At 28.2% G+C, this 144,179-nt stretch overlaps 5 protein-coding genes and 1 long non-coding RNA gene across 11 annotated transcripts in view; 4 read left to right on the top strand and 2 right to left on the bottom strand.

Annotated features, from left to right (window-relative positions):
• Window positions 1-26,061, top strand: part of LOC107449958 (proton-coupled folate transporter) — a 103,032-nt gene extending 76,971 nt beyond the window's left edge. For 2 of the 5 annotated variants that reach the window (XM_071178720.1, XM_071178721.1), the window contains 4 exons: window positions 17,661-18,897; window positions 19,566-19,808; window positions 23,056-23,276; window positions 25,252-26,061. In XM_071178720.1, the coding sequence (XP_071034821.1) occupies window positions 17,922-18,897; window positions 19,566-19,808; window positions 23,056-23,144 (1,308 nt within the window). In that variant the 5' untranslated portion in view covers window positions 17,661-17,921 and the 3' untranslated portion in view covers window positions 23,145-23,276; window positions 25,252-26,061. Of the gene's footprint in view, window positions 1-7,061; window positions 7,200-11,976; window positions 12,104-17,660; window positions 18,898-19,565; window positions 19,809-23,055; window positions 23,277-25,251 lie in introns of those variants that run through there. The other 3 variants (XM_071178719.1, XM_043039447.2, XM_043039448.2) reach the window with 3 other exon arrangements.
• A 12,462-nt stretch (window positions 26,062-38,523) lies between these two features.
• Window positions 38,524-52,608, bottom strand: LOC107443424 (noggin-like). Its single transcript, XM_016057279.3, has 4 exons — window positions 52,472-52,608; window positions 47,699-48,096; window positions 43,350-43,632; window positions 38,524-39,854 (listed from the first exon to the last, which is right to left on the bottom strand). The coding sequence occupies exons 2-3, from the start codon at window positions 48,091-48,093 to the stop codon at window positions 43,362-43,364; spliced, it is 666 nt and encodes a 221-aa protein (XP_015912765.1). The 5' UTR covers window positions 48,094-48,096; window positions 52,472-52,608; the 3' UTR covers window positions 38,524-39,854; window positions 43,350-43,361.
• Window positions 41,400-52,873, top strand: LOC122268848 (uncharacterized). Its single transcript, XR_006224715.2, has 3 exons — window positions 41,400-41,538; window positions 47,752-48,005; window positions 52,515-52,873. It is a non-coding gene; the product is annotated as an uncharacterized lncRNA (long non-coding RNA).
• Window positions 52,874-64,923: 12,050 nt separating this feature from the next.
• LOC107443427 (deubiquitinating protein VCPIP1) lies at window positions 64,924-89,029 on the top strand. The gene is made up of 14 exons (XM_071179208.1): window positions 64,924-66,036; window positions 68,707-68,902; window positions 69,579-69,710; window positions 70,640-70,879; window positions 72,257-72,466; window positions 73,742-73,829; window positions 76,502-76,759; window positions 78,292-78,428; window positions 79,329-79,447; window positions 80,917-81,057; window positions 83,540-83,629; window positions 85,004-85,235; window positions 87,346-87,542; window positions 88,594-89,029. The coding sequence occupies exons 1-14, from the start codon at window positions 65,398-65,400 to the stop codon at window positions 88,882-88,884; spliced, it is 2,970 nt and encodes a 989-aa protein (XP_071035309.1). The 5' UTR covers window positions 64,924-65,397; the 3' UTR covers window positions 88,885-89,029.
• A 4,770-nt stretch (window positions 89,030-93,799) lies between these two features.
• On the top strand, window positions 93,800-101,746 carry LOC107443426 (Dynein axonemal assembly factor 3). Of its 2 annotated transcripts, none has more exons than XM_071178716.1 (2): window positions 93,800-94,730; window positions 100,179-101,746. In XM_071178716.1, the coding sequence occupies exon 2, from the start codon at window positions 100,193-100,195 to the stop codon at window positions 101,600-101,602; it is 1,410 nt and encodes a 469-aa protein (XP_071034817.1). In that variant the 5' UTR covers window positions 93,800-94,730; window positions 100,179-100,192; the 3' UTR covers window positions 101,603-101,746. The 2 variants fall into 2 exon arrangements, with proteins under 2 accessions (XP_071034817.1, XP_042895384.1); XM_043039450.2 differs by lacking the exon at window positions 93,800-94,730 and adding an exon at window positions 94,843-95,086.
• Window positions 101,747-103,177: 1,431 nt separating this feature from the next.
• LOC107443428 (uncharacterized) lies at window positions 103,178-142,356 on the bottom strand. Its single transcript, XM_016057282.4, has 2 exons — window positions 140,393-142,356; window positions 103,178-103,887 (listed from the first exon to the last, which is right to left on the bottom strand). The coding sequence occupies exon 1, from the start codon at window positions 142,126-142,128 to the stop codon at window positions 140,404-140,406; it is 1,725 nt and encodes a 574-aa protein (XP_015912768.1). The 5' UTR covers window positions 142,129-142,356; the 3' UTR covers window positions 103,178-103,887; window positions 140,393-140,403.
• Between the last annotated feature and the right edge of the window lie 1,823 nt (window positions 142,357-144,179).

Genomic DNA, 144,179 nt, shown 5'->3' with positions numbered 1-144,179 from the left:
GCCAATGATAATTAATTCTGGTAAGCTACTAATTAAAGTAAAATAATAAGCTATGTACTAAGGAACAAAATTAATGAAGAAATGGTACTAACTCGTTTAAGAGGGCGTAAAAAATTGTCCAAGTATTACTGACGTCAATGATCCCTTTGTCAACCACAGCAAGGTAGCTGGTGCAAAGTGAGGATAAAGCAAACCTGTTGTGCTTATTCCAGTGATTTAAGAAACGAGGCCAAAGAAGGTTGAGACGGAGGAAAAACGGAGAATCAGGGAAAAGTGAATATAGACAACTTTTTCGGCGTATTTATTTTGTTTTGTTTTATTACCGTCGTTGAACAGCCGACCCGATTGTGGGCTTACAACTACCAATATTTAACTCCGTAGCCTTGTAAATTTAAACCCAATACAGAAGACAAGGGAACTTCTGGATCAAGTACTTAGAAAAATTAGACTTTGTGGAAGACTTTTTGATGGAAATAACCCGTATTTGTGTTACATGGAGAGAAAAACTACGAAAACCTCCCACGGATAGCCTGACGACAAGGGAATTCTACCCATGACTCTAACCATACGTTCATTCAACACATGACTATCCCCAATATGCTATACTGCAAAAAATAGAAAATAAAAAAAGAAAAAAAAAGAAAAGTCCCGTAAAATTTGCGGATTAAAACTGGAAACTGGTTTTGCAAAATTTACAAAGTAAATCCGCTGCCGAAATGGTGTTTTACCTCATAAAAACAAGTTTTCTCCATAAAAATTACGACGAAAATCCCAGGTCAGAATGGTTTTTAACTTACCAAAAAATTTTTTTCCGTGAGGTGACGAAGAAAATCTGTAGTCGCAAACTGTTTTTTATCATACAAAATAAACATTTATCGGTAAAAGTAAAACTGCAGTCACAACGAAGTTTTACCGTATGGAAACAAGTTTTTTTCCTGTGAAAGTTACAAAATAAATCTATACTTGCATCAAAATACGGATATTTAAGCCATGACTATGATTGGTTCTAGCCGGGAACAGAAAACATGACCAGTCATCGCCATGATTGAAACCTAAATCTATCCCATGATGCCACAACGGCTCTAGTGTTTTATTATGAAGAAAAATCTGAAAATGTCTATATCCTAGAAGTCTTACATATTGGAATTTTTCTTAGGTATAAAAAATTTTAAAACTATAGTGGCTGGCCCACCTTTATAAAATTTTTTGGCAACTTAACTTATCAAAAGGCTATATCTAAAGAAAGATAATATTCGGATAGAGAAACAATTTGACAATAAAGTCGAATCACAGTTTTAATAGAGAGTTTTTGCAAAGCATTTGTCCTGCTTGATCTTACGAACTTCATTTTCTACTACTTGGCGACACCTTTAAGAAACATTCGCGCATGCGTTGTGAGGTTCAAATGTTGTTAGCGTTCGAGTTTTTCCATGTATATTACGTATGTTATGTTAAATTTTTTTTATGTATGTTATGTTTAAAGCTGTAAAATGTTTGCAGAAAATTTAGAAAAAGTATAAAAAAATATGCGCAAAATGATTTGAGGAAAGGTAAAGTTATCGTACAGTAAGGAAAACTAAAATTTGAAATAACGGTTTTAAACCGTTTATATGATAAAAGGGAAAAACCATTTTGTCAACAGAACAGCTTCAGTGTGGGCATCAAATTCATTTGAGATAAAAACTCTAAAAAAAAAATCTATCATAAAATTGCACTTAATGTTTTTAATATTTTTTTTACCATGAATTACTTTTCAAAACATTTTTGAAGCAAAGAACTTATTGTTAAAACAGAAAAGTGTTCTTTGAAAAAAATATAAAATGACTACCTTTTTCCCCCTCTGAAAACAATGTCTTAAGTTATCATTATTATTCTGTTCACTTTGTTTATTTTTTTCATCAGTCATAAAAAATTGAATACGCAGTCATGAATGTTTGAAGACTATAAATGCTTAATATCAGCAAAGACAAATGTTGATATTGCATAGATAAGAGCTCTGCTTTTAACTTTTTACTATGTATAGAGCAACACTTTACACCAGTGTTTCCCAAAGTGTGGTACGCGTACTCCCAGGGGTACGGGAACAGTTTAGTGGGGGTACGCGTTCTCATGCGAAATATCTAGCAGCAAACGGAAATTTCAAAAAATTTTATTTAAAAATAAAGCTAGCCATGAAAATTAATGATTACATATTTTACTATTGGCTATTTATTGCAGAGTTAACAGTTAAAAATGAGTGGTAAAAACAGTCAGTTGTAATTTTTATCTTTTGAGCAATTTTCTTATTGTAAAAAATGCATTCATTTTTTAATTGGTGGTACACAGCGTTACAAAAAATTAAGAAAGGGTACACAAAAGTCATAAGTTTGGGAAACACTGCTTTACACGAATTAATATATTTTTTTAAAAAGTTTACTAGATGGCATTAGACTCTAAATGAAGTACCAGTAGATGAATAATCATATGGTAAGTAATAGTTATCTTCAAAGTAAACCAAATAATAGTGTATTGCATTTAATTTACTAGTGTTTAGAATAAAAAGATGACATACATAATACTGTCCAAATTATTATGATAATTTGAATTTTCACCTCTTATTGCAAGGTAACTAAAGGCATTTGCTAAGAAATAACACTTTCATTGTGTTATGAATAATACCTGAAAACAATTTCATCTTGCCTTATTCATGAATTGAGATTTCAAATCTGAAATTAATTTCGCTCCTAAAACTATAAATTGTTTTAAATGACATTTTTAGTCTACTTTTGTTGAAATGTACAAGTTTAAAAGCGTTATATATAACAAGAGGTCGAGTAAATATAGCGGAAAACTTCTTAGGAAGTTAGGGGACATCACCAGGATTAAAATTGCATATGGACCCGTGTCCTGAAATGCCGTCATACGTGGCTAGGGGCGCTTCCGCTATTTTGACCTGTTCAAATGCACATGAAGAAACAGTTCATAAAAAGGAAGCGGCCCTAGCGATGCATGATGACTTTTCCGAGTATGGGTTCCTATACAATTTTAATCCTGGTGATGTGTCCTAAATCCCCTAGAAGCTTGCCGCGACATTTACGCGACCTCTTGTTATATATAACAAATTTAGTTTTGTGCACTTTGGCAAAAAATAAACAAAATTTGCATATAAAAAAGAAATTTCATTTAAAAAAAGAAAACTGCAGCGTGGAGAGAGAAAACTATTGCAGATTTCAGATAAGCGATAGGAAAGTATCTAAAATCTGTTAAAAAATTTCATGCAAAAGAAAAATAAATTGCTTCCCCAGCGTAATTTTGAGCTTGAAACAAATAATATTTGATATTGCACAAAAAAATAATTTTTTTCAAAATTTGATTTCTTTAAAAATAAAATATTACATATTTATTTTATTATTCAGAGTTTTAAAATCTATCTAACTTATTATAATATCTTAAATTGAATTTTCATTGATTTTATCCTTATTTTCCTAAATAAATATGTACACCTTTAAATATGAACTTTTATGTTACTTTCAGTTAACTGAAAATTCTGATTAAAGACAAAACTGCCTAAAAAATAAAAAATAAATACTACTGGGTAAAATATAAACTCAAAAACTATTTATTTGCTAAAATGTTTTGCTAGGTTAAATTTTTAAATTCACATTTTAAAGGTCAATGGATTTTTTCAGCAATTTTATTTACCAAATTAAAATGATATATATAATGGGGGGGTGCGTAAACATAGCGACAAACTTCTGGGGGAGTTAGGATACATGATCAGGATAAATTTTTTTATAAGAACCTAGCATTCCATATATCGGAACCCATAGCCGGAATAACGGCACACGCGCTTCCTTATTATGACCTATTTAGAAGTACACGAGGAAATAATTCATAACAGAGAAGCGTCCCTAGCGGCTTATGATGACATTTACAAGCATTGGATTCTATGCCATTTTAATCCTGATGATGAGAACTCCACATGAAGTTTTCTGAAATATTTGCGCAACCCTCTAACATACATAACGTTTTTAAACTTCTACATTTCGACCAAAAAAAGAAGACTAAAAATATAATTAAAAAAACTGTATCTCGGAGTAAGAAACAGAATGCAGATTTTAAATGAGCGATACGAAAGTATTTAAGATCTATTAAACAATCTCATAAAAAATGTTACCAAGTATTATTTTCAAAATTCTCCTATACATGTTTAGTGATTATCTGTGACTTCAAAGCAAAAGTTTAAATTGTTTGTTCCCGATTTTTTAATTTTCAACAGTAATGCAACTGTAATTTCCTTTTCATTCAGTTATGCACAAGAAGTTCTGATTCGGAACACAAAGAGAGTTAAACTATTTTGATTGTTGCTACGGAAACATGCTTAAAACTTATCGATTCATAAGTTTAATCATTAATTTTGGTTTAAAAAAGTGATGATCGTTGTTGCCAAAAATGCGGATTCAATAAAATAATGAATGAAAATATGTTCTACAAGCTTCAAAATTTTTTTCCTTATTGTAAAACAAAAATAAATGTTAAGAAAGAACTATAAAACTATCTGCATTGTAAGATACAAAATATGATTCAGTTAGAATTGTGCTTGATAGATTTTATACTTTTCCTGTTGTATTAGTATTTTCATTTTTAGTTTTAAGGATTTTAACTTGTTACTATTTTTTTAATTATTTGTTTCACCTACTTAAGAAAGAAATTTAGGTTTTTATATTTTTGTTCCGGTAAATTTCATTTTTCAGATTCTCCTTGCTTTACAATATTCAACTATAATTCATTTATTTTCATAAAACAGTATTTGAATCAATCATTATATAAATGTAGTATCAATCATTATATAAAATATTCTGTAAAGACCACTTTTAATATATATTTTTGAAATCCTCTGCAAAGAAGAAAAAAATTTATGTAGAATGAGGTTTTTAAATTAAGGCTTCAGCGCAATAAATATCGATACCGCTATCGAAATCTTGCGATTTACTTCTCAGAATTATGGTCTATAGCCGTTTAAATTCGTTTGGTTGCCAGAGAAATTTTGTCCAATGGTGAACATTAGAAACATCTTCAACTCCCATCTCGTAATCAAACTGGTTTTTGGTGTTTTTCATTCTATCATCCTCACTAGTGATTTAGCAGCCTTCGATAGCGTTCTTCTATTTCTCTCGCTTAAATATTAAATAATTTCGCTTAAATGTTGTAACAAGGATTCTAAAAGCATACATTAAAAGGGATGATTGTGCTGCATTCCGTAAAAACTAATATAATGACAAACAGCTTTTAGTTCTTTCTCTTACAACACTTTTTCAGTTTTAAAAAATTGTATATTTTGTTTAGTGGATTACAGCTTAATTAACAAATATTTTGTATATACAAGTAAAAAGTCCCAAATAATCCCAAAAATCTTGTGCGGTAAGACAAAAATGAACAGATCGAAATTAACAGTCGTAGATATATTTTAAGTGCTCTAAAATAGGGTGAATGAGAAGTTTCTACTTATTTTCAACTTATGTTTCTTCTCATTCGCGTCAGACAAGTCTTGAAAATGGGTGCCTATTTTTGAGTGCTTGACACATGTCGACTGTTATTTCCAATCTGTATATTTTTGAAGCGAATGAAGTTTTTTTTGATTAAGTAATAGTAATAAATCAATTTAAATAGATTATATTTCAGCATTTCAGTTTAAAATAAAGTTCTATATTATGATGTGATTTATTATTATGGTTTTATCACTTTTATATAATAATATATGTATGTTTCATTTTCTTAAAAGACAAACCGCACATAAGCACAAGCTTTTTATATAATCAGAACCTAAGTATATTAGAAACCACTACATTGAAAGAAGTAAAAATAAATGAAGTGAAAATAAACAGTATTGCACATTAATATTTGTAGCATTTCGAAGCAAATGTCCTTCTTAACAACTCAAAGTGGTTCAGATTATTGATTAACCAGTGCGAGGCATAAAAATATAAGTAAATTGAAGCTATCTGTCTTTTTTAATGTATTATTCCATTGATAAATGATTAAAATATAATTTATGACATAACTTTATAATAATTGAAACTAAAGGGAAAGTGAAGTAAAGTGCAAGAAAGTTAAATTAATTTGAAATGGAACATGCTATGTATTAGTAGTGCTATGCGTTTTAAAAATATTTTATATTTAGGGTATATTTTGTTTGGTAAAATTTACATTAAAAAATGATTTTATAATCTGTGATAAAATTTGGTAAATATGGTCATGATATCAAAGATCATGGCATAAAAACCATTTATTCGATTAAATTTATATATGAGTTATGTATTTTTTTACTAAATGTGTGTTAATAAAAACTGTTTTCAAAACCAGAATGGTTTGAATCAAAGAATACCGTATATTTTGGTTTTTATTACTAGAAATATGTTGTTGTTTTTTTGCCAGAAATGTCACTACCGTACAGTACGTTAATTTTACCAGAATTTTTTCTCCCTCCTCTAGTATTTAACTGTTTTAAGTACATTTTCGTATTTTTTTTAATAAATTTAGTGAAAGTCTTTTTAGGAAAATTCTTTAAGAATGACAAAGAAATTTTGTGTCACAATTCCCTTAAACGTTTGATGTCATACCGATAATAATCAACGAAAAAAAAAAAGACTAGTCATNCCATGTTGTTGTTGTTTTTTTACCAGAAATGTCACTACCGTACTGTACGTTAATTTTACCAGAATTTTTTTACCCCTCCTCTAGTATTTAACTGTTTTAAGTACATTTTCGTATTTTTTTAATAAGTTTAGTGAAAGTCTTTTTAGGAAAATTCTTTAAGAATGACAAAGAAATTTTGTGTCACAATTCCCTTAAACGTTTGATGTCATACCGATAATAATCAACGAAAAAAAAAAGATTAGTCATTAATATTAAATTCACGACTATAGGTTAATGAACGACAAATCGTTGTTACTAAATATACGCAGATCCAAAAAATAAAGCAAAGAAAAAACTATTTATACTTTATAAGAACTTTACATGTACCTTTCGTATCCCGGAAAATAAATTTCCTCACAAGAGCAAGTCGAAACAACGATTGTTACCTTTAATGTTCAAGTGACCTTGCTAAGATTCAACAGGAATTGTACAGCAATATGAAAACAAACAGTCATAACATGATTTCATTGCATGCTAAAATTTCAAAATGTGTTTTATTTATTTACTTAGAACACTTTAAAGAGGTAAATATTTTACTTTATCTTAAATAGTATTGATTGTACTAGATTAATTCTTCATGTTAAAATAAAGAATGTTTTTTAAGTAGTAATATTTATTTAAAGGAAAAAAGTGAAACATATTTGTAAGTTAAGCTGTTAAGTATATTATTTTTCGTTATTTTTTTGCTTTGAAGGTGAACAAAGCATCTGTTAAATGATCGTTGCGCCTTCGAAATAACATTTCATTTTAAATTACATGCTACTTTTGCGCTTGTGTGTGAAATGTTATAATTAATAATACTCGCAAATTAAAAGAGTTACATGAAAATAACTTTTATAAGTATTACAAGTTGCTTGTTGTAATGTTAAAATTTTCTTGTATTATTTTTTATTTTTAGATGATATGGTATCTATTAAAAGAATGAAATCAATCACATTCAAAATTTATAAAGCGCTCTTGTAAATAACAACTGACATTTATAAAAATACTGGAAGGTTCCACTGCCGGTTTGCTGCGTTAACCATGTTTCCTCTATATCCATCAGTGTTTTTTTTTTCTTCTTAAAATTGATATTTTCCCGAAAAACAAATTATGTACTTTTTTTTTTTACTGCAATGTGTTTTTTTCCTTTTTATTTAGTAGAGATTAAATTAATCCTTTACGGTATAAACACTAAGAATTAAATTAAAGCAATTAAGGTTCATATTTTGTTTCATTTATCGAAATCAAGCTCATAATTTACTAATTAATGACTGTTTTGACAATTTATGTTCACATTGCATTAGTCTTTCACCTGTGTCGAAGCTTTGGAACGTGAAATGAGGCCATCTATCGGCAAACTTAAAAACTAATTTTTTCTTTCTTCTTTTTTAATTTAAGAAAATATTTCAAATAAAGCATTCCTAAAGAGATTTTCTTTTTTTACCGAAATATTATATTTCCAAGATAACTCTAAAGAATATCTTTAAAATTTATGAAGACTATGTTGTGTATTTAAAAAGACCTTTTGGACCTTTTTGTACCGAGAACGTAACCAGTTAATCAAATGAGAAGATTAAGAGTTTATTTAGCTGTAATAAATAAAACTGAATTTTTTTGCATTTTTGAAATACTTAACAATAATAATTAAAATTGCTTTTAGATTTTTTAAAAATGTTACTTATTATCTATCTCTTCTGAAGAAATATATTTATATTCAGGTTTAAAATTATTCAAAATGATCAAATCCATTTTATCCATAGCTGGGTGATTCTCGCGAAATATGTCTACTGACAATTTACTGTCTCTTGCTTCAAGATCTAATACCATACTTCTAAAAGAACTTTTTTTTTAAATTTTAATAAATGGCATTGCTGTTAGTATTTTAAAATGATCTTGTGCTAGCATTGGCTGTTTTGTATATTTAAAAATTTTAATTGAATTTCAAAATGTCATTTTCCTGGTATGTCACAAAAAATATTTCCTATAATAACTAGCTTCAAAACATCCCATACATTTTTCAATATGTAATTTTTTTTATCTCAACCGTTGTTAGCATTTTTAGAATGTATGCGGAGGGTATTATTTACATAAACTTTGCTAAAAATAATCTTTTCTGTCAATAATTTGTTCGTCACAAGAAAATCTGTCATTTTCTTGGCTACTTTTATTTAGTGATTTATAACCAAAATAGATAGCTCCAGGAATCAATATCTTATGTTAATCAATTATCTTATGTTGGATTGATTAGAATACCACCCTATCTGAACATGTCTTATTGCATGAATACAGGGCCGTCTTAATAGCATGCAGGGCCCCGGGCACAGAAATGCTTTGGGACCTTATAACATCATACTACTTAAAATCGAACTGAAAAACTTCCCATACATTAAATAAAGCATTTTTAACACATGCACTAATTTGAACAAATTTAAATAAATTTTGATTACCCCAAAAAACTGAATCCACATAAAAACTTCATTAGAAAGTAGAAAATTAGATTTCGCTTGCCTTTTTAATTTATCTTGGGGATGAACTATTCAAATTATTGTTATTTGCATGATAATCAATCATTATTTGTAGGAAGAAAAACAAAATGCACACTTTATACAATAGAATATATTTATTTTAAAAAATATATAAGGCAATTTTGTTTTTTCTTAGTTTTTTCTAAATACAATTTATAAAAAGTAAGATTCTCAAGGGCCCCCCCCCCCCTGAGTGCTTAAGGCCCTCGGGCACTACCCGGGTATGCCCATGCGTAAAGACGGTACTGCATGAATAAAGTACCAACTTTCTGGTTCAAAACCTATTTCAAAAATTTTTTCAAGGTGAGTAGGTTTTTATGTTGTCATTTTCCTGGCTTTTTGAAATCATTAATAACATAAACTACATAGATTTACCTGAGTTATTTTAAAAAATCCGGTTGTTTTCTGCGGAATGTAAACATCTTAGGCCGAAATGTTAAATTAAAGTAAAGTTAAATGCTATATAATGGCAAATTATCATTATCTTGGCTGTCATTTTCCTGGCTTATGAATGCCAGGACATTGAAACAGTTACCAGAAATTTTTTTAAACAGTTTAATGTAAAGAGAGAAAGCAAATATTAACCTAATACCAAGTTTATGTAAGATTGTAATATGCTTAAATGTAATCAAAGTTATTTTTTTTTTAAAATTTAATGATTGATTATTATACACAATTTTATTCTGTACATATCAGCAACAAAAACATTTTTGATTCTTTCTACAGTGGATAAAAGAATTAATTTAAGCATTTCATGGTCTATCTAACGCGAAGGCTTAAGTTGAATTCTTACTATTAGCTTAAAATGACTGTTTCTTAAACTTCTGAGCTAATGTCATTTTCCTGGCATTCAAAATTTGGTGAATTTTTTTTTCTTGGGCAAATGTCAATAAACTACACTGCTGTCTGTAAGATATTAATAAATGTAACTAAATAAATATACGAAAAAAAATGTTAGATTATTTTGAAGACTTTAAATTTGAAGAAATTTTTTTTTCCGAATTGCCATGCTTCCAAAGAATAACCCAGCTACGTTTTCGATACCTGCAATGTTGCAATAATAAATTCTTTAATTGACTTATTTATCTTTCTATTTTTTAAATTAATCTTCCTTTTCCTTCTGCTGGAAAATAACTTTCTATTTTAGCTATCCAATCTTTCTTTGCAAGAGTTAAATTAAATTTTTTTATCAATATTTTTTTTGATAGTGCTTTCAAGTTTTATCTGAATTGCTGCTATTTCGTTGAATAAATTATGATATTTATGTATAGATCTTAAAATGTGATATAATTAAAAAAAAATTTTGATATATATTTCATTGGTTGCACATGAACGTGATGCGCTATTTAACTTATAACTCTTACTTCGGGAGCAAGCATAAGTTTATTTTATTGGAGTAGTAGGTTGCGGGGAATTTTATTTTAACAAAACTAATTAAAACGCTTTTTTAAGTGAATTATGCCTGTCATTAACTTCAAGACACCTTTGTGTTTGTGTATACGAAACATGGAAAACGCAGAGCATGCAAAATAACTTTCAGGTCATATTCGTGTGTCTGTTTCTTGTAAAATTACTTCAACTCATTTCTGTATCAAATATTACTCATAGATAGGATATAAATATTTTTAGCGCTTTAACCCAAAAGGAAATTTTTAAAGTAATGTTGCCAGTATAACATCCTATTATGCAAATTAGACATGCTGTTACACTGCATTATGGAAAAAAGTACTAGATTTTATTCTTATCTGATCATTGTATCGTAAGATCTATTTTTGATATAAAATTTTATTTCGTAATTTTTATAGTAATATTTATTTAAATACAGTGAATCAGCGATTTTACAGTAAATCAGTAAATATTATGGAATTTCAGACTTTTGTTCCATATTTTTTTTAAATGGATTTTACGGTAAAAAGTAACGGCATCGTAACAGTAACATTTACCGTAATTTGATTCGGAATTTTTTACAGTCTAGGGGAATCATTAGAAGTGTATCAGAAATATAAAAATTACAAACCAAAATAATTTGTACTCGTCGATTCTCGGCAATTGGAATAACATTAGATCCTAAGTAATGGATAAATTAACCAATAGAATGCCTCGAGTGAATGGGGTAGTGATTGCTTTTAAGGGAGATTACTGTGATTAAAAGTATATTTGAGACCAAATTCTGCTGATCATGCTAAATTGTAAAATGAAATATGTATATCTGTTTGATAAAAATATTGTTCTAATGCGAGAGTTAATTATTTTCCGTATCTTTTGGACTAACTAAAAAAAATTTAGTGTATTGAAAGTTAATGAGTTGTTAGATATATTTAAGTCTAAAAACTTCCTTATCTTATGCTTGGGTTGAAAAAAAATGATAAAATGACTTTTTTTGAAGCTCAGAAAACAAAATTGTATCATGTTACTAATTTTTTGTTTATAGTGAACACAAAACGATTCTTCTTGTAAATTGATTTGAATGATTTTAGCAATCACTTGAATATGATATACTTTTTTTTATTTAGAAGAATGCTGATAGAAGTAATAGATAAATAGTTTTCTGTCGGACTTTTTGTAGAAAAAAGAATGGTTTTAATTCTTATATAAACTCACGAAATCGACACGTGCTATCATTATGATATTAGAGGAATTTATAATTTTTTTTATCAATTTAAATACTTCTATTTAATCATCCTTGTTTCAACATCATCAGAAAGCAAATGAGATGCACATAACAAAACTATATTATAAAACCTATATTATCTGCCAATATTATCTGAGTCCTTGATAATATTAATCTAAAATGAGATAACCTACGACAGTAGAAGGCTTAAAAGGTAAACAAGAGATCCAAAGCTAGACTTTCTTAAAACTACATGATGTCAAACTTCTAGTCTCTAATAGTAAGTTTATTTGGAAGATATTTAAAGCAGGTAAATTTTTTTACTGTATTTACCATATTTGTAATCTGTATTATATTTCAAATAAACAGTTAAGACTCTAGTTAAATAACTGGTAGTAAGAACATGTTTATCGCTTCAAATTAATCTTAATTAATTCTTAAATACTGTTTTATTTATTAATTATTTTTTATTAAACTTTAATTAGATTTTAAATGTTTTGCTGCCATTTCTAAAATTTATTTCAGCTTTTTTGCACTAGCTGGTAACCATTACTATTAATAAGTAGCAAAATTGTCATATTTAAAAAGTCGAGTTTTTTATATTTTAAAATATGCAATTCAGTAATATTTACATTCGAAAGTAATTTTATAAAACTGCACTGTAAAATTCTTACATGTTTGAAATATACAGCTCACATTTCTATAAAGAACTATTGTGTGAAATAAACCATCGCTTACGTTAAATCACATTTTCTCAAAACAATGCTTTTAAACGATTGAAAAGTTTGGATCTTATTGACCAGTAATAACGTTCAAATGTGTTCTTTTTTAAACTTGATTGCAGTGTAAACTTGATTCATTTTGAACAAAAACATAGCACAATTTAACAGTTTGTGACATCATTGGAACTAAGAAGGTAAATTAGAAAATTCTGTGGGTTAAGAGAGAAAATGTAGCACCGTTTCTGGTTGCTTAGCAACACAAAAAGTAGCTGTAGTTTGTTTAACAAATGAACTCCAAAAGCTGTTCAAAGAACCATCAGTGGCTATACTGTAAAAACTGTCGTATAAAAAACCTATCCGATTTTGGTGTTGAAAAGCTCTAAAAATTGTGTGAATGATTTAGTTGCTTCAAGTTAATACATATTCGAGCCTTCTTAAACATTTCAAAGGGTGTGGTTAAATCTTAACACCAATAATTGATAAAGCTTACATTAATGTGCCTAGCGTTGGTGAAGAAAGTTGTGTATTTTGGAGCTCCAAAACTTAGACGAATAATTAGTGTATTTTTGAACTATTTAAATGAATTTTTTGTGTAATCATTAGCGGACATTTAAATATATAATAAATGGTTTTGGACTATTAGAGGGCATTTAAATGTATAATAAGTGGAAGAAGGCAAATAATAATGCAATTTAATGATATTCACAATATGGTAGCTTAAATGGCAGTTTGTTTACTAGAAGTGTACTATGTGACTCATAGCAATTGTGAGTCAAAGCATGTGGAAATCATAGTACTATGATTCATAGCGAACTGATTATAACATATTTAATACTAAGTAAATAATCAAGTTCCAAGTAGTAATCTAAGTAATTTAAGCTTACTAATTTATCAAAAGTATTGATTGTGGTTGATTATTTACCAAATAATTTCAGCCTTTTTGTCTGATTGATTTGACAATCTGCTCATATAAACTGTTATGAAATTCAGGTATGTTACTAGATATATAATAAAGACCTTTATGTCCTCATAAGATATACATAAATCTGGCAGTTGTATAAACAATTTAATAGTAATAAGCTTCGATTCACTTAGGTTTTGTTCAATTTCATATTAATATTCTGTCTGCGATGTGTGTACGTTTGATTAACAAATTAATTTTATTTTAAGAAAAATTTTATGTATGCATTCTAAATTTCTGATTCTCAGTTTATATTCCTCGTAAAAGTAACTTCACAGATTCTAATCTGCATCATATCTTTCTGTAACTATAAGTTTTAGTGTTACTGAATAGTAAACATGGTGGGGGCTACTTTACACCAAGTACACTGTTAAGAATTTTGGTGTATAGTTGCCCACATTTTTGGTGTTGGGGTAAACTAACATTTTTTACACAGCATGTTTTCACATTTTTTATTTATTTGTACACCATTGTAATTTTATTTATTTATTTATTCACTTTTTTAAAACACTTATTTTCTTGTACATGAAAAACAGTTTATGGCTAAATTGCAGAAATTTTTGCTTTAAGAAATAAGCATATTTTTAGTAATATATTCGCTTTGATTCTTACTAACAATTGCTATATATTCAATGTCATTGTTTACACGATAACTACAGCTCTTTACTTGATAATGCATTCAGTTTACTTCATCCCTAAAAATAGTGCTAATTGCACACCGAAACTTCTAATAATGTTTTGTAAAAGAACAAACTAGGTGTTTCCCTACACCAGTAACTATATATGGTTTTGGTGGAATGGAACTTAATCAAACCAACCTTCACTTTTAAAGTGTTAAAGAAAGTATAAAAATGCTTGCAAAAATAAACCTTGTATCAGTGATGGTCAAAAAATCTAAAATAAATCTTGAGAAGGTGAATTCATCCTTGGTTTGAGATCGCTTTCTACTCTTGATGCGCGAACGATAATTCTTCCTATATTTCAGAAGGGTGTTCTAGCCTTGTTTTCTAAAGGCAGATTCAATCGATGTAAAAGTGTTGTTTATGCAAGATAAATACAAATTTCACAGCGCGTAAACTATATTAGTTAAATTTAATATTATTTAAGCTTGCGAGGCTTATTTGCTAATCATTTATAAACCTTGTTGGGCTTCGTGATAAAGGCTGTTGCTGACATTAAAATCAACCCTACATTCCCGCCTGGGTATAATATAATTAATAATTTAATAATATACAAAAATATTTTAAATTATATTGTTTTGGAGAAAGGACAATAACGTAATTTAATAATATTACTAAACTTCACACCAAGTTGTTGAAATGTTTGGACATGATTCTGCATTTTCAGTTCATTAAAAAGAAACTGTAAAAAATGTTCCTCGCGCATAAGAAAACTGTCTCAGAATCGCTGTAATTGAATGCTCAATATTTTTTACAAAATGTTTATTTAGTCTTACTTTTTGTTGTACTTAATGTTCTCTATTTACATCGCGAATCTAATTCCCAAAATTATCAAAAGAGCAACGTTTATCGTCCAATATCATAATTTAAAACACTTTTGCGCTAATTATTTCTCATATTTAAGGAGTCCTCTTTAAATTAAGATCCTATTTAAGTTCAAGAAAATCCAAAGAGTGATTAAAAGTGATTTTTTTTTCTCCTTTTGCGTGTGTAAATAAAGATTTCTATTCACAATTATTAAGTACAGGCAATTTTAAATATCTAAAAAATTACTGATTTTTATTATTCTATTTAAGTGATTTTCTAACACGCTTGGTAAAATATTTACATTTTTGTTTGCTTGTATGATTTAGGAGAGAAGGATTACGATTTGAAATGAACTATGTTAAAGATAGATAAAGTATTCCGATAGATCCGGTTCTTATTTCGACTAAAATATATCGTAATCTGTATATCTCTGATGATAGAATAATTGTCACGGGATTTGCTTTTATGTTGTAGTTCATTTTTTTCGTTTTTATAAAAATAGATAATGTAAACAATGACATTTTTATCACGATTTCTCCAGAAAACCTTCAACAACGTAGTGATCAGCAGCTACATAAAAATTCGAATGTGTGACTTTAAGTTGAAATGAATTACAAACAACTCTAGTTTTGTTCTTTTAAATAATTCTTTATTTCAATGACAAATCTCAGTGAAATGTAATATATGATAGCAGGGAAAAAGCCAATATATATCATTGAAATTTGTCTCTCAATGTTTAATATTGGGGAAATTATTATGATTTGTTCTGATTTTAAGTTTCCTATGAAGTAATACTTTTAGATCCAATGTTTTTTAAAGGGTTCTACCTCATGCTCAGAGAGCTTTTTTTTTAACATTTATTACGGAAATATGATGTATTCATATTATTTGTACAATGCGAAGATTTAAACAAAAATGCTTGTTGTGTCTTAATGTACGGAATAACGTTTATTGAAAAAAATTCTGTAGTGGTAAGTTAAATTATATAATGATATGCATCCCTTGCATTAGTTTTCTCTATAAATGTAAAATAAAGACTGTATAAATAAAAAAAAAACGTTGAGGCAATGTTACTTGGAACTAAAAAAATCTTATACTCCGTTGCAAGTAAAGAAAATACCATTGCGGTATAGGATTTAGGTAAACATTCGCGATTGCATATAGTTCCGTTTTATTTCATTATCAAATTTTACGATACAAAAACAAACTTTCAGAAGTTAAACCCGTCAAACAAAAATTTAATTCGCGGTATTGTTTATGATATATATCACAAAATTATTGAAAAAAAGGTTATAGTTTCGAAGTCTTACTGTGATCTTAGACTTGGGCGATATAGTTCGATAAATAAGGAGAATATTCGTTCTTGAAACAATTATATAGCGTTGCAAGATTTGATGGGGCCACTAAAAATGACGCATCTAATGCTGACTTGCCCGTAACAAATCAAATGCGAGATAAGAAACTTTTACTTTTGTCTCACTGTAGAGAAGAAAATCGACAACAAGAAACAACCTTTATTATTCTCTCATCAGTTTCTTTAAATGCGAATGTAAAGACGTATGTATATTTCTGGCAATTTTTCGATATCATTTGTATTAATTATTGCTACTTGCTAATTGAGTATTCAATAAGCTTTGTTTTCCTCTTTTTACACGTCTTAAGAAAGCAAGAAAGAGAACGTTGCGCAACGTCGTTTCAAGAGTTGGCGATGTTGATATACGTTCGCGCTGGGAGCTTGGCATTCATTTGACGTACACTTAGATGCAAACAGGCACTCTCCATAGAGATAATGACTTTTTCTTAACTTGTAACAGAGTATAATGGAGTTAACTGATTATCTTATTCGTATTTGAGGACCGTAAGAAATTTCGACACTGTTAATGATACCAATGATGCTTAATTAATTTTTATAATAAGTGCAAGTTGAAGTAAATAATTAATTTCGTATTTAAAAGCTAAATTATGAAGAAAAGGATACTTATTCATTTAGGAAAACCATAAGAAAATCATCTTGTTATTATTGATGGTAATATGTTAATATTGATGGCTTTTCTTCATTATTTAATTTTGGTAATAGGTACTACTGTTATTATGTTAGTTGGTGTTTTATAGGTACTAAATATATTAATATATTAGTGCCAAGTTACTTCCTATATATTTGAAATAGGTTTTTACTGCCCAACGAAAGGGATAAGTACTAGAGAAAATTGATTATGGTAATTTTTGACTGTATACCTCGAACAATAGCATTATGCAAAATGATACCGTGTATTTTTAATCTCTACTTTGATGGGATGAACTTCGTAAAACATATATTGCTTTATACGATAACATAAAGTCATTAGGAAGGACAAGAAATAAAAAATAAATGAGAATTATTTTAGCTTAAGTAATTGTGTCGGTCTTTTAGCTTTATAATCTCGATTAAGACAGATTTATTTATTATATACTTTTTTCACCCTGTAATAAGAACAGGTATTCAGCAAGTTTTAAAATAAAATACAACCCAGTATAGACAATTTTAAGTCACTGTACGATTGGAAGATAAAGAAAAATTCGAAAGTTAATTTTAACATATTTTTAAATAGAAAATATGATTTTTTTTAACCTTTCGTATATTTTTGCCTTATAACAAATACCTAAAAGCAAAAAATGTATATCAATTTTTTTTCTGAGTTTATTTGTTTCATATTTCAGGGGAAGAAAAAGGCTAATTCATCTGACTGAAAAATGGAATAGTTTAATTTAAATTGACTGTGAATTCTAAACATATGTCTTAAACATTTATGAAGTTCTCTTAATCTAAATTGAAAGAAAGAAAATGTGTAACTGAAGTCACTTTCAGACATTTTCAGCATTTAAAGACTAGTCATCAGTTTAAAAAAAACTATTCAAGAATCTCAAACATGCTAGTTTAACAGTATTCATACATTGTGCAGAATTTAATAGTTATAAACAATGGATAAATCACCTCCAATCACTAACCCTATTATTCCTTCTTCGGAAGCAAAACCATCATGGACAAAATCAAAAACAGGCGAAAGTCAAATTCAATATGGCTCAATACAAGATGACGTACCTCTTATAGGTTATGAATCGACAAACCGGTGCTCAAGATGTTTACGATTTTTGACAACTTTAACAATTGAACCAGCGATGTTCCTGTTCATGTTCGGATTTATGATCAACATGTCATGCCTTTCAAATTTAATCATGGATAAAGCCTGCTTGTATTACTACAATTACACAGAAGAACTATGCAACAACATTAGTTTCTATCCTATTGAGAAAACAAATTTAGAAAAATTGTCCAACAACTATATGCTTTATTCCCAAGTATTAAGTCTAATTGCTGCTCTTGTTATGATATTTATAGCACCTTGGAGTGATAGATATGGACGAAAAATACCTTTGATTGCTGCTTGCATTGGAACCATTTTATCAGATGTTGGAACTCTTCTTTGGGTGATTTACTTTGAATCAGATATTGCTTATTGCATTCTTCTTAGGCTTCCATCAGAGATAACAGGTGGTTTTATTTGCTTTTTGACCATAGTATACAGTCATGTAGCGGATGTGACGTCCGAGAAGAACCGAACGATGAAGTATACTACTGTTGAAATCGCTATGATGCTGGCCTTGTCTGTGGGCGGACTTGCCGGTGGAGAATTACTCGAATATTACGGTTACTTCTATGTATATTTAACAGGTACTATATTTCACGTCTTAGCTGCATTGTGGGTGGTGTTTGTGCTGGAGGAAACAGTTGGAGTTGGAGAAGTTGTCCCATGGAAAGATAAGAGAAGGAATTTCTTCAGAAGCGATAGCATTTCAAGAAGTTGGCTAGCAAGTGTTAAGCCACGAGAAAACAAGGGCAGAGCCAAAATATGGATGTATTTTCTTTCAATGTGCATTGTTATACTAACATATGAAGGTAAAGATAATACATTTCTCAAAATTTCTCTTTTTCTTTGTTGCTAAATATCTCCTCCTTGCATGAAAGGTATTTCTAACCATCTAACATTAGATATTTTATAGATATTTTAGATACTTTGATTTAGTTATGGAGATATTAGGCACTAAAGTTAGCGAGTTTAAATGAAGTACATCACCAATTCTTTTCTGCAAAAATAATATTTGTAGGCTTCAAACTAAATTAAATGTATTACAGCAGACCTTCTCTGAAGTGTTGCAGACTCATGCTGAACATAGCTAAACGGGTAATAACACTGAGAAAAAAATGTTTTGATAAATTTATACAAATATTTTAGAAATTGCTTGAATTCAATAAATAATTAATGAAACATTAGACGTGGGTAGTCAATGATCTAATTATTACTACTGTTATTCAGCATTATGTAATTACAAAATTTTTTGAAGAAAAGAAAAATTTAATTCACTGATGTATCACATTAGTGGCTAGTTTGTTGCAAATATTGCATTGGATATTTTATACAGCAATATATAGCAATTTGCATCAGCTGAAACGATAACTAAAAACAAACTATTTTTATTATTTTTTTTTTAGTATTATATATCATATTATTTATATATTGCATTATTTATATATTATATATTTTATAAATTATATTATTTTTTTAGTATTTGGAACCTTGGGATTCACTTACGCACATCATATCTATAATTGGAATCCTTCTAAATACAATATAGTAAATACATCATTCAGTTTGACTCAATTTCTTCTGATGTTTTTCATAGTTCCTTTATTCTTAAAAGTTTTCAAGTTCTCAGATCCAGTACTTGGAATTTATGGCACCATAAGTATGATGACTAAGAATTTTCTGCTTGCCTTCGCAAAATACAAAGTTCTAGTGTATTATTTAGGTAAATATATCCTTTTTTTTTTAAAAAAAAAAACCTTAGTTTGATATCAATAATATGCCAATAATATTTCATTGTCAAAATTCTACATAAATATTTCCTTTCTGTGACACCGTAAACTCGGGTATTTCTCTATCTAATGTCAACATTATAATCAGTACTCATTTTGTGAGTAAAAATTTAAGTTGCGTTAAAAAATTACTTATACGTTAAGTATTTATTTAGATTCATTTTGTTAGATAGTCTTAATGTAAGTAGTGTTAAATATTTTGATGTGCGATAAGTATTTATTTGGAATAATTTTGTATTTTTATAGAAATAAAAAACTTAGTTACGAAGAAATTATGTCTACTTATTTTTGATCTTCTCTAAAATGGCTGTAGAAATTTTAAGCATTAACAGTGCAATGGTGTCGCATACTGTCATATCAATTATTGGTGGCAGAGCTTGTCTTTTTCAAGGAATCGCATATATATTGTATGATACTCAAGTTATAGTTCGAGAGGTGCGTGAGGAAGTAGTACAGCACGTGATCTAGAATTGAAATAAGCTTTTTTGTAACCGTATCTCACGATAGTGATGAAAATCATTTTAATACTTCTACAGCCTACTATGCTGAAATGTTCCAAACTCATACTTACGGAGCTTGTGTGATTTAATAGCTGCTGGACAGATTTTAAATTATTACTAAAACTCAATACATAAAGTCTCTTGAAAATAGTCGTCTCTTGAAAATAGTTAAATAGAAATCAATGTACGTCCGCGCGGGAAGCAGCTTGAAGGTGCGACAATTTGGTTAGTACATTGTTTTAAACAAATTAAAGTGTTAGAATTGGGTAAGAGGTGGAAAAATTATAATATTTAAATGCAGTTGTGTTATGAATTCGACTTGCTTACAATTAAAGTTCATACACGGTTCAGTCACATTAATGTGACCACCTGTCAAAAGCCCGACCTTTGGCAGAGCGGACCGCTGCGAAACGTGCAGGAAGAGAATCAATCAGGTTTCTGAAGGTGTTCACTGGGATGTTGAACCAGGCAGACTCCAGTGCCGTGGTCAGATGCACTAGATTACGCGGTTGAGGATCCATGGCGCGAACAACCCGATCGAAGTGGTCCCACATATTCTCGATTGGATTTAAATCACGTGAGTTTGCTGGCCAGGGGAGCACGGTAAACTCCTCTTGGTGCTCTTCGAACCATGCTCATACACTGCGAACTGTATGACACTCCGCATTGTCCTGCTGGTAGATGCCATCATTCTGAGGAAAAACCATTAGCATTTAGGGGAGGACATGGTCCGCAAGGACAGATGCGTACTTGTGCTAATCCATCGTGCCTACCACAATGATGAGTGCACCCAATGAATGCCAGGAAAACATTCCCCTGATCATAATGCTCCCTCCTACAGCCTGGATCCTTCCGGCAATTGTTGCAGGGTGTTTGCTTTCAGACGTTTCAGGCCGTATACGCCAACGTCCATCTGTGCGATGGAGCCTAAAACGTGATTCATTGGAAAAAGCCACCTGTTGCTACTCTATGGGCGTCCAGTTGAACTGGCGTGCTAATTCCAGCCTTCGTCGCCGATGAACAGCAGTCAGCATAGGTGCATTAACCAGGCGTCTGCTACGGAGGCCCATGCGCAACAACGTTCGCTGAACAGTGGTTGAGGATACACTCTTGGTAGCCCTATGGCTCATCTGGGCTGTCAGTTGCTCAACAGTTGCATGTCTAGTCACCCGAACGCATCTCCGTAGCCTTTGTTCGCCCCTGTCATCTATAGAACGTGGTGCACAACATGTGCCACGCTGCTGATTTTGGATAGTGCCATTTTGCCATACTCTGTATACTTTTACCACACGCGAACAGTACGCGAACAGTTCACAGAATTAGCCGTTTCCAAAATGCTTTCACCCTTGGCTCGAAAGCCAATAATCATGGACATTTATCCCGGACATCGGATAAATCGCTACGTTTCTGCATTACGCCAACGATTGAAATGCTTTCCGATGCCCTAGGACATCCTTTATATACACTCCACTGTAATGTGCTGCCACCTGCCTCCTGCCTGAGAATTAGATTTTGTGCAACAATGCTTGCTAATGCATAATCTATGTGTGTTGCAAAATATTTTTTGTGATTTCATAGTTTTTAATTTCAAAATCCATGTATCTTTCAACTTTTTAGCTTTTTCCGTAATAAACCTAATCTATTTCAAATTAATTACTTTTCAATACTATTTATACAAAAATTTAACTTGCATGTAAAATCTTACCGAAACATTAATAAGGAAGATTTAAAAGTCCAGAATCCATGTAATTTATTTTCTATTTCATTGCAATTGCTTGCTTTTTCTAAATTAATAATTTCTTAATTTTGATTACCGAAAACAAGCCTTCTCAGCGATTCTCAACCAAAGGATTAAAAAAAAGTTTTCTGTACTAACACAGATTTGGTTCCACAAATTAAGTTCCTGATTCTATTGAGATAAAATTTAAACCTTATCATTTTGCCGACTACCATTGCAATATTTTCCACCAACTTTTTGTTCTTTTCGCTTGTATTTAGTTATTGGTTACTATAAAAACTTGTTGAATATTTTTTTCCAATGAAAGTATTTAGCGACAGTGTGTCAGTTATTTCCTAACATTAATTTACAATTTAAAATGTTTGCATTTTTATTATTTTAATTGAAGATGACGTTTTTCATAAAATTTATTATGAAAGTAAATCCGAGCACAAATTGTAAAATGGTGATTAAATAAGTAAAATATTATTAAACGATGGAATAAATAAATAAAGTAAAGTAAAAACCCTCACAACTTTTAATAATGTTAAGTTGATAACTATATCATGTGATTATTATGTCAGGTAAGAATACACTACAAAAAATGGGTAGACGGAAATTATATTTTTATGAGGTATGGAATGTGTACACGTTGTCATATAAAAAATAAGTGGTAAAAATGAGAGAGGATAAGGTTAGAAATTTTTTTAAAAAAATAACAAATAAATAAAATAAATAAGTAAATAAATATAACAAAGACTGAAACTGCATGAAAGATACAGAAAATGCGAGCTTGTAACAAAAAATAACTTAGAACGAAAAAATTGTCTGGCTTCATTACAGCTTATGAGTTACAACACTTTTTATTATTTTAAAGTTTTTGTATTATTGTATATTATATATCTTACATCTGTTATAGATATATATAAATATTCATTCTTTAAACCTTTAATTATTTTTTAGGAACTGCTGCTGGTATTTTGAGTGGATTTACGAATTTAGCAATTAGAACTGGTTTGTCAAAAATTGTTGATAAAGAGGAAATAGGTTAGAATTGCATTTAGTTTGTTATAATTAATGGAAGGTTGGCTCTTCAAGTAATCATTTTGAGATGATAAATTATCAGGAATTATGAAAGTTGAAAATGAGGAAGTTTAATATTGTGTCACATTTTAGTTTACTGCGTTTTTCACACTCTGATTTGCAATAAATTTTAATTCCAATTTTTTCTTAAATTTAAAATTTGGATTTAAATATAGAATTAATAAAGATAAAATTAATAAATTTGGTTTTTATTAATTTTTTTATCATTTTTAATTCGATATTTAGGAACTGTTGTAATTAGGGAACTGTTGCAAGTTAGGAAAAATTATTTATAATATGAATAAAAAAATAATTGATATTTCAGGAAGAAATGTTTTTTTTGTATTGCTAAATTTTTATTGAAATTATTTGAAGTTTATACTTTTAATTATCTTGTCACTATTTTCTTTAATCATTTGTTTACACATTTTAAATATTTGGCCTAATTATTGAGGCATTGTTATTGAATCATTTGGCCACTTTTGAAAAAGTATGAAATGATAGTGTTATATATAGCTCATTGTACCACCATATTGTAGTTTTAGATTGTTTATAAATTTTAGAATAAGAAATAGGTAACGACTAAAATATTTACGGAGGTACCATAGTAGCAGTAACTTTTCAGGCATGAACTTTCAAAGCATAAACTGTAATAAAAATATTTAATTTCATTCTGTATATTAGTTATTTTTTCTCTGCACTTTTAAGCTTTTTCGGTGTTTCAAAGTTTAAAATATTACTTGTGGGCTGCACCCCCTGCTCGCTAACGCTCGCCATCCCCCGAAAATTGCTACGCAATCTTATATGGTTTGGTTCGCAAACCAAGCTCGCTTCGCTCACTACTAACTTAGATACATTGCAAATGCACAAAATTCTAAGAATTCAAAACAATCATTCAAATCCATATAACAACTTTTTTTTTAAAAAAAAATTACATCTTTTTAGTAAATACTAAGTCATTAAAATAAATTTGAATTCAAATAAATGACATGTAATTCATTAAACCTATTAGAAATGTGCTATAGTATAATTCGTGATATAAATCAAAAATCGTCAAATCAATTCGTAACATATAAATTCGTGAAAAAAAGCGCTTTCGACAAAATACTAAAATAGAGATCTATCGACAAAGACTACTCACTTCTGCCTAGNTTACGTTGACCCCTGGTATTGAAGTCCCTTTCCAAAAGGTTGCAGAATATATTGAAAGTAAACTACACATCCTATTCGGTATTTTTATTTATTTGAAATAAAAGTTTCATATGGGTTCTAAGCTGGAAGGATAAAGTGAGAGGCATTATTTGTCGTGTTATTTGTATGATTTACTAGTCTTTTTACTGCTGAATATTTTCAATTTCAAATAATTGAAAAGTTTTATTAATCTATGAAACAAAATTGCAGCAGTTGTGACAATGTTAGTTCTTTAATTGTTGGTAAATGAAAAAATCTCATTCCCTCTCCTAATAGTTGAAATAACGGACAATAAAATATTACGAAGTTTCAAATTGTAATTAGATTTCTACTTGAAAATAAAGACACTAAGTGAAAAAAAAACTAGAAAAAAGCACAAGAACGAGATTTGAGAAAATAAATAAATGAAATAAAATAAAATTTTGTTCAGTAAAATTTAAAATGTATGGATTATTAATAAGACAGAACTCTTTGTAATTTTTAAATTTATTAAAATAATACTTACATTCTTCTTTTAAAGAAAAAAAAACTTCAAGTACGATTCTATTTTTAGAAACATTTAATAAATATATATAAAGAGGTAATTTTTGGATGATACAATAATGTTAGTTCTTTAACTATTCGTAAATAAAAACTTTCCTTCTCTCTTCAAATTGTTAAAATAATGGACGAAAAAGTGTTTCAAATTGTAACCAGATATCTACTTAAAAAAGAAACTAAGAGAAAAAAAATTAGCAAAAAGCACAAGAATAAGATTTTACACAATAAATAATATATATATATAATCTGAGCTAAAATTTCAAATGGGAAATATCCTGTCATATCAGTCCCTTTTTTTAACACATAAAATAAATTTAATGAAAGTGTATTTTATTATTTTCATAGGTGGATATATGGGAAATCAAAATACAACTTGAACGAAGTGAGTATACCGGCTTAAAGATGCATAACATATACAATGGAAGATTTTTGAATAGTTTTCATTGCTGATCCATCAGAATCATGCTATTGTAAAAATTCTTGCACCGAATTCATGAACATTATATTCGATAGACTTCAGTGGCATTGATTATTTCATTAACTAGCTGTACAATTCTTTTTGTGATATTTCATTAATCGATATAGACGATATAGAAATACTGTAAGTTGAAAATATTGACACCTCAACGGTTGAAGGAGATCATCGCTCTGAAATTTGTGAGTGCATATGTATATATATATATACCAACGTTTTTACATTCGCAGACAAGACAACTTTTACAGTTTTCATCCGATTTACTTAAATATTTAACGTCATGTATCAATAGTCGTAATTTCCGATTGACGAGAGCTTTTATGATTAAGTTAAAGATTTTGATTAAATAGCGTTAAATTTTTATGAAAATGCTTAAAATTCAGTGCTTAATATTTAAAGCAACAAGTGAAACCTACACTGTACTGTTTACAAATTATTAATTTATTTTAAACTTCATCGCAGGGATTTAGTTTCATTTATACATAAAACTTATCTGATTACATTAAATTTTAATTTTTTTATTTACTAAATAGTAATGTTATACTTTTAACGGAATTCTTAAAATTATGTACCTTTCAACAAATTTAAATGTCACTTATTAAATTTATCATTAATGTAAATTTTAATTTATTGTGCTCAGTGTTTTATGTGCTTGTAATAAAATTTATTTTTGATACGTATTCTCAAATATTTATTATCAATCATTACACTTCAGTCTCTTTTAAGACCTAAAGTTATTTCATATCTTCGAAATACCTCATTAAAATTCCGGACGAAACAATAATTATTGGTAGTTTTAAGCAAAATAGTAACAACTTTGTTCGTGGCTATATATTTAGCACTGGAAATATAAATGGGAGTAAGTTGCTAAAATCAGGGACATAAAAACATGAATATACGTCATTGGTTTCCTGAAAGTAACTACATGAAATGTAAAAAAAATGGTCAAATTCTTTATTTTCTTTAAATCTAGATATTTGAAATTAAAACAAGAAGTAAAAACTTTAAACATGCTTTTCTTCAGGGTTAACTACATAAAATTAAAAAAGAGTAATAAATAATGGATTTACTGTAAATTTATTAAAATAATTGAGATTCACTTAGTTGTTAAATAATTCCACTTTTACTAATTCTCTTATAAAACTTAATCACTGTGATGCAGTAATTGATTGTGTAATTGAATGAATAAATAATATTTGATAAATGAATGAATAAGTAATAAATTAGTAAAGTGAATAAATTAGTGACAAAATGTAGAAGTGAATAATTAGTTATTATTGGTTTATTGCATGAATAAATAACTGATTAGAGAGGCATATAAAGACGTTGATTTGTTACAAACCGTCAAGAAATAAAAGCTGATGAGAAAAATTGCGAGAAAAACTTACAAGAACTTTTCGATATCACAACTTCGAATGTCTCAATTAAGCTTTCCACATTTTTTAGTGTTTATATTGGTTGTTCTTTTATTTATTTTATCTTAAGTGTTATTAAACATTCATTGGAACTTATTTAAAGTTTGGCGCAGAGGAATTCTATTTTTGGGGAATTTAAGACAAAAAGGTGTTTTAAAGTTAAAATTTTGTAAAAGTAATAAGAGAACTTGATTAAATACAAATTTGAATGGATGCAAATTTGTTTAATATCAATTACTTAATCTTAAGCCTAACCTTAATGTTTAATAATACTTTAGGTTAATCATAAGCTTAACCCATAAGTATTATTGACATTCATTATTGACAAGAAATTCTGTTTTTGTTCCCTCAGCCAAAATGGAGTTTTAAAACTAAACATTTTGTAAAACTGCAAAGAAAAACTTGATTAAATATAAATTTGATTAATATGTATTACTTAATCTTAAGTCTAACCCTTACACAAATGAAAAATTGCTTTCATTTTCACTTAACACAATTACACTAAACTACTAAAACTAACAAAGAGAGGAGGAAAAAAGCACTCTCATATCAAATGTTAGCAACAACAAATACTCTTCTTAAAATCCAGGAAGTCTTATTTTCTTTTCTTATTATACAATAAGCAAATATTGTCAGACTGAGGACTGAAATTCTGGAAGAATGTACCAGAAAAAAAAGTTTCAGAGAAAACATCACACTGTTTTAAGAGACATTTCTCTATCAGATAGAGGACATTAAAAATGTTAAAAGACTGTGTTGCTGGCGCCAGTGTTGTTTATTCAGGCATTGAAGTCGAAATCGCTTCGTTCGATATCTCAATAGCCGACAAAAAGTGAAAAAGACGAATAAAGTATGAATGCATTATATTATGCTCTTCTGCAATATTTCTGCATGGTTGAAACTTCAAACGATATGGTTACGTTGACCCCTGGTATTGAAGTCCCTTTCCAAAAGGTTGCAGAATATATTGAAAGTAAACTACACATCCTATTCGGTATTTTTATTTATTTGAAATAAAAGTTTCATATGGGTTCTAAGCTGGAAGGATAAAGTGAGAGGCATTATTTGTCGTGTTATTTGTATGATTTACTAGTCTTTTTACTGCTGAATATTTTCAATTTCAAATAATTGAAAAGTTTTATTAATCTATGAAACAAAATTGCAGCAGTTGTGACAATGTTAGTTCTTTAATTGTTGGTAAATGAGAAAATCTCATTCCCTCTCCTAATAGTTGAAATAACGGACAATAAAATATTACGAAGTTTCAAATTGTAATTAGATTTCTACTTGAAAATAAAGACACTAAGTGAAAAAAAAACTAGAAAAAAGCACAAGAACGAGATTTGAGAAAATAAATAAATGAAATAAAATAAAATTTTGTTCAGTAAAATTTAAAATGTATGGATTATTAATAAGACAGAACTCTTTGTAATTTTTAAATTTATTAAAATAATACTTACATTCTTCTTTTAAAGAAAAAAAAACTTCAAGTACGATTCTATTTTTAGAAACATTTAATAAATATATATAAAGAGGTAATTTTTGGATGATACAATAATGTTAGTTCTTTAACTATTCGTAAATAAAAACTTTCCTTCTCTCTTCAAATTGTTAAAATAACGGACGAAAAAGTGTTTCAAATTGTAACCAGATTTCTACTTAAAAAAGAAACTAAGAGAAAAAAAAAATTAGCAAAAAGCACAAGAATAAGATTTTACACAATAAATAATTAAATAAAATAAAATAAAATTTGTTTCAATAAAATTTAAAATACATGAATCATTACTGGAATGGAATTCCTTATAATTTTTAACTTTATTTGAATAATATTCACATTCGACCTTCATTGAAAAGGAACTTCAAGTATTTGACTTTTAGAAACATTTGAAACATTAAATAAATATATGGAAAGAGATACTTTTTTGCGAATGCAATAATGTTATTGCTTAAAATATTGGAAAATAAAAACGCTTATCCTCTCTTCAAATAGTTAAAGTAACGGACAAAAAAGTATTTCCAAGTTTCAAATTGTAATCAGATTTCTACATAAAAGAGAAACTAAGAAAAGCAACAAGCAAAATGCACAAGAATCAGATTTTACGAAAAAAAAAACTACATTTTAGTTCAACAACATTTAAAATGTACTGATTATTAGTGGAACAGAATTCTTTATAATTTTTAAGTTTATAAAAATAATATTTTTGTACTTAAAAACAATAAGAACTAGTATTTAATTTCAGAAACTTTTGAAACATTTAATGAATATGTATAAAGAAGTAATTTTTGGCAGGTATTTACTGACTTGGTGATACATAAAATGGGTATAAATTTGAGTTTTTAGTTTCTTAAAAGTCTTAAATAATGCTGCTAATTTTTAAATGATTACACATTTGGATTTTATAAGGACATTTTACCTTCTAATTTAATGTATTAAATCGAACTATAATGTAAAATTTGACCTAATTAGTTTAAAGCTGTAAATTACCTTATTCAAAATAATTAACCCATTCAATTTAAATTTGTAAATCAAAGTACTTAATAAAAATTAACACATTCAGTTTAAAGCTTAGAAATTAACCTATTCAATTTAAAATTATAAATCAAATTAGTTTACTAGTTTTCAAATTAAAGTTTTATAAATCAAGCTATTCAAGAGAACTTAACATATAAATTTAGAAATCAAACTATGATGTGGAAAGTTTGGTGTTTATAAGTATAAGGTAATGATTACATTTTAAATAAGTTGTATTTATTTTTATTGTTTAATTGGAAAAAAAATAATCGTTACGAGTAATTTTAGTTCAGTAATGACAGCGTTTCCCCAAATAAAATCAATCTCATTAAAGCCAATCACCTTGCTTCAAAATACTGAAATCAAAAGGGAAAAATAAAATAAAGAGATGTTTTACTCCCCCCCCACCCGAAAAAAAAGAAAGGATTTAAAAACTTTTGATTAATTGGAACTACTTTACTTACATTTGTTTATTAATAAGCTTGTCATTGTTAGTTTTGATAAAAGAAACAAAAACCTTTTGAAGCGAAATTGCAATAAACATTAGCTTTATACAAATCATACCAATAGAAATATATTCATTTATATATTTGATGGCTAGTTATTGAATCATAAATAAGCATTATTTAAATATAAACTGCATTTTTCCAAAAGTTTTCAATGATTTAAGTTAAATTTGAAACTTTTTAAGAAGGTCAAACTTTATACAGAAATAAAAATTCACATTGAAATGCTTGAAAATTTTTGCATACAAAACTATGCAAAACTCATAAAAGTTTATTTCGCTGTCTGATAAATCTAAAAACAGATTTATAAAGTTGGGGTGAAATGGAGCAGAACAGAAAATGACTAAAGACAGATTTGATTTCTAGTTTTTCTTTAAATCTCATAATGTCCAAAACTTTTCGGCGCCTTTAAAATTCCTTTCTTTTGTGTGTCTCATTTCATTGTCAAGACATTCGTCATTTCGGATTGTTTATCAATATAATGCATTCATTATATCGATTATTTTTATTTGTTTTTATCACTACTGATAAATGATGGTAATTAAAATCTCATTTAAATTTCACTAATTTCATTTTTAATTACAGTATCTCACTGTTGAGAAGAAAAAAAACTAATACAGAAAACAGAAAAATATAAAGTATACAAGTTGTTCCACAACTAACCTTCTTAATATACATTTTTAAAATTTTTAACAAAAAGGAAGATTGAAAAAATATCCCCATTAGGGATCTTTAATTCGTATTCGAGCGAGTAAAATTTGTATGATTACCGAGGAACACTAAAATTAATTAGATTGTCCGATGAAACTAGGAGGGGCTTCTAAACTGTGAATAATTTTCGTTCTAGTTCTAGTTCACCTACGTCGCACTCGAGCTGCACAATGGGCTATTGGCGACCGTCTGGGAAACATCCTTGAGAATGATCCGAAGACATGCTATCACAACTTTTATCCTCTGCAGAGAGGATGGCATCCCGCTAGATTGGTGGCCGACGACCTACTCACGAAGTCGAAAAGCACTTTACGGTAGAACAGTTTAACGAGGACCAATACAGCCCACCCACCCTCGGACCCTACGCGGATTGATCCAAGTGGTCATCCACCCGCACGCTGACAGCAGCCAGTGATGCTTGACATCGGTGATCTTCTGGGAAACGCGTCTTAATGATCAGTCCACTTCGGGATGAATAATTTTCGTGTATTTGAATACCAAAAATGGTGGCAACTCTAAGTGTTCTATTGCACCAAAACCAAGAATAGTTCCTGGTGTAGAATGTTCTCTTATGCCACTTATTGTAAAGTAGCCGCCACTCTGTTTGTAATTCAGTAACACTATAATTTAATATCACAGCAAGATATGATGCACACATACGAGTCAGTAAATTTATTTTTACGATACAATATAAGAGAAAATCATAAATTTAAGATACATGCAAACAATATTTCTTAAAATAAGATTAGTTTGTCCTTCGAGCATACACATGGCACAGACAGAATTTCAATATGAATTTGAACAAATTCGACGTGAATAGAAGTAAAATATTACAAATTTATTTTATGCAATTGAAAGATTTTTTAAATCTTATGAATATATAAATATCATTATTATACAAATAAAAAAGATGCATGCACTTTATTAAAGTTTATATTACAGTTTTGTTCAATCAATGCGACAAGAAAATTGAAATTATTTGGTAAATCACTATTTTTTTTTAACTCAGCAGTAAGAAGAAACTTTACTGTTTAATAAGAAAGGAAACTTATTTGATATTAGATTAGCTATGACAAGTTTGTCAATTCAACTCGTCATTGGGAACTCACATTTCACGCAAACAAACCGCCATCGTGGCCGCCATATTGTCACTATCTTGAAATTGCGCAATTATTTGCTTTTAAGATCCTAATACTTGCCGTGTCTTTGCCCAAAAGTATTTGTTGTGCGGTTAAAACATGCCGTACCATAATTACACACTAGAGTTCAGATAAACTGTTTAAATATTTCATTATTAAATAATTACAACAAATTTACGGAGTTTTGGAAACACAACTTCTTCACTAACGTACTGTAGATTGGTGTAAGCTGTATCAATTGTTGGTGTTAAGATTTAACCCTTTGAAGTGTGTAAAAGAACACTCCATTCGGTATTAACTTGAAATAAAGTTATCATTCACCCAAATTTTAGAATATATCAAAACCAAATTTGGTTAGGTGTAAAAAAACTTCGTGTATCTGAACATCAAAAATGGGTGTAACTACCTTACACCAAAATAGTGTTCTACTAAGTATCCCAAGTATGTTCCTGGTGCTGTGAAACACCTAGGATATTTTTATACAGTATTTAGGGTAAAGTAGCCACCAACCACCCTGTTTGTAACTTAGTAACACTAACACTTATAATTACAGATACACATAAAATAATTTATAAAGTTATTTTTACGAGACAATTCTGTAAAAATTATTAATTTAGGTTGTATACGTACACTAATTCTTAAAATAAAATGAGGTTGTAATTCAAACATCGCGTAGCTGAGAGAATATTAAGGCTAAAATTGAACTAGTCTTAGCAGAGCAGGAGCAGATAGGTAGGTAGGTATTTCATATACGTCGCACTAGAGCTGCACAATGGGCTATTGGCGACGGTCTGGGAATAATCCCTGAAGATGATCAGAAGACATGCCATCACAATTTTGATCCTCTGCAGAGGGGGTGGCTCCCCTACTTTGGTAGCTCGACGACCTGCACGCGAAGTCGTGCAAAATCCTCTGTCCTCGAGGATTACTTTACTTTACAGTAGAACAGTTTAGCGAAGACCGATACCTCTCACCCTCCGTTCCAACGCAGGCTGATAAAAGTGGTCACCCACCCGTTTACTGACAGCAGCCAATCATGCTAGACTTTGGTGTTTTACTGGGGACCGTGTCTTTACGATCAGTCCACTGAGGGGCAGGAGCAGATAGAAATTATACATTAAAAAATTATTTAATATATTTTCCAGAGATTTGAAAATTAAAATATAAATATCCTTATTACGCAACTAAAAGTATACATACATATTTTTAACGATGAACTAAATTTTCTGCAGATGAAAAGCAAGATTGAAGACAACCGCGAACAATCACCAACTCATTATCAATTGTAAACAATATTACAGACGAAATTAAAGCGTGGTAAAATTGCAGTTTTCGGAAGCTAAACTATTTAACGTGTGGTGTAAAGTGAAGTGTTTGCATTTTCGTGATTTCATGGAATCTTTAAGTTGTATATGACAGCTCGCTTTGGTTTCAACTTGAAAAGGAAAGTGTTTCTTCCAAAGTTTTTAACTTTGCTCGACATCGAATTCGGAGATATCACACTTTTTACAGTGTATTTTCATATCTGTGAGATTGAAAACACCGAACAAATTTCGGTGTTTTCAGCCCCGCCTACTTCACTAGAGCTTTGTAATGTTTCGATAGCATTTTTTCCTTGTTAAAATATTAACTTACGGCTCGCAATGTGTATACATTTTTTTCAGAGATATTAAAAATCTAAATTAAGAGCGGTCCTTATGGAAAACAAGTATATGCGGGTGTTCAAAGTTTTGTCTGACTAATTCAAAGAGGTGGTAAAAAGTATCAAGAAGATAAAAACATGCTATAGAACATGGAATCGTAAACTACATTGAGAGTGTAAAAATCCCTAAAAACGCAGTCAGGTTCTAAATCTAGAGGACACTAAAGTTGAAAGTTTGATAATGCTTGTCGAAGCGTACGTTGTCATCGCAACAACAGACAGCATAACGAACATTTTTGAGCTCATTCGGGAATCCTTTTTACGTCTTTGTGGACCTTGTTATTAAGTCAGCAAGAACCGCTTTGAACAACTACTTAATAATAAATGAAATATGATTTTTGTAGTTGGCAAATTCGTAATATCATTTGTTGTTGTTTGAAAAAGCGAGATCAAATGGGTTTTTCCCAATTTTCATCATCATAGCTTAGTTGGGGATTCCATCTCTAATTTTGCTGCCTATTTCTTAAGAGTATTGATTGGATACTTTTAACAAAAATATCTCATCTAATTTTACTTCTAGTGTAAGCCCCTAGATAATAATTCGAATCAGTTTAACGTACTTAAGAAAATATTAATTTGATGATACATTTTATTTTATTAAAAAGAGCGTTTAAAATCACAAATTCATTCATTAAAATTTACACGCGTTTCGATGTCACAATGCCGATGTCACAATCTTCATTTTAACCAATTAATGAAAGTGTGTCAATGTGATGCCGAAACACAAATAAGTTTTAATAAAAAATGTTACTATTTGAGATTTTTAACCTTGTTTTTAATGAAATTTAATTTAAAACAAAATTGAAAATACGTAGGCATATATATGTATATATATTAAAAAATTTTCTGTGAAACACTAGCCAGCTAGTTGCATTTACGGTCGCTTTTATGTATTTGGTACATTTATCTTTCATAATACCTTAAAGCATGGTATTAAAGCAATTTATTCGGTTAAATTTACTTTCTAGTTTTGTATTTATGCATTTTTTGTATGTTTTTATGTTTTTAAGCTCAACTTCCTCGTTTAAGTTTCGTCAGCTTTTTATAAGCACTGGCTTTGTTTTTCCTATTTAAGACTGTTTTATAATCTCTGATGTCTGTAATTTATTTTTTGGCAAGGATTTTAAAACTACATATCATAATAAAGGTGAGGATTGCCAATAAGGGTGACTTAAGATTTAATTATTTGAAGTAGATGAACCCATCTATTAATGTATATACGTTGATTTAAATTACCGCTTTCCAATTATCAGGAAATTCGGAAAAATTCTGAATTTCAATTCATTTATCGTAAGATATTTTTTTAAATTGTTCACAATTCACTTGCATTTCTTAGAGATGTATTAATGGCTTCTGCATATCACTTTTTCATACTATTTCCTTTAATTATGAATATAAAAATGGCAGCAATAATTTTAAAAAACAAAACTCATTTGCATATTTCTTGAAGCTTACTTTATTTACAGGAAACATTTTACATATCATGATAGCGATAATTAATATCACAAGAGAAATATGTTGTTTTGAAATTTTCTGAAATTTTTATTAATTCTTTCTGCACATCATCATTTAAAAATTGCTTTAATTTCAGAATATTTCCTTTAATTATAAATATAAAAATGACAACAATAATTTTAAAAAATGAAACTCATTTGCTTAGTTCTTGAAGCTTACTTTACTTAAAGGAAAAATGTTAAGTATCACGATAGCGACGATTAATAACACAAGAGAAATATGTTATTTAGAAATTTACATTCATTGTACTTTTTTTACGAAAATACAATCATCAATGGAATTATATAAATGGAGAAGTATTAGTAGCTTACGAGCTTACATTCAAAAGGATACTTTGTTCAGAATGATGTTCAGATAATCTTACATTTACCAAATTTTTTGGCCTGAAGCCATTAAAAATATCCAAAATAGAGAAAAACTCTTACTTTAAAGTGACGTAAAGTATTTATTAAACAGATGTAATTTCACATAAGAAATTTTGCTTAGAAGTTGGAGAATTTATTAATAGGAGAAGCTAGAGACTGTATTTCCTTTTCTCTACAATTCATTAATAAATTGTTGCATAAGTAGTTAGCTCTTCCAATTCTTAAATTTTCATTGTTATTTTCTATACTTTCCATTTTTTCTTTGATCTATTGATAAATAGGCTTAATAGTCACGTATGTATTACTTGTATGATTTACATATTTACAATGAAGAGTTTTTTTTTTTACAGTAAAATGTTATGAATGAATAAAAAATGCTAACGTTTTTTCCAGTTATAACTGACGTGTCTAAAAAATTATGAGTTGAATTCAGTCATGTATCCTTTTAAAATAAAAAAGATTGTTTAAGTATTCAAAAAAAATTACCTGCATCGCTTTAATTTAGTTCGTGGTATAGTATTTTATAAATTTTTAAGACGATAAGGAACATTCACAAATTTTTCTCAGAAATTATCGAAGGATTTTTTATTAGCTCCTAAATTATTAAAAATTTCCAAACAAATCCTGAATGAAAAACAAATTTAGAGTGCTAGCTGTGTTTATTATAATACTATTAAACAAATGAGTTATGAATGACTAACAAAGCAATACTTGAAATGCTAGCTCTACATACGGTGTGGCAACTAAATAATAGGACTGATTTTTGTTTGACTTTTTTTCACATTATTGAAGGTGTAGGTAACCATACTTTCCTTATATTACTACTTTTTGGATCACAAGATGAGAATAGTTTGCCGGCAACGTCTGTCCGAATAGAAGCTAGACAAATGCAATCCAAATGGAAATATTCCAACCGAGTAGGTACTTAAGTAGTCACTCTGTTTCGTTATATCTTTCAATGAGTCCATTTAAATTTTGAGATGAGTTTAGTAGGACATCTTTCAAAACATAGGAAACGTTATAAAAAGACTTCACGGATCTTTACCGAGATTGTTAAATAGAACTAAGATAGAATCATGAGAACATGGTGTATATTGATTCAATAACGATGCGGACCGGATGGATGGAGAATCAGTTTTAAGAATAAACAGTTTTCAAGTTAAAAAATCAGTCGGGAAAAATGCGCCAAACACATTCAATTCAGGAGTTTCATAGAAACAATTAATAAATGTTTTATAAAAAAAAATCGAATTTTGCATCAACGTTTGATAAGATAGGATCATATATTTAAAAAGAAATTTTGTTATCTCTACGGAACGAGTTTCGCATTACACTTGGTAAAACTACTGAAAAAAGATGAGAAATATTGCAATTATGTTTCATAAATTTTTCATCACGACAAATAGTGGAACAAAAATATCATGAAAAGCGAGGTACCGATTAACAAAGTCCATATAGAATAATCATGGCCAAAAAATCAATTCATATCACTAATATAAGAAAGTCAGAGAATAAAATTATGCAGTGCTGATAAACTTCCCTCAGTTACATGAAATAACACTGAGGAACTCTTTTTTTTTTTTAGTTTTCTCTTGCATAATTTTTTTTACAGATCTCGAATGCTTTCGCATAACTGATTTCACATCTGCAATCGATTTCTCTTACCAAGCTACAGTTTTTTTAAAATGAGATTTTCAGTCTATTTTTTTTGTCGAAATTCCTAACTTTAAAAGCGTCATATATAACAAACTTGTGAGGGAGTTGGGGCACATCATCATGACTAAAGTTTGATATGAATCTGTCCCTGGAAATGTCATCATACGCCACTAGGGGAGCTTCTCCTTTTATGGACTGTTTCTTCGTGTGCTTCTGAACATGTCATAAAAGGAAGCACCCCGAGTCGCTTTCGACCACATTTTGGGGCATGAGTTCTTATGCAGTTTTAATCATGATGATGTGACCTAACCTCCGACCCTCTGTTATATATAAAGTTTTTAAACCTGCACACATAAAAAATCTGGGATAAAAATGTTAATTTAAAAAAATTGGAGCTTTAGGAGCAAAATTTAGATTTGAAATCCCCAGTCTCGAATTGGGTAAGTTCAAGTATTTGTGTAAATCCAACCGAAAAATTGTTCCCCAGTGCAATTAATAGAGTTTGTCATCAGCATTTGTAAGAAATAAAAAATGTGAAATTTCGTTATTTCTATGAAACGAGTTTCGGCTTAAAGTTTGGTAAAACTACTGCAAAATTTTAGAAATTTTCAGCATGAAAATTATCAAAATTAATCGTGGTATTTATTAATAAAATAAAAGAAGGATTAACTATAGGCAGTGAGTCAGCTCAGATATTGCAAATGAAAAATTCAGGGACAAAAATTAAACAATGATGATGAACTATTCCCAAAACAAGTATTTTCATTAAGGCCATTTCTTGAACTTTCTCAATCTTGACAGTTGACGTCATGAAAGAAAGCGACACAACTGAAGAAAAATGTATAACTTAATAGTTTCTTGCATTGTTTTCAGTATTTCAAGTCCCAATCTAGTGTAGTTGGGATATGAGAAGATAACATCAAGAAGGTAATTTACTTCATCGGGTAATTGCTATTAAAATTTTGAATAATTGTTACTTAAATCAGTCCTGTTTTCCTTTACCGCCACGCCATCGAAACTAATAAAATACTACAGAATAATGTTCAAAATATAAAAAAATGACTTCTTTCACTTGCATATTCAGTCCTCTCAGATTTTTATTTTTTATTTTATAACCGTCGTTGAACAGCCGACCCAGTTTTATGGATTAACAACTACTAATGTTCAACTCCGTAGCCTTGTAATTTTGAACTCCATCGAGAAGACAAGGGAGCTCCTGGACCGAGTATTGGGAGAAATTTGCTTTTGTGGAGGACTTTTTGATGGAGCTAACCCGCATTTGTGTTATATGGAGAGGAAGATCCACGAGAACTTCCCATGGTTAGCCTGACGACAAGGGAACTCTAACCCATGACCCGTCTACCGCTGAGGATATTTCACGTCAGCACTGTGATGGGTGCAAGCCGGATGCGGAATTCGTATCGACTGGTATTCGAACCCGGATCACCTCTTTGGAAAAAGGGGTGCTCCATTCCCTGAGCCCTCGCGGCTCAATTCTCTCAGATTGAAAAAAAAAAACATTACACAGTGCTTTCCATACATACTACTGAGAGCAACTGGCATCAAAAACTTTTGAACATTATTCAATTTGTCAGCATAGGAAATTATACAATTCACAATCTTTTGATAGCACAAAATTTTATTTCAAACACAGTTTACTCATTTCTCAAAATTTATTTCTCTGTTAAAAAATCCATTCATACTTTTTCATTTGTGAACCAAAATTATTACATTATCTGTAATAGTTGAGATTTCATGATCACTCTGTTATCATATCTGAAATAGTATCTACTTTCTGTCTATTAAAGCTATATTAAATGATTTTCCGTATAAAAGCGTTTGCACTAATACATAAAATAATTCAGTTGCTATTCTAATATTTTTTTTCTTACAAAATAAATTTATATCAGATGTCCGAAAGATAACCGACAATATGAAAAATTGATTAAAGAAAAATAAAAAGAAGTTGAATTGCACGGTTTTCTACATTATGTTTAGGAAATTAGATTATTTATTCTCAACAAACTTTAAATTTAGTTACAATATTTACCAACAGATTGCGCTGTTAGTTCGAAAAAATATAAGACAATGTTTTCTGCTACACTGTCTATTACTCCTTCTGATATTTTTGTCTTCAGACTAAAACATATAGTTGTTGGAAATGGTGATTATTTTCACGATATTTTATGGCCAAGAGTCCCATCTGTTGATGAACTTCTGTGAGTAATTTTGAAATATGGTAAGAATAAATTATCTGGTTTCTTACGAGGAACGCAGCAATCATGAATTTTCATATCCTTTTATTTTTCTTTAATTATTTTTCTTTTCAATGTATCGATCATTTTTTGGAAATCGACATTTTTTCTAGTTTTTCAATATAATAGACACATACATTATTCAGATTGTGCGCTTACACGTGATTAATCACTGTACAAAAACGGCAATATATTTGCAATCATGAATTTACAATCATTATGAGGCTAAACATTTATTGGAATAAACCGTATAAATTCATAATAAATAGTAAAACCTAAAAAATATTTTTTTTTCATTTGATGTAGCAAACTTTAATGAATGCCAAAAGTTATCAGTAGTGCCAAAAAGCATTTTCCACTTAAAACAGCATGTTTAAATATAATAGAGTTGGAAGTATTTATTTTGTATGCAATTTCATAAAAACTATTAATGAAATTTTTTTTACGTTAAGCAAATAAAAACTTAACATTTTTTTTCCGCGCTTGTAAAAAGTTATCTAAGTTAACATTGATGCTATGAGGCTATTGGCAGAGAACACTGAAGCAATCATTATCGTCAAATTTCCATCGTCATTTCCAGTTACGTTCTCTCCTCAGCGGCTGGCTGGCTTCTCACAAATAGCTAAAGCATGCTTTGATGCAGGCTATTTGCATATGAAGCGTACATTCATTGACAAGTAGAATTTTATTTGACAATCTGAAAAAGAAAAGTCAACATTCACTAAAATTTAATATAAAATAATTTTTTTTTCTGTTGATAAAGTAATTCACAAATCACAATTAGACACCTAAATCAGTACTCATAATGTGAACTGGGCACCTGCCGCTGGAAAAGAAGTGAAGTGATTATGCTTAAACCATTTTAAATTAGATTTAATTAAATTCCTGTAAGCGGCATCACGCGTGTGTGTCAAACCTGATTGGTTTCTGAATCGGCAAATGCCACGATGAAATCGCTTGCAGATATCCAATTGGATACGTTCAAGTGACACAGTTTGGGTATCTCGATCCTGATTGGTTGTTGAAACGTGGCATTTGTTTACGTTATAAACTGTTCTTTTCATTCTATTTTGAGAAAGCCAAGCTCATCAAGTACCAATTCGCTTAGGTGACACATTCTGAATTCTTTCTCTAAGATTATTTCTCAAAGATTTAAATTCTTTCCCTACATATTTCTACATATTTATACAGAGACTTTACAGAAAGACAGGCATGAAGCCATGTGGAACATAAACTATCTAATTACGCATTGAAGTTGCCAGGTACACTAAACAAAAATATATCACGGTTATAATAAAATACATAAACAAATAATGAATCTAAGTTAAATAAAAGAAGTAGACGAGAAAGAATTATATTTCAACTAATTCGATGTTCGTTAACTAACATTCTAACCTAAATAGAGAGACCTAGCTCTACTTTAATACGCCATTTTGCTGTTACAGACTAGCTTATGCAGACGTCATGGGTCATATGGGTGGGGGTATGGGAGGTCTTCTTCTTGAAGTGGAAGTACTCAATTGCGACAAAATAATATTTTGTTGAAACAATGCAACAACAGTACCATTTCTGATATTATTAAGAATTTACTTAAATGTAGGTAAAATACAATTTCGAACTTTGATTTAGTGAAAGAAGTAGACTTTAACGGGTATACTTCGCTTCAATAAATTATAAATAGCTAATATATTTGTTAGATATAACTATAATACATTCCTATTATTATAATTCTTAACCTATTCACAGTACAGTGTTGTTTCAGGACGAATTTAAGTTTTGTTATAACTGTTCGAATGTAAAATAATAACTAATATGTAACAGGGTATAATTCTTCCCTTTTTTTTTTGTTTTGTTTACATGTGCAAATCTGCATGTAAATAGTAAAACCATTGAAAATAGTTGAGAAGAGACCAAATATTATATTTTAAATTACACTAATTATTATTTTTTGTTGATAAAATAAGAAAACTCTTTAAATATTTTATATATAATATCTATTTAAAAATGTTTATATTTTCAGATTTCACTCTTAACGGCTGAAATTAAAATTTTAAAATACTTTAAAATATTAAGATAAAGTATTTTGAATAATACTGTCAAATTTGCTTTATACAGCCTAGATTTAAATAAATGTAGAACGAAACTAAACTATCTTTTAAAATGCCGCATTCAACCCAAGCCCCTAAAAACTGTCTGCCAGTCGTTATCTACATCACGTGACTCATAAATAAAATGCGTGGGTGTGAGCTTTATAACATGCATTTGCTTGGATTTTCTTCATAATCATCTAAGATCGTAAACAGAAACGAATCTCATCCTTAGATGGTGATTCTTCTTTGAATAATCCCTCCAGTTAAGACTCTTTCCTTCAAAAAAATAAGGTAAGCAATGACCTTTAAATTTAAACTATCCTTTGACATTTAAAAATTTTTTACTGCTATATTTCATAATTCTGCCACAAAAGTTTACAGAAATTTGATATTTAAATTTTTTTATATTGTGTTTCGGTAAAGTATATGCTATACTAACATTAGAAATGAGTAAAAACAGGCGTAGACAAGATTTAAATTTCATTTTTTAATTAAAGCACAATTTTCATCATCAAATTTTCATTATATTATAAAATTAATAAATTATGTAAAAAAAAATTAGTTATGAACACATTGCAAAAAATTGCGGCAGCAAAATATTTTAGTTGAAAGGATTCAATAAGGAGATGATGTAGACTAACGGTTTGACTACTAATGATTACTAGTAAATTATCGAAATACTTAAATATACGTACAATGTCTCAAAATCTTTCATCAACTCGTTTTGCTATATGATGTTCATACGAGTATTTATGATGAGTATTTTATCTGTGTCATCTTATTATGATGAGTATTTTATTAAAAATTTTATCTGCGAGTATTCAATTCTTTTTAATTCGTAATTTTAAATTTAAGCAAAATTTGAGTTTGAATTCCAAAAAGTACGGAAATCTTTCAAATTATGCTTTATATAAGTAATTTCTTTTTCTTTAATCATTGTTAATCGCCTTCATATCTTAAAAAGGGTGTTAGAATTCCAGTAGAATTTTTGAAATATTCCAAAAGGCAGATCTAACATGTTTTTTTTAATCTTATTTTTACGTGATAACAGACAAAAAACGATATTTGAAATTACTTGAATATACAAAGTAACGTTTTTACTCCAGAGAATGCCTGAAATGTCCCTCAATGACATATAATTTTTTTTATTTTAATATTAAATAGAAACAGTCTAATTTTCTGAGATAAATATTTTGAAATTGAAATAAAATATCTAAAATCTTATGAATTGCTTTTGTTTTTTACTCTTTATTTTCAAACTATTTTAGTTTGAAATTATTAGGAAGTATTCAACCTTTTCTTAAACCTTTTTTGCCATTTATTTTTTAAATATTGCATAAAACGAGATAAATGAAACAAACTTAAACTGTATTTTGCACACACTATTTTCATGATAGGATTAGTTAAATCGTGTAACATTCTCTTAAAATTTTAAAATTATTTAATTATTGTAATTACTTAAATTTGCTTATTTGTTCGTACTAATTACTGAAATTCTTAAAGTTTTTACACATTTTAAAAGTGTTATGTTGTTCTTCGAAAGTTGTGTCTTAAAGATAACATAATGCTTTGAAGCGCGTAATAAACAGTTTTTATCATAGTTGTTGTGAATTAACAACATATTAAGTTTTGTGCATCTCTAATGAACTTCCTCCATGGTTTTTATAAAAATAACCAAGGGTATAAGACATAATAAGTAATATAATAATAAACTGCAGTTTTCAGAAGAAAAAAAATTCTAACTTAGTTTTTTGGAATTTTTAAAATAATTACCATATAATATTGTGCTTAGGTTCTTAAAATTTGCAAAAATTGAGAATTATTAATTTATTTCAATGAATTTTGAGTAAGGAAAAAAATATTGCCACATTGGCATTTTTTTAAATGTACAAAATATTTGTCTGTATCTAAGGCTAATCACTTCTTCTCTGTAAAATAATAAATACAGTTTTGTTCCAAATTTAAGATACTCCAGCTAAGCCATTTTTTGATTCATTTCTTTTTCTATTTTGCTTCCTTTCTGTCACTTTTTTTTAGAAAGAGCTTCAAAAATAGCCTTAAAGGGTAGTGAGGAAAAAGAGTTGATTATATTAATTACGTACCATTACATGTTTTTAACAGCCACACCGGCACTCAGTAACTAAAGGATATTGAACTTTCAGCCAATTGCAATTTTTCTTCATTTCCCAATTCTGACAATGCCACCGTAGGAGAACTTTATTGACAGACTTGTAAGGCTTACATATCATTCCTTTGGGAAAAGAACATGTAGGACGAGACGCACAAGAATTCTCTAAGAACCATCTTGGCCAAAATCGAGGACCCAAATCTCGCCACTTTTGCAATAAGGGGCAATGGCTTTGTAACCAAATCAAGTCTCGAAATCTAGAAGGAGAAAAAAAATGCAAAAGAATACTAGCAGTTTCTATTTTTTATTTTCATTTTGTGTGAAAAAGTTTCTAAAAAACAGATAGAAGTCCTTTTACGGATTTTATTGCATCGAATCACACTTACAATTTTTATTTAATATTCCAGTAGGACCGTAAGCATAAGAGATACGCTAGAGAAGAAATTCGTTTTGTATTTTTAACCCAGATGGAGCTGGAAAAACCGTCTCTTGCCTACTTCTCCACCCATCTTCCATCAATCGTCGTTTGAAGTTTGCGGAGTTAACTAGACTTAATATGCACTACTATATTTACTTTAATTTTAATTATACGATAAAAAAATTATGAACTTTTTTAATCTAAATTTCAATTATATATTGTTTTACCGCTATATTACTGCTATATTGCATTTCCAATTTAATCATGCAAATGTCAGTCATTCTGTTCATTTTGCATTGAAAATTTTTAAGCAAATATTTGTGACTGTAACGATTCTTGTTAGAATTTGATTCAAGAATGTTACCTTTTCTTTCTAAAGTAAATGATTCTTATATTTATTGCAATTATTAACCATAAACTAATTATCATTTAGCATTTGCACTCTTAAAAATTCCTTTGATAAAAGGGTACATAGAAAATCTATTGGAGTATCTAGGAAAGGGTATCGAGGGAATAAGGGTTTTTATAATTTTTTAAGTTGATATCAAGTAGCATGTTTGCATAAAGACTCAAATCTACCAATTAAAAATTAAATAAAAATAATTAATTTTGTTTATGAAAAAATAATGTAATTAAAATACAAATTTTAAAAGGAAATGTTTTTTTACAGAACAAAACCCATTCCCCTCTTGCTCCTTCGCTCCATTATTTTTAATATCTCTGAAAAAAATCTACTCTACAAACTCTTGTATCCTCCTTATGATTTACAAAATACATTCGAAAATATTCAACAAAAATAATTCGTACGTTATCGATAATTTCATGTAAATAATCATGAAATTATAAATAAAGTTATTGGAAGTATTTCACAATATTTTTTAATCAATTTTATTTAAAAAACATTTTGTTGTTTCAATTTTTTAATAATCGTGTTAATAATTTAAATTCAAATGTGAGCCTTTCATTAACATTATACTCATCTACAACATCTCTAAACAAAATGCAGTTAGTCTTTTAAATCTTAATTTGATTTTAAAAAATTAATTCGAATATTTATTATCAATTAATAGTTATCAAATATAAAGTGTTTATAGTAATTTTTTCAGCAAATACCACATAAATACGATACCCTGCTTTACATATAAATTCTCAAAATTCATATTAACTTTCACATTTTACTACTGAATTACGGAAAGTTTTTTTTGATTTTTTTTTACGCATTAGATGTTTTGTTTTGTAAGTAACTATCACGTTTTGTTAGAATTATGTACAATTTTTTATTATTTTTTTCATCTGTGCTCTTACTTTGTTTAATATTATTTTAATTCTGTTTCACATTTCTTGAAAATTCCATTTTTTCTATTTAATGTAAAAATAAAATTTCTTAAAAAAAATTATTTTGAAGCCATTGAAGAAAGTTTAAAAGTTGAATTTTAAAATTTTGGCAGTTTACTTGCGTGTTAATCACTTATTAGACCTTCTGAATCTCCCATTGCTTTGTTCGATTAGTATTTTGGGAAAAATAGAGCAATGAAAAAGGGTAATTAAATTAATAAACCATTAATCTCACAGAAAAGCATCCAATGTATTTCTTGTGTGAAAAGTGTGTGTATTTAATGTTGTTTTTATTAAAGCCCATATTTTGAGATTTTAGGGAAAACTATTATATTCCCTCGCTACCTTTCCATCGCTTTTTATATCATTTTATTCCAAATATAAACATTAAAGAGTTTTTATTAAACGCTTTCTATCATTCATTTTGAACATTAAACTTTTCTTTCCGGAACTCATTAATTTTGTGGTATTTATGAAGAAAAAAAACGAAATGACAGTGGTAAAAAAAGCTTTTTTCCTCAATCGACGGAAGCTTTTAATATGTTATTAGGAAAAAAATCTACATGTGTCAAAACCATGCGATTTTTTTACCTAATCGATTTTCTGAAGTTTATTTGTCTGTACAAATAATATATATATAATAAGAATTGATAGACAGATAGGGCAGAATCGAAAGGCAATAGCTCTGTTAATGTTTTGTAAATAAATAAAGTAACATTCGAGCACTGTGGGAGAATCTTGAACCATAATATAGTTCAAATTTTCTACAACTTTAATATAGTGCTTAGTGGAACCAATCTTATTTATGAAATCATGGTATAAATTGGAACGAAAAAATGACTTAATTTAGCATCATTCTAAAGTTGAAGTCAATTTTCACCTTATTAGGGTTTAAAATACCGANACTCTTTGCCTTCGAGCACTGTGGGAGAATCTTGAACCATAATATAGTGCTTAGTGGAACCAATCTTATTTATGAAATCATGGTATAAATTAGAACGAAAAAATGACTTAATTTAGCATCATTCTAAAGTTGAAGTCAATTTTCACCTTATTAGGGTTTAAAATAACGATATTGTAATACAAAACTAAATAATTTTTCGTCGTTTTATTTTTAATTCGCCCTTTTATTTTTAGTTCACAGTTAGCTTTTGATTTTTTTCTGGTGCTAGATTATAAACTGGAATTTTTGTTTCGTAAAAATCAGCTTTCTAAATATAACCTTGAGATTGAATTTATTACTGCATTACATTTGATATTAATGTTAATAATTAAAAATTTAAAGAGAAACACCACAATAAATTTTTTTAAGTATCTTTGTTGGGTTAAATATTTCGTGTTGTCATCCTATGGGATCATGGAGGTTGTGTCTCTTAGTAACCAACAGCATGGTGATGGCACTAATATCAGCAATGCAAATCGAAATTAAACCTTTTCGTCTCAGACAAGTTGGTACCCGTCGATCTAAAGCTCGGAGGGCTCCATGCCACCAAAAAGTTTTGGTAAATTTGAATAACGTTTTCTTACGATAACTTTCTTATGTTTGCAGACTCGATTGATCCGACAATATTCATTCAATTGAATTAAAAACTTAACTGCACAAAATCTCAATAATGTATTTTTATTTGCAAATGGGATTATTTTTATTGAGTTGACAAGTTTTTGATTAATTAAATGAAAGTCAATTGTTTATAAAAGTTAGAATAAATGCCTTTTTTAAATTTTAAACACGTGTAGTTAACGTCCGAAAAGGAGAACTTTTCTCATATTTTTCTAGAGATAATTTACAACAGGAAAAAAAGTAATTATCTTGCTAGATTAATGATTAAAACAACAAATTTTCTGAACATAAATTGCAAGCACTGAGTTTGATGAAGATTATATTCCAATTAATAGGACAGATTATAAAAGTGATGATAGTTGTTATCTTAAGACATCAATATCAATTGAGCTATGCTCGCACTCTGTTTAAGGCACTAAGCTGTCATCCTAAAGGACTGGGATTCGATACTTCGGCTTAAAGCCTAAGTAGGCCTAAAGCCTACATAATTCCAGATTGATGGGTACCACCTTATCTAGGAAGAAAAGTTGCTTACTGGGCAATGCTGACCAAATTACTACAATCATGCCATTTTTCACGAAATAGTGAAGTCTTAACTTCGGTGACCCTTACACCCTATATACACGAGAACTAAAAAAATGCGTCTTAAAGCACTCTTCTGATGCTACAAGTCTGAAAAAGGCTTAAAAAGGTTTATCAACCTTGATGTAAAAAACCCCACCTTGCAAGGATTAGCGAAAAACAACCGCATCACGCAAAGAGCCAATCATCGCGTGCTTGAATTCCGGCCTGACTTCAGCCGGCAATATTTGCCTGAATGCAGGCTAAGAAAATCGAGGTAAAAAATCAGGTTTTCGTTCGTCTTTTGACGTCATGAGTTTGATGTCGGGACTTGTGTAAATGTGGTATAATGGTCCTTAATGGGCTGTTGCTGAAATACTTTACTTCATTAAAAATAGTTGCCTTTATTGCTATATTTTGAGTAGTGTGATAATAACTCAATACTGACCTTCTTCTCATCTTGTTTCCCATTTTTAAACTAACTCTTTTGCCTTCTCCTAGTTTCATGGTGTGAAGATGCAACCGTTTGATATGACGGGGTGGAATGCCAACTGGTACCAAATGACCCGATCGGGTTTTCTTTATGCTCAATTTCACAGTTCCATTCGGATGTAGACGAGCAGCTGTTGGTTGTTGAGTACTCATGACTTCAGAATCGAATGAACTGCCAAGTATCCTCCGTAGATTGTAGACATCTAGATCACTAGGTTTTGGATCATAAAGATTTCCCTCCGGCTCAACAAGCCCTAATACAGGTAAGAGATCTGAAGCAGTAATTCTTCCTCCGAAACTGTTCGAAAATGGGAGGAAAGTAAATAGGAGACTGATGGTAATTGATTTCATGATCTGTAAAGGAGAAAAAAGAATTTATTGCCAAATATAAGCGTAGATTTTAAAACATTAAATACTCAAGCTAAACTTACTCTAACCCCAGTAAAGTGCTTAATTTTAGCTACTTTTCTGCTCAAATTGAACCACATTATTGTGTTATCAAATTTGAAAAGATTAACTTGAAAGGTTTTATAGTTCAATGATAACTTATAAGTTTACAGCACATTTTAGCGATATTACAGCATAGCTTGCACGCTGTGTTGAAATTTTCAACGCCACATTGTTCTTCTTAAAATTAGCTAATGTTTGAGAGCAGCTATTCAATTTTTAGCAAAATGTTCATTTTTTTGAAAAGCCTAAACCTAAGAAGCGTATGATCAAAACTACCAAAATGTAGTAAAATTTACTGCGTTTCTGGCTCTGTGGAAAGAACAAAAAACTCGGTAATTTTTACAGATATTGATTGATGATTTTGGTAAAATTAGCAATAAAATAAGGTTGCATGATGTGAGATAAAATTTGTTAAGTGTGGTAAAATTCGGTAAATTTTTAAGGATAACCTTAGAGCTCGGCATAAAACCAAATGAATGGTTTAAATACTGTACATTTTAGTTTTGATAGCTAAAATTATGCTGTTCTTTTTCTTTCTTTTTTTTAAATTTTTTTAATAGAAGCATTATTACAATATAGTATGGTAATTTGACCAAACTTTTTTACTCCCTGTATAATATAACTATTTTTGAGGAGCAAAAAATAATTTTTTTTATGTACAGAGAGCACTTATTATTTTTTGTTTTAATTTTAAAACGTAACTTTCGTTCAAAAAAAATTCAATATTGCTCGTCCAACAAGGAAAGCGTCCAATACTTGAACTATAAAATCGGTAGCAAGAACCATAATTTCAGAAAAGCTTGCAACAATCTTATTAAAGTGTTGAATTAAACCATGTTTCAGTTTAAGTTGAGCAATATTATCGTGTAATCAAACTTAAGAAAAATTCATTGTCACTATAATGTGGTTCAACACTGTGATAAAATATCAGCTGGCCGGGATAGCCTGGTTGATAGGATGTGGGATTGTTGGTTAGAATAAGAGTTCGATTCTCTCACCAGCCGAAGAAAGCCCGTATACTAAATGGCGACTAGTGACTGCGGGGGTCACAAATTCCTCCTAGTTCCCATAAAAAATTATACTTCTGGGGGTACTGAATTGGAGATAGATCGTTCTCTGGTTCAGGTCAAAATTACGATGAATGAGACCGCTCTATAAAACGGGCCTTGAGATGTGCGTATGGCTGAAATCGTATTTTTGGCCATAGATGGAGCCACTGAAAAACAAGAAACGCACTCTTTGCCTTAAATTCTCTTGGTTTCCCAAGAAGACTTGCTGGCATGGTAAGTAAGCAATCGAAACAACAACAGCATCAATGCCAGCAAATTTGAACAATATTATGATTTAAGACGTTCCAAAATTTCTTTATCTTCTCTCTTTTATGCTTTGTCTTTATCTCATCTCCATGCCTTCTGTCACAAGGAAATTTATCTTAACTTAATTCCAATAAATATATATATAGATATCAAAAAAAAAATTAGAAAACAGGGAAACTTCATTCCTTGCTCACTCCATTCACCAATCTCCGTGTTTGGTTCGCATTCATCGTTGATTTTCCCTTAAAAACCGATGGGTTTTTTTTTTAGATAATCTAAAATTATTTTGTTAATTTGATTTTTTTTATTACTGTATACAGGAACATTTTATTAATCGCAATGAAATGAATGATTACCTGGATTGGAAAAAATCAACTGTATTTGGGAAGAAAAAAAAAGAACAAATCCTTTAAATTTAGGATTACGGGACAATAAGAGAAAATAATTCAATAAGAACAATAAGAATAAGTAAAATAATTGTGTAGCAACAATAAGAAAAAATAATTCAGAAGTTATTTTACTGGTTGACGATACATAACGATTACGATATATCATTTTAGTCGCTCGAAAGGGAAACAGTTTTTACATCACCTAAATTAAGTTTTTTAAATTTTTAAAAATTTTAACATTAATGTTAAGATTTATATCTAACAACATCTAAACTCGCTCTTTAGTTACTGTTCAATAATTTAATAACTTAAGTAAAGTTTTCTGATGCTTATAAACATTTTAACATTAATGTTCTGATTTATATCTAACAACAACTAAACTCGCTCTTTAGCTATTTTTCAGCAATTTAATCACTTAAATTAAGTTTTTTTCATATGTTTAAATATTTTAACATTAACGTTAATAATTATATCTGACAACATATAAACTCGTTCTTTAGTTATCATTCAACAACTTTATCACTTAAATTAAGTTTTTCATATTTTGAAAAACTTAACATTAACTTAGTCAGATATAAACTTAGTCAGATAACTTAGTCATAAAAACTTAGTCTGATATAAATCTCAACATTAATGTTGAGATTTATATCTGACAACATCTAAACTCGCTCTTCAGTTATTATTCAACAATTTAACGATATAAACTTATCGTAAAAGTTTGTGAAATAAATATCATAAGTGAGATAAATAAACTTTCATTCAGTGATGGATAGTAAATGATAGTTATAAAAACAAAATTGCAGAAAATTGCAAAAATGAATTAAAAATTGCAATAACTCTCGACTAATTGGAATTTCAGAAGAAACTTGCATAAAATTCATAAATGAAAATGGTCCTTTCAGCTAGTCAAATTTCAACAATGAAGTTGTATTTTTTTGGTCTGCATGGTATTTTTTACTACAAGTTTAAAAGCTAACTTTTGGGGTCTAGTTTTATTGTATTTTTTAATTCTTGAACTAAATAACGAATATTAGAAGTTGTTTTTTTTATTTTTACATCTTTTTATAATATTTCCAATCGTAACTGTACATTTCTAAGTCTTTTAGTTTCTGCGCATCAAAGCAAAATGCAATAACAAATTGAACACCTAAAACAAAGTCGGCCTTGGATTTTTGTAATATAGAGTTGTTTAAATATTTTCTATTGTCTATGACAAACAACTAATTCAACACTCTTACAACCATAACGAACTATAACCACGTTATAGCATAATATTGGTTGCATTAGCAATTATAGCAACCATAATAAAATATAAAGTTGATCCATATTATCGTACATATTAAACTTAGATGCACGGTATTATGGTTCAAAATGAACGGAAATTAAATACCTCATCAAAATTGCAGAAAATTTGCTGCATATTATGGTTTACGGTTCCGATTTTGAGGTTCCACGTGACTACAACTTTTTAAGAGTGTAGTGTTACTAAATATTACAATTATTGATTTGAATTATGACTCACATAAAGTTGATACAATTGAACTAATATTATTGAACTAATATTAATTTGTATAATTAAATTTTTAATTATACAAATTTTGTGGTCAATTTACTGGTCAATTTAGTGTGGTCAATTTATTTTAAAATTATCTAGCTAACAGATTTGCTCTTGCCTATATTTCATTGATTTTGTTTACCTTAGAAATGTAAGTTTTAATTAAAAAAAATTATTTTTAATTCATTACGTCTTTTATTTTTATTTCGAAGCTTAGTTTTGCTTGATTATAATTTTTTTTTATTTAGGAAGTAAACAAAAGGTAATCGAAAGGAACACTCAAACTATTGCAAAAGTTTCATTACTAAAAAAAAAGAAGAAAAAAAAACATCTCAGTGGTATTGAAAATATAGTTCTTGAATTGTCTTTGATGTAGAAAAGTAAACAAATGAAATAAAAGAAGATGAATAATAACTTGAGATCTATTGAACTAAATCTTATTTTCAAATAAATCTCGCTTTAAAAAATATTGTTCAATTGTTTACAGCTGTTTCGAGAAAATAAAAAAAATTTAAGTAGTTTATTTGCAACTAAGTATCATAGAGCAAAGTATTTCTCCTTTTCTAAATGAATTAAAAAATTGTTTTACACGTAAGACGTTTTTTCTTCTAAAAGATCCTCTGTAAAATATTGTTTAGTTTTAATTTTTTTTTATAGTCTTTTATATTTAAATAAGTTTCTTAACATTTCCTAAGAGTGCAAACATTTTGGAAATTAATTATAAATAAAAGCCAAACAATAGATTTTGCACTTTTTTTTACTGTTTTTAGTTCCTTTAAATTTTCTTTTGCTTTTAAAATTAAAAATTTTAAAACTTTTAATTTTCGGAAACTAAGGTTTCAACTTGCAAACTTTAAAGACCTGTACATTTTTTTGCAACTAATATTTCAATATTAAATAGTTAAAAAACAAAACACCTTAACAGAAAAATATATATCTAAATAAATACCTGCCAATTAAAATGACGCAATCGAACATAAATTGAAATCTCATTCCAGTTTTAAAAGCATGCAACTTACTTTCCGTCGGTGCAATTTCAATTATGTTCTTTTTCTCTTTTAGTAGAAGATGAGAAAAATGATGCTTAAGAGTAAAAAGGATGCCTTGAGAGAGGATCTTGCAAGGATGCTGAAGATGAAGATAATATTTTCGAAGGTACCGCGGAGAGGTTGGACCACGCCGACGACGAGTCTAGACTATGGGACCCACCGATCAGGAGACAGACGACGGACGCCCACCCATTTCCACGACCCCCCTTCTGCTTTTTTTTTCGTAAATCCCTCGATCCCCGGGGTTTTGAGAGGTCGCAACCCTGAAAAGAAATAGGGGAATCTGATCGAGAATAAATTAATTGTATAAAATCCTTCCTATTGTGAAATTCTGTGCCAATAAAACTATCGTATCTGCTCGCATGAAACTTAGTTTTTTAACTTTTGAATTTTTCATTCTGAACAAGCTAAATTTTTTATTTTAATGTTCATCCAATTAAAGCTCTTCGCCATTTAATATTAAAGTTTGTGAAAACACGCAATTCATATATTTAATAAGTAAATTTATGAATTTATCTTCTAAATTCTACATAACTTACATTTTATTTTGCAAATCTTTCATTTAGTAGAAACAAATTATTATATTTTATTATTCCTATAGAATAATTTGTTTCTAAATAACTGGGCTATGTAAATTTTTTTCATTCTAAAACAAAAGTTTAAAAACTTTAATTAGAAAAAGATTCCAAATACTCACTTTTTTTTTTAATCGTTTGCCCACAAAGCACTTTTCGGTTTTTTTTTTTTTTTAAATTTTAAAGCGTTAATTATTGATAAAAAAGACGCATTAAGAAATTTTTTGTATAACGAATTTATTTATATCAATGATTTCTAACTTATGCAAAGGCTAAAAAGCTGCGTTTATGATTTTTCTTTCTTCTCTATTATTTTGTTATTTATTATTTTTTATGTTAAGGAGCTTATTTATTGAATACTGAGTCATCACATACATAACGGGAGAAATTTCTTAAAAAGTGTTTTTCCTTTGTAAGTAAATTTTCTATGACAAAATAAATAGGGCTTTAAATTACTATAGATATTTTGATGGAACTAATTCGAATGAAATAGAACTAGGGGACTCCTCCCTCTGCTCGCTAACGTTCGCCAATCCCCAGAAATGCTTTCGCAGTTCCCTTCGAATTGCTTCATTGCTCGAGCTTTACTGCGTTCATTCGATTTATTACTTCCGTTTAGATTTGTATACTTTATTAAAGATTAAAGTTTAAAATAAATGGTTTATAAAATGTCTACACCGTTCTTAGATTATTAAGCATCATTTAAACTCAACTAAACTAAAACTCAGTGGCTCGACAGCCATACTGGGCCAAGGCCTACTGTGCCCATCTCAGTTTTCTTGACCTTGGGCTCTGGGGTGCAGGAGCAGATGTTCCGATTAGGTGGTCAGCCGAACGCGAAACCCCCAGTGCTTAGTTTACAAGCAAGCTTGGTACTCATTTGTCGCCCCACTGAAGGGATGAAAGGCTGAATCAACCTTGCCCGGCCCGAGGATCGAACCCAGGATCTGTGGCACTGAAGGGCAAAGCGCTACCACTCAGCCACCGGGCGTCGTAAGCATTATTTAAATTACAATAAATTTAACATAAAGAAAATTTATCTCGAAATAAAATTTAACTTACGGCAAAATATTAGTTAGAAAAATTAACTTAAAATATGAAATAATGAAACAGCGTTTATCTGCTTTGCTTTATGCCAAAAGGTGAAAAGAAATTTCATCTATTTTATATCCACTTTCGTACAAGTGTTTTACATAATACGGATAATTTTATAATTTCTATCTCAAAAATTAAGTTTATGTATTTTCTTTTTTCATTCCACAACAAAATTTGAAATTAATTCCAAAAGTGCAAGTTTTTTTTAAAAAAAATTGTGTCTTACAAAATTTAACTCCTTTTTCCAACTTAAATCGTTAAAAGTCTTAAAAGAAAGACGAAAAACGAAATTTTTTGGATCAAAAAATTTATAACAAGATTTCTGAGAAAAAATAGAAAATTTGAATATTGGGTTTTCACATACTTTAACATTGCGGAGAAAGTTTCTTTTTTTTCTTTTGCCATTTCAATTTTTAATAATATCATATTATTTTATTATTTTTATATAATTTTAAAGAATATAATTTTATGTAACAAAATACAAAATTTGAACGAAATCGGTCAAACAGTTTATGAAGAATCGAATTTCAAGAAGTCCTTGCAATTAAAATTTCATTTCGCAAAACAAATCAACCAATTTCCTACAATTTTTGTATTTAGACACATAAAATTACACTCCTTAAAGCTATATAAAATTTGTATACTTCACAATCCAAACTGTTTTCAATTATTATTAAATCAAATAATAAAAAAGTAATTTTTGCATGAAATTATATTTGAATAAGCAAATTTGATGACTGTGTGCAAATTGTTTATCATTTTACTTAAAAGGCTGTCAAGATACGGCGGAAAGTAAAATTAACATTATGGGGCCCAAAACTCTCGACCGCTCTCCTGGCCAAACTACCATTTTTTCCCGATTGCAGTTACCCTCTGTATTTTGAGAGTCAGAAATCCAAACCCCTCGAAAAAAAGTGTATTTATTGAGAGAAAGTACGTTTTCGTGTCTAATTTCATAACTTAAAATATCGTCTGCACTCACTAACCAATTAGCGTTACCATTTGATAGTTTACTTCCCAAAAATTAAGTTTATGAATCTTCATTTCACAGCAAAAGTTTAAGACTGAAATTTAAAATTGATACTAAAAATGGGCTCTTTTTTTTTCTTTTGTCTTGTACCTATAAAATCCATTTCCTTTTCTAACTTAAAGTATTATATTAAAGTGTTATTATAAAAAAGACACGGCGAAAAGTTTATTGAATAAAAATGTTTTATAGAATGATTTTTGAGTTCTAAAACAGGTCCTTATAGGTTCACATGCTCAGCTCCCATTTTTTAAAAAAAATTTTTTGCAGGATACATAATGTTCTGCGTAATTTTTTTAAAAGAAAAATAGGATTCTAATTTTAAGGTATTGATGTAGAAGAAGCTTTTGATTTTTGTAAAAAGAAGAATTGAAAATCTTAAAATATTTCAGAACGCAAATAAAAGGAAAAGTTGTAAACGATATTTAAAACATTCAAAAACTTGAGTGAAAAGCGTAGACCCTAATTAAAACACTTAAAAAAATTTATCTAAATTTCACAACATTGATACAGAAATTTTTGATATACCTAAAACTGAGAAGCATAGAATATTTTGAACATTTAGTTTTTATTCATATTTCAGAGTTTTGAGAAAAAGGTTTAAACGTTAAAAACTTTTAAAGTATTTCAGAACACGTGAAGAATAAAAAGTGAAAACTATATTTAAAACACTAGATAAAACTGATCCAACTAGAAAAACTTTTTACCAATGAATCAACTGAAAAAATTTTTAAATTCAAATTTCACAGTATTGATTATGAATCACTCTGTTTTAATGGCTGAAATTTGCAGTTGAAAGTAACTGGTAAAGGAAATGATACATATTTGTGATAGCATCGTAATTGGAAGATCTGTGCCATATTTCATGAAAATTATTACACTAATGAATAAATTACACTAATATCTATTTTTATTCCCAGCTTTATTGATGCTCGTAAAATGAGGTAACATTAAACTAACAGATAACTGTGAGAACAGATTTCTCGTTTTGTAAGAGCTCTGTAAAAAATGGCAACACATTTACAGGTTTACAAAAATAGTTTCTTCTACGGGACATAATATACAAATTCTTATATATTAAAAAAAAATATTTTTTTTCCTGAGCATGATATTAATTTCTATTAAAAGTAATGCCATGTGGTTTAGATTAGCTATAGATTTGTCAATTACAACTGACAGTAGTTAGACAACAGTATAGGAATTTTCAGTAAGTTATATTACATATGAAAACGATTTAAATGTTTCTAAGATTCAATGTAAAAGTTGTTAACTGAATAAAAATGTTTTAAAAGAACCGAAAATGTATGTGATACTAAAAAATATCATATAAGCATATTCAAAATCAAAAACTCATTCTTACAATTGTATTTATTATAATATTTCTGAAAATTCAATTTGAAAAAAAAATGCCAAGATGCATAGAAGACTATATTAAATTTCTGTTTTGAAATCTTAAAGAACAATTATATCCACTTAAAAATAACAGAATTCAAAGTGACTTTTTTTTCAAATTTTACATTTTTGGCAATACTAAAGCTAATCAATAAAATGTTAGTTTGTCTAAACATTTGCAACCCTAGAAGGTATTATTGCTCTGTTCCTAAACCACTGCAACTCATGAACGAAGTAAGAAAAACACTTGGTCTCTATATTCGGGCGGCATGTCGTTATTTTACAATTATCGCAATAACGATAGGTAAAATATTTTAAGCGATATGTCGTGGATACGATAATGGTCAAAAATTATGAACAAGCAATAAATATCAAGATGTATAGACAAATTATATGAGGCCATTTATATGTACAGTACCCAATAGCAAAATAAAGTTTATTTTCACACAGCAGAAATCTTTTAATGTAAACCCAAAAAGGATTTTTGTGTGGTTTACGTACGTGTAAGCCTTCTAATCTTAAGACTAGATCTATGACAATCTGCTCTTTTCTACACACATTACCCTAGTCCTATTTTCTCAACTTCTTGCGTGCTCAGATGAAATCCACCTTGTCATGAAATTTTAATGGACAATACAATTTGATCCTATCGCTAGTGTGACGTCATTATGGAGCTAAGTGACCATTTTACTTAAGTGACAATTTCTTTTTTAAAAAAAAGCTTTAAAAGAAAATTTTTTATCCTTTAAGGATGAAAGTTTTGAAACTGAAATAATTTTGAGTCATTGAAAAAAGGTTTTTAGTACAAACATTTACGGGACAATAAAAAGAAAATTCCAACACAAGGTTCCCGTTAGATTACATGCTTTCTGGTATATTAGCAGCAATTTCTAATTTTTTTTTAAATTTTAAAGCTATTATACTCACTTAGAAATGGAAAAAAATAATTTTATGTTAAAGAAAATTATTTACGTTACAATATTGTAAACTAAATTAAAAAAACATACATATTAAATATTATTTTTAAATATTGACCATGATCGGGATTAGAACCCCGGATCATAGAGGACTAGTAATTTGTTGCTTCTTATCACTTAACCCTAACGGCCACATCACACCTGGCTGATAGATTTATTACAGGTTTTAAGTACTTTCTCGTCTTTTTCCGCTTTTCCAATGGAATTATATTGGGCCACATTGTGGGGCACCTAATTTGTCTATAATTATTGCCTTTAGAACTGTAATATAACATGTTATAACATAATATCTGGTAGAGTTTGAAAATTAAAACTTTATATTAAGGGGAGATATGGGGCCATTTATTTGTACAGTATATGAGCAACAATTTCTTTGGTTACGATTCACTAGTATATAAGACAAGTTAACTCGAATCTATATCGGAGTACCTTTTTATTGATAAAGGTTAACATTGTCGCTAACGACTCTTCCCACATTGGTGACATTTGGACGTGATGTTGAACGTGCCTACCTCGACAGGAACTCTCACTTCCATATAAACACGCCTATCTATACAGTAACGCCCACTTCGATCTGAACACGCCTACTTCCGTGGATGGTCCACATTGAATAGTTGACTTGTTACTTGTAACTGCGACATTATCCATCTCCTCGCGCTGTTGCTACTCAGGCTCGATCACGTACAACGTATACACTCGACTGCTAAAGGCAACACAGGAGCGACCACGACCGTGAACTTAATACAGCTCTCATGAGCAGCTCACCAAAGTACGGTGATCTTAATACAGCCCTCCCGGCCTTTCACAAAACAGCAATGAATCAAATAGTGGTATCCATTCATCGAATTCTATCACAGCTATAATTCTGGTAGAGGAGTACTGTAGTGTATCTACCACGACAAATATAAAATTCTTGTACACTAGTATATAAGACAAATTAACTCGATTTTATGTTGGGGTGCCTTTTCATAGATGAAGGATGACATTGTCGATAACGACTCTTCCCACAGTGCCATCAAGACTGACCATCACCCCATGTTAGGAATCAGAAACACTTCATGTTGGACCAACATGGGTTGATGGTCTTGTTTGAAAGCCCAACAAAAGCAGTCCATCAAATAGAATCATATTTTAATGGTATCCCACTTAATATTGTATCAAAAATCATTTTATTTTTTGATGGTACCATCAAGACAGACCTCATGCTAAGAATTGGAACTATTTATGTTCGACCAACATGAACTAAACCAACTTTACTTCATGTTACAACAAAACACTATCACAAACCAGCATATTCTACTTATTTCCGTTTTTACATTCCATAAGCAATCATCCTAATTCTTGATTGTACCGTCAAGACTAGCTATTACCACATGTCGATTTAGTTGATGGTACGTGAAAAACCAATATATATTGCTATTTTCATTATGGTAAACCACTAAGTATATTGTAAACGAAAACTTTTCATCACGAGCCATTCTTAATGTTAGCCCAATTTACATTTGAAATATATATAGATCTTTTTTTTGTATAGAATACTATGTCAAGGTCAGCTATGGTTACATAGAAGTTTTGTTATTATATTCCTCTTATATTCTTTTATAATAGTTCGTCAAAACAAGTTGATTCTACCTATTTCAATATTAGAAGGTTGAACAGTCTTGACCCAAGCAAAATTAAAACTTGAGATTCTTAATTATTTTTCAGGCCCTTACTTACATAAAGCTTTATCCTACATTTAAAGTCAGATAACATTCATAATTTAATTGTAAAACGAAGTCGAAAGAATAAATAAAAATTTCCTATTATGTATATATGTTACCGTTAAAGTATGAAATCCGTTATTTTCTAGAATACCTAGTTATTCCATAACTTAGAAAGACTGAAGGGGTCAGTATGACCTTTCCCAGACTATGTGTAGATCGCATATCAAAATTTCTAAAACTATTCATTAAAAACATATTATAGGCCTGGTCATCGAAATTCTATGGTGTTTTATCAGAAATAATTTTTTTAAACTGAGCACTGTATTTTCAATTAGATATATTCTTAGTTTCCTAATATATATATTTTTTGCAATAAATAATGAGTATGTGCAGAAAATACTCTTGTTATTTTTAATGAAACTGGGGTACCTTTTATTCAAAAGTAGCTGGGGTTCTGGAATACCTACCAAAATACCAAGGTGATCACTCTGGCCTCTGTGGTTCTCTATATATGCTTCCATAAAGCTAACGCATGAATGATTACCCGAGCAATTAAATTAGATCTAACTATGGAAAGTCAGAAATACTCACGTTTTCGGTAAGTTATATTTAGAATTATAGAGCAACAACAAAAAAAAAGAGATGGGTCAATTTGACTTTATCCGTCTTTCTAGTGTGAAGTTTATAAAGAAAAATTGTTTCAGGAAGAATAATTAATTATTAATTTAGGAAATTAGAAGCTTAACAGTAGTAAAAAAACAGTTTCTCTCTAGTTCAAAAATAAGTAAAATAAATAAATAAACAAATAAAATTGCTGTGAAATATATTACACATTAACTATTTTCAATAAATATTAGCAATATTGAAAAAATGTGTTCGATGGACAAAAATAAAACATTTCATTGATTTTTGAAAAAAAATTTTTATTATGGATCAACTGAAACATTTGCTTTAATCCTTTCAAATGGAAAACAATTCTATAAATGGAGAGAAAAAAATACTTTTTATTTGACCAAACTATATATAAATACATAAGTGGTCGACCTTTGTGCTAAAATACAAAACTGAGGCAAACAACGTTAAAGAACACAAAAATATAAAATACAGACAGCTGTTTCGGATGCTCAAAGGGCAACCTTCATCAGTGCAACAGAAAGATGTTGCTCTTTCTGCCCTTTGAGCATCCGAAACAGCTGTCTGTATTTTATATTTTTCTGCTCCTTAACGTTGTTTGCCTTAGTTTTGCAAACTATATATAATTATTTCTTAGAAAATTATTACAATTATTTCTTATAGTTATTTCTTAGTAAAGTATAATTATTTCTTAGGCATATGATATGTACAATGTTGATATCATCTGTTTTAAATAAGTTTTTCATTAACATACTTTTATCTCGCCTGAAACAACAAGATAAATTAAAAAATAATTTGCGTATAAGTGTTAAAAGCCTCAATTCACTTGGTTTAACGATCTTTTTAATCTTAAGTTTTTACTTAAGATAGTTTTACTCTCTAATACTTTATACTTCATTTTGATTTACGAAGTAAAATAACAATTTGAAAAAGAACCTTTAATTATCTAGGTAATTTTAAAATATCATAACAATAAGGATGCAACTGATCTTAAACTGGCCGGCTACCAATTACTGGATATCTCGCCTGACTTTGAACCGGATATCTAGAATCCGTTGACAGCTGGCCGGCTACCGAGTATTGGATATCTGGCCTGACTTTGAGCCAGATATCTGGAATCCGTTGACAACATCCTCCCTTTTCTTAGCATTGATAGTTAATAGTGTAAGACAAAATTAATATTTATTTTTAATTCATATTTCTATCTATATCTTTTAAATAAACTTTTAATTATAACAAATTAACTCTAAATATGTAAGCAACAATTCTCATACAAAGAACACATAATTATTACTATCTTAAAATGAAACCAAGGATAGAATATAGTTGACTAGTAAGAAACATTGATAAAATATTTAAAAAAAAAAAAAACATATATTTACAATAATATTCAAATTGAAAAATTAAAGGTTAAAATCTTAAGCAATTAGTTAACAAAACTGTTAAGGGCTTTAAAAACTTTTAAATTAAAAAAAAAAACTGTTGATAAATTTGTCTATTTGCTTTGTTGCAAGATTTGTACATAACATAGCTGTCACCCATGCTAATTTTTTTCTCAAAATAAAAATCGAAGAATATTTCAGGAAATTATAATTATTTAATAGTTAATAAATTATTATTAGGTCAGATTTGATTTTACTTGATTTTAAAAATCGTAATAGTTTGAAGCATGTGCATAATATATACAGTTATGCATGTGTATATCTGTGAATAATAAATGAATACCCACAATATGATTTTCAATATCATATAACTTAAAAATATTTATATCAGTGTTTATACTGTAAAAATATTTATATCAGTGACTAGCTGTAGTAGGACTGCACAAGATATCTTTGTTTTGCAGAGATTATGAACTTAAAAGTTCTTTAATTAAAAAAATATTTGTATAAAATTGCATTTTCCATCATAACCATACTTGCACTTAGCTCTAACGCTCACACCACACCTGGCTGTCAGTCTTATAAAAAGCTTTAAGAAATGTTCGCTCTTTTTCTATAAAAGCAAAGTGTGCCACACAGTGGGCCCCAGGACCTGATTATCGCCTAGGCCCAATAGGCACGGGCCTAGGGTCCACACTATCTGAGGGGGGTCTCAAAAATCAATAAAATGTGAACAATATTACAATTTTTTTCAAATACTGAAAAGAACAGTTTTTCCCAAATGCATTTTTTTATTTCAAATTTTCCTTATATTGTGATAAACCAGATTCGTGTAAACATTGCACTAATCAAATTCGAATGTGCAGCTGAATTTGAATTGTTTCAATTTTTACTTTAACAGTTTAAGTGAATGCACTGAATATGAGTTTTAATTTTTAGAAAGTGTTATATTTAGATAAAGTATTATTTAAATGTGTTTTTAATTTTCTGTGAGTAGCTATGATTTTGGGTGTTTTGGATATTTTTGTGTGTAGTTTTTAATAAAAACTGTAATTAATAACCTTAATATCTTAGCATCCATGCTGAACTTATCGTTAAATCTAATGAAAAGTCGGCTAGCTTTGTGTTGGTTTAAGTACTAAATAAAAAAATAATTTAAGCTTATAATAAAAAATTATTCTACTAATCAGTGACTTTTAGCAAAAATCACTGATTTAAATTGTTTGTGATCACTAAACTATTTTTATTTCGATACAACATTGTTTTGTTGTTTTATATTTCGCTTCAATATATATGCATGAACTTTTCTCAGAAAAATAATCTCCAATTGTCTGCTTTCAAAATTTCTTAAAATGTTTCTCTTGAATCATGCAGTTCGATAGATTTTTTTTATTGTTAGAACTACTCTTCAGAAATTTAATTTCAAAATATTTTGTTAGGGACCCGGAAAATTTGGTGGGACTTGGGGCTGAATTTATTTTGATCGGTCACTGGTGGGCTCCCAAATTTGTCTATAATTATTTCCTTTGGTTCGGTAGTGTATTATAACATAATCTACATAATATAATAACATAATATCTGGTCGAGTATGAAAATTTTAGTTTAACTTAAGGAGAAATATGGGGCAATTTATATGTACTGTATCTGAGCAACAATTTCTCCATTTTACCGTTATTATTCGCACTTCGAAAAAAAAGAAAAAAAAACTTAAGTGAAAGAAAAATTTCTTAACCTTACACTATTATAAAATAAATTTTTTAAAAAAAATAACATTTATTTTTTTTAAATATAATTCTTAAGCATTTGCCATGACCGGGTTTCAAATGCCGGATCCTTGAGACTTAGCAATTTCTTGCTTCTTATCACTTAGCCTTAACGGCCACTCCATATCTGGGTGTCCGACTTATAACGAGCTTTAAGTACTTTCTCACGCTTTTTCAATGGAATCATATTGTGCCCTATTGTGAGGCCCCTAATTTGTCTTTAATTATTTTCTTTGGTACAGTAGTATAATACATTATATGATTTGGGGGTCCGTTTTTAGTTATCGATTTAAATGCAAAATGACTTGCAGTGGAAAATTCTCACCTCTTTCTGTTTAAATTTTTTTTTATTTACATAAGTAATTTATCAAAGAACGATAAAAAAAGGTATTTTGGGAATATGAGTTTGCGAGGCACTATATAAGAACGCATTCTGTTTTTATTATAAATTAAAATTTCTAAGCATAGTGGTTTGTAATTTTTATATTTTTAAATTTTGCATTTTAAATTTTTTAAAAAGATTTACAATATTTTTGGACAAAAAAATTTTTCATTTTGTGCAAAATAAAATATGATCCAAATAAATAAAATACATATCCTAAACATGATTTAAAATTTAGATTTTTGCTTTACAAGATGATTAGATTTTTACTTTTGCATGGCAAAACTCTTCTAATTTCTGATTTGAGGGATTAAAAATACTTACTCTGAAGAAAAAAGAATCTCTTTTTCGACGAATTTGTATTTTAAACTTCTAATAAATCGGTATAAGACTCTGTTGAATTTTTATATCTCAAGAAATGTCACACGAAGTATAGCCATTCAATCAGTGGTTTTCTCAAGACTCAAACAGTGGTTTTCTAAAATGCTTGTTATGGAAACAAGAACTGTTTATTTTTTACTACTTCCGCTTTGATGTTTATTTTACATTGTATAAATTCATGAGTATAGAATATGATAGTTTTTATTAAATTGAGAACCGTCTACTAAGCTTTCAAATTTGCCTATTTTTAGCTTAAATAGCCAAATTTAGACAACTTTGTAATATAATATTAAAAAATAATCGATGTGGAAAATATTTTTTTAAGTCGTAGTTCATTGCTCAATAAAAGCTAATTCAAAAAAAATTATTGCAAGTAATTTGTTTGAATTCTAGAATGGGATTCCCTTTGACTGTTTGCATTTAAAATTCTGAAATGTAATGGATGGTTTTCTTGCAGATGTTTTTAAAATATGTTTGATGTATTGATTGTTATTTCATTATTTATAAAACATGAGGAAATATTTTCTTATAGTTCGGAAACGTTTCAGATCCAGAAAGAGAAACATGAGTTGAAAATATTCGTCAAACATTTCATTTACAAAAACAATCGCACATGTACGTACATTTTTCTTGAGAAGTTTAAATGAAAAATGATAGCTTGTGGTGCATTAAATGTAAAATAATATAATTTATTGCTTTGCATTTGTATGCAGTTTGAAATAAATGTTCCACCACTTCTTACTTTTTATTAATATCTTATTTGGACGGATAACTGTATAAAGCTAAGTACAATATAAAGCTGGTGTTAGAGGTAAAAATTCGTCCGGGTTATTCCGATACATTTTAAATTCAAAGCTTTTCAAAGTGTGCCATCCAATATTATTATATTTGGGATTTTTATAATATAACATGTTCTTTCAATTTAACTTTCAACCAAAAACAACAATCGAATGTGGCTAATGGGGTGAACAGACAAGAATCCCCTGGAAAATAGTTACAGTTTCTAACGCTAGGTGTCGCCCTGTAAAATAAATTTTAAAAAAAGCCAGGCAAGTTAAAAGCGAAACATCTCTTTCTCAACAGACTTAACGTTCATGACGCATCACTTCAGTCCAATCAAAAATTGCTTGTAATTGTTATTAATCTCTGGATCTTTTCAACTTTTGAGTTTAATCCATTTAGTTGAAATGAATAGCTTTTTCCAAATTTTACGAACTTAGTTTTTTTAAGCCCGATAGTGCGTTTCATTTGTGTGAGCAATTCTAAACTAATATTTATTTATTACTGTTGTTGTTGATGTTTGTTCTTGCAGATAGTGCCAGTAACCTCTCTCGTGCATTAAATTATTATGAACTTTTGTTGAAATATTTAAATAATAACGTTGGTCCCAATGCTCCAAAAATTTGACATCCATGAATTATTAGGAGTTAATAAGTTTTTATCATGACATAATTAATCATTGTTTGCTATATAATGTTAAGATCTTTACCCTAATTCGATAATTTTTTCTTAGTATTGTTTTTGTTTTATATTTTAATACCAAAAGTATTGTTTATATTGCTGCACCTATTTTTCTTTACAAAATGAGTGAGTTATCGTTATTAAAATTTATTTGTAAGGATTCAATGTGCAGGAACGTGATTCCTGTAGGTCCGTCAGAAATTAGTGTTGTATGTTGGGAATGTGGCATAAAATATGATCAGAATTTTTTACAAGATGCTGTACCTGTCTATAATTATGACGAAATAAAGATGACATTTTTTCGAAGATGTATTGCTCATTTTTTACCAAAGAGAGGAGCAGACCTAGTTAAAGTAAATGGCCTCTCGAATTATTATTGTAAGTTATTGTCTCCTTTCTTAACAAATTATGGGATGGACCAAGCCACAGGTCAAGTTAAACTTCTGATTGAAATGAACAAAGGTGATATATTGGATTGTAGCATATTCAAAGATCGTGCGTTTCTGATACATCCTGATCAACTATCAATCACAGGATTTGGTCGCGATATTTCTGGAAGTATGAACTACCTATCTGCAACTCTGAATATTATTAAAGAATCAAATGATGGGGAAGAGCGTTTAGTACCAATATATACAGATGGGGATGGTCACTGTCTTGTTCATGCAATATCCAGGGCACTGCTAGGAAGGGAACTATTCTGGCATCCATTAAGATGTTGTTTAAAGAAGCATTTCGAAAATAATTTGAATAATTACCAGGTAATTAAAGCTCTCAATGCAAGAGCTAAAATTTATCCTTTTTATCTTTTTTTCTATTGTTAAATGCAAAATATCTCTTGTGTTTTTAAAATTATATCTGGACTGGCTTTTTTATGCCAGAAATTAGTGTTTAATTCATTTACTAAAAAGAAAAAACCAGCTGTAATGTAGAGTTGTAAACTACTTCTGATATAAAAAAAGTTAAAGAATAGGCTTGGTCATTATGGAAGTGCTGCAACATATGTTTACTTATAAAAAGAAATTCATTCTCAAAAGAGTTACAGAATGGCAGGTAATCATAAGATATAAAATCTATTTTTCAAAGCAGCAAGATTTTTTTTTAAATTAAGAGATAACACCATCAATGAATGTTTTTTTTTTTCGAAAGAAATTTGCATCTATGCAATCATATCTTATTTTTGTAATCTAGCTTCATTTTTTTATTATATATTTTATTGTCAGTAAACCTTTTTCAACTATCAAACTTCACGGAATAATAAAATATAAAGTTTGCCCCAAAAATTAAAACAATTAAAAGAGGCAAAAACTAGAAATCCCTGAAAAATTTTTTGGTTATGACTGATATAAACTCAAATTCTAAACTTTGTTTCGTAAAGCACAATATTTTACCCTAAAAGTTGAAAAAGAGGAACTAAATTCATGGTTTTAAGGAAGTTTTAAAGAAAATTAGGGAAAGGGCTTTGAGAGAAAAACTTCTTTCCTGAGGATGAGAGTAATTTGAAAAGGGAATGCTGAGTTTGTATACATGACATACTTGAGTTAAATTGAGTAAAAATGAAAGGAGAGAGGCAAGAAATCTTTATCTAGAAAAGACCCTTAAAATATAATTTTATGGAAAATGCAAGGAAAGTTATGATTTCAGAAAGAGAACTGTCTTTCGATAGTGAGTTTTTTTTTCCTCCGGATAAAATATATTTTCCAAAAAAATAAATAAAAATGCTCTCAATATGTTGATGCATGTTTAAAAAAAATAAAAGATAAAAACTTCCATTATTTTTTCTGGATAAAATCCTGTATTGCTTGGACTATACTGTATGCATACTTTGAAGTTTATCCTCTTATGATTCTTTGCAGAGTAGGGAAAGTTTTGTATATTTTGTCGATTTTAATTTTGTGAAATTTTGCCAAAAGGCTTGGAGAGCTTATTTCATAGCATTTCATAAATGATATCACAGATTTTGCAATGTTTCTTTCTGACCCCTTCCTCTATGTTACAAACTGTCTCCCTTTATTATACTCCTTCTCACATGTCATGCTACATTGCATAGACATGTTCTGACATCGGGCCACCGAGTTGCAATTTGCACTTTTTCCCCTTTTAGGGTGAGCCTCATTGGAATTTCAGGCATCCAATTGTCTGGAACTGTTTGTTGGCTTGTTTGTGTGTTTCTCGGTTTAGTTGTAAAATTTTTCCTTTTTGGCTCATTTAAAACTAAAGATCTGGCTGTGGTTTTCAGTAGAGTAGAAACAATTTTCTGGCAAAAATAAGCTTGCGGTATTTAAACCAAGATGTTCCTTGCAAAGATTCATTCACACATCAACCAAGCAGAGAATGTTGTAAGCCAATACTTAAACTTTCCAATTTTTTTCTTACCTGGCACTTCAATTCAGGGAGCTAGTAATGTCACTCCACCGATGCCTAAGTTTCTTTTTCACACCAAATGACTTCTAATTTTTGTTCCTCAACTTGTACATCCAAAATCAGCTTGAAAAGGGGGTACAAGCTTCCCCACATATGCCAATTACTCATTGAATGTCTGCTAAATTCTGCGACTGATCATCTGATGGATATCCATAGATTTCTCTTGGTAAACTGGTGAAATTTTAAGGGTCAAGCAGCGATCCACTTTGTCCATACTTTGATCCTTCTTCTAACCAATAGATGGTGCATTTCTCTTGCTTGTTAACTATCTGCTGGGCACTCATCACTCCTGCATGTTTAAATGACCATTGTGAGCGTGTCAATAATTACTATTATTTGTGTTCTTGAAAAAATAATTTGCTGGTTCGAATGGTTTATTTGAACCAAATGTCTCACTTCTGGTTACCCCCTTGTAACTAACAGCTTCACAAATCTCCCGCCTCACCTCTAAGGACATCAGTCATAAATGACCCCTTGATTGAGTGTCTGAAGGAAATGACCTACTTTGCTAAAATTTTTTGGCAATTTTTTTCATCACCATCCACTTTTAATGCATTTTTATTGGTACCACTTTCCTCCAATGCCAAAAAGAAATCTAATATGGCAATTTTATTGTACTCAAAGTTTAGTTGTATTATGGAAATTTTTTAAAAATGTAAGCTATACATTTCATTAATAAAAAGAATTACTGATCTATATTAAAGCTTTACAACATCAGGCGACAATTTTGTTAAAGCTCTTTACAGAGTTTCATAAAAATAAAGAAGTACAGACACACAAAACATTTAACAGACTAAACACCTATAATTAAATGAGAAGAACAGATGTCTATAAAATTTTTCCCATGAGCTCGAGTGACTTGATAAAAGTTATTTCTGTCTCAAAAATGACATTTTTTGAGCCTAGTATGAATGAATTAGATTTTAATAGTGACTATTTCTAATCTACTGTTTTCTTTTAATTATTCTTTTTTGTATCCAATAATTTAAATTTTTTCATATTTTTAGGAACTATTTAAAGATTTTGTAGAACCAGAAGATTGGCGAGCAATCATTGAAGAAAGTGATCCAGAGTTCAAACCACCCGAGGGAGAGCTGCATGGATTGCGAAATGTCCATATCTTTGGACTGGCTAATGTTTTAAAAAGGCCAATCATCCTTTTAGACTCATTGGAGTGCATGAAAAAGTGTGGTGATTACTCAGGTTTGTTTATAATTTAGTAAAGAATGTTAGTATTTTTTTTGTGAAATTTTGTTTTGATGACTAAGTAAAATTCAATGCAAATTCTCTACCTTAAACTTTTTAACAGAGAATCTAGTTTTAGAGTTTTGTCAAAAGTTTATAGATGTAGACTACAGACACTGTACTTATTCATTTTAAACTCTGATAACTTAATTGGTTATAATTTGATTTTTCAATAACTCAAAGAAATACCTATAGAGTGTATCAGTTTTAATGATGAAGACTTTTCTATTGCTCTTTCTATTGTTTTTTCTTTCTAATGTTCATGCCTCATATGTAATTTTTTTAAAATAATTTACCTTGAAAAATTAGATTGATGTTACATGTTACTGAAACATCTCCTAATCAAAGCTTCTTATCAATATCATATAAAAAATTTACATTTTGTAAAATTTTCTGAACAAAACAAATTGTTCTGTTGTCATACATTTAACAGTTAATGATAACAGTTTGTTAACAAATAATTTTAATGTTTGAATGGAATTATAAGGATTTCAAAATTGTATCAATATTAAGTTTGAAAAATATTTATCCTAAAAATTTCCTATGCAATGGAATGATATCTTTATAAAATTTATTTTATTTGCTGATACAAAATATTTTTAAAATATTTTCTTATAATTAATAACTTTTTTAGCTCTTTTCCTGCCTGGATTTATTCCACCTGAAGATTGTAGGGGTAAAGATAATACCTTAAACAAGCCAATCTGTATTGCTTGGAGCAGCTTTAGTCACAATCATTATATTCCTCTAGTTGGAGTTCAGAAAAGTTAGTTATATTTTTATAAATTGATTTGTAAGTGTTATCAATCCTTAATTCTGTTAAATACTATTTAAACATCTGATTCTGCTAAGTTCTTTATTTAGTGCAAACATTACTTTTTAGCTTTTTAGGATGTTTCGTTAGCATCATAATTGAACCATGTTTTCAGAAAATTCTCAGAACCTAATATTTCCCCAGAACATAGTTTTTTAGGTTTAAAATTCCTACCAACATTAAAGTGCTTTTTTTAAAAGTTACAGTAACTTTGTCCAAATATTTTTGATAGTTTAGTTTTTATCGTGTTAAAAAAAATTTTAAAGAAAAAATACATTTATTTAATTTTACACAATTCTTCAATAAATTAGCATATGTGAATTGAAATCAATATACAGTGAAATAGTACTAATTTATTAAACTAAATTTAATGTCCCACTTATAAAATTAAGGACAACTAATAAATAGACAAAGTTACATATAAAGTTATTTGTGTTACATCTAACATAACAGAAAATATTCTTTTTCTTTCTATACAGTAAGCTGATATGGCATTAGGAATGAAAAATTGTTCTAAAAGAGACTAAAAATGTATATTTGATTTTTATAAATTCAGTATTTTTTTTAAATCATACCAAAAAATTTTCAGTGCTGTCTAAATTTCTCTCAAACCTTGCTTGTACAATCAGGCATATTCAGCTGCCTTGAATTTAACCTCTGATTAAGTGCTAAGTCTTCAACATAATCATTATTTTTGACAGCTCAATCAAATAACTTCATGTATAAAAAATTTCATTAAATATTTTTTGCAGCATACTTTTCTTTCTACTACATTGTTAAAAGGTTTCATGAATATTTTTTTTAACATTTTCTAATGTCAACAGCTTTCAATGTCTGAATCACTTAACATTTATAAAGTGTTTCAATTTTCTTTATTTTAGGACCCCTTCCTGTACTGCCTCGATCTCTGATACCAAAAGTATGGGGAATGCCCCAAACTGAATTTGAAAATTATATAGAGTTAGATAACAAAGGGAATTGCGTAATTGCTGGTGATAGAATTTTATCCGAAAATTACATTCAACGTTTAGTTAAAGCTATGGAAACACTCTTTTTGGAAAAGAAAGGGGTTCATCCCTTGTTAGTTGCTGATGCTAAGTTATATATTTGCTCTGAACCTGGTTTGTATATTTATGAATAGATTATTACAGTTTGTTAAAACCTAAGTCTGTTTCTATTGATCAAAATAATATTTTCAATTTACATTATGTTCTATTATTTATGGTCTACTTATATTAATTAAGGTTAGAGTTATCATAGAATGGAAGTTTTATCTTTAGGCATGTTCTACCAAAGAATATTTTTAGGTTAAGAGAAAATAATTCATATCAGCAAACAAACTGTTCCATGTTATGTTTATAGAACAATTCTGTTATGTTCTTTATTATGCCGGTTCAATGATAATTATTTAATTTAATGCTATTATAATTCATTGAGAAATTAATATTAATCATGCTACTATGCTTTTTAAGTTTAATAAAAAACAAAGGGTGTTCAAAAAGTGGAAGAAAGTATTGATGATAATTATGATAGATGTAGCATTGAAAAAATGGATATGAGGTGTGCTTTCATACATTTTGTTTTTTAAAAGCATAATTGTTTTGCTTCTGCAATTTTTTCAATTGCGTGTTATTTATTTCAATCTAAAATCTTTTTAATTTCAATACCTTATTGACATTTTTTAAAGGGGACTTTGTTTTAAAGATTTTAATAGTTGATTGAAATTCTTAAGACTTTACACTAGAACAAATTTCAAATTGGTTTAATTTAGTAGCAAGTCTGGTCTGCAGAGCCATTTATATAAGATTGCATGCCAATGTTTTGTGGTTGGGGAATGTCAGCATACAGGGAGCTGAGCCTACTAGTGATTTTACATATGATGAGAAAGCATATATAATTGGTTTTTTTTATGTTAAGTGATTGTATTGTAGCAAAATACTCACCTGACATGATAGAAAAGAAAGAAAGAAATCCTTTAATTTTATGTAAAAATAAGTAATGTTATTTTTATTTTAGTTTGATAATGAATATTTAATACTAAAATTACGTTTATTTTAGAAATACTAAACAAATTATATTTTTTTTATTCTTGAAAAATTAAATTATTTTTGCAAAAACTGTTCTGTTTAATAAATTTTTTGATTGTAAAACCTGGAATTAATTTTAAAAATTAATGTAAAAGAGATGCTAAAAGAAATTTCAAGATTTGAGGCCAAATAATCAATTTAAAAGTTCGTTTTTTCAATTTGTGCCGGGAATATTTTCCTAAAAGTTTAAGTGCAGTAAGTGAGAAAGAAAGTGGAAGATTGCACTGATTTTTACAAAGTATTTTTTTGCAATGCTGTGTTATTAAACTTTTAATTTCTGCTTCTATTCCTTACAATGACGTGTACAAATTTACTTTTATTGTTTTCATGAAAAACAATTTTAAATGTTTTTTTTTTTTTTTTTTTTTTTTAATTTTNTTTTTTTTTTTTTTTTTTTTTTTTTTTTGACAGCATATTTAAATGTCAAAGTTGAAACCATGATAGAACACACCAAGATTGCTGCAGAAAGAGGCTACTTATATCAATGTCTGTATTGTAAAGCAATGTGTAAATTTCAGCCTACTCCTTCTCTATTTTGTTCTGGAAGTGTAATTCATAGTTTACTTTTCGAAACATATACAAATTTTGATGCTGATACTTCCTATAAAGTACCTGGTACTGGTAAGTTTTTCTTTATTCAACAAATAATTTATTTTTTATAATTTTAGTTTATGAAAGAAAAAGGTTTACAATTTGTATTAATATCTTTTTTATTTTGGTATGCTTAGATATTGATAATGTTTCTATTACATTTTTTTTATTGACTCTTGACAAGTTAATTTTAGAAACTCCATTTTGATCAAAATAATTGATGGGAGTTTGATGACTGAATTTACTAGTCATAATTTTTTAATCAATAATTTTTTTGAATTTTTTCTTGTCGCAAATTGTAAGTTATGAGAAAAAAAACACTATATTAGCACAATTTGTTGTTTTAGAATTTAAAATAATGTAAAAGAACATCTTTAATAGTTTAGTTAGTTGTTTTTTATTTTACACTTTCATTTAAATTATACATTTCATAACATAAATGATTTTTTGGCTTAATTTATTTAGTTTTACAATTTCTTAGTTACTTGAAGGTCTCAATCGGTTTAACTTTCCAAGCATTAACCCCTAGAAAATATTGCGCTTAAAAAAATGCCAGGACTGATGTTCAGAGGGTTAATAAATCTCTCTCTCTATAATTACAGTTATTATTTTTGATTTGTTTAATATAACATAATCTTCTACACTTCTATTAATTATTATCTTTTAGTAGTCAGATCATAATTTATAGATGTGAAGAGTTATGTTGTATAAAGATGAAATAGTGTGCAAAGTGTGTGGTTTTTTATTTATATATATTTTTTGTCGATATTTTTATTACTCTAAACAGATAGTAGGATTACACTTTTTTTTTTAATATTTTAAATCAAAATGAAGTAAAACTAATACTCACCTCGGAAATTTGAATTGAATTTTATGTTCTATTTTTATTTGTTTTTCTTTATTTCATTATTGTCTAATGTATTCAAATTAAAATATAAGAAAAAATATTAGATTTGGTTTGAAATTTAAAAATTATTCTGAATTGGTTGTACATGATTTTTCTTATAATTCTGGGCTTCATTAGACTTTGATTGGAGTTCAATTCCTAATTTCTTTTTATAGTTTTATATTTTATGCCTTAACTTTTTCCTGAATCAGGGTAAAATTATTTGCAAGTAAAGTTTGTCTTTTTTATGATTCAATTTTTTTTTTGTCTGTTTTTTATATTTACAAAACCAAATCCAACAAGCAATCTCAGATTTTTAAATTGTGTCCATTATGGCACCTAATTTTTGTTTGTAATTTGTTTTTCTCAGTCTCATTATTATTTAATAATATGTTCCAACTTATTTTCTTCTGGTTTAGATCACAGTTGTAAATATGACCCAGTGAAAAATGAATTTTATCCAGATGTTACTGTGATGAGCTTGCCTAAATGTACAGTGTGTAATAGGTAATATCCTTAAATTTTTAACTTTTTGTTTGTTTAAAGTCTTACTATACTAACTCTCTTAATCAAAGTGAAATTAAAAATCAAAATAACTTGGATTCTTATTTGAAAGGAAACCAAAGATCAACTTAGTTTCTATATGTCATTCATTTGCATTACCTTGTATTTATTTGTTATTCTTCGTAATCTCGCATTATGTGTAAATTAAATTGGAGGAGACATTGGATTGTTGAGGAAATCCATTCACAGTGGAATAATTAGAAAAATTGGTGGCTTTAGACTTTGATTGTAATGTGGGTTTTTGATAAGGGGATAAGAAATTCTATTTATGTAATTTAATTATCAGATACTGCTGCTTCATAATAATGTGTATTTATATATATATATATATGTATATGTATATATGTATGTATATATATATATATATTCACACTAATCTTGTTGTGTTTATTTTAACTCTGCAAATGACTGTGAGGTAAAATTTATTAGGTATTATATATAAGTGCATAAACTGAAGTTCTCCTTAGAATGACCATAGCGGTAAAAAAAATTGCTAGGGTTCACACCAGCAATGAAGACTTAGTGGTCTAATAGGACCACCTACTAGATATTCCTTTAATGGTCCAAAAACTTAATATAGTAGACAAACTTGAGGGGGAAAAAATCAACCTTTATGTTTTCATAATTCATGTTATGACACTCATCAAAAATTATTAATTTGCACCTATTGTACCTTAAAACTGATTAGGTTTATTACCTTATGATGATTTATTTAAGATTAGTTTTTATTAAAATTAAGTGAAAAAAAAGCTAGAATAATATTAGTAAATAGATTCAACATGGAGATTAAAATACTGAATCCAAATAAATGAGGAAAACAGAGAAAGTAAGAACTAACACAATATTATATTAAAAATTAATTATTTGAAAATTATATAAACTTTAACTCTAACAATTCTAAAACAGCAAAAATACTATTTTATTGATGAACAATTATACTGTCAGTATATGAATGCAAAGCACAGCACAACATACAAATTTGAATTTTCAACATTTAAATTTAAAGTTTTTTGTTTTAGGCACTTTCAGTTATTTTATTTGAAAAACACACATGAATTCAATAACAGGCATATAAAAATAAAAATTAGTATCACAATTTTTTTTAAATTACGCCAAATTCTGCATATATAAATCTTTTTTTTATAAAAAAAAATATCTATGATCTATAAAATCTATAGATCTATAATCTATTTAAAAAAATCTGTTTTTTGTTACTATTTTGTAAATTACAAACTTATTTCAAAGTGACAAATTGTCTTCCATATGTACGAATTTAGCAACATTTGTAGCACATTTGGCGAAAATTGTCACCCTGTTGCAATAGTGGCGGGAACCCTAAAAATCGCTGTAAAGATTTAAGAATTTATTATTTTGAAATAATATACTCTTTCTAATGTCTATTTTATCTATATTTTGTATTTTATCTATATTATTTATATTTTATCTATATTTATCTTTATTCTTTATTTTATTATCTCAATGCTTCTGGTTAAATCGACGCTGCATACGTGTTTCTTTTCCCTCCTGAGGCGATCTGCTTCTTTTTTGCTAATCCCTGATGAATCTGCTTAGGAACAGCAAATTTGACCAATTTTCCTTTTGAGAGTACTGTTAAATTTTACTTAAAATACAGGCCTGTGTTTTATTGAAAAGAAACTTATAACAATTGATGAACTGCTTTTGCAGTGTAAAACATAGCAAATTTATTCAGTGAGGGCAAATAAGCCTGATAAATTTAAGTTAAAACTCTGCCAGTCTTTCAATTTTGAGACCAAATTTCTTTTGAATAATTTTATGCATCTGGGAAAATATGAAGACTGGGACAGAAGTATGCAGCTTGGTAAACATGTCATAATGAAATTAATAGATTCATTTCTACGGGAATTGTCCTAATATCTGAAATAGTTATGTAACTATTTTATTATTATATTATTCTTCATGAAAATAGTTTTTTTTATAGGATATGAAATACTTTTAAAAAATTCGGAGGAATTTTATAATTTTTAAAATAACTCATTTTAAATTTTTATAATGATATTTAAATTGAAAATGAACATTTATTCCTGTTTTCTTATTGCAATCAAACTGATTGCTATGGTCGTTCTAGCTAAGTGAAAATGCCGTTTGTTCTAGTGTTAATTATTTCATAGATGGAGCCACTAAAATCAATTCATTCTTAAAGTATTAATGCTTGATAATGTAGATCACACAAGATTCAACTGAATGGTGTCTCGCTTTTGATACTGCTTGTTATATTGCTAATGCAATCATATTAAAATGCAGCAATATGCATATAAGATGCAGCAAGTACCCCCAATTAAATTCTTCTGGTGCTCACTCACCAATTTATACCTTGGGTATCTAATTTATCAGTGGTGCAATCTATGGAATGCAGAAGAAAATTACAGTTTATTGGAATTGCAAATTATCTCCTGTAGCATTGTCATTTTCCTTTCTTTTTATATCATAGAATTATCAGAACCCACAAAAATTATTCAGAATGCTATTTTGTTTTATTATTTATGCATTACTTTCCCACAAGGATTTTAATCTATATTTCTTGTGAGAATATTCTTTCTGAAATATTTTTATTCATTGCATTATTTTCTTTTCAGTTCAAATGTTCAAAGGCTTAAACCTAATGATACAATAGTTGGATTGCCGGGAGATCAAAGTTACACCAACACTAGTTCATCAGTATCTAGTCAGGAAAATAAATCACTCGTGGATAAAATATTGAAATCACAAACTGTTTCTAGTCAAGAAAATAGATTGTTTTTAAATACAATGCTGAATTCAGGAACTAATCCAGACAGTAAATTGCTAAAAAGAGAGCCGAAAAATGACTCTGCAGCCAATAAATATTCCGAATTGTATGTATTATTATTTTTTTTTTTTCAATTTTAAATCTTCTGTCTTATTTGTAAATGCATGATAAAACTCTAATTTTTTACATACCTAAAAACACAAACAGAAAGAGATGTTCTGAATTGTATGATCATAATAGAGGTATGATCCTAGCACTAAACTTCTTCAGTTTAGATAAAAAAAAAATGGCCAAATGGTGGAAATTTTTAATTTTTTTGTTCTTATGTATTATTTATGTGAAGATTTTTTTTTTTTTTTGTTAACAAATTTTAGATGTTGAAATACCATTTAACAGCATAGACTCACCGAAAATGAAGGATTTGCTTTGTTAGTTTAGAAAAAATATTGTTTTAAAACTTTTAGAACTTCTTATGATTTTCTTAAAAATTTAAGGGAATAAAATAACATTGTTAATAATTGTTGGTAGTTATTTTAATATTGTACATTTGTATACATTTAGATTTTTAAAATTTAATTTAATTTTTATTTAAAATGACAAAACCTGCTTTGTTAGAAGCTAAAAAAAAAACTAAGATATTTATTGAGAATCTGAAAACAGGCAATCGTACATTACTAAATTGTCTTTGAAAAATTGCTGATTCCAGAATTATATCAGAATAATTTTCCCAGAAGAAATAAATTAAAACTCTAGAATAATATTAGCTGTATGACTCTATTTTAATTTTGTGTATTTGACATGTTTCAAAATATACTGCCAAGGCCAAGTATAATAAATATTCATCATAAATGTGTTTATTAAAATTAAATAATGATGATTGGCTGGGATAGTCCGGTTGGTAGAGTGTTGGACTGAGGCTCGTGAGAATAGCAGTTTGAATCCAGCTCCGAAGACTCCCCGTGTAGTAAATGGTGACTGATGCACATTAAATCTGTCAGGTCACAAAGTCCTCCATGTTCCCATAACAAACTATACCTCTAGGGGTACTGAATTGGAGCGTAATCGTTTTCTGGTTCAGGTCAAAATTTCAATTTGTGAATGAATGGATGAGAGTTTATAATGCACTTTTTTCCCTTAACCTTATGTAGTGTCATTTGAGTTTGGCTCAGTATTATCAATTCCAGATCTTGCTTTATTACCCTCCATTTTGAAACAATCAATTTTAAAAATTGACCAATCAGTTCTTTGTCTTTGAAACATGCTTTTGAGATTATAAAATGCTTTTGATTGAATTGCCATACTAGAAAATGTGTTGAATTATTTGATAACTGTGTTTTTATTTCCTCTCTGAGTTGTAGTATTTGTTTCCACGATAGACGCATGTTCCTATTTTTTAAAATACTTCTATTTACTGCTTATAAAACCTCTTAAATATTTTATATTTAATGACCCATACTTTGTAAGTATTTTTAGCTGGAGAATGGGATCACCAATTTGATTTTATTGGTAGTATCTGATGATGAATAAAAAGTATTAAAAGAAAAAAAAAGTCTAAATTTTATGTTATACAACAAATTAGCTCTGAAATGCCATTTTATAATGATTCGCTCAAAATAATTGGTATTGTTTATTAAATAGGTTGGTCTTAGATCTCGAATGGAAAGGAAAAACTGCTCAGTATTCAATATCTCCATCAAACTTCAAAGAGCTTGGCAGTTCAATACAAGATTGTATATCAATTTTGGCAAAAAATATTGCTGCTCAATATTTTCCAAGTAAGTATATTCTGATTTATGTAATAAATGTTAAAAAGAAGAAAAAAGTATTGTTTCCTAGTTGTCTAATCGTAATAGAACAAAAACAAGTCCAGAATAATAAAAAATTGCCAGCTGATGGTTTATTTTCTTTTTTTTTATGACCAATTCGGGAAATTCTCAATATGACTAACCTGACCTTCCTTTCTCTAGCATCGCCTCCCTCTGTCAAAAGACGTGATCTGAAATAGGTTGTTTTTTAGGTTTTCTCATGCTTTCTCACGAACAACCGTATAAAAAATGTAAATTCAAAACAGGAATATAAATTAAGAAAAATTAATCACTTAATATAATTAAATAAAACATGTAAATAGTATTAAAAATTTGATTGATTATATAATCTCTTTGCGAAGAATTTTTCTTGTAGTCTGTGTACAGTTATTTTGCTCAGTTTTAGAAATTTCTTCAATTTGATTTTCATTGTTGACACCTGTATAGCTTACGTGGTGCAATATAACTTCTGTGAGTTTCACATTAGGCAATCCTTACATTGAAAAGCGCAGAAATTTTTTTATAAAAAAAAAAAAGAAAAAACAAAATTTGAAATTTTTTTTTGAAGTCCAGTATTGGTTTTTATTGTAGGTGACAACAAATTTGAGTTTTATATGTTTAACTTTATTTGAATCAACAAATATAAAAGTAAACACAAGCTATTGAAAAACTATAACACAGGTTTTAGTTTTATCAATTTCAATTCATTATTACATTATGTTTGGAAAGAAAAATATATGTAAAGCAAATACATTTATCTTTGCAAAAAATATACTTAAGAAAAATAGTAATTCTAGATTATGCATATTAAATTCTTTTTAAAATCTGTGTTGTAAAAATTGGGTTAGAAACTATTTATATTTTCTTCAGGTGAATCTCAAAATGTTGAATTTGATATGTATGTTAGTGATATGATCTACAATCAAGTTAGTAAATTACCAGCTGATGCATTGAAATCACCAGTAACTTCGGAAAAAAATGAGAAAGAGGTAGGTGATTTTTTTTTAATAGTTGTTGTTATAAGTTATATCAGAATAATTACATGTGTTAATTATGTGTATAAAAGAAAATTAACATAATATCTATCTATATCCATCTATCTATCTCTATATATATATAATTTATTTTTATTAAGGAAAAATTATTTGTGAAATATGTTTATTTTTATTGATAATTTGTATTAATAGTTTTATTTTTATTATTAAAACCCTTTTTGAATTAAACAATCATTGATCCTAAAGATAATTAACAATCAAAAGTAGTTTAAATTTTGAAATTTTCAATTTATTGCAAGAAACATCTTTGGAAAAGAATTGTTAAATAAATTTAAATCCAGGCAAACAAATGAGTGAATATGTATATCTCAGTCGACAAAAGTTTTTAGTATGATGGAACTTTTTCATTGATAGATGATTTTAGAATTCCCTTTAGTTTCATTTCTAAAAGGGAAGTGTTTATTTATCTGAAGTTTCTTATAACAAGATTTTCAAACAAGCTATCTCCTTGTCTTTTCTTTTTTCTTTTTTTTTTCAAAAATTTTGGTAAAGTTTTCGAAACAATTTAAAATGCCAAAGATTTTTTTTAAAATTGTTTTTTCTTCTTCTAAATCTGGTGTTCTTAAGTTCCTAAAATCTTACTGAGCACTTTGTTCTGTATTTTTTATTTATTTTTAATATCATATATGCTTGATTATAAAATTTTTTAAATGTTTTATGTTATTTGACTTTTCATAACACTATTTTTTTTTTTTTTTTTNACCTTCCTTTCTCTAGCATCGCCTCCCTCTGTCAAAAGACGTGATCTGAAATAGGTTGTTTTTTAGGTTTTCTCATGCTTTCTCACGAACAACCGTATAAAAAATGTAAATTCAAAACAGGAATATAAATTAAGAAAAATTAATCACTTAATATAATTAAATAAAACATGTAAATAGTATTAAAAATTTGATTGATTATATAATCTCTTTGCGAAGAATTTTTCTTGTAGTCTGTGTACAGTTATTTTGCTCAGTTTTAGAAATTTCTTCAATTTGATTTTCATTGTTGACACCTGTATAGCTTACGTGGTGCAATATAACTTCTGTGAGTTTCACATTAGGCAATCCTTACATTGAAAAGCGCAGAAATTTTTTTATAAAAAAAAAAAAGAAAAAACAAAATTTGAAATTTTTTTTTGAAGTCCAGTATTGGTTTTTATTGTAGGTGACAACAAATTTGAGTTTTATATGTTTAACTTTATTTGAATCAACAAATATAAAAGTAAACACAAGCTATTGAAAAACTATAACACAGGTTTTAGTTTTATCAATTTCAATTCATTATTACATTATGTTTGGAAAGAAAAATATATGTAAAGCAAATACATTTATCTTTGCAAAAAATATACTTAAGAAAAATAGTAATTCTAGATTATGCATATTAAATTCTTTTTAAAATCTGTGTTGTAAAAATTGGGTTAGAAACTATTTATATTTTCTTCAGGTGAATCTCAAAATGTTGAATTTGATATGTATGTTAGTGATATGATCTACAATCAAGTTAGTAAATTACCAGCTGATGCATTGAAGTCACCAGTAACTTCGGAAAAAAATGAGAAAGAGGTAGGTGATTTTTTTTAATAGTTGTTGTTATAAGTTATATCAGAATAATTACATGTGTTAACTATGTGTATAAAAGAAAATTAACATAATATCTATCTATATCCATCTATCTATCTCTCTATATATATAATTTATTTTTTTTAAGGAAAAATTATTTGTGAAATATGTTTATCTTTATTGATAATTTGTATTAATAGTTTTATTTTTATTATTAAAACCCTTTTTGAATTAAAGAATCATTGATCCTAAAGATAATTAACAATCAAAGGTAGTTTAAATTCTGAAATTTTAAATTTATTGCAAGAAACAACTTTGGAAAAGAATTGTTTATTAAATTTAAATTCAGGTAAACAAATGAGTGAATATGTATATCTCAGTCGACAAAAGTTCTTAGTATGATGGAAATTTTTCATTGATAGATGATTTTAGAATTCCCTTTAGTTTCATTTCTAAAAGTGGAGTGTTTATTTATCTGAAGTTTTTTATAACAAGATTTTCAAACAAGCTATCTCCTTGTCTTTTCTGTTTTTTTTTTTTTTTTTTTTTTTTTNTGCACCAGCCGTTTTTTTTTTTTTTTTTTAAGAAAACTTTCTCATTAAATATTTTGGTAAAGTTTTCAAAACAATTTAAAGTGCCGAAGATTTTTTTTAAAATTGTTTTTTCTTCTTCTAAATCTGGTGTTCTTAAGTTCCTAAAATCTTACTGAGCACCTTGTACCATACTTTTTATTTATTTTTAATATCATATATGCTTGATTATAAACTTTTTTAAATGTTTTATGTTATATTTGACTTTTCTTAACACTATTTTTTTTTTTTGTGAGGGTTTACTTTTTGCATTGCTTGTACATATTTTTCATATTCTCTTCCTTATTTACTCAAAATCCAGGTAAAAAATATCAAGGAATGGCAATGCATATTTCATTTCCATGTTTTAATTTTCAATATTGAAAATATAAATTTTTATAACTAAATAAATTAGATACTTTGTATGAACTTATGAAAATGAGTTTTGCATTATTATAACGTATTCCAAAAAATTCATTTTGTGTGCTCCAAACACTGTTTTTTTCACTTTCAATTATAAAATTTTATGTAAAGAAAAGCTTTTTATGAAAGCATATGTTTTTCTGTTAAATTTGGAATTTTTGGAAAGATACTAGTTCATAGTTCCAATCATGCCTTATATTTATGCAATAATATTTATTTTGCTTATTCTATTGCATTTATTAAAAAAAAATTTAAAAACATGCAAGTTCTTCCATAAGTTAATAATTCATTGGTGTATTACATTTAATTATTTATTATAATTATTAACTTAATGTTATATTTTAATTTTATTTGTTATAGTACTTAATTTATTATATTATTAACTTAATGTGCAAAAATTGAAGATACTTTACATTCTTATAATTTTTTTTATTAACCTTATTTTATTCATATTAGCATTTACTTAATCTATATTACTATTGATTTTGTGCTATTTCTATGGTTTTTCTGTGTAACCCAAGAACTTTTAAAACTACACTAAAGTTTCTTTTTATTATGAAATCTTTATTTTACAGTACATTTTTTTTTAAATTTAGGGGCAACCCTTTATTTATGTATGGATAAACTTTTTTTTTCCTGGTCAGTAATTAAATTTAAAGCAATCCTAAAAATATTGTTGCTTATGTCAACTGATAGTTCATGTTTTCAGTGAATTATGTAATTCTCATTTTACTGTTTAGAGAACTAAAACATTAAAAATATTAAGCATAGAATAAATTTACTGAATAAAAGTATGAAATAAAGTTGTTAAATTGCCATTAGAATTATATAGTCTGTAACTTTTTAAGTATAATTTATTTTAAAATGTCATGTTTTTCGCAATTTGTTTGTAACTCCATTGCCTGGTTTAGATATAAGTCTTAGACATATTCATAAAAGAATAATGATTTTTTTATAAAAAATTTGTTGTTAAAATTACAAGACATATGTAAACCTACATATGTCTATATACACCTACATATGTATGCTACATAGTTTAATACTTTTTATAATAACTGGACAGATATTATAATAGATATATAGATAATAAAATAAAAATATTTTCCTGTATAAAGAGTTATTTGTATTTTATATGCAACAAGGAAATTTTAAATCATTAAACTGAGATACTTATAGTTAGACTAATTAATGACCTTAACTAAGTACTTATTTAATATTTGTAACGATAGAACTTTTTTTCATCTTAATACCAGTATCAAACACTCTTTGATCATTAACTATTGATTATTCTCAATGATTAAGCATGGTGTACTACAAAATTTTACATATAATTTCTTCGAACCATCCAAAAATGATAAATTAATTGATCTTTATTTAATTTGTCACAAATCCCCATAACATGAATATGGTGTGTAAGAGCATGTGAAATGTTTGATTTTATGCTTAGAAATTAAAATATTTGATAATCATAGTAATATTTTTATTTTATTTAGATTATGGCCGAAGAGTCCTCATCTGGGTATGTCGATACAGTTGTTTCTGAACCGCAATTTGTAAAAGTTGTGACCTCAAAAGGACAGCAAGTAGGAAAAAAAAATTTTATGGCAATATTTGAAAGAATAGTTTAAATTTTGATATTAAAGGAAATTACTTTTTTTCCTTATTGTTGAATTTATTTTTAAATAAAAATGAGTGTGAGACATCTGATGAGTGTGAGACATCTGACAATGAGTGTGAGTGATCTGATTATTGTTCGGTTCATCCTAAATGTTCTAAAATATACATATTTCTCTAATATTTGTGAAATATATATTCAGTATTTACTACTGGCTATGTAGACTTCATTTCTAATTACCTGATGCCAGGTAACTAAACTCGGTCAATTACAATGCAAATCTAGTGCTGGTTGATTTTCATTTATGACAGACACAACTTCATTAAGATCCATAGAAAAATTAAAACTATTTATGAAAATAATACTAGTTTTAAAACCTCCAATAGTTTATCTGTTTCTAAAAGATTTTGACAGAAATTACTTGTTCAGACTTAATTGGTTTTAATGTTGTGCAAAGTTTTAACACAGATTAATTCGAAATGAAAATGTAATAGAATACATTGCAAACAGCATTAACTCATTAGGAGAGAAAAATCATAACCTTTTTAAAACTCTTATATCTTTTTATAAACTGATGTAAAAATTAAATTAAAAAGTGATAATAAAATAAAATTAAAGAGTAGTAATAAACAGGTATTATTAATATCACAGCTTTGACCTATGTATAGAAAAATGTTGTTTCATGTATCTTCAACTTAGTTGCTTTTTTAATTAAACTTAAAGGAAAAAGTTTTTCTATCACTAAGGGTTGTTTTTGCACGAAGAAAAATTTATTTTGAACGCTATCTGTGCTTGTAAATCAGGTATTAACATCAAAATATTTTATATCATTTATAAATATTTATTAATTCGGCAGATTTCATTAGGAAGGAACACAGACTCAGGAAAAAGTGCAAACCTTTTTTATTTTTTCTCAATAATAAACTGATTTGGGAACATTTTATTATATTTCCAATACAAACAATTTCAATCTTTTATTGAAACCTAGCTTGTATAAAAATTAGCTGTTGATACCCTTTAATTATTTTTTCTGTAATTTATTACTTGTTGGCTCAATAAGTTTAATTTTCAAATGATCAGGCTAGTGTTCTGATTGTTGGGTTAACCACGAAAAACTTTCGAGTATCATTGATATTAATTATAAAATATTTATAATCTAAACATTTTATGCATTTATTTTGGTCAACTTGTATTTTATGGATTTTACCATGTTAGTTTGTAATATTTTGGTAATTTCTGAGCCAGTTTTACATAATTTATGTTGACAACCATATGTATATATATATATATATTTTTTTTTTTTAGTATTTGTGTTTAAATTTTTTTTTCTTGCTAAATTTAGGGAAATCTTACTTTACACAAAGATGGAATTTCATATTTCCAATTGCAAGAATGGATAGTTACGGAATTTAAGATTCCTGCAAAAAATCAAAAAATAAAATGGGGCTTCCCACCAAAAGAACTTGAACTTCCTAATGACGTTTATACGCAAAACCTACCACTGAAGCATGGAGATCGGTTGATAGTAGAAAATGTCAGTCTTAGTGTTTCAGAAAAGAAAAATTATTTGAATTGTAAGTTGTTGTATTTTACTTTTAATTTTTATAGTTCTCTTACATTCTTATCTCTTATTCGGGGCTAAGTTAAGGGTTATCTGCAGATAAAAAATTTCCAGGTAAGGTTTACATTGTAATTTTTGTACACCAAGTATGGAAACATGGATTATACAATCAAAGTGATGTCGCTCGCTATACAGCATAAAAATAGCTCCAATTGGATTATGCTAATCATATAACTTTGCAAGGAGGAAATCAAGGTCTACAATTTGCTAATGCACAGATGTATATTAAATTGTAAAATGCTTCTATGATTTGGCGAAAGTATAGTGCCTCGTTGTATAATATAATTTTAAATATTTATAATTACAGAGTTATGCCTCAGAATAAAAAAAAAGGCAGAGGGCTTCCATTCTGAAAAGGACATTTTGAGTTTGAAAGGGCACTCACTTGATCCCGTAAAAATTTATTAAAATGTGTAATATTATGTAAGAACTAAATTTCACTCTCGTCAATTTTTAAATTACTCTTCCATACTATTTTATGTGTTTATTTCAGCAATTAATTCTCTCTCTTTATCAAAATAGGAGAAAAATTTGTAGTTTATAAAAATAATTAAAAGCAAGGTAAAAGGCAATCCTGTGCATTTTTTTTTCTTCAAAAAAGTAAACTAAAAAAAAATTATTAATAAACAACTTGAAAGCTTTTTTCTATAATTTAAACTGAAAGTCATGAGAAAATAAACATTTAAAGGTGCATTTTTTTAAAAAAAAATGTTTATTTAAAAAATAGTTTTAAAAATTCATTAATATCTACCTTCCAGAAAAAGATACTTATAAAAATTTAACCATTTGAGAATAATCCTAACAAAGTAAATATTTGTAATAGTAATTAGAAGTAAATTTATGAATACACATAATTTTATGTGTAATTGTTATTTAGTCAGTGAATTATTTTTTTCAAAATTACGTATAAATATGAAGGCAGTGTTTTTAAGGGATGGTGGCTTATTTTTACAAAAAGGGCACATTTCCTTGGATCAAAGGGCAAGCAGGGTGGGCTGCCTTTAAAAATATGCTTAGAGAAAACACTGATAATTAGTGAGTAGTTAAGTGAAAAAGCTTCCGAAATAATTAATCTCTATTAGATAAAATAATTCTATGCATAAGCTTGTTGTTGAGAATAAATAAATGAATTTTTGACCTCTAAAATCTAAGAAAATAGCAGCAGCTAAGAATGTATGGATTCAATAGCTTAGTTGGGTGAACAGTGAAAGGTTTGGGTTTTTAATGTTACATTTACTTTTTTGATTCTGGTTTTATACATTTGCCAATGTGTAAAGACCTTATTGCCAGTATGAAATTTATTTTAATGCATACACCAATGTTGGAAAATAATATTGGTTGTATTATAAAAGTTTTAATTTTCAAAAAATATTAAAGAAATGATTTTGAATGAAAAAAAAAGAGTAAATATTCATATGTTGCAAAAAAATAAGTTTAAAGTAGATTAGAAAGATTTTTAGCTCATGGGAAAAGACGTCAAAGTAGACCCTCGTTAAGATGAAACAACTGTGTTGAGATTGACCTAAGCATTCTGGTTAAGAACTGGAGAGTCGTCGCCAAATTTAGAGGCCAAGGCCATTGAGATGACCTGGAGAAGGCTATGACCCACTCAGGGCCATTGAGCTACTGAAAAAGATTAGATAGTATTACTTAAAACTTATTATATAAAACTTTTCGAAATGAAAATTGAGAAAAAACTAACACATTTGTAAAAATATAAAAAAAGACTATAGTTAATAAGTAAAAATAACTTCGTTTAGTTTTATTTGTAATTTTTTTTCCTTCTTTCTACTAGTTTTTTTTATTTTTGCAACTGTCTTAGTTCATATCACCATGTAATTGAATTCTTTTGTTGTATTTTGTAACAGTAGATTTGTACAGGGATAAAGCGTTGAAAGGAAAAGAAAAATTACTATGCCCATTCAAACAATATTATGTTAGTACATTTAAACTGAGTGTTTAAAATAAAGTTTATGTATTTAAAATGGCAGTTATGAAATTTTTTCTAAGATGAAATGTATTGTCTGTTTATATTTAAAAAAATTTTTCCAATTATTTTCTAGCTGCACCTCATAATAGCACATTTGACTATCAAAATCTCGCCGATTCTACACAAAAGTTTTCATCTGACATAATGTGGAGAGTTTATGTACACGAACCTGATTTATTCAAAAAAGGAGGTTCCATGTTTAAGACAGCAGCTGATAAACATATTTTATGTGATAAAGACCACATCACCCTACCTTGCTTTCCTACTAAAGTATGTTAAATCATTTTGCATGTTTTATAAAAAATAGGTTTTAGTTTTATGTATGCAAGCAGTTAGATAATATGGGAAGTTAGTCAGAAAAAAATTAATTAGGAAATTTTTATTTAACAACATTATAGTTACGTATACCAAAAAATTACTTTTCTGTATTTTTAATGAGTATTTAAATATAATAGTGTAGCCCTTCACTATATTGCTAATTGTTGGAGGACAACAAAAAAGTTTGAAACAAGGAGAAGGATGCTACTTCATATTTTTCATATTTTCCATCAAATTCATATTTTTGTTTTACATGTTTCTGTTTCTCTTGTTTTTGTTTGATCATATTTTCAAGCAGCAATAATTGGAACAGAAGCTGACTTAGTTGGCAAAAAAATCAGTATAATTGGGCAACTGTATAAGATAGGTATGGCAAAACTTTTTTGATAACCCTTGAATAATGAAGTACTCTGTTGTTTCCATTTTTCCTTTCTTATTTCTTTTAGCAATTTAAATTTTTTGATAGAATGATAACCTTTTTTGCTTATTCTAGACATGTTTGAAAACATATCCTATACCTATCAAACTTATTAGAAAATTAGTATGCATAATCTAGTATGCGTTTAAAAGAGCTAAAAAAAAACTGCAAGGAAATCCATTACCGTTCCATTAGACTAGTGGCGCAAACCTTTTTTGAATGAAGGACCATTTTTACTGTGAGTTGACCAATGAAAGGCAGCATGCCCAAGTATTTAGATATGTTGACCATAATTATGGTAATTTTTATATAAACATCAGTGCTTTGGGAACTTAATTTTTTATCAGTGATATATTTGCAAAAATTTAAATGCTTCTGAATATTGGAATTCAGAACTGAAAAACAAACACCAAATTGATGCTTAAAAAAATTTCCTAGCTGTCAAAAAACAAATTTATTGAAATAAATATAGCCACGGAAAGGTAATAATTTTTTTTTATGTACTACTTCATTGTTACATGTATAGTTTCATATATTCGATTCGTTGTTTAATATTTTCTTTCTTTCAATACTTTTTTTTTACAGAGGTTTTGTTACAATGCTTCTACTGAAAGTCTAGAACTTTGTGTGAAAGCCTTAGGACACTTTCAAATATGTGGTGATATTGATGACAGAATTGAGTGTGTCCGGAGAGGACAGTTTGTTCCAGGTTTCAAAAGATGTCCTCAAATGGGTGGACCATCTAAAGAAACTGTCGTGGCCCGGCCATTCCGTAAACCTATTACCTCTTCACCAGAAGAAGATCGACCGTATTTTCGAAAAGGACCTGGATTTTCTGTGCTTTCAAAACCATCTGAGAAAATGGATTTCTCTTAATATTTATTATTATTATTAGTATTTAGAGTCACCTGCAAAATATAATGTGTATAAACATCATATGTATATAGGGAGTAATTTTCTTTGATTTATTTTTGTTATTTGTGGATAAATTTGTACAAATAAAATATTTTTGTCAGAAGAATGCATTTTGTAAGATATTTTCATATTTTGTGAGGTAAAATATTATTAAATTCTTGATCTAGTGTTTATACATTTCAATTATGGTCCCATGTTTTCTTCTTTTTTATGTATTTATTTACATGAATTAAAAGAAAAAAACCTTACCCTGGTTTGACAGAGTGTTCTAAATGCTTCCCAATTAAAAACATGGTTCATATACCTAAGGAAAAACTCAAGAGGATTTAAATTAGCTTAAAAACCCAAGGAAAAGTGGTGACGAAATAAATAAATAAAAGGAATTTCCTTGATAAAAAGCTATGAATAAAAGAGTTATAATCTTAAAAAATATTAGAATTTCTTTTTTTTCTTCTCATTTTTCTTTCTTTCTTATTGTAATGTTTGAATATTTTTCTAAAATGCAGTCATTGTTAAAGATTTTGACCATGCTTTGAAATATAGGTAAGAATTTTAATATTTCCACAGTTTGATGGAAACGGTTTTTTGCTTATAATCTTTTTTTAAATTTGAGAATTATTTACCTATGTATCAATATTTTACTATATAATGACATTGCAAAATTCTATCAGATATTACTTAGGAATGAATAAGTTTTGTATCAAAATTTAGGTCTATTAACTTTTAAAATTAAATTGGTGTTTTGGTCCACCAATGTTCTCATGTGTTGTTGATGTTGTGTATGTCTGATATGTTGTGTTAGTGTATTATTTTTTAGAATTACTGCTCTGGTAAATCAATGAATTTTTTTTTCAAAAATTGCATATAAACTCTGTGTCAAAGTAATTAAAAGTTATAATCAAACAGTTAAAAGTATTAAGCACTCTGAAATTGACTGTTTCATAGCTTTTATAAGTCACTAAATCAATCCAAGAGCTAGATTACTCCACCAAATGTAGCCTTGCAATTGTCCTGTCCAACTCAAAAGACAAAGAAACAGCTGAATCAAATGTTGAGACAAAATTCATTCATTTGTGTTACTTACAAAGGAGCACTTTGTAGAATTCAGGGAATATTTCTTAAAATAATCCACTATTCAGGTTATTATTTTTTAATAAAATTCCATCCTTTTTTTGTTAAGCAACTAGAATTTTTTTTTTTGGATTTTCCCCATTGTTTCTCTATGGATGCAGAGTAGCAAATTTGTCAGTAGCATTTTTCCCTTAAACACCATGCAGAATGTATCAAAAACCATTTTATCTATTAGGATGGAAAATTTAAGAACTCACAAAGATATTTAAAGTTATCAGTATCCACACTAAGAAAAGTACAGTCTTCATTATGACAATCTACTCAGACGTCATGAGGATGCTTTTCTAAAAGTTTCTCCTACTTCAACGGTATCCCAGGTTCGAATCCCAGCGGAGGTTGATTGATACAGATTTTGCTTCTAGTTCACTCCGTCCACAGTTCTGACGTAGAATATCATCAGTGGATCATAGGTTAAAATCCTCTAGCCATCAGGTTAACCGTGATAGGTTTTTGTGATTTTCTTTCCATGTAACGTAAATGTGGAATAGTTTAATCAAAAAAGCTTACACAAAGATTATTTTATCTCAATGATTTGTCCTGGAGTTCCCTGGACTGGGTTTAAAATTACAAGGCTACGGAGTTTAACGTTGATAGTTGTAAATTCAATGTTATGTCGCCTGTTCAACAAGGGTAATAAATAAATAAGAAGAGTGAATTTTTTCATCATTTTATCTTTGATGATCTTAAATTAGGTTTTATGTCAGACAGTTAATTTTGCACAACTGGAGCAGTATTTAACTAAGTTTTTATTTTGTTTTTGCAGTATAAGCTGTAAATGAAAAAAATTAACCCAGTTATGGTTTTCATTAAAAAGAAAGTTTAAAAGAATTGCTCAACTGTTGAAAATGGTTAAACCTGTGAAACATATTTTTTTTTATTAACAAATCTAGTTATCTTAATTTGAAAAGCATGATAGGTATTACTAATGCAATTTTTCATAGATGTGTGTCTTTTTCAATATTTATCAAAGACATTGTTATTAAAAAAATTATATTCAAAGACTAGATTACTATAATTGCATTGGAAGCTTCTTTGCTTTAAGGCTAAGCGTGGGGGTTTTGTAGTGTTTTTTCTATGTAATGCAAATGCAGGTTAGTTCAGTCAAGAAGTCCTCCGCGAAGGCTAGTTTGGGACCACAAAGGCCATTTCTTAATCCAGGAGCTCATTTGTCTTCTGGGACTGGTTCAGAATTGCATGAACTGAACATTGAACTCAGAGAAGATGGGTTGGCTCTAGATTGCTGGTTATAAAGTTAAAAAAAAAAGTTATCGAATAAATGAATTTATGTAGTGTTTTGAAATTCTTTCATATTGTCAATTTATGTGGAACATATAATTTTCTAATCAATTCCATGTCCTTTAATTTATATTTTATTCTATTATGCTTAAAAAAGTGTTTCTGTCATATTTTTATCTACTGTTTATTCTAAAAATGTTTCTGTCATACATTATTTACGGATTATATTTATTGTTTATTTCATTCTGTCATATTATTAGTTCTGCTATAAATAGTGAAGGGAAAAAAATCTACATTAATGATGCTTTTCAAAATTTATTCTTTCTCTCAATCAACGGGATTGGTGAACGTCAGCGAACAGGGAGCTAACCCCCCTAGTTCTTAAAAAATTAACATTTAAGCATTTCATCGAATTAACACAGATAATCAAAGGATTACAAAAAGCTTCATAAAGTAAATTAAAAATAATGAACGAAAACAATTAACTCATCAATCTTACAAATAGTTAAGCTTTCTGTCTTAGCATGGCGCTAAAGCCATTTAGGCAAATGTTGCCATTTTACAACGCATTGGAAAAAGAAAAAAAACATCGCCTTTTTCTATGCATAATATTTGAGTTGAAACTCGTTACAGATTTCTCTGTAGTATCTGTATAAAACAGCGGTGTTACTGTAACGCTATCTTAACCGTACCATTTTGGGCATGTGCCTTAACATATCTGAATAATTGTGCTTTGTTTATCAACATAATCAACATAACTTTGTTTATCAACATAACTTTGTTTATAACATAATATTCGAGCGTGTGCTTCACGTCATCTTTAAGACTGTTATTTAAAACTAGTGGGCTGCGCCCCCTGCTCTCTAACGTTCGCCAACCCCCGAAAATTGCTACGCAAGCTTATATGGTTTGCTTCGCAAACCAAGCTCGCTTCGCTCGCTACTAACTTAGGTACATTGCAAATGCACAAAATTCTAAGAATTCAAATCCATATCGAAGCTTTTTTTTTTAAAAAAAATTACATCTTTTTAGTAAATACTGAGTCATTAAAATAAATGACATGTAATTCGTTAAACCTATTAGAAATGTGCTATAGTACAATTCGTGATATAAATCAAAAATCGTCAAATAAATTCGTTAAAAAAAGCGCTTTTGACAAAATACTAAAATAGAGATCTATCGATAAAGACTACTCACTTCTGCCTAGCTTAATAGTATGAGATTGCCGCAGCTGATGCTCTCTGGTTATTTCAGTTTCCATTTTTAAAACCGCTATATGTTGAGCCCCCTCAGCTAGATTAGGCATGTGACATTTTTAGCGGCAATCATTGGTCGATTCGCCGTGTAAGAGAAATAGTAACGTAAACAAAACAAAGCAAACGTTGCCACTGGCGGGAAAGAAATACAGCCAAAATTTGGGAGCCACGTAAGAGAATTATATATATTAGATGTTTATTACGTTATTAGTTATTAGATGCAATGATATCGCCAAGACATTAGATAATTTAGAAGTTTCCATTTATCTTTTATAATGAAAGTATATCTCATTTCATAAATCTTTGTGAACTTAGTTTAAATTTCGGTGCATAATTTTAAAATGAAATATAAAAATTAAATGTTTGGAATATTTTTATAATTCGCGATCGCAACGAACTATGGGGGTGTTGTTGTATGAGACGAATAGTTGCGATTTCTATGCGAACAGCCATTCAGTTGCTCAGGAAATGTCTTCAGTGTAGCATTGTAACGTTTCTTCTTTATTGTGGCTTATTAAATTTAAGAAAGAAAAATGTTTGATATTCTTTCTTATGTAAGCAAAAACAAAATGGTATATTTTTTATTTTTTTTTGGAGAAGGAACATCTAAAACACATTGGAAAAATATTTGTAAATAAACAAAAAAAAATATGTATCTTCTTATTAGAGTTAAAACCTAATGCCTGAGAAAAAGTTTTACTCAATTTAATGATATAACATGAAATGCTTATTTAAACTTTACATTCCATAGTTTTAAGAATCATATTACTTCAAACATTAAAATAAGCAAAAAGTATACATAAGCTCATAATTTTATATAATTTAATTTTACATAAATAATATTATTTCAAGTAAATCAGATGATTCTTTATTGTTGTTTTCCGAATTATAATTCAGAAATATATACTAGCTATTACAGTTCTGCACTTTCTGAAATCATATTTATTCATTGGAATAAACTAAGCAATGTTGACTTCACTTTAATTTGTAAGGAATTGAAGACAAGAAAGAATGTATTATTCTGTTACAGTATGCGATCACGAAATCGGAAGTTATCAGATGCAAGCTTGTTAATAATAGAAAGGTAAAAATTATTGAGAAATTGTTCTTCAAATGTTTGGCGTGTTCTGTTTTAAAAAGATTTACCAATGTTCTGGTTAGTTCTGCATTTTCCTTAGGGGAATTTTGCTAGTAAGGAAATGGCGTCTGACTGTGCCAATGAATATGACAGAACTAAATGAAAACTTAATAAATAAATGCCTGATATTTTCAGGCTCCGCTAGAGGGCGTATTCAAGCGTGGCGATCACGAATTGGATACTTGCAACAGAAAGAAGAATTCCGCCGAAGAACATGGTTGTTCCTAATCACGTGATTGTGGTTATTGGATACCTGCAAATAACGTTATGCGTGTGTATTGAACCTGATTGACTGCAGAATCGGGGCATAAACTAATGCCACGATTTACCAACGCGTGACTTCGCTGGCGTTGTATCTTTAAAGCGCCGTCTTGTTTATGCACAAGAAACTGATTTCAGAAGTCTTCTTTTTGAGTTGCAGGTACCCAATTGTTAAAATTTGGTGTTAATTGGGTGCTTGAAACTCGAGAAGAATACCGCTGAAATAACATGCTCGGGTAAAAGCACATCAATGCTATTAACTTTGGTTTATTATAACGCGAAATTGAACTTCTGCAAGCGACGTTACGGTGTGTGTTGAATCTGGCTAGAGACCGTGAATTTGAGGAGCCTTAAGTCTGGCTAATGAATCGTGGCATAAACAAATGCCGCGATTTTCTCACTCGTGACTTCAGTTGTAGGGGAACTTCAGTTGTAACTCACTCGTGACTTCAGTTGTTCAAGAAGACCTCTGAAATCCGCTGGTAGTATATAAACAAGACGGAGTTCTTAAATCACAGTTGTTAGACTTAATTTATGATCACTTAGAACCAATCTTCGAATGAGGTTTAATTAGTTACCGGCAAGCAATATTAGGCGTGGGTGTCTTGAATCTGATTGACTGCTAAATCATGGCACAAACAAATGTTACGATTCAGCATCTAATTTGGTTTGATACTCACCCGTGACGTCGGTTGCAGGTACCCGATTACTGCGTGATTATTAAATTTGGTGCTAACTTTAACTTCCCTGCTTCATTTTCTTAGTTAGCAGATGATGAATCATAGGTAATAGTTAATAATAAAACTAAGAATCTTTTTTTTTTTCAAAATAAATTATAGTAATCAAACAAATAAAATTATATTTTATTCCTTCAAAATTTTCAAAAGTTCATCAATCTTAGAATGCATCAAAAAAGAGAGACTAAAAAATAATCAAATTTATAGTAATTTTTTAAAAATGATGTTTTTTTTAAATAAATAACTTCCAAATCAAAAGAGAAAATTAAGGGAAAAAAGGCGATTTTTTATTATTTATCTCTTAGCTCTGTTCTATTTGTTACCATAGCAACGTTTTAAGTTTTCTCTGTAGAAATGCTTTTCTCTAGATTTTTCACTTGCTACGCCGAAGATCAAAGGTAGATGTAAGTATAAAAAAAATTGTGTTTAATCTTAATTTGCGCGATCCTAAGTTTTAAATTAAATGTTATTAGTTTCAAGAATGCTTTAAGAAATGCTGTTTGACTGAGTACTTAAGTATTTTAGTTACAAAGTTAAATAATTTAGGCGTGCTGTTACAAAGCTTTCTAATTTTTCCCATTGCTTTTTTTAGACACACAAATTTGGAAATGTTTAAATACTACCGCTTTAAAATTATTTTGCAGTTTATACATTAGGAACATGTGATGTTTATATGATAATTATAAATATTATTCATAAATAACATTTATAAGTTTGTTAAATTAAACAAATTACTGTCTTAATTTTCAGTAAAATCTTTGTCAAAAGTTTAGTACCAAGAACAACTATTTATTTTTTTTTAAAAATGAAACAATCAGAGTTTGAATTCAAAATATATTTATTCAGATATAATATTAAGTATGTTCATTGTAATCATGAGAATATATAATCAATTAGAGTGACTTTGTCTAAAAAACATGAAATACAATTGTCGTATTTTATCATATTTTTTTCTGCTTCAATTAATTAAATTGCTTATTGGAAAATATTTTATTTATTGGCAATACTTTTATATTTAATTATTTATTGCCAGGTTATTTTAAAACAAGAAAAGAAATTAGTTCTCAATTTAAAGCTTTTTTTGTATTCTTAGTGCAATAAATAATGCTTTAAAATTAAAAAAACTAATGCTATTTTTGAACGAGGATTCAATATAATATAAATTAGTTACTGTATAATACAAATGATATCTATATTAAGTCTTATATCAGTATACTAGGTACTTATTACAGTACATATTACCACAAATAATTAAACATCTCTGGCGTCAACAATTGTTTGGCGATCAATTTTTTAAGGTCTCCCGAAACGAGTGGTACCTATGTCTTAACTTCCTGATTAGGTTATTTACTTAATCGCAGTTAGCAAAGCGAAGAAAAAATATAGTTCTTTGATCTCATCAGAATAATTCATCATTCATTTAAGTATCAATTTATTCAAGATTTTACTAAAACTTTTTGATGTTTGAAAAATAAACATGGAGTTAACTTTTTAAAATATGTCTATCGATTCCGCTATCAATTAGATTTGATCATAATTATGATTAATTTCGACCGGAATGTCAATCCTATTTTCTCATGTAATATTGCAAGAAGCTTCTAAACAATAATTAAGGCAAATGCAATAGAGAAAAAATTAGTATAACATGTTTAGTACTATATCACTTTCCAAAAAAGAAAATAATAATAACATAACATGTTTATTATTACATCACTTTCCAAGCATTGGCGTGTGCTTTACCAAGCAAGTGCTTTACGATTGATTCTGAGAAAAGATGTTTTGAGAACTTTTTTCCTTCTATTGCTAATTCTATGAACGCTGAAGTGAAATTTCAAGAAACTCATGAAACAAAATTAATTTTCGAATTTTTTTTCCTATATGTAACTAACCACACAAAGAAGCCATATATATAAAAATACGAATTTTGAATTTTTATTGATATTATTTTATTGATATTTTAATCAACATAAAATTGATACTTATGTTGATTTTTCAATTGCACGGCATGAGTATGAGTAGCAAATATTACTACTGCCGTAAAAATGATTGGCAAATTTTATTAAAATTAATTAATGGAGAAGGAAAATTCTTCAATAACAAGTTTTGTAACATTATTTAAATTACCAACTGCCCAATGTTTTAATCACCCAATTCAGTTCTCTGGACGAAAATTGAATATTACTTGCTAAATCTAATTGGAACAATAGTTAAACGAATACTGGTTAAACAGACGTTCCTAGTAGTCAAATAATTCGTTCTTAATTAATGCTTTACAATTCCAGTTGGTTTTACCCAACAAATAAGCAGTTGTAATTATATCAGCAGCAATATTAGTACCTCCTTTGCTTTGCTTGACATTAACACTGACTTGTTAGATTTAAATAAAACCTAGAAAAATTCTTTTAGGTGTCATAAGCTATCTTTATGAATTCTAAAATATTTTTATTAGTTTTGAGCTGGTATCTATTCTTAAAAGTAAGTTTTTATTATTATGCATACTGTCGAAGTGGTGTGTTTGTTATGTTCCGTATGCGGGTAAATACAGTATGTATTACTGTACTTTCTCAAGTTCTAAGCCTGAATGATCGAGTTCTTAGCAATCAATGTAAATTGTCAGTCTAAGAATAATCGCTGCTGGCTACAAAACATTCATCTTCCCTGTTTTGAGATTAATTTTGACGACATCTTTTGAAAATATAAAATTATGAAATTGATTTCTAAAAGTTTAATTTTATTAACTGTAATTTAAAATACCTTTTTGGTATTTTTACTGCAGTTTATTGCTAATGGGATATTTGTTGGGACCTGTTAGAATACACTATTTTTCATGCAATTCGACAATTACCATTGCGGGGCCAAGAAACAAGATGAAATAATTTTTAATTAACATGCAAAATGCGCATACATATGAAGAATGTTTAAACTGGAATATTTTCAGAGAATTTTTCACTATTCTTCAGCTTATTAAAACTCTGTTGAATCAGTATTGCGGCCTGTCTATGTTCAAATTATTTTTTCTGTTTCTTCTTTTGATTCTAACTAATTTAAAAATTTTGAATTTTAAAATCAATTACTCAGCGATAGTTTCAACAAAAATTATTTTTTTAGCAACATTGTTAAACAGATTTTAAAAAATGGTGAATATCTTAGTATCCGATGCATTTTTAACGATAATTGAAACATGCTGATTCGAAATATACAAGGTCTGTACCACTCACTGTTTTTTTTTTTTTTTTTTTTTTTTTTTTTTTTTTTTTTTTTTTTTTTTTTTTTTTTTTAAGATATGTTCCTTTTAAAAAAATTTTATTTCAAGAATGCAATTTAGTGCTGTATATGGAGTACTCATGAACATACTTTTAGAAAATAATGAGATTCGGTCACAATATAATGAGATTCTGTCAATCTTGTAAATAAACTTTTTTAACTATAACAACTTTTTCGAATTCAAGATCTCGAACTGAAAGAAAAAGAAATTCTTATTAAAAAATGACGTTAATCTCTATGATTTCAAACGTAAATTATTGTTTTCATTAATTAATTTGAATTTTTAGATGGGTCTTTCAACCCATGAAAAGTGCAAAAGACCGGTAATTAAGAAAAAAAGAATATAAATAGATTATTACCTTTTATTCACAGTGCAGTATGCAAAAATAATAATAGTAATAATCACCCTGAATAACCTAAGAACTAATGTTGTTCACGTGTTGAGTCTCAATCTTAATAGTTCGGATATGGATTTTATAGGATAATTAATTAGTGCAGAGAGCATATTCCTATTAACGAAATCAGACACAAAAACGAACTTTCTTTGAACTAACATGCATTTAGTTAGACAAATTTTTATTTCTGACCCTCAAAATATAAGAGATAGCCCCAATCTGGGAACAATGGTCCTAAAAATTTTTCGCACACAATTATAAAAATTTTTCATCCAAAGATAATTCCGTGCAAAGAGTATTTTTTTAAAATTATTTATTAATTTATTTAATAATAGTCGAAAATTTTTTAATTGTAAGGTATACAAATTTTACGGAATATAACTTAATTTATCAAAATACAAAATTTGAATTAAATGGGTCCATTAGTTCCTCAGAAATCAAGTTTTAAATATACGGCTTCACTTCGAAATTTAAGTTCTCAGGAACTATCCGACCGATTTCACTCGAATTTTGTGTTTGACTTAAGAAGTTACGTTCCTTAAAATGATGCAAAAATTTGTGTAACTTATAATTCAAGTTTCTTTCTATTATCACTTAATAAAATAATAAATAATTATTAAGAAATACTTTTTGTATGGAATTACCTAAGGATAAATGAATTTCATAATTGTGAATAAAATGCATTCGATTCGCTTGAAACATTCTTGAAATATGGCGAAATACACAAAAAAGTAAAATTGTCCTTAAGGGGTCCAAATTTTGGACTGCTCTCCTGGCCAAACTATTAGGACCATATATCTCATATTGCGGCTACTCTTTATATTTTGAGGATCATAAATCCGCATCCGTTTATTCAAAGAAAGTATTCTTTTGTGTCTGATTTCGTAACTTAAAATATCGCCTGAGCTAATTAATGAACATAATTGAGGTCACCCCCTTTCAATAATTAAGAAAGTCCTAGTACGTGAAGATCCGATCATTAGATCAAACGTTACTCAGGGTGAATCATTTTAATTTTTTTTTTTTATTCGTGCACAGTACACAAAATTTTTTCTATAACACTGTGAAACTGATGAAAAAATAATTATGTTTTTTGTCATATACAGTGAAGACGTCTCTCAGTGTTGGCCCGACATCAGGAGACTATAATGGAATCATATACTGGGTGTAGGCATTTTTCTTAGTTCTTTGTCATTTAAAAACACAAACATCAGTACTTGAACATGCCGCTAGCGGGAAAAGCTAATGCTTTTTTTTACATAAGTGAATTAACCTCTTTCCATTTTACAGAATTCTTTTTAATCGAGATGCGAAATTAAAACCTGCCTGTGGCAAGCACGTTAAAGGTATTTGTTTCATGTTCAATCACATAGTAAACTTAGGGATATCTGGTCTTTTTCAAGCATAGAACGTAGAAATTTGGAACAAAAATCTAATATGCAATATTTGAAAGAAAACTCAAGAAAATTTTTTCGCTAATACTAAAGTTAATATAAAATGTCCATTATAGAATTAAGAATAGCAATAGAACAACGTGTTCAATTATGTATCATATTTTTGCATCTAAACTTATTGTCAAAAGAAGAAAATTTATTATTATAATTACTTATTATGTTTCGTAAGGATATCAATCTCTTCCCCCTTTTTTCATTGTTCTGTAATTTTTCCATGTTTTCTCTACATTTTGGTCTTATTTTACGAGTTCTATTTACTTGCAGCTTATGCGCAATAACTTATTGTTTTTCTTAATTTTCTTCGTGTTTTTTTTCTTTTTGTCCTTTTCGTATTTATTTATTATGCTATATATATATATATAATTACTGTTATTCATTTGCAGTTAGTGCTTCAAGCATGGTGTATCAACATTTGGTTAACTTCTGGCCTCTTGTTCCTGCATTTGATTTGCAAAATGTCGTCGAATCTCATGATTCGAATAATTCCAGTTCACCCTACTCAGACCAGCCTTACTTCTTATACCAGTTAGGAAATCCAAATCTGAAAGATAGCCGTCGAAATGAACAAACTTCTTTAGATGATAATTCCGGCCATGATGGTGGCAGCTATTTTTGCTTAATAATTGGAGATGGTATAGGATGCCTCTTAAAAACACTATCTCGGATGTTTCGCCACAAAAACACCAACTTGAAAATATATATGATATGCTCATCTCCTGAATGTTTGGCACGCAATCTGCTTCTTATGTCACTGTTTGGGGACAACTCTCTTCGATCTAGTTTACTAGAAAGAGCTGAAATCTTTCTTGATATACTCGGAAACATTCACGTGAGATCTCCTACAAAGCTATTTATGGAAACCAAATCCGTGGAATTCATTGAAAAAATAGGAAATTTATCAGAGAACAAAAATATCCTTCCCTTTGTATCACTAGAATATTTTAAACAGAAAGAAATAGATGGTTTACTACAAGCCTTCACGTACATAAAAGACGAAAAAGAATTTTTTGGAATTGGTAAAGGTTGGGAAAATGCCCTGCGTGCTTATTATGGAACCAGGTACGACAATCGACGGAATTTGTTTGATTATCATTTCAACATGAAACTTTCAGATTATAAGATAATAAATTTGAAGAAATATATTGATTGGTGTGAAACGGGCATAGCTTTTAAGTTTCGGCAATCTAAATACAATTATCCTAACAAAACGATGCACATTTCATCCACTCAATTCACGAAAAACAATGACAATGTCGATGCTTATGTTGGCGACATTGCGACTAGCCCTTACGTAGCTTTTGGTGTCGAGACTGGAAATTTTAGCTTGCTAAGGGAATCAAATGGCGTGTATACTTCGAATAGTTTGGAAATTTCAAAATTTAACATTATTGATATGACAAACGAGTTCATAACTCATACTAAGATGGAAAAGTCTAGAAATGTGATGGTTCATCCGCTATCTTTTGAAACATTTCGCAAGATGCATAGGTTCAAAAAACTCTTTGATGCTATTTACGTTACTTGTGACATGATGCCACTCATTGGATCGCTACTATCTAATGTTCTGAAAGAAAATGGTATTGTAGTTTTTGAAACTATAAAAAATGTTGTTAATTCAACAAACGAGCAAAAAGCAATGTATTGTGAAGAAATTGATCGCGTTGCTCACTTTAATGGATTGGAAGTCTTGAATGTAAAAGAATTTTCAGAAAACAAGAATTTTAAAATATTTGCATCGAAGGGGGATTTATTTGAAAATGATGGTTTGCACATTGCTAATAACAGTTCAGAGTTAGAAGAACTGTAAGAGTGAAAATAGCTTTGACATATGTTAAAAAAGAACTGTTTATGTTGTAATATTGAATTAAAATAGTTGTAAGCTTTGAAAACTTAAATTTTAAAGTTTTCCACCTTTTAAAAAGATATTTTGAATAAAATTGTGTAAGTTCTCTTTTGAAAATGTTTTATAATTTAAATTAATTAAAAGGATTATAATTTTTTTTTAAAAATTGTTAAAATATAGTATATTAGTTCAGGTTAAATTATTATTTTTTCAAAGAAGCTTGAAATTTTATTGTTATTCTATGTTGATAAACTTTTGTAAATATTTTGCGAAAAAAAATGTTTTTTTATGAAAGTATAATTTTAGAACACATTTACCTTTTCAGACAAAAATTTCAACATCGAAGCATTTTGAGAAGAGTATTCCCCAGTTGGATACTTCTTCTTTTGTATAAACATAGGCAAGTCTCAGTTTGGGGTGATATGCTGGTTCGGAAAAAAATGAATTATGAATTAAAAGAGTGGCACTCAGTGAACACTGAACACAAATATTTTGGTTATTACCCGGTTCTGAATTTTTTCAGAAAAAAAAACTAGCAAAGTCTTAACTAAACTGAAGCGTAAAACCGGTCACGTGACTCGCTTCTTTTGGTGTTTTAGTTTCTCTTCAGTTCAGATAGCAATAGATTTCACAGTTGGGATATTAGTACTGTAAGTAAACGAAAAGAAATATTTTTAATTACTTTTTATCGAAAGATCTATTTTTAATTTTTTAAAAAAGCTACCTTAGTTTTTAAAGAGAACAACTGAATAACGTACTTCATTGAATTACTGAGATATCTATTTTGTTCCAGCTATAGATCGTCATACATGTTTGCAATAAATATAGCTATTGGCGTCCTTTATATGAGAGATAGGATAAGCTTAGAAACTCTGGCATAGCGTAACTTCGTACGTTATAAAACAAACTTTGATAAGGATTTAGCTGTCTCTTTTAGGAATAAAGGCTTATGGACTTTATCTACCACCACATTTTGAACTTTTAAATTCGTAAATGGTAAAAGATAGGTATTTTAATTCAGAAAAAGTGTGATTTCGTGACTGCAATTAGTTGATGTGTCTGGCTGGAACATGGTATTGAAATTATACACTAACAATGAGACACTAAGACGAGCTTTCAAAAATTTCAACCAAAAGAAGAAAAAAAATTATTGAGGGAGTTTCAGTTTCATTTATTTTGCTGATGTGTACACGCTTTGTCTACACAAGAAAAACAAACACACCCTTTGAATTTCTGCAAAAAGTTTTTATATCATGAGGGGAACTATTTAACTGTTTATTGCTGTTCTATTATTTATCAGATGTATAAGCATATATATCTAACAATAAGTACTAAGGATTATACCTATATATATATTAAATATAGTAAATTCCACAAATGTATGAAATGTGACAATTTTTTCTTCAAAATTAGTTATCTTATACTTCAAAAGACCTTCTGAATAGAAAAATGGTGTTTAAAACTTTCGAAGATTTACATTGTTTACTTTCCTTTTCCCTGTGTGTTTACGTGTTACATGAAAGACACAACAAAAGCAAATAATATTATAATGAACTTTATCAACAGCAAATAAAATATATTAGGCAATTTAAAGTAAATTACAAATATAATTTCAACATAAACTTCACATTTTACACGATATATTACAAAGTGTTAGTTATTTTTTGAAGAAAAAAAATCTTTTATATATATTTTGCCAGCATTCACCAGTTTAAAGTTAAATTCTTGAGCGTATTTACCCGTTCTGAACAAACAAAAATATCAAACAGCAATATTGTGGAATTAGAAAAGAAATGTACACTTATTCCACAAACTTAAACATTAAATAATATGGGACTAATATTCATCAAAAACAAATAATGACTTGCACAAGTGAAAAAAATAATTTCCTTTAGAAAAAAGTAACACTTGTTTCAGGAAAGTTTTACAAAACAGTCACACGTAATTGTCAAAACTATATACTTTGAAGTCTATTTAACTCTAGTTCACAGTTTCTATACAAGAGTGTTTGAAGTCTATATCAGTTGATTAGGAATTACAAGTAGCCGTATTAAAAGTATAAAGAAACTCATTTTCAACTAAAGAAATTTTTTTTTAAAAATAAGTACAGGAAGTGAATGCTGTTTCCATTTTTTTCTAAAGAATAGCTCTATAGTTGATTTTCTTGGCATTTTGTAGTTAAAATTATGGCAAGGCACCAAGTTATACTTCGAGCAGGTATTTTCAATTCTTTCCTAAGTGGCGATAATCTAAAATAAAAAGAATAAAATACATTAACATCAAATATATTTTTAATGTGAATTTAATACATGTTAGCTTAGTAATTAGCGTAATATTTCTTTTAATGTTCAAGAAACATTTTAAATTTGTAAACATGTTGTTAAAATATTTTTTTTAAAAAAATTAGCATTTTGGGAAGACTTATAGAACTGCTATAGGCGACAATTCATTTTTTTTTTGCATGTTTTATGAGCATAAACAATAAAATTATAGTATTTAAGAAATTGGACTACAATTACTTTTTATATTTTTTAAAGAAATCAGTTTTTTCCCATTAAAATTTTGCACTATTTTCATTTTCAACGTACATCCAACAGTTCATCCAACATCCAACAGTTTCATCCAACAGTTACAAAGTGATAAGAAGAGTTAAAATGACGATTCTAATAAAGTGTTATTTCAATGTGACAATTAAACTTTCTAGAAATAGTCTTAACTGAAATTTCTAATGTTATATTCACAACTTCATTGTAAAATTTGCATCAGTACTTTTATTAAGCAATGTTTTGAAATTAGCTTTAAAACTTCATTTTACAGGGAAGATTGATGTAAAATTATTAACTTTAATTTTTTCTTGAACCTTAGAGAAGAACAGACATTGCAAAGCTAGAGAAAGTTACCTTTTACTTCTTACATTGAATAATAGACTTTAAAAGTTATGATTAATTTTAACGGAGGAGAAAATAATCTTTACTATCACAAAAACCTTAATTAGTTAAAAAAACAATTAGATAATTTTTAATCAATTATTCATTAACTGTCAAGCAGTCTTTAATAAAAAGATTAAAAATAAATTATTTAAAAACAAAGTGGTCAATTCAAATTTATGTTGATTTTTATTAAATTAGTTATAATAAGTTCTTTTTGTCATATTATTATCAAGTTGAAAAATTAAATAAAAGATGCTGTATTTTAATGAAAGCAAAAAATCGCGAACTTTTTACGTCTAATCTTGGCTTTAAAAACGTATAGCTTCAGATATAACTATGAAATACAAAAGTTGTATTTAAGTACAGCCCAATTTCAAATGCGCAATTCTATTAAAAGTTTTAAAACTTTAGTTCTAATAGTCTTAAAAATGACTTTCGAGCAGAATTCTGCTAAATGTCATATTACTAATTGAATATCACATTATTTATTCTCTACACAAGTATGCATTTTAACGAAGGGATTTGGAACACTATTTCAAAACTTTTAAAACTGTAAAATCAGCTCATTTCTTTAAAAAATGTATTGTTTTACTTATTTTAAGGATATTATTATATTTTAAATAAATAAGATATTTTGAATGCCTTTTTTCATAAGCTAAAGTACAAAAGATTTTTTCTATTTTCTGTTGCACTAATTCCCAACCAGTTTGAAAAGTGATTTTAACTCGTCTGCTAAATAAATAAAAAAAAGGAGTTAAAGTTAATCTTCGAACTTTACTGAAAAAAAGTACGGTCAAAACTGTCAGAATACGGTAAATTTTACCGTGTTTATGGCTTAATGGGAACACCAAAAAGCTCACTAATTTTTACAGAATCCCTTTGGCAATAGTATTAGCAATAAAATATTGTTTTATAATAATTATAAACGGAAAAAATACCAAATAAATGGTTTAAATACTGTATAGTATTTTGGATTTCATTACCAGAAATATGGGTCATTTTTTAACCAAAAATTTCACTACCATACCTTACTGTAATTTTACCAGAATTTTTTTCTCCGTGTATGAATGTTTTAAAGCTCAAAATAAAAGAGAAAAGTTAAATTGTAAAATTCTAAGTTTTTTGACGGTCATTTTTGATTATTTGACGCACTTGCAACTATAATACCTCTCAAAATGACATTTTACGGCAAGATCCAAAAATATTTCTTTGATGATTCCGATGACGAATCAAGATAATGCATGAAGACATCCCAGTCAAGAAAGTGTATAGCAAGTCATGCGTGTCAAAGTCATGAATTTCACTTGTCACGATTGATCGCAGTGCAATTCAAATAAACATAATCTTGGTTTAAACGTGAAAACAAGCGAATTCGAAAGAAAGTTGTCAGGAAACATATAATTTTTTAAGAGAAAAGAATATTCTATGAGATGGCCAGATGCATTTTATTCAGTTTTAGCTGCTTAAACCTCTCCTATTAAAAAGCCATTAAATTCCTTATTCAATTCAAATCAAATGTATTTTTTAAGATTTATTGACCTTCTTCATGGCCAAGGTTTGGGGTGGATGAGCCGGACGACGTCCGTAATCATGAACTTCGGTTTAAAAATTCTGAATTGCTGATTTCTATTTTATTTGTGTTTTGTTTGTTTTATATGCAAGTTTTTGCCTTATTTTGTCGTTCATGGTGTCTTAAATATATTTAAGTATTCTCAGTATCAGTAGCAAATAGGTTTTTCTTAAGTATTAAGTTTTCTTCTTAATTATCCGAATAATTAAAAACGTTTAAATGTGTGAGACGTGTAAAACGCATAACTTGGGATATTTTATATCTTTGTCGTACAGAATTAACTCACGAAATTTAAATAAGAAACTTGAGTTTTTATAAAAGATTATGTCATTGTTATAGAACCATTTCCGTTTGAAATTTTAATATAACATATCGACTTGTTTAAACCTGTTATCGTTTTTTCGAAATCAAGAGTTTTGTAACCTATGAATAGGTATAAATCATAAAAATTTATATATTTAAAATTTAACCGAGCATCAATATGATTAATTAATTCAATTTATATAAAGAAATAAGAGTATCATACATTGTTCCCAAGAATTAATTTTCAAATAATAAATTAATTTTTACTGCATTTTTAGAAATTTACTCCAAAATTTTACTTCGTTCCCTATTCAGGCTCGTGAGATCTATTTATAAAAATCTGAAAATTGTAGATGTCGAATAATTGTTATTTAGATATCAAATTACACAGCTATATGAACATTAAGAACGTTTTCCAATATTAAAGTACACAAAAATATAAGCATATATTAAAGAACTGTTTAATTCAAATGTAAAATATGATAAAATGAACTTTTTATCATCTTAAAAGAATTTTTCAGCCGTTATAAGCTTTAATGCATTACGAAATAATACTCTACAATAAACAGAAACGATCAATTACAGTTAAGAAAAGCATTTTTTAAAAAGCACTTTAAAAAAATTACGAATCGTTAAATACTGCTCAGTTTTAAACTTTTATAGCTGAAAAATATATCGACACTCTTTTAGCACCACAGTTCATTGAACTCAATAAATAAATAGAAATTGAACGTAATTTTTTGGGACATTTTTTTTGTAATTTTAATTTTTGAAAACGATTATCTATAAATTATTAATTTTCCCAATCGTTTTCTTTCATTCAAATTTAAACTTTTTTCAGTTGAAAGCGTATTCGCGATCGCAACGCTCGAGTACGCCGTCTAGCGGGAGCTTGNTAGAAATCGCAGGTAAGCGTCGCATACAACAACGCCCCCTATAGTTCGTTGCGATCGCGAATTGGCATCGTTTGAAATATCAATTGTTCTGCAGCAGGAGTCATTGCATCCGAAGAAAAGTATATTTCTGAATGTAATTTTCTCCATCAATTTTAATTTTTTAAATAAATCTTTCTTCCTTTTTTTTAAGTTCTCTAGTTTAATAACGGAATGCTGAAATACGTTAACTACGTTAATAAAGGTACGTATTAAATATCTTGCGAAGTGTGAAAATAGTAAATTAATTCTATTTATAAAGATAATTTAAATAGCAAGGCTTTGTGAGAAGCGTTCTTCAATGGAAAGAACGTGGTGTTTTTTAAAATATTTCCTTTTAAATTATTATTTTATTTAAGAAACAGAGGAGACGTAGCACGAAAAGAATAAAGGAAATGCCTTCAAGTAAACAATACTTATGTGTTCATCTAAATTGCTTTAGGGAATTTCTTTCCAAAAGAATTTCACGAGTAACGGAGAAAAAAATTATTTTCTACAAACCAGTTACGGTATAGCATCCTTTTGGCTTTGAAGGCAGTCAGCTGCATTAAAAAATATAAGTAAAGGACATTTCCTTCAATTAAGTTCTACGTATGAATTTTCTCCGTTTAACGGCCAATACACTCCGTTATTATTTTTTTCGTTTCTATTTAATTGAATATTTCGCTGTGAAGTTTTTTTTTTATTTAGAGAATAATATTGTATTTGGAAATTTAGAAGTAATTAAGTTATTTTTTTTTAAATGAAAACATCAACAATTTGCAATACTTTATTAAAAAAAAGCATCAAGTATGTCTTTTAAAATATAGTTTGAAGTTATAAAAACAATTCGCATGCTTTGTATTCCATACATTTTTCTCACTTTGCCAATTACGCTTCATTTTATCAAGGGCTTTAAATTTTATATCAATTTCCAGAATTTCAACTTTTAAAACTATTTGCTTTTACGTGAAATGTTGCTCAACTTTGCACACCATTGTATTTCTTATTGAATTTTCTTTTTTTGCCTCGGATAACATTGTAAAAATTTGAAACCCATTGAAATACAGAGTCCTTTTTTTAAATGAAAACATCAACAATCTGTGATACTTTATTAGAAAAAAATTAAGTATGTATTTAAGAAATATACTTTGAAGTTATTAAAATAGTTCNAGTATATATATATAGATTTATATAGTATATATATATATATATATATATATTTCACACTACCAATTGGATGCTTGCACTTCAAGAAGATGATCACGGATATCCACACATGTGACCTATTACGTCAGCAACAGCTGATCGCTTATAAGCAAAATGACGTGTTAAAGTTGAGCTAAGTTTCCTCACATAATTTAGAATGTTAATTAACGTGAAGTTAATTAAATACAACTCCGTATCACACATCGAATATATCATATATATCGCTGAAATATATTTCTTTCTTGTCTACGTCTTTTACCTAACTTAGATTTATTGTTTGCCTATATATTTTAGTATAACCATAATATATTTGCGTTTTGTGAATATTTATGTTTTGTCTTGTGTAGATTTTGTGTTTATTATTCGTTACATTTTATTGTGACCGCGATATGTTTTTGTCTTGTGTACTTTATAACTTCGATGCATAATTAATTTGTTTGTGTTCTTCATGGTTTAGAGCCTGTCAAAGTGTTAAGTAAGAAATATATAGTGAAAGAAACATTGCGAACGAATATAGAAAGTATCACTTAACGGCATTGATATTTGACGGAGTTGGCTCACTCGAAATATAATTAAAAGAACAGCTGCTAACGTAAACAAGTGCTACGTTTTAACAACCAATCAGTATCGAGCTAACCACGCTACGTCACTTGTAAGTATCCGATTAAGCTTCATTTTATCAAAGGATGTAAAATATCAATTTTCAGAATTTCAAACTTTTGAAGTTATTCACTTTCGCGTGAAATTTTGCTCAATTTTGCACGCTATCGAATTTCTTTAAATAACATCTTAAACATGAAACTTATCGCAAGATTCACTGAGCAAAACATATGTTCTTGCACGCCTATTTTGAATGCTTCCTTAATCTAACAATAGTTCTATCTATGATCGTTTGCACGTGGCTTAATACAGGAAACAATTGATGAGAAATGGTTGCCTGATTTTCCGTAGATTTTCATCTTTTGAAAATATCCATTTTAATCTTTAGATTGTCTTATCTTATAGAATAAAGTTAGATATATATAAAAAAAAATACAAATCTAGAAAGATATATAAAATTTTAACTGCCAATTGAAATTGTTTTAGAGTGTTTAATAAATAAATTTATTTTAAAAAGGATGAATAATACTGAATTTAAATAGGGAAATCAGAATATTAATATATATATATATATATATATATTTACATTCTGATTTCCCTATTTAAATTCAGTATTATTCATCCTTTTTAAAATAAATTTATTTNTGAACTTAATTACACAATCAATTTAATTTAAAAAAATCAAATCTTGGGTATCTAGTGTTGCAATTAAAATAAAATAAAATTAAAAACTATCAGCATGATGAAAATCTAAACTTTTTTTTAAGGAATTAAACTAGTTATTTTCATTAGGACAGGTTCTTCCGACTTAAAGACATTTTTAAAATTATAAGAGCACGAAATTCTGTTCTAACCATGTACATAATTGGAAATTATTTAAAATTTTAAATCAAAATATAACGTTATTTGAAAGACCACCTTTCAAAAAAGGAGTCTTATTCATTTAATCTTTAAACACAAAGTCATTTTAGAATTTAATAAAATTAACTTTGTAGTTATATTTTATAACATCAAAAAAATGCGAAATTCCAAATATAATTACAAGCTGATGTGTAAAAGTTGTCATTTTGGTTGTTATCAATTAAAAATGTTTTGAAATTGAACAATATCTTCCAATACCACTGGTGCTTGAAATTTCGATCAAGATAGGATTTTTTTGGAAACCGAAATACTTCAAACTAAACTCACTGAAATACTGAAACTGATGTGTTGTAGAAAAGTTTAATTTGGGTTGATTAGTTATCATGCAAAACATTTTAAACTTAGAGAATATCTTCTTGTAACGCTGCACTGGCACGTTTAAATTGCGTTTAACTTCAAAAGAAAAGTAATTATACATTAAAAGACTTTTTTCTTGTTTTGTTCATTTCGAAATTTTTTTCGTTCATTTTTTATCAACGGAAACTGAGGAAGGGATTTGTCCAAATTAGGATAATATTGCGAACCAAATTACAATACAAATTACAATTCGAAGCTAATGATTTAGAAAATACGGAAAATAATGTTTCCCGGAAAAATACCTGTTTTAGCCAGCGGCAGTATTGTTTAATTCAAAATCAATTTCGCACCTAATCGAGAGACTTAGTAAATTTTCTCTGAAACTAAAGTAACCCACACTGAGAAAAAAAAAGTCTGATAAAATTATCGTACTGTACGGTTTTTAGTAATAGAAAATTTTCTGGCCAAGTCAAATCAAAATATAATGATTTAAACCTCTCATTTGGTAATTTTCTTGTTCATATGGCAATGGTTTACCGAAAATTTTTAAATAGTTCTATTATCACAGATTTAATAATTAACAGATAGTTCTTATTACCACAGATTTAATAAAAAATACGGAAATAAAAAGTAAATCTAACTGCATAAAGGGCTTTTATGCCATCCTTTAAGATATCATGATAAAAATAACAAATTTTTACCTCGTTTACCAAATTTTACCACTTATTATAAAACCATATTTTATTGTTACTTTTACCAAAATCATTACCAAAGTGCTCCAGTGAAAATTATGTAGCTTTCGGGTGTTGACATAGAGCCCAGAACAATGTGTATTTTACCATATTTTGATAGTTTTGACCATACCTTTTTTCCGAGTGCCTTTATACCAAAGTTTCAATAATAATTTATGTTACTATCAGAAAAACGATTGAACATTGATCCATAATACAGTTTAAATTTGCCACTGAATGCACTGTATGCACACTGTATGTACCTCTAAATTTGTCACTGTAAGTTGAGCGAAAGGTATCATGTAATCGACCTTAAAAAACACGATAAAATGGTTTAGCGTATGGTAAGCTTCTGCTGATTTGTACAATATTCTGGTTTACCACATTCCAAAATTTGTAGCAGTGGCTATTTCAGTACTTGATAAAATCTAAAAAGAGTATTAAAATTTTTTTTCGTTTAAAACTTATTGCTTGTAAGCAAAAAGTAGAATTTTAGTATAGTCCATGATCGTTTTCTCTAATAATTTAAACGAAAGAAAGTGTATTTAGCTGTATTTTTTATCTAATGATCAAAATAACTTTAAATAAATTTAAAAGTTTAAAAGCAAATAAGTAAAATACTCTAAAAAACAGTTTTCATAAAAATATTTTTATCTACTAACATTATTAGCTAAGATACGTCAAATGTAATATAATTTTAAAAATTGTGTTAAGAATTAATAAAAAAAAGATATGAGCACGTAGATCGGAAGAGGCTCCGATTCTAAATGCTCATTGTTAATCACCGCCCAATTAGAAGATTAGACCCTTTTAATCGCGCCATTGCCACCCGAAAACAATGAAGGGCCGTAAGCTTTCTTCACAGTTCACGTAGTTCTTAATTTTTAACGCGATTGCTGTCAGACTTCCTTATGGCTGATGCTTGGTTCGGAAGAAAAGTAATATATAGCCGACAGGTCAACTGAAACGCAGGATTAGGCAAGTTCAGCGAGTTAAGTAGCTAGCGACTCTGATGGCGGCAAAAAGAAGGAATTCCTACCAGCATCACGTGCAAGAGAAACTGCCATTTTCTTTACCATGCATCCACTTTGGATCCATGTGCATCAAGTCAATGAACGATGGGGAACAGCCTTCGGAAGTTTGAAATTTACTCGGCCTCGACTCTTCGCTCGATGGATTGAAAAGTTTGCTTTCGTTACGGTCGATACGATTCTTGCTGCGGGTGACATTTTGGTTTTGGAGACAGCGACAGGTTCTACTTTGAGAAATTTCGACCATGACTGATTCTTATATGAAAGTAACCACACCCATTTTCACTAGTTTATTCAAAATTGAGAAAACGTATTTCAACACCCAAGTGAACACATCATAAATCACCTATAAGATCTTAAAACTTTAAAGGTGGGCTGCATATACTACCTCACAATATAGAGAACTCAAAAAGATAATAATAATAGTAAAATAAATAAATAAATAAAACGATAGAAACTAATCGCCCTGAATACTTTTGATTTAATGATCGGATTTTCACGTCCTAGGACTCAATCTTAATGGTTCGACGGGGTGACTTCAAATATGCTAATTAATACAGACAAAATTTAATTTACGAAATTAAACACAAAATGCATTTTTTCTGAATAAACATACTTTTTTTCCATCGACCCTCAAAATATAAGGGGTAGTCGCAATTTGAGAAACATGATCCCAACGATTCGATCGAGAGAGTGTTCGAATGGAAAAGTGCTTGCGCTGAATTATAAAATTCGTTTATTCAAGAACAATTTCATGCAGAAGATAATTTTTATTAGTTATTTAATTTAGTAATAGTAAAAAATTATTGAATTGTAAGGGATGGTAGTTTTTACATCATTTTGTAGAATATAATTTTATATGAGTAAGTATAAAAATTCAGAGCAACGCTTGAAAAACCGAATTTTTAAAAGACTGATATTTTAACTGCATTCTATAATTATTGGTATTGATTATAATCTTGATGTTATCATTGTTAAAAATTTCTTAGATTTAATTTTATCATAGGACATAATATTCAATATATACAGCGGTAATATATTGCAGATTATTGTTATCGTGATATTTAAAAAAATATCGATATTTCACGACATGTAGATAAATAATTAAGTTCTTATTTGGTGTCAGCCACTTACTAAAATTTTATTTAAAAAAATAAAATTCAAGTTAAGAAAAATGAAGTAAAACGCTTTTCCAAGTGAAAACCTTTGATGTGAAAGAATTTACTCCTGAAAGATTGGTTTATTTAAAAAAAAAAAATCAGTCTGAGTCAACAGAAACGGCTGATTCGCATAATCAACCGTGAAGAATTCACCTTAACTGTCAACTTCTTTAACCTGTAGACTTGTCAAAAAGCAAAATGTTAAGCAAAAAAAGAAAAAGATGTTTTTTTTAAGCAAAATATTTATCGATGGCATTTCTCTAAAAAATAAAGTTGATAATTTTTTTAAATGTTTGTTCATTTTTATGAAACTGATTAAATTCAATAAAGTATTAACAGATCATGAATCGTTGCCTAATGAGACTGAAAATATATTAGCGTCAGTACATAATAGGACTTATGGAACTAGATTGTTCTAAAATTGTTTAAAATCAATACTATATCATAAACATATCATGAGTCACTGCATAATGAGACTTTAATATATATGAGTCGCTACATAATAGGACTAATTATTCTGCTTGATTATTTTATAGCTGATTAAATTCAATAATGTATGATTAACATATTAAGAATCACTGCAGAATGAGACTTTAATATATATATGAGTAATAAGACTTATTATGGAATTTGATTACTCTAAAACTGTTTAAATTCAATAATGTATGATGAACAACATATCATGAGTTACTGAATAATGAGACTTTAATATATATGAGTCACTGCATGATAGGATTTATTATGGAACTTGAATACTCTAAAGCTGATTAAACTCAATAATGTATTAAAGCATCGAAACTTATCACATTATGGGACTTATAACAACATACACGAATTACTACATAATGGGACTTGAACAATGTACATGAGTGACTACGTGATAAAACAAAACTTAATCATTTTAAATCTGATTAAATTCAATAAAGTACTATTAACACCTGAGTAATAATTCACTGCAAAACCAGACTTAAATAACTTACATAAATTACTAAATAATAGGATTTATGGAAATTCATTATTTTAAACTGATAAAATTCATTATTAAGTTAACACATGAGGCATTACATAATGGTACTTAATACATTATACATGAGTCACAACATAATACAGATTATAATGTAACTTTTGATATTTTTAAAATTTATCAAATTCTATAATACATTATCTACAAGTGAGTCAGTACTATGTAATGCGACTTTTTCATACATGACAATTTCATATATGAAGCACTACATTAGAACTTATAATAAATTTTTGTTATTCTGAAACTGATTTAGTTCTATAATGTATGTATACATTATGAGTCACTACAAGAAGTAGAAAAAAAGTGTTAAATTATTATTGACGATTTTTACGCAGGTTTAAACTATCTAAGTTAAACATATAATCCTAATGTTATTCGAATCTCTTTCATTTATTTAAAAAAATCACTTAAAACTAATTACAAACTAATCCACACTAATTACAATTCTACTTACTATTTAATATGCTACTAAATGTGTTAACTTTGTACTCGAGCGTAAGTGTTGAGAATAGACATGTTAACAATAAAATAGTGTGAAAAAAGTTTTTTTAATATTTGTTATAATATATTGTGTTTATATTTGTTAAAAGTTTAGTAAAATATTTTGATGCATAAGCTATTTAAATAAAGCATTTCAAAGAACTGATAAAAAGAAAATAATTTTATTTTAATATGCTTTTATTATAAATTTTTATTTATTTTATTTTATTTTGAACGTTTTTATTATAAAAGTTTTTATTAGAAATATTTATAGAATAGTATCTCATTATTTTTTTGGGCAAAAATAAAAAGTATCAAAAATGATTTTGCTAATAAAATTTTATCCATTAATCATTGTTTTTAATTAAAGTGACTGATGTTTGTATTAAATGTACTTAACAAAAGTAGCTACAACTTTATAATTTAATTTTTATATCTAAGCAATAAATATGAATTAGTATTTTTCTTAAATCAGTAATAGATTGAATTCGGTTGGACAAATGATTGAGAATGATTTAAACATAACAGTGCAATTATCACCATTTCTAAACTTTTTTGAAATAAACTTAATAAAGGAAATGCTATTAGTCAAAGAACAGAAATACATTATCAAGTTTAACTGTAAAGCCGAAACTAGTTTTTTTTTCATGAAAGAAATGGTGAAAGCATAAACTGGGACTACAAACAGTTTAAAAAATAAAAAAGGTAATAAATAAGTAAATAATAGGATTTTCTCTTTCAAAACCGGTCCCGCCTTCGTACGCCTGTTACAAAAGGAGTTTTTACTTTCCTTTTGGGTGGTATTTTCATTCTTATAGAGTATAGACCTTTTGTCACATTCTTCGCTTTTGCCAACCCATGTTAAATTGACTCTCACTTTTCGTGACAGCAAAGAAGGATTTAGAATTGACGGAAAAGTTTCAAGATAAAACTATTTTTTTCTATGTATAACTAAATTATATATAATTAGTAGTATATTATTATTAAATATTGTTATAAATTATTATTATTTATAAATAATTATCTTATAAATATATTATAATACTTATAAATTAAGAATTCTATATTAGACAATGCATGAAACTATATTAAGTTTAAATTGTATATATTTTACTAAAAATAATACTTCTAGCTCTAGATTTGTCGATATATCTATACTATATACAACTAAATTAATTGTACATGTATTACTTGTACGTATGAATTCTAGATTAATCTATGTATGTATTCTACATATAACTGAAATATATCTAAATAGTACATATTTAGCTTAAAATAATACTTATTCTAGATTAATCTATATATATGTATTCTATATACAACTGAATAAATTCGACATGTTTCACTCAAAACTTATAAAGTCAGTTTCTAAAACACTAATATTTATATTAGTATGTACTTAAATGCATATTGTGTACTCAAATATGTATAAGTAAGCAATAAGATTAAATTATTATGTATCTAAGTGAATAACATTCCTCTTTCTTAAAATTTAAAAAACCTTTTTAAAGTTTGTACAAATATTCATAAAAGTATAAATGTACCCTACGTATTCCAGCAGGAAAAATATTTCCATTTCAAAAATGAATTTAACAGAAGGATTTTCCATTTCGAAAATGACTATATTTTAAAAGAATCTTTGTAACCGTATAAAATTGTGGAAAAATTATACAATGCGCAGTAATATGCTTGGTTCCTTTTTGAAAATAGGAGACAGTTTAAAAAACTGACAACTAATGTTTACCAGCTAATAATATATGTATACCGTAATGTTAAGTCAAATTTTAAGAGAAATCGTAAATTTTCATATTTTTAAATGTATTAAATGTCCAATATAATGAACGTGTATTTTTTTATATTATTATATATTATAGGTATAAAAATTATTTAATTCCATTCATAATGAAATATTTATAAACAAAATTTTATAATTAATAAACAAACAATTACTGAGTTTGGAGGGTTTCATTCAGTTATATTTATCTAATTACATTTAGTTAGTACACGCTGATGTATATATATTAGTGTTTTTTCACATATATATATATTGTGTACACTAGTATAAATAAGTATACACTAATAAATTATCATGCATCTAAGTGAATAAAATTCTTTTTCTTATAATTTAAAAGAAAATCTTCAAATGTTGAAATTATTAATATATTTTCAATGGCAAAACTTTTTGAAGAAATTTGAAGGATTTAATTGTAACGTTCCAAAATATTTTTTTTTCTAAAAAATGAAAAAAAAAAAATACAAATATGTATATTGGTGAATGAGAATAACTGAATAAAACTCTCCAAACTTCAAGTTTTCGTTTACTTACGAATTATAAAACTTTGCTCCTAAACATTTCATCATAAAAAGCATCAAATATTTTTGAATTATCAATCTAAATTTTTTCCAAAAAAATTTTAAAAAATACGCGTTTGTTATAGTGGGTATTTAATAAAAATTTGGAAATTCAAGTTTTCTTCTGAAATTTTACCTTACATTGCAATATATATATNTAATATAAATAAGTATACACTAATAAATTATCATGCATCTAAGTGAATAAAATTCTTTTTCTTATAATTTGAAAGAAAATTTTCAAATGTTTATATTACAAATATATTTTCATAGGCGAAATCTTTTTGAAGAAATTTGAAGGATTTAATTGTAACGTTCCAAAATATTTTTTTTTAAAAAATGAAAAAAAATATACAAATATATTGGTGAATGTAATTATATGAGAGAGAATAACTGAATAAAACCCTCCAAACTTCAAGTTTTCGTTTACTTACTAATTATAAAATTTTGCTCCTAAACATTTCATCATAAAAAGCATTAAATTTTTTTGAAACTTATATCAATCTAAATTTTTTCCAAAAATTCTTTTAAAATTTTACCTTACATTGCAATATGAATATTATTATTATTATTAGCTGATAAACATGCCTATTATTTAATAATATAATCAAATATAAACGTTTTGAGAATTATATTAAAAGAATATCTTAATGAATTTTTATAAGTTTAAAAATATAAGGCTTTTTTATTTAATGATAAATTATAATTGACACCGACGTGTAGTAAATTATAGGTAAACGTTTTCACATTAATACTAAATTCCTATCATACTAGATTCTTATAAGATAGCTGAATAGACTTTGATTTTTCAAATTCGCTAATAAAAAATTTATAGAATACTAGCTAAATAACCATCGTACGGGAGGGGGAAAATAAATAATCAATAAATTAGTACTAAACAACACTTCGAAACAATGCCCAAAACTGAAAGACTTGATTGTTGTTTATTAATACAGATAAATATTCTCCAATGTCTTATAAAAATCTGTATTTAGTACACAGAGAGAAAACTTCAGGTAAAATTACAGTATTGTTTTGTAATGCATTTTCTGGGGGGGGGGGGAAATAAAAACCATAATTCTGCTTAATAAATCCAAAATATTAGTTTATCGGAAATTCTGATTTTCAAAGTTATGGTTCGTATTACCACATATTAAGAAAAAAGTACAAAACTGATACGTAAATTTAATCGAGAATAAATAGTTTTTATGCTATATTCTAAAGTATCATGATGACTAAATTCTTTCACATTTGCTGAATTTTATCACATATTATAAAACTATATTTTATTGTTAATTTTACTAAAATCCTTACTAAGCGCTTCGGAAAAATTTACCAAGCTTTTTGATGCTCCCATGGAGCCGGAAATAGGGTAAATTTTACCATATTTTGGTAGTTTCGACCATGCTTTCTTTCACAGTGCAGATTGTAAAAACTTCATGATTGTGTAAAATATTTGTCAATAAACAGCAGGACTGTCTGACTCTAAACTAGCAAAATAGCCAATGTTTTGAAATATATTTAGTGAAATTGTAAAATAGAAAAGACAATTAAAAAAACATATTTAGTTATTAAAGCGCATTTTTAATTCTCTAAAAATAGTATTTTAACATCCAAAATAGATTTTTTTTTCTCAGTATAGCCTCAATTTCAAAGCGTTTAAAATTAACGAAATATTAGTATCAGTTATAATTTATTAGTAAATAAAAAAGCAGATATTAAATGACTGTAAATTACAAATTGCGATGGAAATTTTAGTATTAAATGCAAAGCATTTATAGTTTACTAAATATCAATCATAATCAGTAAAAAAACAAGCAAGTATTCTTTAGTTTATTTATAAAAAATCAACCCGATGAAATATTTAGCATTAATCTCAAAGCGTTTATAGTATACTAAGCTGTTTTATCGTCCCATCTAACTGTTTGTTTTCTCAAATGGTGGCCGACGGATGTGGGCATCAGTGAGTTGACGAACAATATGCGGGCGTTACCTCATATATCTGAAGATTAAATTTGTAAGTCCATTCAGCAATTGACATCGACACCCGTTTTCAAGGCGTCATCCTTGAATGAAGGTCAAAAACACTCATCAGCAGCGCATTGTTGTATCAACAAGAATGTATCAGCCTATGAAGATATGGGAAAGCCAGACATACAAAACATGCGAAGTCAACCGAATAAGAGGATTCTGTAATACCTTATGCAAGAATTATGCTCTGTAAGAGGGCGATATTTTGTGGCTCTTGAAGAAGATTCTGCTGTGAAATGTCGTAATAAGATGACGTTAGCTGAATTAAAATTGGTCGCATTTCCAGACGGTGGTTAGATTGAATAGATATTCAATTTGATTTTTTATATTTGGAAATTCATTGACATTTTTTGTAAACAATAGTAGTTTTTGCATCCTAAGATATTTCGGTTCGGGACTAAACAAACTATATCACAAAAAAAAAAACAAAAAAAAAAAAAAAAAATTGGGAAAAAAAAACTGAAAAAACTATTTTACAAAATCAAATCTATTCTACTCGTTTATCCTACATTGCTATAAGAGTTGGGGTATGCTAAATCACACTATTCTGCAAGTTTGCTGCAATATTTGTAAAGTTAAACTATAAAATCATGCAAGTTAATCTTCTTACTCTTCGCTATACTTTTGGAAGGTTTAATTTAATTAGAAACATGATTTAAACTAACCATTTTAAGGTTACAGAATATTCGATCAATATTATGCTATATTTTGAAAAAATATGGCAACTTATATTTAAAGGGTAAAAGTACTCCGGTTTCCTTCGTTTTTCTTAAATTTTATTTTAGCGTATGGTATTAGAAGCACCTGATTTCTTTTACTTATAAGGGACAAGTGATAATGTAATAGTTTTTAGGATCTTTCAAAAGAGAATTATCGTTAGCAGTTAATAAAGCAGGGGGAAAAACAAAATCAAACGGATATTGTACTTTTCCAATAATATTTAATCTAGATTTTATCATAGAGTTTTCTTATTACTATTCGAATATTAAATAAATAGGAAAAAAAGCATAACGGTAAAATGAATTTCCTATATATCGAAAAGAAAATCATTATTTTAGTTACAACAATATTTTATTGCCACAGCTTCGTTAAAGTTTTAACTAAGCTTAACTGTTGTCTAAAATTGGTATTATATTTAAGCATTTTATATTTATTTAACACTGTTTATTATAGTTATTAAACTTTAACAAATGGAGAGCGTAATATTACAATTAAATTAAAATAAAACGTATTTTAATTATAATTATTTTGAAGAATAAAGCAAATCTGGGAAATAAATGTATTTTAAAATATTCTGAAGGAATAGTTTGCAATAATCCATTCTGTATGGTTTCTTTAAAACATTATCACCAAAATATTTAAGAAATTATTTAAATTTGCAAGAAAAATTAAAATAAAAAGGAAATTTTCTCAATAAAGTCCACAACTCATTTCAAAATCTCGTTCAGTGAGTTTTTAAAGTAGAACTTTAAATTTTAATAGAAATAAATTTTTTAGTTTAAAGGAAAGAATTTTATTCATATAAATAAATCTTATCAAAATGCGTTGCATTAGAAAAAAAAGAGATATTTTATGACTCATTTTAATATTTATGTTTAAAGTAAATTACACACCCTGTGTTTTTAAATTGTTATGCTACGTGTAAGTACTCAATTTATTGATTAAAATAAATATTCTTGTGAACGATGTGAGATATTTTAAAATTTCATAAAAAAAATGATTAATGAGTTAATATAAAATATGCAATTTGTTCCTAAATAATAACTTTAGAGGCATTTAGTCGCAGTTTTCAGTAATATACGATAAGAGAAAACATAATCAGTGCATAAATTTGTTCGATTGTTGTTAACAAATAAATTATTTTTCAAGTAATATTATTTGTTTACATAATTTATTTAAAATAAATGAATTCAGAAGCATTATTAATGATGATAAAATAAGAAATATCATTTGATGGAAAGTATAGATAATTTAAAAATTATAGTTAATTTAAAGTTCAAAACTGCTTCAACCGAAAGCATTAAAAATGAAGAAGATAAAACTAACGCAAAGGAATGTCGGACATACTTAGTCACTGAAAAGCATTTGTACTAATATTAAAATGTGTGATTAAAATATGATTATGTACTCAAAAGTATATAATCATTTAGTTAGCCAATAGTTCATGCAAGCATATATTTAGTCAAAATAGTTTGTTGAATTTTATAAAAATAATAATAAATAATAAAAAGCAATGAATAATTTCATAAAATCATAATATAAAATAAAAGTAAATAATATAACATTAATAAATCGTATTAAATTAATAAAATAAATTACTTTCCCATTTAATACATCGTCACACAATTACACACAATTTTATTTGTAAACAAATATCATATACAATTCTATACATCCTTCTATATCTTGTTAGTTCGCATCGTAAAAATTTATAAGTTTTTCTCTACCTATAGTTACAGTGATACAATTTCGAAATGTTCAAAAGGCAACACCCACTGCATTTAATCAAAGCCTAATCCTTTCAATGAAAAACTTATTTAAAGTATAGAAAAAGTGAGTTTAGTCAAAATACTTCATTAAGTTTCGAAGACTAAAAAGAAATTTTCAAAATATCAAAATGAAAACGAATTATGAATGGATAACTTAGGATTAGGCAATAATAAAGTTTTCTTTCAATAATTCGTTCGCAATTTTATATTTTTAAATTTTTTTCAGCAATTGAAACTTATTCTAGGTTAGCCTGAATTTACCTTTTCTATACTTTAAATTTTATATTTGTTTATGTTGAGGACGCAGAGTTTACGATGAAAATTTCCTCCAGCCTTATAGCGTCCTCTTAAGTCATAAAGTCTGCTTATCAATATATACTTAAGAGCGTTTGTTTCACGTTAATACAGTCAATTCGCTATAACTCGAAGTACGATAACTCGAATATTATTATAACTCGATTTTTTTATGAGGTCCCGACCCTTTTATCTTCAATTTCATGTTAATTATTCTCGATTACTCGAATTTTACTCCCTTTAACTCGATTTTTTTGGATCTTTTAAAGCAAGAAAAAAAACCTAGGAGCTGATATCTTGCCCCTTCCTTTGCAACACACACACAATGTCTTTCGCACTCTTCATGGAGAAGCTAAAGCTGTCCCTCTTGAAGTATGTGAACAGTGGTTAAATGAAACGTTACCAAATTTACTTCAAGGATACAGTTAAAATGATGTTTTCAATATTGATGAAATGGGTTTATTTTTTAAATGTCTTCCAAATAAGACTATGATGTTTAAGGATGAAAACTGCTCAGGGGGTAAAATGAGCAAGGAACGTTTGACTGTCCTAGTTGGAGGAAATGCGTCTGGGACAGAGAAATTGCCCTTACTTGTTATCGGAAAATACCGAAATCCCCGATGTTTCAAGAATGTAAAAACGTATCCTTTGGATTACAAGTCTAACAAAAGTAACATCAGTATTAATTGAAGACTATGTAAAAAAATTGGATCTGAAATTCTTCGCTAAGAAAAGAAAACGCCAAACACAACAGCAAAGTTGCAGCCGATGGACCAGGGTATCATAAAGTGCTTCAAACAGTCTTATCGTAAATGGCTTGTCAGAAAAATTATCTTAAATATTGTAAGCATTTAGAAGATTTGTAATTAATAAGCATTAATTAAATAATCCGACAATATTTTGAAAGTCCAAAACCGAAACTAACGGTAAGTCGAACTTCCGATATGTCGAAGTTTTTCGTCAGTCCTATCAGATTCGAGTTATCGCGAATTCACTGTATACTGATTGATAAAAATTATTCAAAAATAACTTAGTAATACTAGCTTTCATAAAAATGATCTAGGGAACAAAAAATGATGCAAATATAAAGTTATTGACTCTATTTTTATGTTTTATATTGTGCAATACTATTTTTATGCATTACGAGATTTATGTAAATTACTTTAAATTATTATTAAAAATTAAGCTCTTAGACGCATCTGAAATAGAAAAACTGTCCTGTTCTACCAGTCTTCTATTTATCGGTGATTTTTTCCTTGTAACATTTTATCACTGTTATGCCTTAGGCGAAATAGCGTTTGCGCCTACATAGAAGATACAAACAAGAATGACCCAGCATATTATTTACGTTGGTCTAATGAGTTTTTGATTGTGACATCAACTAAGTATATAACAAGTTTAATCGTATGAAAATGATATCTTTAGCATCTGAATACAATAAATGTTTGTTATTGTTTATGATTATTTCTCCCTTATTCACGTTGCAAGATATTTATGATATGAATTTTAACTTAGTATCATTCAATTTTACAACCTTTTTACTTGCAAATAAAGGTTTTAAAATTAAAAGATCAATCTGTATACTGCGCATTTATTTATTCATAATTTTTTTTTTGGTATTCGTGATTCAGATTATTTTGAGCAAACACTTTATTTATTATTAGAATTATACATTTAAAAAAATCTGTTTAATGTGTGACTTGTCAACGAAAAACGAACAGAACTGAGTTTTGATACAATTTTACGTGCTTTTTGCACAACGTTATTTATTGGAACTAAACGGTTACGCAAAAATTTTAAAAACACAAGATCGTATTCACATTTCTAAATGATATTCATTTTTTTTTTGATGAATTAAATGCTTAAATAGGATTTTGAGTCTGAAATTAAGAATAAATAATTTAAGAAAGTAAATTAAATAAATAAAATAAATAAATAAATTAAATAAATAACTTAAATAAATAAAATAAATAATTTAAAAAAGTAAATTAAATAAATAACTTAAATAAATAAATAAAATAAATAATTTAAAAAAGTAAATTAAATAAATAAATTAAATAAATAGCTTAAATAAATAAACTAAATAAATAATTTAAATTAATAAATTATTAAGTAAATAGAAATGAAATAAATGCATAAACAAATAAAGAAAAAGACAATTAAATTAATTATTAAAATTAAAAATCTAGTCTAACGTACTGAATTTTAGGATTTTCCCACAGTGAACATTACGAGTTTCTTTTTTTCCTTTTCTTTTATATTTTTACAAAATATGTCCCCTTTAGATTGATGCTAAATAGATAAGTCCTATTTATAGAAGAAACAGATCCAAACAGAAATCCAACACACGCGAGTATAACATAGGTATTGCATATAAAAAATGTATTACGTATATGTTTACGAATTAGAAAAAAATGTATAACAAACTTCATATATATAAATAAAAGAAACATTGTAATATCAAACACAATTCTAGTTAAGTAATCCAACAATAAAAAAATCATTATTAGTAATTAATTTAAAATTTTTCGATATAGATTGATGTTGAACGGAGGATAAATTTAATCCAGTTCCAAAAAGAATTCTCACGCACGCTCGTGACACTTTTATTTTAAATTTTGGAACAATATCTATAAAAAAAATTACTATATATTCCTATTTATGTATGTAAAATAAAAATACAGTTAGTGGGAACAGTGGCACACAACAAGAGACAATACAGTAACAAACTTCATAGATACTGATACCATTAGAGGGGATACTGCGATCATTTGGTATGATAAGGGGGTTGACGGTGGTTCTAAATTTACAAAATAGTAATAATGATATATATATGGACGGTCCCTCATAACAGAACCAATGAAAATGTGAGTATGGTAGGAAAGAAAAAGCGTGTTATGAAAAACGTAATCCACTTACGCATTAAAGCGTAAAATTTTAATTGTTGTATACATTACGACGATATAGAATCGCCATCATCTTGAAAAAAAAAAAAGAAAAAAGAAAAACTGCACTTCCCATCGCTTTTGAATACATCCTTGTGCCACCGTTATGGACCATAAAGGAAGGAAAAGTGCCCAAAATGCGAAACCGAGTTGATATTATTGGCGTTGACAGGGCAACAATGAAAACGAATTAGGAAAAAGGCTATCGCTTTTGATATCAGATACTCTCGTTTTTATCTCTAAAGATCTAATTCTCTATTTTTAAGTACAACGCTAGCAGTTTTTTTATAACATGAGGTATGCTGCTTTAAATTTTTTGTTTATTTATATACTTATATTTTAACTGAAGCATTTGATAAATTTTAAGAACAAGGTGGTTATAACATTAATTAAAAACTTTATTCGTTTCAAAACTATACAGATTGTAAATAACAGTCGATATGTTTCAAGCGCTCAAAAATAGGCCCCCATTTTCAAGACTTGCCAGGCATGAATGAGGAGAAACATAAGTGATTTGAAAATAAACGCTAAGTTGCCAACGAAAAAATAAAGGTGCAAAATAAAACTATAAAAACCGCAGTAGCAGAGAGAGAAAAAGGATGAAAAACAGAACAAGAAAAGCTAAAGTAGTTGAGAGGGGAAAGTTAGGGTGAAATGCATTTCAACTTTATTAAGTCAGCACAATTGCCAACAATTGACAAGTCTTGAAAATGAGTGCCGATTTTTGAAAGCTTAAAAATTTTTTGACTGTTATTTCCAATTTGTATATTTTTGAAGTAAATTAAGTTTTTAACCAATATAATATCTTAAAGCTTCAGTTTCTTAGGATTATTTACGGTAGTAACTATCATTGGGATGGTTATAAATTAAGTATAAATGTACGGAATAAATTGATGTATAAAAAGTAAATGTTTCATGGTAAGAACTGTAAACAAAATTTCAATTAATTTACCGTAAACAAAATTTAAAATTATCCGACATCATTAAATTTAAGCTTGCTTTGCAGTATTTGTGCTTATTCATTGAAATTACACTGAAAGTACCAAAGATATCCCTCGTCAGTCGGGAAGATATAGCTCTGAAGTTATGTATAAAATTCATTTTATCTACTTCAAAGCAATTATTAAGATATAAACTTTGAAAAACTACAATTTTTATCTTTAATATACCTTCAAGCTTCATTTATCCAGCAGGTGACGAGCAGGGTTGCTTGCATAAGGTTACGATAATTTAAGACTTTTTCCTTAAACGAAAACTTTATTATTTGCGTGTAAAAAGCTAAATTTACAAGATTAACTTATAAAATTAGAATAAAATTTCTATTATTTCGAGTAATAAATTTAAATGTTACAGCATGATTTCGCATATTAAAAACATTTTTCACAATAGCACTTTATTAGTTGAATGATTTGTACGAGAAATAGCTTGAAATTAAAATTTTTTTATAAATATCTAAATCGCGCTTTAGGCGAATTCTACGATTCTCTAAAAACTATTTTGTCCCAATTTAAATTTTCAATAATTTATATTTCGACAACAAAACACATAAAATGTTTTGCATACATTATTTCATAACCAAAAAAATTTACTGAATAAAAAAAATCAGCTTTATTTGAGAGTGACACTATAGGTACTTTCTTTGCTAGATGTTCTTCTTTTAACTGTGTTGTCGAGATTTTAATTTAAAATTTGTCTTTAAAATCATTAAGATTCCAACTATGTATATGGCATCTTTCTCATGGTTCGTCATGTATGGTAATGAAGAAGTTGTAACTCTTCTTAAAGAGGATCAACCAATTGTATTTAACTTATATATTGCATTATCTAAACATGTTTTATTGTTAATCTTAAATGCATAATTAATTTTTTGCTCATTTAATTTGGTCATTTGCTATTACTTTATTATTAGTTTATTGTTAAAATATTGGTGTACTTTGAGTTAAAATGACGTAAATTTATTGCAACCTCAGAAAAGTTATATAAACATATTACTGTAGCCATTTCTTACGGATTTTCCGGATGGTTTAATTTTTATATTTAATTAAAAAGATATAGAGATCATTAATAAGATATGGAGACTCATTAAAATATATAGAGATTTTTTATTTCATTCCTAGATATACAAATTTAATTTAGAATTGATTTTAATAGCAAGTTGATTTTTTAATTTTAATTTCACTACCACTAAAGGAGAATCCTTCTTATAGAGCGAAAAAATTATCACGCATGCTGTTAACTTTTGATTACATGGTACTTTTTATTTTTATAATGCTTGTTAACTTCTTTAAAATTTAATTGCACGATATAATTAATGATAGAAATAATGAAATGATACAATACAGTTTAAATGAAACAAAAAATTAATCATTTTAATTTTGAATTAAGGTTTCATGTTAGTCCTAGTCCTGGCATTGTCTTTTTTTTTCGAAAGAGCAGTATTAATAATAAGTTTTCAATTTTTTTTGTACTCGAAAACACTTTTTCTATTATATTGAACTAAGAATACTAAAAATTAATTTTTTATTTCTAATAGAATGGTTCCTAAAAGTATGTTTTTAAAATTAAAATCTCATAAATTATTTTTTCTTTAATAAAAAAAATTTAAAAGTACATTAATTTATGTGCATTGAAATAAAAAATAATTTTCCCACAAGTTTGATTTTTCAATTTAAAAATCACTTGTGCGTGAAATTAATGAGTTATGTACTAAAATGATTTTGGATATGAAAACAATTTCAAAGTACCCATGAACTTTAATTCTGTTATAAATATTTTCAAAGCTCATGCAAAATATTTTAAACTGGTTTTCAAATTAAAAACTACTGACAAAGCACATGAATAATTTACAGCAATGTCAGAGTTGTTCAATGTCCTCTCTCTATTGTCTTTTTCCATGTTGATTTAATAACTTATTCCATAACTGGTTATAGCACATTAAAATTAAATGTTTAGCAATTAAATAGTTTAATTATGACATTAAGGAACACAAAATGATGTCTAGATATTTCTAATATTCGAGTAACTTCATTAAGATATTGCAAGGATATATTGTGTTCCATGGAAATTTTATTTTCAATTTTACTTTTAATTTAAGTTGTTTAGATTACAGTAATAAAAGCGGATATGAATGTTACAAATATGACTGGGGCATAGTGAAATTTAGTTAATTTAAAAAAAATTAAATTTAATTATTTATATGTAATTTAGGAAATTAAATTAATGAATTAATGAAATTTAGGAATTGAAGACAAAATGTGAATGGGCAAACATAATTTAGTTTTCGACAAATAATTAACTTAAATTTTAAGGTGAATTACTCCCACACTGCGTTCTAAATAACTCCAAAATATTCCATTTATTTATATATTTATATTAATGTATTCCATTTATTATTTAGAAAAGTACAATAAAAAAAGAAATAAAATTTAAAAATAATAAATGCCTTCCCGTGCGTCTGCGTACCTTCAATACGAATGGCCTATTTACTAGTGTTTATTCTTTCCGAAGAATGCAAAAAAAAGTAGTTTGAGTTCTAATGGATCGTCCTTGAAGATAGCGTTAAGGTTGAATATTATAACAACATAGCCAAAAATACTAATTATTATTGTTAAAGTTATAATAATAAAAAAAAGCAAACATTGCATAGTCATATTCATATGATCCTTCCTTTTCAAAATGACCTTGGATCAGGCGATGAGCAAGAGGTTAACGGGTAAAAGACTTCGAAAAGGCCAAACTAGCTATTGATGAAAAAATTGCGAAATAGAATTTTTTGAATGTGACTTAAAAGAACTCGATATCGAATCAGTGTTCTTTAGAAAAGAACAAAGAAAGACTACATATGCAAGGTCCATTTCAATTCTTATTGTTTCTTGGTACAGTGACTGAGACCATCAGAACATTCCTCATAAATTCAGAACGGGGTAAATGCGCAGTTTTTATGAGTCACATAAGCTGATACGAACTGGAAAAATTTTTTCTTCTTTTTTGATTGACATCACAGAACAATTTTGACGTTTCAGAACAATGGCTGATGTGATAAGAACAAAAAAGGTTAGAGAATGGCCGATATTTTAATACGCAGTTCTGCTTTTCGAACGTGATCTAAAAAAGAGTAATAATGATAAAATGATGCGTTTAAAATAAACTAACGGCAATTTATGCTTTGGCAAAATTGATTTAGCATTTGGATTTTTGATTTTTTTTTAAATGACCTCTTTATGTAAAATTCGACAAGTTATTTTCGAAATTTATGATTCGCATTGTTTTGTTGATAAAGGAAGTTGTTCAGAGTGTTGTGATTTAAATAAATATAGATTTTTTCAAGACTGAATCAACATAAAAAATAATGTTTATTTTTCTATCTAATTTTCTTAAAAATAATAATTTTGAAGGAGTTAACATTAAATATCTTCTTTTCATTAATGAATTTCTTCCAAAAGAATACAGCGAAAAATTTTAGTTGGTTTGTAATATCCAGTATTTTAAGTAGCTAATAAATGTATTATTTTGTTATGTTACGTGACTTTCAGACATTTGAAGATAAATTCTTAAAAAATAATAAAGATTTATATTAAACACACATTTTATACATTTACAATGCCTGTCATTTGAGATCTTGTAAATTTTAAATTAAATGTTGTTTTTATTTATATAGGAATCAGTTTTTTCTATTTTATTCAACTGATTTTTTTGTAAATAACACGACCAACAAACAGAAATAGGATATTGATATTTAGAATTCATTATTTCAAATATACCAATAATACATGCATTTAGTATTAGACAAATACCTTCATTCAAATTTTCAAAAAAACTTTTAATAAGCTGATAGTTATACTATTGTATTTAATGGAATAATTTATACTAAATTCGACCAAAAAATATATTAATATCTTTAAATGTTAGATAATTTCATTAGAATTATGTATAGAATAAGACTTTTACTTCATTCTTATTAAGTCAGGTTATGCACTGCTTCAATAAGATTTTATTAATTTTATTTAAATGATATCCATTAATTTAAAAAGAAAATAAATAAAGTATTTAAAGTAATAAAGTTCAATTTAATCCACATTTGCACAATCACTTGGTAAACTAGTTTTTTCGATAAACAATTCTATAACCTTATTTTAATACTACTTATTTGAGATAAATTTTAATAGATTTTACAATGATCTATTTTAGAACTAAGCCATTTTGCAGTTTATTGTAGTCAATTGTTTAAAAAGTTGGTGTTTCAATAAAAATTTCTCCATTTTATTTAAATTGTATTTTATTTAATTATATTACTTCATTTTATAGTTTAAAATGCATGAATTTTAACTTTATTATTTTATTTTCATATTTCAGAAAATAAGATCAATGCAATTTTGACTTTACTGCAATTTTATATGAACAGTGAGAATTTATGTGATCTAATATTATCTAATAACCTCCCAACACGAGAAAAAAATTTTTATAAATCAGTCGAACAATATTTCATTAAAAATTCGACCTCCATATTATCCAAGGTACTTTTAGCAAGGATTATCTAAAATTAAGGATCATTTTATTTATAGCGGTAAAATTTTCTCAGGGTTCTTATTGCTACAGACAAACAGTTGCTGGACCATTGAGGCCACTACAAGTAGATGACGAAGTTGTCTACATTCTTTTTTACCATCTGACTTCCTGGATTCGGGGATGAAAACAAATTCTTAACGCCGTGGAAATAACCCAACAGGTTTTCTCAGCCAGTTTTAAGAAGAAAAGAAAGATAAAACATTCCTTTCATGCTATTATCGTAATCGCTAGCAGGATAAGTTAATGCTTCTGGCGACGCACGCCGGTTTTTGCCAACCATCGCCATTTGCTAAACCGTCGAACAATTTTCATAATTCAGACGATCTCGTTTCGTGTTTATTTGAAGTTGGGTTTAATTTATGACAGGATATCCTTCCATTATATTAAGTAACCACTGGGATAAGAAAAAAAAATAACCGCATTTATTAAAAGAGAAATGAGAATGAACTTTGATGGCACATTAAACTGCTGATTAAAATTTATTTTATACATAGGCTCTCCTTCATTACTTATTGTATTTTACACAACGTTTGAAAAGTATTGAATAATTATTTAAAAATTTAAACCGCTTGAGCTTCTTAATCAGTTTAAAAACTATCTTCGCCCAAACACTGTCTTGATTTGATTAAATTTATTTCAAATAAGTAACAATTAAATGTTAAAAAGAGCACACATTTTTAATTACACGATTAACAGTGTATTTCAAGATCAATGTTCCAATTTCCTATTCTAAACTTATTTTTGGATGTGTGATATATCAAGTCCTGTCTGTTTAAGTTACACATTGTTGAATAACCCAAATTTGTAAAGTGTGCTAAATTTGAAAAGTAAATTTGCTTTACTCTAGAGGCAAATATAAAAATGAAACTTTTCGCCATTTTTAAATTAGGAGACAACAGATTTAAAGGTTATTATTCTTTAATATTGAAACGCAAACGATTTTGTAATAACATTTAATTACTCCGCAAGAAATGTGTAAAGCTATTCTCTGATGTTAAACAACTAGAAAATTGTATTTACTAAAAAAAAAAAAAGTTTAAATCAGAATCAAATTTAACATAACTTACAAGTAATTATTGTTTACACATTTTTAAATTGAAACAGTTTCGCTCTATATCATACTTTATACAGATAATAATGTTGAAAAAGAAAACAAACTTGAAAACGATTACGAAACTGTAGAACTTAAAAAATCGTTTGCCTCGGGGTTTTTTAAAAAATTGAAATGCAATTTTATTTGAAGTCACTTTAATTCAATAAGTTAAAATTATTTTCAGTGATAAAATGCATATAGTACCACAAATTAAAAACAAAGTTTAAAGTTATTTTTAATGAAAAGCTAGCGTAAAGAGAGATTTGGCGTTAATAATAGAATTATCAGACTAAATAAACACTCACATTTTTCACAAAGTTGAGTTATTTTTGAAAATTTATTCCATCTAAATATGAATCACATAAACTTAATAATATGTTATTAGATAAAAGGGTAATAATAATTATAATAAACTCTTTCCAGCAGTATGCAAATTTCAAGATAATTAAAATGAAAATTTAGATTAAATTCCTATTATTTTCTCTTCTTTGAAATAATACATTTGAGAAATTAATATACTGGAAATCCTTTTCTGGAAATCTTTTTTTTTTCAAAACAGCATATTTTTAAATGAAAGAAAAAAAATTAGAAACAGAACTAGAAAATAAATAAGTAAATAATTTTTTTTATTAGGAGACGAGCATTAAAAAGAACCAAAATATTATGCGAATTTGCCGCAAATTAAATAAAAATGTGTTACATTAAATTATGTAATTGAGTTTAAGAAATACATTATTAAAATTTAACTTAGCACCATATTGAACTTGCAGCAAATTTGAATGATATTATCGTTCAACATGCTCAAACATTTCTAACAATGTAGTCAATCATCTTAGTCTATTAATGCTCCATTTTTGAATTTCTAAAACGTTATTACAAATATTAGAACCATGTTAAAGTCATTTATTAATTTAAACTTTAATACATGCCTACTAATTGTTACTTTTAACTTCATACTGTTTTACACGAATGCTCAATATTCTATTTGAATTAAGTACATGAGAAGTCATTTTGAAATGAAGAAATCAATCAAAATATTGAACCTTAATAACAAACTAGTGCTAAATGTCTAATCATAAAATCAATTCAATTTACGAAGTCAATTTTGATACATAAGAGGTAAATAAACACATTAAAACATTAAATAAACAAACAACAGAAAGGCTCCCGTGTGTTTGCAGGCAGTGTACTGATGAAGTACTGTTCTGCAAACACACATTTATATTTCCAAATGTCTAATTAATAGTTGAGAAAAAAATAAATTTGAATCAATAATATGGTGATGAAGACGTTTACTAACTACTTCGCAATAAATAGGATATTTGAGTTTTTGATGTCAAGGCCATAGTTTTTGAAGGAATCTATTTAATCATTCATTTAAGCGTTTCAAATATATAAGAAACAAATTTAAACTGTTTCAGGGATACATTAAATGGAAGAAAAATAAATATCAGAAAAGTCCAAAATATAACCGGTTTACTTAATAGTTGAGAAAACGTGTTGACATAACCTAGTTTTGAGGCGTTCGTGTTATAAATACTTTATTGATTACTTAAAAGATTCTGCTTTAGTTTTAAGCAGGGCTATATAGTCAAAATCGAAAATAATTTGAATAGGAGTCAGAATCCGAAAGATTTTTTTGAATCTAATTCCAGTTCGCTAAAAGAAAAGTATTTGATCTCATAAAAATTGTTCACACCAATATTTATATTGTGAACAAAAATATTAATGGAATGAATATTCAGACAAATATTTATTTAAACTACAACTTATCAAAAATGTCATGCATTACATTTGAATGTTGATAAGTTTTTCTTCGATTTAAATATTAAAAACAAGCACTGTTAAAATTTATTGAAACAGCAGATTTATTTATTCTATTATCATCTTATAACATAAAATGAAGTTTTAACTTTGATATATTTACTCTAATCATTCACATACATTTGAAATTCATATTTATTTTATAATAATATTAGTTATATAATATAAATAGAATTAAATGGATATTTTATAAGTCAAAAACTGAGTCGGGCTCGAAAGAAAGTTAGAGTTGAACTGTCTAAAGCTTATTTTTACGGATTTAATAAATATTAAGTTAAGGTTAAATATGTATCCAGACCATTCCAATTTTCAATTGAAATCTTGCGTATTCTATGAAATGTATTGAAAGGAATAAATTGTTGACATATATTTCAACAATGATTAGAAAACTTAATAAGACAAGATTTACCATTTTTATGGAGAAAGAAAAATAGATTGCTACACGGTGAAAGAACTTATTTTAGTCATATTTAGTTATCACACTCATTTATTTATCAAGTCTTTAAATTTAGTGTGGAAGAAGGTATTGAGGAAGTGATAATATTCGAGTGTTTTAGGAATGAAAGAAGGTTCTTAATGCATTTCACAACAAATAACCGACGTATAAACTTCAAAAATCTTACTTTTCGACTCTGCATTTAAACAATTTGAAGCTTACACACAAAAAAATAAAAATTAAGACATAGTCTTTATTCCGTGTAAGCTTTGAAGCTAATAGAATTTTGAATAAATTTTACTGACAATAATTTCAATAAATCTAATGAATATGTCAGAGCAGTTATTTTTGAAAGAAAAACAAAATCACGTATGTTTTGAAAAAATTTAAAAACAGAATAAAAAAATATAAACAGCTATAGCATTTTAAAATCATATTTTGTAAGTAAACGTAACTTCATTTGACGAAATGCCAGATATCAAAACCGATATCAATCCATATTATTTATGAAAAGAGTTACAAATGATATATAATTAAATCGAAATATTTCAAATCTTAATGCTAATCTGAGCGAATGAGGTTTCTTAATATTTACAGATTCATCTACCATTCTGTTTAAAAAAATCCAATTTCCAATATTAAAAAAAACATTAAAAATGTACTAATAATTTTAATTACAAATTTATGACCCAAACAAATAAACTGCATTCAATATCTTCATTGATCTGTGTCAGGTAGTTAATACATAGTGTCAAACGGTGTAATCATATATGAAATGATACGAACAAATAAAAAGAAAGACGCGGTCAATAAATAGTATTTTCTTGATGTAAAGATATTAGATGTCATTAATATTCCACAACAAACGATTGTTTCATGCACAGAATTTACTGAGTTATGCTATTTACGTGATAATAGTGCGTGAGGTTCCAACACCTGCTATTCATATATTGTTCGAAAATTAAGACGTCATATTTAGGCAGTAAGTGCGTTGTATTGAAATAAAGAGAACTGTTTACGTTTTTATTGAACAATAATCCGGGGGCTGAAGAGGATATTGATATATGCCCTAACAGATTGTTTTTGTGAGCATTTTTTTTAAAGAATTTAAAAATTGCGCAATATAACAGGAAAAAAAATTCGGGGAAAATTACCATACTCTATGATAATGGCATTTCTGGTAAAAAAGAATTATAATTCTAGTTAATAAAACTAAAATATACGATATATAAACCATTCATTTGGTAATTTTTCCGTTCGTATTGTAACGGTTCATCGGAAATTCTGGTTTTCTAAGTTATAGTTCTTATTACCACACTTGAGTTCTTATGACCACAGAATTGAAAAGTAAATATAACCAAATAACTGGATATTATGCCATGATCTAACATATCGTGATAAAATTACCCAAATTTTCCTCAGTTACCAAATTTTATCACATATTATCAAACCATATTTTATTGTTAGAATTACCGAAACCATTACCAAAGCGCTCTGGTAAAAATTACCGTACCTTTTGGTGTTCTCATTGAGCCAGAAACATAGTAAATTTTACCATACTTTGGTAGTTTTGACCATACTTTTTCTCTCAGTGAGTATATTTGATAGCAAAACATTAACTGGAAATGTTTAAGTAACAGGAATAAATAAGAGGAATTAAGTAAGAGGAATTAAAACAATTATTATTTTAAAGGAAAACTTTTAAGCAAAATAACTCCTGTTTAATAAATTCATTCAACAATTATTGCCATAATTTTATATTTTTCTCTAAATTGAAGTGAGCCGTGATGGCTCAGGGGATAGAGCTTTTGCCTCTCAATGAGGTGGGTCAGATTTGAATTCTAGCTGTGGCTGGTAGATACGAATTTCGCTTCCAGCTCGCACCGATCACAGTGCTGATGTAAATGTCCTCAGTGATACATGGATTATAGATTAGTATCCGCTTGTCGCAGGGCTAACCGTGAGGCATTTTCGTGGTTTCCCTCTCCCTGTGACACAAATGCGGGTTAGTCTTGTCAAAAAGTTCACCACGAAGACTAGTTTGTCCCATTGTTTGATACAGGAGTTCACTAATTGTCTTCTGGGTTGGGTGAAAACTTACAAGGCTACGGAGTTGAACATTGATAGTCGTAAACTCAGAATTCGGCCGGCTGTTCAATGCTGGTTATAAAATATTAAATTAAATAAAATGTATTTTATTTGTCACTTTGGGTCATAACAAAATATAATCTGCTCTTAATTGAACTTAGTTGCAAAGAATTAAAAAATATTACATTGTCATTCACAAACTTAATTAAATAAAAAGAGTGTTTATAATGTTCAAAGAAAAGTCAAAGGTTTACATTTTAGTTTTAACTCAGATATAAATCTTTTTTGAACAAATAAAATCAAGCATTTAGATCTATAGAGCATTTTAACAGGAAACCCAGTGCTTTTGATTTGCTCGCTTGGCGATAACTTCAATGATTTGATTACATAAGGGATTTGCTTGAAACCATATTGATGGTTCTTTTTCTTCTTCTAATCATTAAGAGAGAAGCAGAAAATAATCTGCAGTAAACAAGGAAGTCTGTGTTTATGGTCATACAATCGATTATGATCTGATTCCCCACATTTACGACCACTTGCAACAAAAGAAAAAATTGTCTCATTATGGTGGAAAAAACTACTGAGAGATGGAATATAAATTTTTTTTTTTTGAAAAACAATTGTAGAAAAACAAAGAAATGTGGTCAATGAATGATCGTAAAAGGAGATTAGACTTTTGCTAACTCTTTAAGAGGGCAGGAAATTTAAAAAAAAAGTTTGGGAAGTAGAATGAAGGAAGATAAACAATTATGTATTTTCTAGTGTTTTGATTTTTTCCGAATCAATTATTCTCTATCATGATGTTTCATAAATGCATGAAGGAATTAATGATTTCATACCTTGATACTAAGAAGCGTATAATAGAATTTAACTTGGGAATTGGAATTTTTTAACAATAGCCTAAATTACAAATGCAATCAGATAAAAATATGCTATGCAAGCATGTTATATAAGTTCTATACAATGATAAATGACATCTCAATACGTTTTACTTTTTATTTAAAAAAAATGATTCAGTACACTATTATTTTATTAAATTTTTTTATTCATCGATTATTATTTTAAGTATTTTACAATGGTTTTCAAATTTCTTCAATATTATTTCTCCCAATTCTTAACTATCGACAAATATATTACAATACTGTATGCTGTCTAGCTATTCCACTATATTTATATTAGAATGATTTACTCTGTCTCAAAAACCTTAAAAATTTAAGTTTGTCTCATATTAAAGTCCATAAAATAATAGGCTTAAGTCAGTTAAGAAGTATATTTCAGGTATTTTGAAGGAAAAAAAAGATTTTTTCATAAATCTTTCCTGGTTGAATAATTATGATAGGGCATAAAAATAAAATAGTTATAGTCTAATAAAAGAGTTATTCAGATAGTTGAGAACATTAAAAACAAAAGACTATACTTAAGATATTTCTCATTCTCTTATATGTTTTATTTTATTAATCTAAATGTGAGTTCATCAGACTTTGAGTTGATTACTGATAACTCAACTTCATTAATTATTTAAAGGACAACGAATTGAAATGTTTAAAACAATTAATTTATGTCTATTAGTAACGTAACACATCTAAAATTATATCTTATTATAAAAATATGTACTAATTAAAATATATCTTAAAATCGAACTCTAGTAGTTATTTTTAAACTACAATATATTCATATTTACTAATAAATTATATATTTTTTTAAAAAAAATGGCTAACTAGTTATAGTTAAAAAAAGATTTCGAGCACAACAATATAACATTTGCTCATTTCGAAAAAAAAAAGAAAGAGGAAAGGCTAATTACTGATAATCCAACTTCATTAATTATTTAAAGGATAACGAATTGAAATGTTTAAAACAATTCATTTATGTCTATTAGTAACGTAACACATCTAAAATTATATCATATAAATATAAAAATATGTACCATTTAATATATATCTTAAAGCCGAACTCTAATCGTTATTTTTAAACTACAACACATTCATATTTGCTAACAAATTATATATTAAAAAAAAATGCTAAATAGTTATATAGTTAAAAAAGATTTCAAGCACAACAGTATAACATTTGCTTGTTTCGTAAAAAAAAGAGGAAACGTTTGTCATGCATAAAATTTTTTTACCCTTCTTTTTTTCTTTCTCTTTTCTTCTTTTCTTTCTTTTGAAAAAAAAAAAGAAGAGAACAAATGACAGTTGATTACTAAATGTTTGAAAATAATAGGAAAAGCTCAGTTTGGCATTTAATAGCATTCTAAGTGCAAGTGAATATTCATGAAAATGAATCTCGTGTTGGAGTATCCCATTTAAAACATAAATAAATAGAATGAAGCAAAAAGTTTATAAAAGTGGACCAACTTGAAAATGGTCAGCCCCCCGCCTGTTCCAGTGAGATACCTGTTGTTGTGTGGGTCAGATGGTTGTTAGTGGGATCAATAGATTTCCGGCTCATAACGCCAGATGTTATTTTACGAATAGAACTGTCGCCAATATATCAGTAGGTGTATTTTTATTCTTATAGCCACACAATTTAGAGAAACTAGTCACGAATTACAGATCACTCGCCTACTTAACTCTTTTGGGTGTCACAAGTGCGAAATAACATAATAGAATTTATTTTATAAATATAATCTGACGCATTTGTGAAAACTAATGGTTTTCTTTCATGGATCACAATGAACAAGAGAGAAAAAAATAGGACTTGATGTTTTTGTAACACTTTTTGATATTGCATGTATTATTCAAAGCTGTAAAGGACTTTTTTATATACACTTATATGGCTAGCATATCGTTGGCTAAATTCATGTAAAATTCTAAATGTATGGGATTTTGATAAACAAGCCTAAGAATTTTCAGAAATTGCTCTTGACCTATATGATATTGTCAATCTATTAAATTCAGCTATTCTACAAAACGTGAAGTTACTGTATAGAATGTTGTCCAACATTTCTAAGCAAAATATGAAATATGCGAATTATATTATGCATTTCATTGTATTGAAGCACGTGTAAAATATTAAGCATTTCATACTTCACCAGTTTACTTTAAGTCATTTTATAGAAGACCTTGACAAAGTAGGTAATATTAAACGTTTAATATTCTGCCGGGTGATTCAATGCATTTTATACAGGTAATAGGTATTCTATTCACATNATATATATATATATACTGTTGTATGTCTAATGAATAAAAAATAAAATTTTTAAGAGCTATGTGAAAGGCTATAGTTACTTTGTTTAAGCTCCTGTATTATTGCTAAAATATGAAATTGTATCAAACTTTAGTTTTTACATACAATTAAGTTGTCTCATGTCTATTAGTACCTTGAAATATTTTTCGAGAGATTTGTATTTATTATACGCTATTTATAAAACAGGATCAGTATTCTATTAATTTCAACTTATTTTATGAGTTCTGCAATTATTTTATCGAAAATTTCCTTTCCAACAAGATTGTTATAATTTATTTTTATCCCCTCTTCTATTTCTATAAGTAGAATTCAGATTAAAAAAATATTATTTAGGAAAATTTTAAAAGATATTTATGGTAAAACACTTAAAAACTAGTTAATAATATATGGGTAAATTTAAAGTTTAATATTCGAATATTATTTACATTGTATAGCAAAGTGAATAGATATGATTTTGTTATAGATTCACAAACAGTATTCGTATATAATGCAATATTTTTAAAAACTGATTTGTAATTGATAACAAAAGCCAAGCATTTTTCTTATATCTATGCTCTACAAGAGCATTAGAGATATATTGATTAATTATATAAAACTACACTACTTACTCAATAATTACCATATGGTTTAATTTAGCTGTGTAGACCTTCAGAATTTATATTAGTAAGCCACATTTTTCCAAAGATGAAAATTTTTTAAACGCTAAACTCTTCCTTAGTATTGTTTCTAGATAGGTATATATTTCGGAAAATTACGCTAAATAACAGCTCACAAGAAAATCCCATTGAAAACATATAAGTATGAATATTTCATACCAAAATTACTTTTGTAGTTACATTTTGTCACAGTTGAAAATTTGGACATGTAGTTTACTATTCAATTACTTTTGGCTTCTGATACATTTAAAACAATAGAATATCTTAATAGTTCATAATTACAGATAAGGTTAAGCTTCTTTTGCATAACTTTATTCAATTTTCTTTTATAATAACTTAAGAAATATTTATTTATATTATTGAAAAAAGGAAGATTTTATTTCTTACTCGTTTTGGAATATTTACCCAAATAAGAAATTTTCAATTATCATAAATATTAGTTTGCTTTAACAATAAATGGAAAAAGCATTTTTATTTTTTTTATACATAAAATGTAGCTATTTATTCATACTAACCCATAAACAAATTATAAATATTTAGAACATTACACCAATATACAAGATTTACTAGAGTCATAAAAATTAAGGAGTCTAATAAAAAATATCAATAAATGAGATTGACTTACCATTTCATATTTTATCTATGATAAGCAGCTGATTTTTTCTTGATAAAATTTGATTCTCCCTTACGACTGGATGTTGTTCCAGGCATACCATTATCCTTTAAATCTAATCCACTGACCAATTGAGCGAGCTCTCTCTCTTTTCTATCCTCATCCCTAGATCTTTCCGGACCATCCCCATCATTTGTTAAAGAGTCATTGGCAAAAAACTGGAGACTGGCCAAACTATTTGATCTGGAACGGTGCTCTTGCCTTATAGAATAAGAAAAAGCTCTTTCATTTAAATGTCCTTTCTTTTTGTAAATCCCGGTGTTAAAAGGAGAATCATCCTGATCCTTTTCTCCCGAACTATCCTTGTCGTTTCCTAATTCTGAGCTATCCACAACAAAAGAAGATTTTTCAGGCGGGGGTGGAGGATGGAATGATTGGGGTTGATAATAGTGTTGTTGTTGCGACACTTGTTTCGAATGACGTCCTTCCCCATTCCTTGCGTAGGCTTCCCTAAATTGCATATTTCTAGGTGCTGTTCCATATTGCATAAAGTATTGTTCATATGGAAAAGCAGCTGGTTGGTATGTTGACACTGGACTGAGTGGCCTGCTCGAAATATAAATTGGCTCTTCATGTCCTGGCAAAGGCATGCGAGTACTCCTGGGCATTCTACGTTCTGTATAATATCCTGCATTTCTATACGGTATTTGTGGGGGTGGAGCCGGTACAGATCCATAATGTCCCATTACAGAAACAGGCCGCATACCATTCATCATTCTTCCATTGCCATTCATTATTATCTGTTGTTCTTTCTGTTTTTTCTTACTTTTTGACTTCGATGGTTTGGGCATCTTTCCATTTTTGTAATCTTTACCATTGAAAAGACTCGGTGATGGGGGAGGAGGAGGTCGAGGAATGCCTCCAGCCATTTGACGAATTTTTGCTTGAGCCGACCTCAGAGTCCCCGATGCTGACTTCATACTCCTCATAGTACCCATTGAATCCACATACAACAATTCTCGCTCTGTGGGAGCAATACCAGTCCATATTTTGTAATTATCATCCTCTTGACTAATATTCCCATTTCTTGGTGGAACATTAGGTTTTATTCCATTAGTGATTTGTTTTTGATTTCCATTGGGTATGGTAGACCCCTCTCCTTTTGAGCGCCAAACCTCAACCTTTTCTAAAGTATTCAATCCGGAAAGAGATTGAGATCTTCTATTTTCCATGAAATAAGGATTTTCATCCATTTGTTTGGCTTGCATGCTATCAGCATATGAATGAAAACAGCAGCGTACAAGAGCGTTAGCGGCGGCTTCTTTTTTACAAATAAAAGCATGACATTCTAAAACTTTAATTCCAGTAGTACGCCTGAGTATGCACGCAAAAAGAGGTGGATGACTCGGATCCGCATACCTGGCAAATGGGCTGTCCAAAGGAAGAAACTTCTCAACTCTTTCTCCATTATTACCAGGTACGACAACATATCTAATAGCGGCACAATAATGCAAAGTCTCAATATTAAAAAATCGAGTTACTTGCCTCATAGATTCATCCACATTCTCCAAAAGTATTCCATTGCTCCATACACTAAGCCAAGAATCAATTCCTTTGGCAGAAAATGACCCCTGTTCCGGATACAGATCCCGTAGTGGCTCCTGTATTCCTTGTAAACCATCTTTAGTAATATGGGGTACAGCCGATCCCAAGTACAGGACACGACACCTACAAATCGGAGTCGTCATCTCTAACAGCCAATAATCTAATTTAAACGATAAAATCCATAGATATGAGATATCTTTAACACAGAACACAAACAAACAGATCGAAGCATCAATAAATGACAACCAATATGGCGTTGCAGCTACAGACGTGTCCGCTTTCAGCTTTGGATAGTTTCCTGTTCTCTTCGCATCAACCGGATTACAACCATTGGCGGAATCTACCTGGTCGGGCAGGTAGTTGGCCAATGAGAGTCGTCCCAGCAACTTTTACACAAATATGCTTCTCTCTTTTCCCTCTTGCAGCAGGTGATGAAGGTCAGTGCTTTTTTTTTTCTTCTTCTTCATCCCCCATCCTACCTACCTGTTGCTCCGTATGTTGGGAAGACAAGAACCGGATTTTTTCATCTCTTCTTAATCAGAAACCGAGCCGCTTACTCATAAAATGAGGGATACGTTTCCGTGGTGAAGTTTTGTAATTTTTCGGTTGCCGTTTGTTGTCAATTTTTTTTTCTTCATTGTTATGGTAGATAATACTTCAAAAAGGGGAGCTAAACAAAGCGTGTAAACAAGGAAATTTTTTTTCTAAAGTACTTCGTTTCTTTGTAAATGGACCAGTAGTCTTATTGTGTTTTTATTTCTTTAATACGGAGTGGAATAATGCGATTAATTTTCTAAACAAAATTTTATCGTTGCTTTTTCGAATAGTTTACAATACCCGTTATAGTATGTTTGATAGAAACGGACTATTAGACACTGATATTTGTTGTGCACTACATGTTTTAGTTGATACGAATATTTAATTGAAAAATTCTTAAACAAAACGATATAAAACAAACATTTTAAATGAATAATAAATATTATTGTGTTGTTTTGTAGTCACGTTTTTTTTTATTGTCATGGTCAATAATACTTCAAAGAGGAGAATTAAACAAAGCGTATAAACAAGAAATTTTTTTTAGGTACTTCATTTCTTCGTAAATGCACTAGTAGTTCTATTTCTCTAATACGGAGGAGAATTTATTATTTTCTAAATCGATTAATTTTCTAAAAATTTTTTTTTCCTTCTCTTTTATGCTAGTTTATAATAGTTTTTGTAACTCGTTATCGTACATTTGATAAAAATAGACTATTAATTTCAGAGTGATAACTATTTTAGGCGATATGAATGTTTTATTCAATCTTATATTAGACACATAATACAACAAGAAAAAAATTATTGCCATAATTTTATGTTTTTTTCTAAATTGAAGTTAACCGCGATGGCTCAAGGGAAAGAGCATTCGCCTTTCAATGAGATGAATCGGGTTCAAATCCCAGCGATGGCTGGTCGATACGAATTCCGCACCGACCAAAGTGCTGACGTAAAATATCCTCAGTGGTAGACCAATCATGGGTTAGAGTCCCCCTGCCATCAGGCTAACCGTGAGAGGTTTTCGTTGCTTTCCTCTCCATGTAATGCAAGCGCGGGTTAGTTCCATCAAAAAGTCCTCCACGAACGCAAATTTTTTCCCAATACTCTATCCACGAGTTTCCTTGTCTTCTGGATTGAGTTCAAAATTACAAGGCAATGGAGTTAAACATTAGTAGTCGTAAATCCAAATAAATTGGTCGGTTGTTCAGCGACGGATATAAAATAAAATTTATTGAAGTTGTTATTGGCATTAACTGGGAAATAGTGCTTATTCAGGGGTTTATAAATAGAGAATATCAGTAAACTTCAGGGTTTATAAATAGAGAATATCAGTAAATTTCAGGGTTTATAAATAGAGAATATCAGAATACATGTACCATAAATGTATAACATTGTTAGCGCAATATAATACTTACATAAAAATTCTAGGTGTTTCGGTAATGTACCGATAAGGCTTAATCATAATTTTGTTGTAGAAATGAAGGATAATTCTACACTAATATAATTCTTACACTAATGTTATGCATACATATAGAATAAGGACTGTACAAATAATAAAAAAATTGAATCAATATCTCGTCGAATCAAAGCTTTATTCTAGGCTATAGAGCTTGGAGCTATAGAGAGAGAGAGCTTTCCCAAATATTAAAACAAATCATAC

The sequence above is a fragment of the Parasteatoda tepidariorum genome, chromosome 3 (assembly GCF_043381705.1).
Source record: "Parasteatoda tepidariorum isolate YZ-2023 chromosome 3, CAS_Ptep_4.0, whole genome shotgun sequence".
Lineage (NCBI taxonomy): Eukaryota > Metazoa > Arthropoda > Arachnida > Araneae > Theridiidae > Parasteatoda > Parasteatoda tepidariorum.
Note: the sequence above shows the minus strand (reverse complement) of the source record. Positions and strands in the feature narration are given on the sequence as shown.

What these genes read in the sequence shown, in the direction of transcription:
- LOC107443424 (XM_016057279.3), bottom strand. Translation starts at nt 48,093, where the DNA reads ATGAAATCAATTACCATCAGTCTCCTATTTACTTTCCTCCCATTTTCG. An exon ending in GGAAACAAGATGAGAAGAAG is followed by an intron (nt 43,633 to 47,698) that starts GTCAGTATTGAG and finishes TTCTCCTTCTAG; the next exon opens with ATTTCGAGACTTGATTTGGT.
- LOC107443426 (XM_071178716.1), top strand. Translation starts at nt 100,193, where the DNA reads ATGGTGTATCAACATTTGGTTAACTTCTGGCCTCTTGTTCCTGCATTT.
- LOC107443427 (XM_071179208.1), top strand. Translation starts at nt 65,398, where the DNA reads ATGAGTGAGTTATCGTTATTAAAATTTATTTGTAAGGATTCAATGTGC. An exon ending in AAAGTGTGGTGATTACTCAG is followed by an intron (nt 68,903 to 69,578) that starts GTTTGTTTATAA and finishes TAACTTTTTTAG; the next exon opens with CTCTTTTCCTGCCTGGATTT. An exon ending in TCTAGTTGGAGTTCAGAAAA is followed by an intron (nt 69,711 to 70,639) that starts GTTAGTTATATT and finishes TCTTTATTTTAG; the next exon opens with GACCCCTTCCTGTACTGCCT.
- LOC107443428 (XM_016057282.4), bottom strand. Translation starts at nt 142,128, where the DNA reads ATGACGACTCCGATTTGTAGGTGTCGTGTCCTGTACTTGGGATCGGCT.